Source organism: Neovison vison, chromosome 11 (assembly GCF_020171115.1).
Source record: "Neovison vison isolate M4711 chromosome 11, ASM_NN_V1, whole genome shotgun sequence".
Lineage (NCBI taxonomy): Eukaryota > Metazoa > Chordata > Mammalia > Carnivora > Mustelidae > Neogale > Neogale vison.
The window spans coordinates 35,519,863-35,664,041 of record NC_058101.1 but is presented as its reverse complement, the minus strand read 5'-3'; the positions used below and the strand labels follow the sequence as shown (position 1 = coordinate 35,664,041).

Below are 144,179 nucleotides of genomic sequence, written 5' to 3'. Positions count from 1 at the left end.
AAAATACCATTTTAATCCATTTTACGTTGGGCTTCTAGGAAAGTTTCCTCTGACAATGATTCCCTTGCTAAAATTTGGACCACTGCATTTTCACTTTCTTTTTTTTTTTTCTTTTAAGACTTTGTTTATTTTAGAGACAGCGAAAGCAATCACAGAGGGAGAGGGTTCACAGAGGCAGAGGGAGAAGTAGTCTTGCTGCTGAGCAGAGACCCCGATGCGGGGCTCAATCCCAGGACGCTGAGATCACAACAGGATCCAGAGGCTTAAACAACTGAGCCACCCCCATTTTCACTTTCAAGAGTTTGATGATCCCTTTTTCCTTCTTTTTTAAAATACCATCCTGTTCTTGTTTCCTAGCTGCAAGTTCTATTTTTCTCTCTGAGGATAATTAGTCTTTTGAAGTTGTGCTTCTCCACATTGAGCACTGTCTGTTTCCTTTGTTTTATCTCTGCCTTTTGTGTTGAAGGCTCTCCTCAGCATCCCGTGATCCTGGGCAAGTGAGAGTGGCCCTAAAGCTGACAGGAAGCTGGAGGGCAAGGGGAGCCTCCCTGTAGTGTTTGGGGGAGCGGTGAGCTGGATTCCTCCGTGAGGGACTCCCAAATGTTTGGATTATTTCTCCACAGCCATTCAAGTCTAAAAAGACAATAATATTTCTTTAAATAGCCTTGAGCATTACAAACTTGGCTGCTGACTTTCTCAGAAGCCGGTGAGGAAAAGCAAGCAGGATGATAGGGGAGTGTGGGTCTCCGTTCAGCATGCAGGCTTTTAATTAGTTCTCTTGTTTCCAAGCCAGCATCTCACTAACACCCTCCCTAAGTCTGAAATTTTCTGACTCTAGTCCTCCTGAAAATAAACTTCTAATATCCTGTGAGAGTGAGGGGTGGGAAAGGTAGTTTCTTCTTATAAGGGAGGAGAGAAACCATGCGTAACTGACTTCAGAACATGTACGATCTTTCACAGAAGTCTTTTGATTTCAGCCCTTTGGCTCCTTCCTCTGTGGTAAATGGTGTTTCCAATCCTTGAGATCTCCCAAGGAGCCAATGACCTACACCAAGAAACTGTCCTTTACATGGGCACCGAAGTTTCTATTCACTCTTCCCAAGTTCCTTAGGCTCCCAATGCTTTCCATGTAAGATTGGTTGACATCTCTCATCCATGCCTCCTTTCTCACTTTCTTTGCCTGTTTCCAGCTTTCTCATTCCTCTCCTGCCATTTTATTTTATTTTTCCTTTACCGCCATGTTGGTGAGTAAGCTCAAGTAAGGGCTCATCCTCTCATTCAGGGGAGAATGAAAATAGCGCATGTGTGTTAAACTCAACGCATGTAACTAGAAATCCAGACCGTCTTTTGAATTAATGGCTTTGCATTAGGGCGAAGTGGTGTTGGACTCAGAGCGCAGAAAAGGCTTAGTTCTCGTGCAGGACAAGTGTCATCGCTCTAGTTCTCCCCAAACAGTTGAATCAATTTCTTTAGAGAGGAACCCTGTCCTCAACCCCAACTGGTTTGTTGGTTTTGGCTTTGGTTTTTGTTGGGCCCCGGGGACTGGGAGAAGTAGTCACATAGGGGTAAACGCACCAGGCTATCTGCCATTCAGCTTCTAGAGAACGACTGGGTGAGAAGGTCAGCAGCTGAAGTGAAAGACCCTCAGTTAAGTGTACCCCCCACCCCGACCCCATGTGTGTCCCTCTCTCCCACATCCTTTTGGGTAGAAGGCCTGCTGTTCCAAAGGGCAGGGCCTCCCCCTCTGCCAATATTCCAGGAAGTAGCTCTTCTCAGTCAATATACATCCATCTGCTCAATGCTTTCCAGAAATTTCTTTTAATCTCTTGACCACAGATGGCGCCTTCCTATTCTCTTTGTTTTATTGGATTATGCATTTTCCCCATCTTGCTATTTTTTAAAAAATATTTTATTTATTTATTTGACAGAGAGAGAGAGATCACAAGTAGGCAGAGAGGCAAGCAGAGAGAGAGGGAGAAGCAGGCTCCCCGCTGAGCAGAGAGCCCAATGCGGGGCTTGATTCCAGGACCCTGAGACCATGTCCTGAGCCCAAGGCAGAGGCTTAACCTGAGCTACCCAGGTGCCCTTCTGCTCTAATTTTAATGGAGTTCTAAGAAGGGAGAGGATATAAGTGTGTGTTCAGTATACCAGGCTGAGAGGCAGCTCTGCTTGCTGTCTTTTTAATAATAGCTTTGCAGGTAGTTTTACATATATACTGTAATTATCTATGTTGTATATATGCATTTATATTTAAATCAGTTATCTGCAGTGTCCTTGAAACACCTCTGTAGAAATGCTTGGGTCCCAGTTTGAAAATCATTGCTAGAGAACTATGAACACCTAATTTTCACCTTATATCTGTATGTTTGCCATTACATAGGCATGGTCTTTAAGTGTTAGAAAAACTATCATCCTTGGTAGTTTCTTAAGTTTAGTGTTAATAATTAAAACTCCCAGTGTGTTTCCTAAGCTCTACTCTTTCATACACAACCTCCATAATTTTCACCCCATGGTATTAAATATTTTTTACAGTTGACTGAATTTCTAAACTTAAATTCCTTTAAAATGAAACTTTATATCCCCCACCATCAGCAGTAATAGCAAAGAAAATGTTAATTTTATGTGTAAGAGTCTGCTAATTGTTCCCAATTTCTATAACCCTCCTATAGTTTTAGAATTTTTAGCTGGCATATAGTCGGTGATCCTACTAAACATTAAATTTCCTTTGCAATGCCTGGGTGGCTCAGTGGGTTAAGCATTAACCTCAGTTAAAATTGATTCAACTGATTAACCTATCAGCTCAGGTCATGATCCCAGGGTCCCGGGATACAGCCCCACATTGGGCTCCCTGCTGCGAGCCTGCTTCTCCATCTGCCTCTGCCCCTCCCCCTGCTCGTGCTCTCTCTTTCTCTCAAATTATAAATAAAATCTTTAAAATAAAATAAGTAAATAAGATAAAAATTAAATTTCCCAGACTCCGTTGCAGCTGGTTTTGAGTATGAGGCTATGTTTTGAGCAGCAGTGCGTGAACAGAGATGATTTGTGTTACTGTTCTCATGTGTCTAAGTGTGTTCTCAAAGGGTGGGTCATGCCTTTCCCTTCTTTCCCCTCTTCCCTGTTGGCCAGAAAGAGAACAGGACTGTGGACCTGGAGCAGCCATCTTGGACCCTGAGACAGACTTGCGTCAAGGAAGGCAGAGTGACCAGGTGAAGAAACCTAGACCTGTATGACCATGAAAGCGCTCTACCAGTGCTGGACCACCTGCCTGGACTCCTCTAGGAGAGAGAAAAGTATTTCATCTCTGCCTAAGACACCATAATTTGGGGTCTCTGTTAGAACAGTCAAGTATATATACTAACTAATTTATTTATTTTTATTTTTTTTAAATATTTTATTTATTTATTTGAGAGAGAGACAGTGAGAGAGAGCATGAGCGAGGAGAAGGTCAGAGAGAGAAGCAGACTCCCCATGGAGCTGGGAACCCGATGCGGGACTTGAGCCCAGGAATCCAGTATCATGACCTGAGCCAAAGGCAGTCGTCCAACCAACTGAGCCACCCAGGCGTCCCTATACTAACTAATTTAATTTGTAAATGATGTTTATTCTAAACCTTTAAAATAAATTCTTAACTATTAAAATTAAGAAAAAATGTATATTCTCCTCAAAGTAATCTCCCATGTTAGTAGCAGTATATTGTAAAATGCAGATCTATAATAATACATACTTTTTTTTTCTCTGTCTGCATTTAGGTAAAAGGAAGGGAAGAAGGAAGCAAGAGGTCATTGTATCCAACTTATCCTCTGAACTTTAAAGGTTATTTATGGGAGCTCCTGGGTGGCTCAGTCTGTTGAGCAACCGACTTGAAGAAGTTCAGGTCTTGATCTCAGGGTTGCGAGATCGAGCCCTGTGGTGGGCTCCCTGCGCAGTGGGGAGTCTGCTCCTCTCCCTCTGTCCCTCCCCTGGCTTGCTTGTGTTCTCTGTCAAATTAATTAATTAATTAATTAAATCAAAGTCATTTATAATTATTACTTTGCCAGGCTGGCACTAATATATTTCTTCTAGTGTTTTGTTCTAAAATTGACTTAAGTGCCAGAATATGAATAAATAAGATGGTAACATCTAGTTTGGGGCTGCACACTCTAGTTTTTGTTTGTCTGTTTGCTTTTAAGAAAGTGACTACATTTTGAAAAGAGAAACTTCAGTGTTTCCTTTTATCACTTTAACCATTCGAAAGTGTAAGTGAAGGAACTAAGTACATTCACAGTGTTGTGTAGTGCTTGGTGTCTCCATTTTAATGACTACATGAAGCCCCACTCAGCTACAGTCTGCTCTCAGCGTGAGCTTCCAGATCAGCTCTTCCTCCTCAGTTTCCTTTCAACTCCAGAGAAAAGACAACTTGCTTTGCCCAAAACCAGTCTGAATGTTCCCGTGACCGTCTTTCGACTTCCATTGGTTCTGCCCCTGACGTGCTCATTCGACCCACCCCTTCCTTCCAAATCACATCTGCTAAGACCCGCCTCAAATGCCATCCTGCCTCCAGGAAGCCTTCGTCTCTTCCTCAGCTGGAATGAACATTACCTTGTGTCCAAATAGCATTTCCTTTTCATCATTTATGGCCATTCTCATAGTTCATCAGTTATTTCTGTAGGTGTCTTAGCTTCCCCACAAGATTGCTCTCATTCCCCTAGTACCTCCACTTTTTTTTTTTTTAAGATTTTATTTATTTATTTGGCAGAGAAAGACACAGCAAGAGAGGGGACACAAGCAGGGAGAGTGGGAGAAGGAGAAGCAGGGCTCTGACAGAGGATGTGGGGCTTAATCCCAGGACCCTGGGATCATGACCTGAGCTGAAGGCAGACACTTAACGACTGAGTCACCCAGGCGCCCCTGCCCCCCATTTTTTAGCACCTCATGACATCTGCCTTAGAGTGGGTACAGACAGTTAATTTGAAATAGTTTAAATATTGCTCCCTGAATGCAAATACAGTGGATTTATGGGCAGCTAGACCTTAATTTCACTGTGTTGACAGTCTCTCCTTTCTTTTCTCAGCCACCTATCAAACCTCAGACCCCCTTCTAGTGATTGGGAATCTCCAAGAGGATGACGGGCATGGATTCCCCTCCTCAGTTTTGCCCTATCTACCTTCTGATTCTTTCCTTGGGGTGGTATTCCTTTAGTCTGCCTAAGGCCACAGATGCTCACTCTTTTCATTGTTCTCTAAAATGAGGCTTTCAACGTCAAAAGCTCCTATTCAAATGGCTGTGACCTTGAGCAAATTACTTAATCTCTCTAGCTTTCTGCCTTCATCTGAAAATGGGGATAGAACTCATCTCAAAGGACTTATGTGAGGAATAGATGAGAAGATGCACCTAAAGGGCTTGGCATCGAGCCTGCATCGTAAACTGTGTTAATTACCATACTCTTAGTGATTCCAGCGCCTACGCATGGCTCTGGTTCAGTGGGATCAGCTTGTTACCGTGTCTAATGGCCATGTCCGTCACCTGCCCGCCACTGTGCAGTAAGAACTTTGCGTGAACATTGATCTCACATAATCTTTGTAACAACTCTTCGTGTTAGAGGTTAATTATCTCTAGTTTACAGGTGAAGAAAATAAGGCTTTCAGGTAACTTAGCCAAAATATCACATGCTAATCTGTAGTGCAGTTAGGGTTCAAAGCTTAAGTGGAATGACACATTCTGAAGAACACGTCCTGAGACAGGTTTCACTTTTCTTTTTTTTCTTTTTTTTTTTTTAAATTTTTTAATTTATTTATTTGACAGAGAGATCACAAGTAGGCAGAGAGGCAGGCAGAGAGAGAGAGAGGAGGAAGCAGGCTCCCTGCTGAGCAGAGAGCCTGATGTGGGACTCGATCCCAGGACCCTGAGATCATGACCTGAGCCGAAGGCAGCGGCTTAACCCACTGAGCCACCCAGGCGCCCCAGGTTTCACTTTTCTATATATACTTCTCTATTTGAATGTTTTCTTTTGTGCCACATCCCTATATTGTTTTCTTCCTTCTTCCTTCCCTTTTTTCTTCCTTCCTCCCTCCCTCCCTTCCTTCCTTCATTCCTTTTTATTGTAGAGTAGGACAGGGGCAGAGGGAATCCCAAGCAGGCCCCACGCCCAGCACGGAGCCCAACGAAGGGTTCCACCTCACAACCCCAAGATCATGACGTGAGCCAAAGCCGAGTTCAACCCTTAACTGATTGAGCCACGCAGGTGCTGTCCCTGTATTATTTTCAGTTGTAAATCCTAGTTAATAAACTCACCACTATTCATTGCCCCAATCAAAAACATATCAGCTAATAAAAATAGAAACCTTATGTCATTTAAAACACACACACACACATGAATACACAGTCTTTAATTTTCTTAGTACCGAGAAAAAGCCTAACCACCTTCTTGCAACTTTTCACATGATGGATTCAAATTGCTGTGTTAAGTTACTTGTCCAGGTACTGGGTTTTTTTGGTTTGTTTTTTTTTTCCCCCTCCCATTACAAATAGCAGGTATACATGGCTCTATATCTTTTCCCCATTTTCCCTTTTTAGTTAATAACTATACTTTAGGGGTGCCTGGGTGGCTCAATGGGTTGAGCCTCTGCCTTTGGCTCAGGTCGTGATCCCAGGGTCCTGGGATCGAGCCCAGCGTCGGGCTCTCTGCGAGGCAGGGAGCCTGCTTCCCTCTCTCTCTCTCTACCTACTTGTGATCTCTGTTAAATAAATAAATAAAATCTTAAAAAAAAGAAAAACTATACTTTACACATAATTATTTACTTATCAGTCCTAGGCACTGAAGCATCCTGCAGCTAAAATCAGTGCCTGATTCTATCTGCTTTCGTAAGAAATCTTTGGATTATAATTCCCTTTAATGGGATATAAGATTATTAAGCAGAATACAAGAATATTTTCAAGCAGGAATGTAAAGCAAATTATAATTAATAAGTTCATTCTCACCTCAGGGTCTTTTGAGTAAGGATTCATTTTACGTTCAATCACTCTGATGCTTTTCTCTTTCTGATGTTTTTTTTTCACTCCGATCTGCAAACGTTTTCTTAAAGAGCCAGATAGCAAATATTTTAGGCTTTTCAGACCAAGGGGCAAAATTGGGGACTTACATAACCATTTAAAATGTAATCATGTGAAAACCATTCTTAGCTTACAGGTGGATGACCAGATTTGGCCCATGAGCTTTGGTTTGCCAATACGTGATCTATTTGCTAAATTCCCACCCTTTCTTACATCATTTGAATGATGTAATACCCTTTTCTCAAAAAAGTAAGGAGTAATATTTTTCTGTCTAATGTCAGACTGTCACAACTCATTTGTTACTTGCACTATGACAAAAAATACACCCACGCAGTTGTTGATAGAGAATATTTTATTTATGTATTTGATATCGGTACAGATATCTGTCCTCATCTGTATATTTGTCTCTGCATTCTTACTGAGCTGCAAAGTTCCTAAAGGATGACACTGTATCATTCACTTGATTTGTACATTCTCAGCAAAGCACAAGCATCAGATGGACATCTGACATATTTCAATAATGATAAAGGACACGAGAAAATAAAAGTCAATAAGAGACATAAGAAAAAAGCACATGGAAACATATAAAAATTCTCATTTTAGAGTTATGCTATACAGAATTTGTAAAATCTACTGCTTTAAGTTCATACATGAGATTATATTGGTTTTCTTATTTAAAGAAAAAGGGGAAACTTCAACAAGCTATAGAAATAAAAATGCAAAATAGAGGTAACAAATATTTTTGGCTCTTAAACTAAAATAATAGTGATTGGTGAGAAAAAATGAGGTGTGAAGAATAAACTAGACCAATACTGATATTCTCTTCATGTTAAAAAGAAAATTGCCTTTTAGTCTTATTTGAATTGATTGGAATTGAGCAGTGATGATCTTCTGGGGGTAAAAAAAAAAAAAAAAACACAGCTCCATAAAACGAAAGGAGCAAAGGAACATTACCCAAGCCAAACTTGTAGTGTCACTAGTAACATGGAAGCAGAGGGAAAATATTTTGAGCACATCCAAAGGAAAAAAAAAAAAAAAAAAAAGCACACAAGGCCTCATTCTGTCCGCTGCATCCTCCTTCCAGGTTCAGAGAGACAGGAAACGGCTTGGCAAATGCCTTACCCAGTTAAGCTGGAAATCTCTAAGTCTCCAGGACACTTTTTGAAAGAGTAGCAGGTTTAGCCCAGTATTTAGGACAGCAATCTCATGATTTAAAATACATATTTAATGACAAGTAAATAAACCAATGATCAGAAAAACCGAAGAGTGCCTTTTCCCTTATAATGTGATATTAAAAGTGCTGCCTATGGACATTTTGTAAAGTAAAAAGTGTTTCAGGTTTAATTTTTATTTTACAAAAATCGACACCATTAAAACCGACATGATTATTTACCACTCATCCAATCACTTAAGTAACAACATTATAAAAATATGTAAAAAATATTCTAGATTCATAATACCAGATACGCTAATTCTCATACAGCTAATACAAATTCGATTATTAAAAAAATAGCTTATTTCCTTAAAAACACTTTGTTCGTTTACCATTTAATATCAGGTAGATATCTGCTATCCTAAAGTACCAAAAAAATTATAAATAAAAATGGCAATGTTTATACTCTGGGTTTCTTGTTCGGTGGATCCTGAAGACTGAACTTTGGAATTTCCCCAGAAGGAGCATATGGAATTCTCTTTGAAGACACTTTTTTTCCAATTGTTTCAATCTAGAGGAGAAAAAAAGACTTTAGAAAGAAAATCTCGAGTATTCTCTTTTCCTTATAAAAGCAAAAGAGGGAGGAGCCTGGGTGGCTCAGGTGTTGGGTGTCTGCCTTCAGCTCGGGTCATGGTCCCAGGGTCCTGGGATTGAGCCCCGAGTAGGGCTCCCTGCTCAGCAAGAAGCCTGCTTCTCCCTCTCCCACTCCTCCAGCTTGTGTTCCCTCTCTCATTGTCTCTCTCTCTATATATCAAATAAATAAATAAATCTTTAAAAATAAATAAAAGCAAAAGAGGGTCTCAAGTTGTTTGGGTTGCTACGAAAGATCTTTGGTTTCTTCCATGTTTTTTATGTTTCTCGAGTCAGTCTACACACTCTCCTCTTCCTAGCCATGTCTGGAGACTCTTATTCCTGCTACTCCTGACACCAGACGCCCTCACACAGAGGACAGACTCACGTGCCACCAGTGTCTCAGCACGTGAATGAAAGCAACTCACAGACCAGGTTCCAGGGGAATCACATTCTTTCTCAAACTCTCTTCTCATGTCTGCTTCCCTTATTCTAAGGAATTAGCATAAGCTGTCACAGCATAGATTTCTGGAATTCAGGCTTCCGAGTCTGAAAGGCCTCAGCTGGATTCCTGACTGATAATTGTGTCCACTCAGGTTCTCTAGGTCTTCCTTCCTCATTTATAAACGGTGTTACGACCACTCATTTCAAAAGGTTGTGGTATGGATTAAAACAGATAAAGTGCTCAGCACTGTGTCTGACAGACAAGTCAGCCTTCAATAAATAAATGGTAGTCTATTTTTATTTTGCATATTACATTTTAAACTGTTCCTCACATATCCAAAATCATTCATCTTATTTTTAAAGGCACTGCTTCTTCAATGACCATAATTTTAGCTCCTCTCTCCAGCAAAAATATACTATACAATTTTCATAAGTGCCTTTGAGTTAAAAATTAATTTTTAATTCTGACTCAAAGGGCTTCTGCATTGTATTCATCAATTGTCTCAATGACTTATATATGACTTATATATGACTTTATTTAGTGATTCCATTCCTAATTTTTTTCCTATTTTTTAAAATCCCTAACTACAGGGGTGCCTGGGTGGCTCAGTTGTTAAGCATCTGCCTTCGGCTCAGGTCATGATCCCAGGGTCCTGGGAATGAACCCTGTTTGGGGCTCCCTGCTCAGCTGGGAGCCTGCTTCTCCCTCTCCCACTTTATGTTCCATCTCTTGCTGTGTCTTTCTCTGTCAAATAAATAAATAAAATCTTTAAAAATAAATAAATAAATAAATCCCTACTACAAGAAGTTAACTTTTATATGAACTCAAACTCACATTAAATCTATTTATCTATCTTTATATCTCTTCTCCTTTAGACGAGTCATAAAAGTAGGAGAGAAAATGTGTCTGTGCCTTGGAAGTCATCTTCAAAAAATAACATTGCTTCAGTTTAAGTCATGACTGGAAAAAGCAGTCATGTTGTTACTCACTAAGGAGGGGCAGGACAGAAAAATCCCCAGGGTCTCTGGTGGAGTGTTAACAGACAAGGATGTCATCTGTTTCTGGTTACAAGTGAATCCCTCATGAATGAGAAATGAGCAATGAATTCTAAGTAGGAAGGATCTTCAACAAGTCAGTGACAGGTCATGAGAACCAGATCAGATCTTCTAAGCAGCAGATAAGGCCCAATCGGTATGTCTTCGAGGCAGCCGGCACTGAGCAGATAGATGCGCACAGCCAGCTCCGCGCCCTGCCCGGCCCTGCTCTGCTCGAGGATTCTGCTGACTGCCCTCTCCTGGCATATTTCTTCATCCTTCGCAACCTCCCCTCAAGCCTCCCGCCCCCACATACACGCTGCTCTGAGGAGATGGAAAGTACCTCCTTCTTATTAATACTCTTGGGGCTCCCAGGGAAAATTGAAATTGATGCAACATAGAATGTACTGTTCGGGTTACTGTCGGCTCTCTAAACATTCCATAATTAATTGACAAACATGGAATTAATTAAAAAGCGCCAGTCCCATGGAAGCTCCCATACTTTTCACTCAGACCTCTGAGGTGCTGGGACAGTGTTGAGCACTCAGACAGTTCAGGATCCCATACAACATGTGACAATTGGTACAATTGATGTGACAATTGTGACAACATGGGACAACATGGTAAAATTTGTTTTGCTTTTTTTTTTTTTTTAAGATTTTATTAATTTATTTGTCAGATAGAGAGCACAATCAGGGGGAGCGGCAGGCAGAGGGAGAGGGAGAGGCAGGCTCCCTGCTAAGCAAGAAGCCTGATGTTGGTCTTGATCCCAGGACCCCAGGATCATGACCTGAGCTGAAGGCAGACGCTTAACCAACTGAGCCACCCAGGTGTCCCCATTTTGCAGTTTTCAAAATATTCATATAGGAATAAGAGACCTGGTCTCTGAGGGGGTCAGTGTGTTGCAGACAGTTTGACAGAGCAGCCTGAGTGACTCTGGGAAGAAAAAAATTAACTTTTTTTCTAAAATATTTAAATTTTTTTTAAGGTTTTCTTTTTTTAAAAAAGATTTTATTTATTTGACAGAGAGAGACACAGCAAGAGAGGAAACACAGGCAGAGGGAGTGGGAGGGGGAAAAGCAGGCTCTCCACTAAGCAAGAAGCCCAATGCAGGGCTCGATCCCAGGACCCCAGGATCATTACCAAAGCTGAAGGCAGACAGTTAACAACTGAGCCACCCAGGCACCCCAAAGATTTTAATTTTTTATCTGACAGAGAGAGAACACAAGCAGGGGGAGCGGCAGGCAGAGGGAGAGGGAGAACCAGGCTCCCCACTCAGCAGGGAGGCCAGTGCAGGACTAGATCCCAGGACCCCAGGAACATGACCTGAGCCAAAGGCAGTTTGCAACCCAGGTTCCTGAAAAAACTTTTAGTTTGTGTATTTTCTTACTTGATCTTTTTTTTTTTTTAAAAGATTTTATTTATTCATTTGACAGAGAAATCACAAGTAGGCAGAGAGGCAGAGAGAGAGAAGGGGGGAAGCAGCCTCCCCACTGAGCAGAGAGCCCGATATGGGACTCGATCCCAGGACCCTGAGATCATGACCAAAGGCAGAGGCTTAACCCACTGAGACACCCAGGTGCCCCCCTTACTTGATCTTAATATGAGGTAAGGCAAAGTAGACAAATACTAAATGATCTTTAGATCACAAATCAAGGAGGGAATAACGTAATTACAGAAATCACATAGAGATTTCCCAGAGAACTAACATGTTGCCCCAAGTTATGTTATTGCTAAAGTAGGAAATATTAAAATTCTAAAACTCAAACACATTAAAAAGCAAATGACCAAGCAAACAAAACCAGACCCATCTGGGATCATAATGACCTGGAAGCCAATTGTTTGTAGCTCATTGTGGAGCCCGTCCAAGACACGCCGCCCATCAAAGATAAAGGCTGGCTTCAGCATTTTCTTATGAATACGCTCATAATCCAGTTCCTATAAAGACAGAAGCAAAAAAAAAAAAAAATTAGAACATATTCATGAACACATACAACCCCAAATGATACCAGAATCCTTCTAAAATTTTCGTTAATATGACTTTTGTCACCTCACCTTAAACATGTCCCACTCTGTGCAAATAACCACAGCATGGGCGCCATCACATGCTTCGTATGGGTCCTTGGAAATGGTCACAAGCCGGGACACTATAACAACAAGAGCCACAAGAAACTGACAATAAGAAAGGGGTTATTTATAATTATGCACTTTAATATTAGGATTGCAGGCAGATTGAGGGTCTGACAGAAGTGAATGACCCTCTTTGGTCACTCATTTCTGGTTGAAATGAGAATGAGAGCAATGGTGTGCCTGGAGCAGCTGATTCTTGCCCTAGCAGTATCTCCTCGGAACCTCGGGGGCTTTTCAGAATATGTTGGAAAACCCGTTAGACTAACCCACTGATAATCACGTCAAATCAAAGTTGATGGAACAATGTCTAAGAGTTTAATTTATCATACCAACGATAAAGATGGAATAACCACGGAAGCAACACAAATGTTTAACAATAGATGAATGGATAAAGAAGAGGTCTCACACACACACACACACGCACACATGCACATACACATGATAGAATATTATTCAGCCGTAAAAAAAGAATGAAATCTTGCCATTTGCAATGACATGGATGGAGCTAGAGCGTATTATGCCAAGTGAAACAAGTCAGAGAAAGACAAGTACCATGTGACTTCACTCATGTGGAATTTAAGAAACAACACAAACAAACAAAGGAAAAAAAGAGAGAAAGGGAGACAAACCAAAAAACAGACCCTATTTTTTAAAAGATTTTATTTATTTACTTGGCAGAGACAGGCAGAGATCACAAGTAGGCAGAGAGGCAGGCAGAGAGAGAGGGGGAAGCAGGCTCCCTGCCGAGCAGAGAGCGAGATGCGGGGGTTTGATTCCAGGAGGCTGAGGTCATGAGCTGTGCGGAAGGCAGAAGCTTAACCCACTGAGCCACCCAGGCGCCCCAAGAAACAGACTCTTAACTATAGAGAACAAACTAAGGTTATGAGAGGGGAGACGGGTGGGGGATGGGGGAGTAGGTGATGGGGTTTAAAGAGAATACTTACCATGATGAGCACTGAGTAATGTACAGAATTGTTGAATCAGTAAATTGTAAACCAGAAACAAATACTGTAATAATACTGAAAATAATGTAATACTGTAGGTTAACTATACTGGAATGAAAACATTTTTTAAACGCAGTATTTCATTAAAACATACACGCACACAACGACAGAACAACCAAAGGTTTCTAGAAAACAAACAGGTTTTGGGGCCCATACTCAAAGTGACTCATGAGACTCAAAGCCTTACCTTGGTCATCCTGGGAAACTCCTGGGTGAGAAAGATCCACAACTATTTGTTCCCTTGGTACTTTGGGATCATATATATGGAGGTGTGCACCTTCATCCATCAAATATTTGCTGATATATATACTAGAAGATTCTCTGAATGAAAAAAAAATCAGTGTTTCTAAGCTTAGAAATGGCATATATTCTAATAATCTAGAAGCTTATAGAGGAAAGATTCTATCTTTTGTGAGGATACAGATGTTCACTTTATTTTTATTCTTCATACTCAATATATATGCATATATTTCACATACACACATCCACCACTAAAAATCAAAATCTCAAAGGGGTTGAAATATTTTAAAGAACTGGTACCTCGTATCACCGGTGTCCTTTTTGAATGCAAATCCCAAAATAGCTATCTTCTTATCAGTTACGGTATTAAACAAACTGTCTATAATCCGGGAAGCAAACCTCCTTCTCTGGTAGTCATTCATATCTATAACCTGAAATTACACATACAGTTACGCAATGTTGCCTGTATAATGAGTGTGGTTAAAAGAGGAATGGCCTATGCCATACACTGCTCACAGTTTACAGTACTATTGTATGAATACTAACAGGGGGCAAAGATTAATCAACCTCTTCAGTATCTATTGATAAAAAAAAAAAAAAAAAGAATTAGCACCCCACCACTTAAAACCATCATAAAAATTTTCATTTGGCTTAACTTCCCATGCACCCATCTGGGATAGAATAGATATAAAGATGGGGCACACAGTTAAGTTTCAACCCCATTAGGGATCTAGCTGCAAGAACAGCTTAAAAAAGGCTCATAGAAAACAAGTGTTCTCCTTAGCCAACTTCTCCAAACCCTGTAGAAGCAAAGCTGTAACCAATCAAACCCCAAAACATCCCCTTCTATGCTTACCCGTCACCCCTCACCAGTGAGTAGAAAGTGGACAGAGAACAGTTACTCTGCACAGAGTTACACCTGCCCTCTAGATGAATCAAAATACCACTAACCCTTGGCAAACTTGCTGTTTTTTTGAGAGAGAGGGTGTGTGCAGGGAGGGGGAGGCGGAGAAGGGGAGAGAGAGAATCTTAAGCAGACCCAGTGGGATCTCATAACCTTGAGATCATGACCTGAGCTGAAATCAAGAGTCAGAACTTAACCAACTGAGCCACCCAGGTGCCCCTCTCCCTTGGCAAAGTTTTTTTTTTTTTTTTAAAGATTTTATTTATTCATTTATTTGACAGGCAGAGATTACAAGTAGGCTGAGAGGCAGGCAGAGAGAGAGAAGGAGGAAGCAGGCTCCCTGCCGAGCAGAGAGCCCGATGTGGGGCTCGATCCCAGGACCCTGGGATCATGACCCGAGCTGAAGGCAGAGGCTTTAACCCACTGAGCCACCCAGGCGCCACCCCCCTTGGCAAAGTTTTTAAAGAGATATTATTATAAGTGTAAAAGTCTCTGGGCACCTAATCCTTTACTCGCCTAAGAGTTTATAAACAATCTTCATATTCATGACCAGAGGAATATAAGCAAAGGGGTTGGTTTTTACTTTTTTAAGGCTCTGATTTTTAGGGGCTGTCTCAAAATTTGAGAGCTTGGGAAATGAGACCCCCCAAATCAAGCATTTATCTACCTTTTTGCCATGATGGACAGGAAGATAAAGTCATCTCTCTGGATTGAGTGAAACTGTTACATTATATATTTTTCTTTAAAAGTAGATTTTCTTATATTCTCACCCACTGCTAAAATCTAAAAAACATAAACTTGCAGAAAAACTTTTGGAGAAGATATATATATTGGTTGGTGTCTTGGACAAATTATTTAAAATCTCTAAGACTCAGTTTCCTCACCTATAAATTGGGGATAATATTAGTGACAAGGACTAAATGAAATACTACGTGCAAAGTACCTAAAAAAAAAAAAATGCCTGGTTCAGAGATAGCACTCAATTAATATTAACTCTATTTTCAATTTGGGAAGGATCTCTAATTTCAGCTCTGTGAATCTCAAAAGGACAAAACAGGTATCAACACACACAAACCAGTAGAAAGCATTACGATACAGGTTCTTCCTTTATTTTGATTTTCTGTCTTTAAGATCGAAAATAGTTATAATTTTTTACTTTTAAAAAAATATTCTTTTATTTATTTCTAAAGATTTTATTTATTTATTTGAGAGAAAGAGTGAGTGAGAGAGAGCACACAGGCAGGGGAGAAGCAGAGGCAGAGGGAGAAGCAGACACCCTCCTAGCAGGGAGCCCGTGTGAGGTTTGATCCCAGGACCCTGGGATCATGACCTGAGCCAAAGGTAGCTGCCCAACTGACTGAGCCACCCAGGTGCCCCAGAAGAGTTATAATTTCTTACAAGATTTACTTTCTATTTTAGAGAGAGAGTGAGCTAGAGTGTGGGGCAGGGGGAAACGGAGGAGAGAGAATCTCAAGCGGACTCCATGTTGAACGTGGAGCCCGAGGTGGGACTCGATCCCAAACCAAGAGGTGTATGCTTAACTGACAGTGCCACCGAGGTGCCCAAAAGGAATTATAATTAAGAATAATAGTTTTCCTGTTGCTCCCCATCACCCACCAGCGACAAATTTTAAAAAAGAAAAAAGAGAGAGAGAGAGAGATGTAAAGGGGCACCTCGGTGGCTCGATAGTTCGATAGTTAAGTGTCTGCCTTCAGCTCAGGCATGATCCCAAGGTCCTGGGATCAGGCCTCACATCCGGCTCTCTGCTGAGCATGAAGCCTGCTTCTCTCTCTCCCACTCCCCCTGCTTGTGTTTCCTTTCTCGCTGTGTCTGTGTCTAAATAAATAAATAAATAAATAAAATCAATCTTAAAAAAAAAAAAAAAGCATCTGACTCTTGATACTGAGTTAGGTCATGATCTCAGGGTCAAGAGGTCAAGCCCCACGTCGGGCTCCAGGCTGAGGCCTCTTCTCCCTCTGCCCCTTTCCCCACAAAAAGAATAATAGTTCTTGCTTTCCTCTGGGAGCAAACTTGTCATAAAACTAATAGAAACATGGTTTACCAGAAATTTCCATCAGAGTTCATTAGCAAAAAAGACAAATCAAAAACACAGAAGACTAATAAATAAAACTAACATAAATGAAAAGAATGAGACATGAGTTCCTGGAGTAAATAAATCCTATCAAAAACATTTTACAGACAAAGGGTGACATGTTTTAATTAGAAGATAATCAAAAGTTGTTGGCTATAAAGATTAATACCTGCTGCCAATAACGTGCTACTTCAGGCAAATTCAGAGCCTCGCAGAGATAAACCAAATTCAGAACATCTTTCTGAAAGCAGCTTCCACCAAAACCTGAAGAAAAAAGCGGCAATATTTTCATTTATGAACCATGACTGAATTATGTGACAAATCTGTCATAAATTTGAGGGCCTATGCTAGAATTTTTTTTTCTAAGTAAACTCCATACCCCACATGGGTCTTGAACTTAAACTCCAAGGTCAAGAGTCACATGCTCTACTGACTCTGGCAGCCAGATGGCCCTATGACAGGATTTTTTTCTTTTTCTTTTTTTTTTTTTTTTTAATTAATTTGACAGAGACACAGTGAGAGAGGGAACACAAGCAGGGGAAATGGGAGAGAGAGGAGCAGGCTTCCCGCTGAGCATGGAGCCTGATGCAGAACTTGATTCCAGGACCCTGGGATCATGACCTGAGCTGAAGGCAGACGCTTAATAACTGAGCCACCCAGGAGCCCCTCTTTTCCTTTTTTAGAGAGAGGGGAAGGATGGGAGAGTCAGAGGGGGAGGGAGAGAGAGAATCTTAAGCAGGTTCCATGCCTAGTGCGGATCTCATAAACCCGAGATCACGACCTGAGTGGAAATCAAGGCTAAGACACTTAACCAATAGAGTCACACAGGCGCCCCTAGAATTTTTAATAATAAAATTCAGATGTCAGAAATTTAGTGGATTTGGAGATTGTGTGAAATCTTCAAGCAACTAATAAACTCTATAAACAATTTCCAGATAATCTTCTAGTTAATGTTTTATTATGGCTACATTTTCTATTTTATTTCTCATTCATCTAGTATCACTGCCCCACATCTCTTACTTTAGCACAGGGCTGGTAAACTTTTATGGGACAAACTGTAAATATTTTAGCCTTCATGAGCACAACTATATAATTCTGCCTTTGCAGCTCAAAAGCAGTCGGACAATATGTAATAAAATAGCTATGGCTAAGTCTTTAATCCCCATCACCTGTTTCCCCCATCCCCCCTTCCCCTCTGGCTACAACAGTATTTTCTCTATCGTTATGTTTGTTGGTTTGTCTCTTTTCTCCTTTGCTTGTTTTGTTTCTTAAATTCCATATATGAGTGAAATCACATGGTATTTGTTTTTCTGACTTATTTCTCTAGCATTATTCTCTCTAGATCCCTTCTTGTTGGTGCAAATAGCATCGTTTCATTCTTTTTAATGGCTGAGTAATAGCCCATTGTGTATATACACCCCATCTTCCTTACCCAGTCACCTGCCATTGGACACTTGGGTTGCCTCCCTATCTTGCCTATTGTAAATAATGTCCATAAAAATAAACATAGGGGTGCACGTATCTTTTCCAGTCAGAGTTTTTGTATTCTCTGGGTAAATACCCAGTAGCGGAGTTACTGGACCATATTGTGTTTCTATTTTTAATTTTTGAGGAGCCTCCATACTTTTTCCCAGAGTGGCTGCACCAGTTTGTATTCCCACCAACAGAGCATGAGAATTCCTTTTTCTCCACATCCTCACCAACCTTGTGGTTTCCTGTGTTGTTGGTTTTAACCATTCTGACAGTTGTGAGGTGATATCTCATTGTGGTTTTGATTTGTATTTCCCTGATGTTGAGTAATGTTTTCATGTGTCTGTTGGCCATCTGTATGTCTTCTCCGGAGAAATGTTTGTTCATGTCTTCTACCCGCACCCTTTTTTAAAGTTCTATGCCCAGAATGCAACTTGAACTCATGACCCTGAGATCAAGAGTCGCATGTTGTATGAACTGAGCCAGGCAGGTGCCCTCTAACCATTTTTTATTGGATTATTTAGTTTTTTGGGTGTTGAGTTATATAAGTACTTTATATTTTTTATTTATTTACTTTTAAAAAAGATTTTATTTATTTATTTGACAGAGAAAGAGAGATCACAAGTAGGCAGAGAGGCAGGCACAGAAAGAGAAGGGGAAGTAGGCTCCCCACTGAGCAGAGAGCCCTATGAGGGTCTTGATCCCAGGACTCTGAAATCATGACTGAGCTAAAGGCAGAGGCTTAACCCACTGAGCCGCTCAGGTGCCCCTCTTTATATATTTTAGATACTATTTATCGAATATGTCATTAGCAAAATCTTCTCCCATTCAGTAGGTTGTATTTTATTTAGTTTTGTTGATACATAATCGTTTTGTGTTGCTTTTTTATTTTTTAAAATAATCTCTACCCCCAATGTGAGGCTCAAAGTCATGACCCAGAGGATAAGAACTCTATGTTCTACCAATTGAGCCAGCCAGGCACCCCTTTATTTTTGTGTGTATAAAGATACCTCATTTAATATATCTTGTTGATGCACTTGAACTCATGCCTGAATAAAGCATGAGTGAAATCACATGGTATTTGTTTTTCTGACCTCAGGTATTTTGCCTGAGGGGCACACATCACAGGCTCCTGGCATTTCAGAACACTAGCTAGCATTAGTGCGTGGCATGCAATATGCCTGGGAGCCATTTAAAAAAATGAAATCACCACCAAAAAGCACAAAAAATGTAAAAAATGTGGCACGAAGTAGATCACAAAAAGAGCACTTGTTTACAGAATGGGAGCTGAAACCAGAAAATAAGTGCACTGCGTGACACAATTTCAGCTGGGAAGGTCTGTGTTGGTGACTCAATTTTTTTGCTGCTCTCCATGTCTACAAATAACCACGAAAGCACTACAAGCATTGATTTAGGGATTACAAATAAGTTTCAGCAAGTAGGATAATTCATACGTACAGACCTGGCAAATAATGAGGACCAACTGGATTTCACCAAGGCCACATTTCCAAAAGTATATATTAGTAGGCAAAGCATATGATAGGGAATTTTCTTCCTGTTTGCTTTAGTAAGGTATTGAGTTATTTCCTAACTCATAGGTCTCCCCAATTTACTCTTCCTAAATGTTCTACCTAAATATTAATTAATCCCCCTAAAACGGCAAACTATGCTTGTCTTACTATCAATCAGTGATTATTAAAATAATGTAAGTTTAATTATCGCTTCACTTGGGAAGTTCTTGACAGGTTGAAGGCTACACATGTCATGGAATCATTACTCTAAGTGCATTAAATAATGCAAAGACGTCCTTAAAGTTAGAGACCTAGCCACAGGAACCTCCTTTATGTACAGAGACATTTCAATTTACCAACACTGGCTTTCAGAAACTTATTTCCAATTCTCTGGTCCATTCCAATGGCTGTTGCCACTTCTTCTACATCAGCCCCTGTGGCTTCACAGAGGGCGCTAATGGAGTTAATGCTGCTGATCCTCTGGGCAAGAAAAGCATTTGCTGCCTTTGGGGGAAAAAAAGAAAGGAAAAGTACAATGAGTTAAAATAGCAATTTTCTATGTCAGGATTATATTTCATCGAGTTGATATAATTACTGAGGGAGATAGAGAAGTTACTAATGGGCTCAATTTGAGGAGGCTATGGATGTGTTGGCAAAGGAAAATTTGTTTTTGTTTTTGTTTTTTAAGATTATTTATTTATTTGTCAGAGAGAGAAAGAGCGAGCACAAGCAGGGAGATGCAGGCTCTCCACTGAGCAGGGAGCTGGACGACGGACTTCATCCCAGGACCCTGAGATCGTGACCTGAGCTGAAGGCAGACGCTTAACTGACCAAACCATCCAGGCATCCCAAGGGAAATATTTTAAATTAGAGAAGAAAGGGGATTAAGATTGGGATTAAAAATAGAAAGAGGGGGGCGCCTGGGTGGCTCAGTGGGTTAAAGCCTCTGCCTTTGGCTCAGGTCATGATCCCAGGGTCCTGGGATCCAGCCCCGCATCGGGCTCTCTGCTCAGAGGAGAGCCTGCTTCCTCCTCTCTCTCTGCCTGCCTCTCTGCCTACTTGTAATCTCTGCCTGTCAAATAAATAAATAAATAATCTTAAAAAAAAAAATAGAGTGATTTTAAAAACTATTTTCTTTTTAAAGATTTATTTGAGAGAGAGAGAAAGAGAGAGGGAGCAAGCCAGCGCAGGGGTGGGGGAGGCAGAGAGAACAGGAGAGAGAGAATCTCAAGCAGACTCCCCACTGAGCACAGAACCTGACTCAGGGCTGGATCCCATGACCTGAGATCATGACCTGAGCCAAAATCAAGAATCAGACACTCAACCGACTGAGGTACCCAGGAGCCCCTTAAAAACTACTATTCTTAGTGTACTCTCCATCTTATGTTACATTTTATTAAAAAGTTAGAATTTGGGGCGCCTGGGTGGCTCAATGGGTTAAGCCTCTGTCTTCCGCTCGGGTCATGGTCTCAGGTTCCTCGGATCGAGCCCCACATCGGGCTCCCTGCTCAGCATGGAGCCTGCTTCCCCCTCTCTTTCTGCCTGCCTCTCTGCCTACTTGTGATCTCTCTCTGTGTCAAATAAATAAATAACACCTTAAAAGAAATTTAGAATTTTCTAGAATATTTTATACTGTGATATTTTATTTCCCTTGTGAAAATTATTTCACAATGGACAAGAAAGTACCTGTGTGGCTTATTAGGCTTAAGAGAAATTAGTCCTTAGCTTTGTATTTCATGGAGGGTTGAATGCTGTGTACCAACCAGTTTGGAAAGTTCTGAAGACCAAGTATTAGTGGTGAGGATCTTTTCTCTGGGAACCCAGTGCTCGTACACAGCACACAGTGCCTGCACGGCCTTCTGGCCCTCAGGGGTTTCATCCCCTCCAATCAGCACTCTGTCCGGGTTCTTCAGGTCCTTGATGGCTGTTCCTTCCGCCAAGAACTCAGGGTTGGACAGCACCTAGAATCCCAACGCAAAGCCAAGTTTCAAACTTAGAATTAACCGGGAGCGACTATAAGGCATCAATATTTATGTAAGAATCAGGTTCCAGGGCTGCCTTTGTTTATACCTGTAAATTCAAGTTGGGTTTTGTGTTTGCATCAAATATTCGACGAATACTTTCTGCTGCTCGCACTGGAACTGTGCTTTTCTCCGTCACAATTTTGTACCCGTGTGAGTTTTGCACAATGCGTCTGGCACAAGCCTCGATATACTTCAGGTCTGCCGCGCGACCTTTCCCCATTCCGTAGGTTTTTGTTGGAGTGTTCACCTGATGAAAGCACATGGGATTATGAATGAAAATATCCATGAGAGATTCAGTGATTTCAAGATGAACCTGGAGCCATCAGTTAACTAGTTAAGCGGGAAGCTATTATCATTAGCTTTCATTTAACCCCCTATTAGTTTTATGGAAATGATACATTTTAAAAATATAATCATCAGACAGATGCCTGAAGCATCTGGGGAACTCGCTGAACAAATTTTTGTTGAGAAGCTCCTGTATAATGACAGATACCCAAGCAGGCAGCTTCCAAGCTAAGCCCTGGAGATACAAAGATGAATGAGACTGTTCCTGTCCGAAGAGTTCACAGGCTGAAATGAGATGTAAGTTTCCTTTCCTCTTTATTGTATGCAATATACCCAGGTCTTTAAAACCTTTTCTATCCTCCTTTCTAATAGACCTATATCAATAGCTTTTCAAAAGTATTTGCGGTATCATTCACAAATGCTTTCTTAGCTCATTAAAGTGAGACATTATCTAGCATCTTTAGGACTCACAATACTATGTAGACAACTATCACACAGAAAGAAAAAGAAATCATGAGTCCAGACTCTAGGCATTTCCTTTTGGCTTAGCTGTACCATGTAACCTTGGAGAAGTGTAGCTGCCTTTGTTTCAACTACCTCATTAGAAAAATGAGGATAGCATGCTCCCTAAAATCTAACATGTGGGTTTTATAATGCTTTGGTAAAAATCAAAGCACTCCAAAAAGCCCAAAATTCTATAGTGGAAGAGAGAGACAGAGAGAGTGGTGTGTGTGTGTGTGTCTGTGTGTGTGTGTATTTAAGCAGGCTCCATGCCCAATGTGGGGCTTGAACTCAGGATCCTAAGACTGAGTCTTATGCTCTACCACTCAATCAGCCAGGCGTCCCTTACACAAAAAGAGTTTTTGAACCAGTAATTAGTGGTACCAGTTCTCGTCTCTTAACAAGCTTATAACCTAACGGGGGACTAAAAAAAGGAAGCAAGCCGAAATAAATCAAAACTCAAAGACTGCGTTGAGGTGTGAAAATCCGGAGAACAAAAGCTGTTTATTTGCATGGAACGACATAGGAAAAGCCTTAGACATGGAAGTCAGTGTTCACCAGAGCACAGAAGGGCCAAGACCGCTAACAGGATAAGGCGGAACATGCTAAAAATGATAGAGGATCAGACAGCTTCCCCTCATACAGGTGCTCTGAAGAGAACAATTGCACACTGATTCATATACAACTATTCCTACCTAGAATATGCCTAAAATTAGCCTGGGGTAGGAGGAAAGGGAGAGAAGTAGTAAATGAAGCAAGATCAGCCATGGTAACTGCTGACAGTGGAGAATGGGTAAATAGATTTCATTATATTATTGTCTCCATCTCTTGTATGAATTTGATATTTTCCATAATGAAAAGCAGACCACAAATAAATCCTAAAAAGCTGATCCAGAGAATAAAGAGAAGTAGGTGTGAGTTATACAGTAATAAATTACCATAAGAGGTATGCAAAGTAATAGCTTAGAAAGATCCAGGGCAGCTCAGGCTAGATCTGCAGAGAGGCAAGTGTAAAATTAGCTGTCTGGCCAGACCACCCTAAAGTAGACTCTACTGCCTTAGAATAGATCCATATATATATATATATATATATATATATATATTTTTTTTTTTTTTAAACAGAAAATTCCCCTACTCCCATTCCAGACTCTGGTTATCTAGAAGTTGGACTAAGATAACTTCATGATTTTCCCCAAGTACCCAGCTACCCCAAAATCTTTTCTCATTTTCTATGCCTTGCTTCTTAACCTTCTCCAAGCTTAAGTAGAGGATGGGTAGGCAAGTCACAGAAGCTGTACCAATTTCTCTGAAGTAATTAAGAATGCCAAAAGAGAGACTGAATTTATAATGGCTTCACCACTGGCTTCATTACCACTTTCTTCTGGATTTAACTTATCTTTATAGTACTGCTTTTGTCTCATCAGTCAGAAACAACCCCTAATTCAACAACATATAATCATTAACAACATGCATAATCAATTCAACAACATTTACCCTCTAGGGACCCTATGATATTTCTTTCCATTAGTTCATGGGACTCAATCAAAGCCCACGCCACTGACTTTCCCTTTATTCTTTAAGGCCCTAAAGGTCTTGAGTCATAGAACACCCTAGCTCAACCATACATTAGTGATCACTATACTATTACATAGAAGATTTGAGCAAATGGTTACGAGGACAGCAAGAACTCACCTTGGTTTGAATATTAGATTATCAGAGTTCACTCCCAAGCACTGGCTCTATTTTTTCATTAAAAAGGTCCAACAAGGTTAGCCATATTACCAAAGATGCCTGTGGACTAGCCTAAAACCCAACACAAGCCAAACTGCAAAGAGTTCAGTTAAACTGACTTCTCCTGGCACAGCTGGCTGGCTCAGCAGAGCAGGAGACTCCTGATCACAGGGCCACAAATTTGAGCCCCATGTTAGGGATAGAGATCACTTAAAAATGAAATCTTTAAAAAAATTTTTTAAAAACAAGAAATCACATGATTTCTAGAACATAATTCATCTAGATAGGAGATGCCTATAAATTTGCACACATGCTTTAGCTAATTCTCTTTACCTCACCTCCACCAAGCAGTGGCTGAAACAAGAAATGATGAAATATATATACCGTTACCACATGAACCCAAACCAGCGTTTCTTAATTCTAGATCCCAGACTAGACCTATTTCCGAATTTATTTGTTCAATGATCAGTGATATATTTGACCAGGTGATTATGGGATACAGTGAAGTGTTGGACAAAGTGACAACCAAAATTCAATGGCACAACTCTATGCTAAGTAATGATGTGGCTTGATACCGACAGATGACTACCCAAATACAATGAAACATCCATATAGAAAAGAATGCGTTAAAACTCACACAGTCAAAGAAAATACTTACAGAAATAAATACAAGATCAGCTTCTTTAATGGCATCATCAATATTGGTAGAAAAAAACAGATTTTTTCCTCGACAGGATTCTACCACTTCTTTTAGTCCTGGCTAAAAAGAAAAAAGAAAAAAGAGTTGTGTATACAGTTTACCAGTCTTATGAGATAACCTGATAGTACAGAATTACCTTTGTTAAAGGAGAAAGTTATACTGAAATTTAAAGGTCTAGACTTGCTCTCAAATAACACCTTTGTAGAAAAATCCGAGATCATACACCAAAGGCCAAAAGTGTACATCATGTAACAATACTAAATAGAGCAAAATTGACTCAGCCACAATAAAAGCACCAGTTGTTTTACTGTGTCATTGTTTACCATGTGCCTGATTGTTTCATAAGAGTTAACAATTAACTGAGTATCAAGGCAATTATCAGAATAATTCAAGGTCTTCTGTGATTTCAAACAAACATTTGATTTTGCATCATCATCATGAATGCAGGGTTTTACTCCCAAGAATTCAAGTCAGACAACCTGTGGTCAAACAGTCAACATCTACTCTATGCATATCTAAATATATATTTTTTCTAAGTCCTAATGTAAGAAACACTTTAAATGAAAATTTTATTACTTTTCCCATACAGTGTAACAGGAAATATAGTTAAGAATACTGAGCTGTGGGGCGCCTGGGTGGCTCAGTGGATTAAGCCTCTACCTTCAGCTCAGGTCATGATCTCAGGGTCCTGGGATCAAGCCCTGCATGGGGCTCTCTGCTCAGCAGGAAACCTGCTTCTCTCTCCCTCTGCCTGCTGCTCCCCCTACTTGTGCCCTCTCTCTATATATATCAAATAAATAAATGAAATCTTAAAAAAAAAAAAGGATACTGTGCTGTACAAAACAAGTATTCTTGAAAAAAAAAAAAAGGAAGGAAAGAAGGAAGGGAAGGGAGAGAGGGAGGGAGAAGGAAAAAAAAAATCAGATCTAAATCTGCTTAGATCAGTCCAATCAGCAAAACCCAGACTGAGAATTTCTATAGAATAAACAACCTGGTTTCTTCAACAAGTAAACTGAAGAGAAAAACAAAGAAAGAGAGATTAAAATACTATGGTCTTAAAAGACACAAGTGATACAAATCTATTGCAGTGTATGGATCTTACCTGGATTCTGATTCAAGTAAACTAAAGGAAGAAGGACACGAATAAGAATTCCTGATACTAAGAAACTGTTCTTAAAATCTGTAGTAGTAACAATGGTAACATGCTTACTTCTTTTTTTTCTTTTTTTAAGATTTTATTTATTTATTGAGACAGAGAGAGGGGGCGCTCACACAAAAAAGAGCAAGCAAGCAGGGGAAGGGCACAGGGAAAAGGAGAGAAAGAATATCCAGCAGACTCCACGCAGAGTGCAGAGCCCCATATGGGGCTCAATCTTACAACCCTGAGATCATGACCTGAGAGGAAATCAAGAGTTAGACACTTAACCAACTGAGCCACCCAGGCACCCCATGTGACATGCTTACGTTTTTAAAATAATTATTATCTTTTTTTAAAGATAGTATTTATTTGTGAGAGAGAGAGAGAGAGAGAGAAAGGGGGGGAGAGAGAGAGAAAGAGAGAATATGGGGGGAGGGGCAGAGGGAGAGGGAGAAACAGGCTCCCTGCTGAGCAGGGAGTGCAGCCATCATAAAAACGATTTCCTTGGTTCTAGAAAATGAGGGTAAAAGGTTATAGAGTAGTAATTTTGCAAAGAAGACTGAATTTAGTCTTATATGTAATCCCCTAATATTTAAATTAAAGTAACCTAAAATCAGAGCAATGCAGGATTTATACTAAGCCTTAATGACACCTCAAAACAAACAGCTATATTATTCTGTTAAAATCAATGGGATATTTGTAGATCTCCAAAACTGATGCAAAAGTAGTTAATAATATAGGTCCTACATCTTATTAAATTCATTATATAATTATCACAATTAGTATTGAGAATTTATAGGGTAATTTTATGGAAGAACTCAAACCCTTTCGCAGGGTAATATTATCTTTCATTTTATTCAGAAAGAGTAAAGCAAATTCTCCATTTTGCTTTTTAACAAGTAGCTATTAAATTGTTACAAAGTTAACAAGAAAACCAGGAACTATTCAGAAAATATGGTAATACAAATTATAGTGTTTTAATTGTTAAATATTAACACTTTCTGGGATGCCTGGGTGGCTCAGCCGGTTAAGCATCTCCCTTCAGCTCAGGTCATGACCCCAGGGTCCTGGGATAGAGTCCCACATCAGGTTCCCTGCTGCAAGCCTGCTTCTCCCTCTGCCTGCTGCTCCCCTTGCTTATTCTCTTTCTCTGACAAATAAATAAAGTATTTAAAGGTAAATAAATATTAACACTTTCTACTATAGTATTTTCTGAATAAACACTTGAGTATCTTGTTACTATATTTTATGTGATATTCATTACTATTTCCTTTTCTGGCAGTAAAAAGGACTATTTTTTTATTCATATAGTTTTGGCCTATGAAATATAAACATATTGGATTAGAAAGACCACAATAAACACAAGCTCATGGACCCCACCAACAAAACTGTCTATATCGGGGCACCTGGGTGGCTCAGAGGGTTAAGCCTCTGCCTTTGGCTCAGGTCATGATCTCAGGATCTTGGGATCGAGCCCCGCATAGGGCTCTCTGCTCAGCAGGGAGCTTGTTTCCCCCCTCCCACCACCACCCTGCCTGCCTGTCTACTTGTGATCTCTGTCGGGCAAATAAATAATTTTTTTTTTTAAACTGTTTATATCTTTTTCCTTTCTTGTTTACTTTCCTCCAGTCCCCAAAGAAGAGGCTGTCAAGGCCAATCCTTCTACTTGTGCTTTCAGTTCTATCCCTTTGCTATCTCTCCCGACTTCATCCCATTAATTAGCTGCTTCTTACACTTTGACCTTTCCTTCTCCGTGTCATTGGTGATCTTAGTTTTGAGCATGCTCAATCCTTTATCAATCAAAGAAAAAAACCCACGTAAATAAATAAAAATCACTGCCTTTACCCTGTAACCCTCTCTGGTACCACACCTTTTTCTACAGTCTCTCACTTCCTTGGTCTCCGATCATCTGTAATCGTTCTTACAACAATTACACTGACCCCCATAATACCAGATTTAATGAATATGTCTCAGTCCTTATGTCTTCCATATCTGGTATAATGGACAGCTCACTCATTCATTCATTCAGCTAATATTTACTGAGTACTTACGTGCTGGTCATGGAGTTACTCATAACCAAGACATGCAGAACTGACCTTTGAACAACACAGATTTGAACTGCACAGGTCTGCTTATACGAGAATTTTTTTTAATAAATACAGTCCAGTACTGTAAGTACATTTTCTCTTATGATTTTCTTAATAACAATTTCTTTTCTCTAGCTTACTTTATTGTAAGAATATAGCATATAACATAAGGTGAGCTCCTCTAACCCCTACATTGTTCAAGGATCAACTGTACATCCTTCTGGGGTTTGTACTGTTAAAAGTCTTTCTGGTTCTTGGTTGACCTTCAATGAACTACTCTCCATTGCTTCTCTATGGCATTTTCTCCTCCACTTATCACCAAACATTAGAGATTTTCTGGGTTCTGTCCTTGACTCATGCTCTGCAGACCCTTCTTGGGAGAGCTCAATTATTCTGATTTTAACTACTGCCTATATAATTCTAACTTTACATCGCCAGCCCTGAATCATTTGCTTACACTTTTGGTATATATATCCAACTGCCTCCTGAACATCTCTATTTGAATGTCCCAGAGCCTTTATAACTAAATAGGACCAAACAGAATTTGAGATTTCATCTCCTACTACCCTCCACAACATCCTGTGTTCTTAATTTCAATTTATGGCACAATTATGTACCCACCATCCAAATGGGAAACCTGGATATCATTCTAAATTCCCTACTCTCCTTTATCCTTCTAATAAAATCAATAACCATGTCCTATCATTTTTCCTTCTAAATATTTTTTCCAGGGGCGCCTCGGTGGCTCAACTGGTTAAGTGTCTGCTTTCAGCTCATGTCATGTTCCCAGGGTCCTGGGATCCAGCCCCATATTGGGCTCCTTGCTAAGTGGGGAGCCTGCTTCTCTCTCTGCCTGCCACTCCCCCTGCTTGTGCACTCTCTCTCTGTCAAAGAAATAAATTTAAAAATTTAAATTTTTTACTGTATTTTTTTTAAAAGATTTTATTTGTTTATTTGACAGAAAGAGACACAGCGAGAGAGGGAACACAAGCAGGGGGGGTAGGAGAGGGAGAGGCAGACTTCCTGCTGAGCAGGGAGCCTGATCCCAGGACCCTGGGATCATGACCAGAGCTGAAGGCAGACACTTAACAACTGAGCCACCCAGGTGCCCCAATAAAATCTTTTAAAAAGTAAAATAAACACAACCTTATAGAAATCGTCTTTATTTTCTGATTTATAAATTCCTCAAGCAGGCATCTCTTAACAACTGATGTCTAAGAAAGACATGGGAAAATTACAACGCTAAAGTAATTTACATGCTAAGAGGAAAATCATTCTACTTGCTAAGATGATTCTTTCTATAATTTTATTTTATTATTTTTTAAAATTTTTTTTAATTAATTAATTAATTTATTTATTTATTTTAAAGATTTTATTTATTTATTTGACAGAGCGAGATCACAAGCAGGCAGAGAGGCAGGCAGAGAGAAAGGAGGAAGCAGGCTCCCTGCTGAGCAGAGAGCCCGATGTGGGCCTCGATCCCAGGACCCTGAGATCATGACCTGAGCTGAAGGCAGCGGCTTAACCACTGAGCCACCCAGGCGCCCAAATTTATTTATTTGACAGAGAGAGAGATCACAAGTAGGCAGAGAGGCAAGCAGAGAGAGAGAGGAGGAAGCAGGCTCCCCGCTGAGCAGAGAGCCCGACGTGGGACTCGACCCCAGGACCCCGAGATCATGACCGGAGCTGAAGGCAGTGGCCCAACCCACTGAGCCACCCAGGCGCCCATGATTCTTTCTATAATTTTAAAGTGCCATGTTTTTAACCTCTAAAGCTAGTGGGTTTTGGAAAAAGATTTCATTTCTTTTGTAGGCTACACTAAATACTGCAAAACTAAAATAGCTGTTTATGGTATATCTAACTTCCTAGAATAGACATGTGAAAAATGAGATAGGAGAGCCTGGCTGGCTCAGTTGGAAGAACGTGCCACTGTTAATTTGGGGGTTGTGAGTTCAAGCCCCACGTGGGGTACAGAGATTACTTATTAAAAAAAGAGAGAGAGAGAGAGAGAGAGAAGACTTTAAAAGCTAGGGCACCTGGGTGGCTCAGTGGGTTAAGCCGCTGCCTTCGGCTCAGGTCATGATCTCAGGGTCCTGGGATCGAGTCCTGCATCGGGCTCTCTGCTCGGCAGGGAGCCTGCTTCCCTCTCTCTCTCTTTCTCTCTCTCTGACTGCCTCTCTCTCCGTCTACTTGTGATCTCTCTCTGTCAAATAAATAAATAAAATCTTAAAAAAAAAAAGACTTTAAAAGCTAAATAGTGATAACCATTAAATAAAACCAATACAATTATGAGATTTCATTCAGGGTTTTGAGAACTCAGACATTGATTCTAATGAGCAGAGTGCTAGCTAGACTTTCAAATCTTTTATATTCTTTACAAAGAGATTTAAAGAAGAAAAAAATTATGAAATAAAAGTATGAAAAATTATACTTCTATTTCTTTGTTTATAAAAGATAGATTATTGAGAATAAACAATTATGATATGGACAAGAAATTGTTTTAGATCTTACCTCTCTCAATCTAACTATATATCCCAACTGGATTCAATGTCAATGTAGAACATACTATTTTTTTTTTTAAAGATTTTATTTATTTATTTGACAGAGAGAAATTACAAGTAGATGGAGAGGCAGGCAGAGAGAGAGAGAGAGGGAAGCAGGCTCCCTGCTTAGCAGAGAGCCCGATGCGGGACTCGATCCCAGGACCCTGAGATCATGACCTGAGCCGAAGGCAGCGGCTTAACCCACTGAGCCACCCAGGCGCCCCTAGAACATACTATTTTAAATTTAAAAACACTGAAGTCTTAGGAAGAAGAGTTTCAGAGTTCAATTAATTAAGTAGTAATATCAACAATAAGAATCTGGCCAGGGAACACGTCAGCCAACTGATTTTTTTGTTTTCTCCAAGAAAAATGTCTAATTCCAATGCATTATAGTTTGTACTTTTTAAAGATTTATTTATTTTACTTTATTTTATTTCATTTTAAGATTTATTTATTTTAGGAAGAGAGAGAGGGAGCGAGTGCGAGAGCTCATGTGAGTCGGGGGAAGGGGTAGAGGGAGAGACTCTTCAAGCAGACTTCCCCCACTCTGGGCTCGGTGTCACAACGGACTTCAGGCTCACGACCTGAGCCAAAACCAAGAGTCCGACCTCAACCCACTGAGCCATTCAGGTGCCCTTACTTTGCATTTTTTCCAATTCAGGATATCTTTGTTTTTAAGTTAATTTTTATTGAAATAAAACAAAAATACATAAAATGGCACATATATTGATATAGAAAAGTGTGTAATTCAACTTTCAAAAGTGAACACGCTTGTATAACCACTATCTATAATGAGAAATTAATGATCATTAACCATAAATCAGAACCTGCAGTTAAAAAAAAAAAAAAGAACCTGCAGTTTGCCCTCTTCGAGTCACTACCACAGCTCAAATTAACACCAGGCTGAATTCTATCACCAGAGATCCATGTGCTTACATCTGAACTTTATACAAACAGAATTATATAATATGTACTACTTTATTTCTGACAGCACATTATTTTGGGGAGAATTTCACCATATTCTTGCAGGTAGAAATGTTCCATTGATTTTCAGTGTGGTATAGTATTTTACTGCAGGATTATGCTATAATTTATATATCCATTCCAATGCCGATTAACATTTAGGTTGTTTCCCATTTAGATCTACTATGAATAGTACTGTTACAGCTGTCTTCTGCTGTATGGATTTCTGTTGGATATACATCTACAAGTGGAACTGCTGGATCAGACTGCACAGATTTTCAGCCTTAGTAAAAACTGCTGAGCAGTTTTGAAAGTGGCTACACCAGACTACATTCTGGCAACGCTGTAAAATTCCAATTGCTCTAAGTCCTCATCAACACTTAGTATTGCCAGTAGTAATAATTTTATCCATTCCGATGAATGCCCTTGTTTCTGAAGACTAGAGTACACTGCTGGCAGAATCAATTACTGAATGATTGTATATAAATACGGCTTACAGCATTTTAGATGACTTGCAGGCCTTGTATAAAACTCTTTTATTAAGTTATCTTTCCAAAATGTTTTAAAATTCTCCAAAACCAAATCTAGTGGTAATGTTTTAACAGGAAAGGAAATGCTATAGCACTAGAGTAATTTAAAGAACTATTATGGGGTTGGGGATGGGGTGGTGTGCCTGGGCAGCTCACTCAGTGAAGTAATGGACTCTAGGTTTGGGCTAGGTCACAGGATCAAGCCCGTGTTGGACTCCACACTCAGTGCAGAGTCTGCCTGTCCCTCTCCCTCCCTCACTGCCCCTTCCACTAACTCTGTCTCTCTTCTATTCTCTCTCTCTTGAATAAATAAATAAATAGATAGATAAAAATCTTTAAAGAACTTTTATGGGTGGTTCAACTGGTAGAAAAAGAAAGGGTAAAGCATAAACAGAAGCCATCACATACACAGAATTTTTTTTTTATTCCAAATTTGATTCAGCTAGGAGTATCTCCATGATGTTGGGTAGCTACTAGTCTGTGGGTACTTTTTCATGGATTTCTATATTTCATATGCCTATAAAATGGTTGAGACTTCCCTTCCAAAGGACTAACACATTTAAAGACTATGATTAAGCAACAAACTCTTGATTTTGGCTCAGGTCATGATCTGACCTGGTGAGATGGAGCCCAGAGTAAGGCTCCCTGCTCAGTGGGAAGTCAGCTTGAGTTTCTCTCCCTCTTCCTCCGTCCCTCCCCTTCCTCACATTCTCTCTCTAAAATAAATAAATAAATCATGGAAAGAAGGAAAGGAAGGAAGGAAGACAGAAAGACAGACAGACTATGGTTGGTAACAGTCTTACAAATAACAAAACTTTCCTAAAGGTAAAAAAAAGAATATATTAATGTTGGAAAAAAAAATGCCACCATCAAATTCTCAAATGCTTCTCTGCAGGGTTTCAAAGGCATAATATCATGAACTCATTTTACAGTGAAAATTTTTTAAAATAGGATCCACACAGCTTTTTTTTTTTTTTTTAGATTTTATTTATTTATTTATTTGATAGACAGAGAGAGATCACAAGTAGGCAGAGAGGCAGGCAGAGAGAGAGGGGGAAGCAGGCTCCCCGCTAAGCAGAGAGCCCGATGCGGGACTCGATCCCAGGACCCTGAGATCATGACCTGAGCCGAAGGCAGAGGCTTAAACCACTGAGCCACCCAGGCGCCCCAGGATCCACAAAGCTTAATAAAATAGTTGGAAGCATATTTTCCTAACTATACAATATCTAAATTCACAGTAATCTTGAAATTCTAATTAAATAAATTTGTGATACTAAGTATTAGATATAAAAGACATAATTTATCCATTCACAGTTTACCTGAATTAAGTACAATACATTTACCCCCAAAATAATGGACTTACATGAATTAATATTACAAACATCCACAGTTTTATTTTCTTTGTGCAGAACACCTTTTTAAAATTTTACTATTACAATATGGTAACCATATTAACAAAATTAGAAAACAGAGAAGAGATGGGGCGCCTGGGTGGCTCAGTGGGTTAAGCCGCTGCCTTCGGCTCAGGTCATGATCTCAGGGTCCTGGGATCGAGTCCCGCATCGGGCTCTCTGCTCAGCAGGGAGCCTGCTTCCTCCTCTCTCTCTCTCTCTGCCTGCCTCTCTGCCTACTTGTGATATCTCTCTCTGTCAAATAAATAAATAAAATCTTAAAAAAAAAAAAAAAAAAGAAAATAGAGAAGAGAAAAAAATGACCCATATTCTCACTGCACTAAAATAACCATTGTTAATATCCTAATACATTTTTTTCCCAGTCATTTTCCCTGGGCATACTTGACACAATTACAATCATAATGTCTATAACACTGTGTATCTAGATTTGTCATTTAATTCCTTTTCACTTGCAGTCATAGATTTTTACCTTATAGAAATTTATTTAACAAAACCAGTAAGAAAACAAAGAACGTAAGAACAAAGAGTTGTTTAAAATGGGTTACCTCATAAATAGGGAGTGTAGAAGAGTTCCATGCATTGATTCTTGATTCATTGACGTCAACAACTGTTACCCTGATTTCAGGGCACATATGAGCAATGACACTACATGTAGGTCCTCCAACATAGCCCGCACCAATGCAACAGATCTTCTTAATTTCAAACATGATTAAACTAGAAGGGAAGCAGTAAGACTGTTCCACTGTTGAAAACAGAAAATTTAAAGAAATCACATTGAACATTTATCAAACTCTATAAAAACTGTCAAGGTGACAGATAATCTGGAAAGATTTCCTGCACTCATACTCATTAAGAATTATTAAAAGAGTGATAATATACAATATTCCAGTTGGAATGTCCATTCTCGGCTGCACTAGTATAAAACATGGGGGAAAAAAGTAACAGATATTGCTGAAAAAATGCCACGAAGATTATAATGATCTAATATTTAAAAGTTCAAGAGCAAAATAAAACTTTACTTAGGTCTCTCAGGCCACCAGGGTAACTTCGACTGCTGAGGAAAAATTCAAGGTTGAACACACCAGTGCAATTCTTGTTGAAATAAATGCCGGTGTACAAAGGTCAGCCTTACGGCAGATTTAGATTAACGTGACAGATACTGAGAAACATGACAGATAATAAGATTAGTTTGAAAGTTCAGAAGTGGCTCTGTGATTATATTCCATATACAACTTGGCTTCAGCAGTTTATTTTTAGGTACTTGACAGTGTTCTTAAACTCCATTTCACTTTTAATTAGAATCTATGAGTTGGTTAAAGGAAAGTAATTTCTATAGTTAGCAAAGCAGTTACACAGATTTTGATGGGTTTTCAAAAGCCATTTAGGTGAACTGATTCACACTAATCCAAATGACAAGGTACTGATTTATATATAAGAATGTCAGTTTAACCAGTCAGAATGGCTAAAATTAACAAGTCAGGAAACGACAGATGTTGGCAAGGATGCAGAGAAAGGGGAACCCTCCTACACTGTTGGTGGGAATGCAAGCTGGTGCAGCCACTCTGGAAAACAGTATGCAGGTTCCTCAAAAGATTGAAAATAGAGCTACCCTATAACCCAGCAATTGCACTACTGGGTATTTACCCCAAAGATACAAATGTAGTGATCCAAAGGGGCACATGCACCCAGATGTTTATAGTCCACAATAGCCAAACTATGGAAAAAGCCTAGATGTCCATCAGCAGATGATGGATAAAGAAGATGTGAGAAATATATCATATATATGATGCAGCCATCAAAAAAAAAAAAAAAGAAATCTTGCCATTTGCAACGATGCAGATGGAACTAGAGAGTATTATGCTAAGCAAAATAAGTCAAACAGAGAAAGACAATTATCATATGATCTCGCTGATATGAGGAATTTGAGAAAAAGGTAGAGGATCATCGGGGAAGAGAGGGAAAAAAAATGAAATAGAATGAAACAGAGAGGGAGACAAACCATAAGAGACTTTCAATCTCAGGAAACATTCTGAGGGTTGCTGGAGCGAAAGGGGGTAGGAGCAATGGGGTGGTGGGGTAATGGACATTGGGTGAGTGCTGTGAATTGTGTAAGACTGATAAACCACAGACCTGTATCCCTGAAACAAATAATACATTATCTATTTATATATTTTTAAAGATTCTATGCGTTTATTTGACAGACAGAGAGACAGCAAGAAAGGGAACATAACCAGGGGAAGTGAGAGAGGGAGAAGCAGGCTTCCCACCAAGCAGGGAGCCCGAAATGGGGCTCAATCCCAGGACCCTGGAATGATGACCTGAGCCAAAGGCAGATGCTTAATGACTGGGCTACCCAGGTGCCCCAATACACTATATGTTAAAAAAAAAAAATAGAAAGAAAGAAAGAGAGAAAGAAAGACAGTCAATTCATTACAGTAAGAATGAGAACTGCCGAACTGATCAGATTCTTAGAATTTTAGTCCTTACCAACACTGACCTGGGACATCACCTCATCTAACCCATTCATGGATTCCAGAGAGAAGGAGAATGGTAATCAGAGAGTTTTAAGAACTGGTTAGTATACTCCCACATGGGTCAGAGAAGGTACTAGGGAAGGCTAATCTTATTGTAATGCCTGGGAAGTACAACCCTATTGAGAGAAAAGATACACAAGCCACATAATTTAGATGATCCAGTTCCCTTAAGTCTGAATCTATATTAATCAATGTTCTAATCACTGGTGTTCTGGGTAGACTTCCCAACCATAAGAGAATGAACCAAACAACCCACACAAGTATCCTGGTCTGGGTTAGGAAACAAGTAAGTCAGCTTACAAATCAACCTTCACTGGTCATGCTTAGCAGATATCAATTCAAAGTCTAATCTCCAATGACCTTTAAAAAACTTAAAAGAAAAATTTAGTGAAAATTTGGTGAAACAGTAAATATGAGCAAAATTGGAATCTATTGATTCTACAAAACAAAGCCATATTCTCAGTGATATACATACAAAGAAATTTTAAAATGTATTTTTTATGTGGCGCCTGGGTGGCTCAGTCAGTTAAGCATCTGCTCAGTGTGGAGCCTGCTTCTCCCTCTCCCTCTGCTGCTCCCCTTGCTTGTGCTCGCTCTCTCTCTCTCTCTCAAATAAATAAAATATTTAAAAATAATAATAATGGGGCACCTGGGTGGCTCAGTGAGTTAAGCCTCTGCCTTTGCTTGGGTCATGGTCTCAAGGTCCTGGGATCGAGCCCCGCATCCAGCTCTCTGCTCGGCAGAGAGCCTGCTTCCCTGCTCTCTCACTCTGCCTGCCTCTCTGCTACTTGTGATCTCTCTATGAAATAAATAAGCAAAATCTTTAAAAATAATAATAAAACAAAATAAAATGTATTTTGTGTTTTGAATATATAGTAAATTCATATGGTCCAAAATTAAATCTGTATAACAAAGTATACAGTAAGAAGCCTCAAGTGTACCACATCCTTATCTATTGGTTACCCACTACTTTGCTTCGACAAGCAACCCTTTCATTAGTTACTTGTGTATCCTTCCAGTGTTTTGTATACAGTATAAGTAAATACATGAATATATCTTAATAATCCCTTCTTTCTAAATTCAAGAGGTAGGGACGCCTGGGTGGCTCGGTTGGTTGGACGACTGCCTTCGGCTCAGGTCATGATCCTGGAGTCCCGGGATCAAGTCCCGCATCAGGCTCCCAGCTCCATGGGGAGTCTGCTTCTCCCTCTGACCTTCTCCTCGCTCATGCTCTTTCTCACTGTCTCTCTCTCAAATAAATAAATAAAATCTTTTAAATAAATAAATAAATAAATTCAAGAGGTAGAACACTATAAAATACTATCAACACTTGTTTTTTTTCTCCTTAATGTATTCTTAAGACCTATTTTCCCCTCTCTCTCCCTGTCTTTTTTATTTTTTATTTTTATTTTTTCTGTTTCCAGTAAAACTCTCTCCTTTTTAGAAACAGGTACACTGCATTCCACTGTGTGGATGTACATACCAGGAAATGTTAAAACCATGCTAAATCTGGTAGATCCATTTTAATTATTTGGTTTTTTTTTAAGTAGGCCCCATGCCCAGTGTGGGGCTTGAACTCATGACCCCGAGAGACCAAGAGACACATGCTCTGCCAGCTGAGCCAGCCAGGGGCCCCTGGTAGATTCCCTCTTTAGTAACCTAAATAAATGGATTAGAGTTCCCTATTATCACCTGTGAAGCCCCACACACATGATATTCCTATTACGGTTTTAGGGTTCCAAAATTCACCCCAGCGAAAATATTGAGCCTAACAAAATTTATTTTGGCAATTATTCATCTTTGATTTCTCCGCCCTTCTACTCTTCAGTTCTGATGTAGTACTCTCCAAGCTTCAAGTGCCCTATACACAAGGAGAAAGAGAAACCTCTAGGAGGAAAGGACTTCATTGGGACTGCCAAGTGACTAAAGCTCAGGGGAATGTTCTGAAACACTCCCACCTGTGGAACAGTCAAGCCTGGAGCAGGCTTCCCATAGACCTGTCTCTAGCATTCTCTGCCACTGTCCCCACCTCTCCAGTACAAAGGGCTTGGCATCGGGTTTCAGAAAAATTGCTTCAACTGCTTCAGGCCTAGTTCCTTGTTCTCTTTCATGAAAAATTAATATTCCCAATTGAAGGGTCTACCAATGGACATAGCAGAGAATCTAGCCATAGATATAGGTCCTGACACTCAAGAATGTAACAACTGACTTAGAGGAAAATTCAACTGAGAAACAACTATTAACCCCCCTACTATGTTACAGCTACTAATGTTCTATGTACTGTGGATACAATAGTGAACATGACAGGTACAGTTCCTACTCTTAGGTTATAGTCTAGTGGGAGAACCCAAAACAAAATAATGGCAGCTCTGATACATTTCACAGAAAAGAAATAAACACATAGGTAGAGAGGGAGAGACTGTCTATGGGGTAAGAATTCCTACAGATAGGGTACTTAAGAAGGACTCTCTGAGAAGGTGACTCTTAAGCGTACTTAAAAGATGAAAAAGAGGGGCACCTGGATGGCTCAGTCGGTTAAACATCTGATTCTTGACTTTGGATTTTGGCTCAGTTTATGAACTCAGGGTCATGATCTCAAGGTTGTGAGATGGAGCCCGTTGTCAGGATCACTCAGTGCAGAGTCTGCTTGTGTTTCTCTCTCTCCCCCATCTCTCAAATAAATAAACAAATAAAATCTTGTTTTGTTTTGTTTTTAAAGATTTTATTTACTTATTTGACAGAGAGAGAGAGATCACAAGTAGGCAGAGAGAGAGAGGAGGAAGCAGGCTCCCCGCTGAGCAGAGACCCTGATTCGGGGCTGGATCCCAGGACCCTGAGATCGTGACCTGAGCGGAAGGCAGAGGTTTAACATACTGAGCCACCCAGGCACCCCAATAAATAAATAAAATCTTTAAAAAAAAAAGATGAAAAGGAATTAGTCACACCCAAGTAACATATAAGGCAGTATAATCCATCAAATGATGAGTATTAAAGTCCAGAGGGGGAAAAAAAAAAAAAGAAGATATCTACATCAAGGGAAATGCAGAATATAAGCCTGGCCTAAAGAATATGTAGGATGTATGGGGCACCTGGGTGGCTCACTGGGTTAAGCCTTTGCCTTCGTCTTGGGTCATGATCTCAGGGTCCTGGGATCCAGCCCCAAATCAGGGTCTCTGCTCAGTGGGGAGCCTGCTTCCCCCCTCCTACCCCTCGCCTACTTGTGATCTTTCTGTCAAATAAATGAATAAAATCTTAAAAAAAAACAAAAAAGAAACAAGTAGGATATAGAAAGGAAAGGTAGGTGGAGGAGAGCATTCCATATTGGGTGGGGGGAGGAATAAGTAAAGGACTCAAACAGAAACAAGTTCAACGAAGTAAGGAGATTGGCTTGGTTGGGTTAGGATATGGGTCACATTTAGAAGCGGTAAAGGTAATAACTGTCTTATAGAGCGAATCTAAAGGGTCTCAGATGCCCCATTCAGGGGAAAATGTGCATGACGGATCAGGAGGCCTATTATTTAATAACTTCAGGTAACATGGGCACCTGGGTGGCTCAGTAGGTTAAGCATCTGCCTTCTGCTCCGGTCATGTTCCCGGAGTCCTGGGATCAAGTCCCACATCGGGCTCAATGGGGAGTTTGCTTCTCCTCTGCCTGCCCTGCCCCCCTGCTAGTGCTCGCTCACTCTCACAAAAATAAATAAAATCTTAAAAAAATAAAATAACTTAGGTAACATATTTGAAAGTAACCACAACAATCAATAGCATTTGTGTAGCTAAAATCTAATAAACTCCATTAAAGGAGGAAAAAAAAAAATCCCAGGAGGATCAGTCTATAGCCTGGAAAGAAGTAGTTAAGAACAAATATGATGTGTTTATTTTAGCACTGTCTAGAGAAGAGTGACACCGAATCTGGGAGTCAGAAGTATTCTAGTTGGGGCAACTGGGTAGCTCAGGTGGTTAAGCATCTGCCTTTAGCTAGGTCATGATCTCTAGGTCCTGGGATCTAGCCCTTCGTCCAGCTCTCAGCTCAGCAGGGAGCCTGCTTCTCCCTCTCACTCTGCCTCTCCCCCTTCTTGTGTTCTCTCTGCCTCTATCTCAAATGAATAAATAAAATCTTAAAAAATAAAAAAAAGGAGTATTCTGGTTTCAGAGATGTGGGGTAAGAATATGCTTTCCAATTCTTAGATGGCATGTTCTCCTAAGATTCTTCACTGTGATTCCACTCTCCCTTAGGAATTCAGATTCCCAGGAATCATAATACTGGAAATGGATGACCTGGATTTGAGATATAAGTACTCCAGGGACTGCAATAAAATTTCCCTAATTGTAACATCAAAGTTTCATTCCAGTGTAACCATTTGGTCTCTTACGAGTTCAATCATTTTAAGTTAACATCTAATGTCTCATGAACTCTGGGCCCACAGAGGGGGGAAAAAAAAATCTACCTTCCAGATCTGCAAGGATGAAGGTGAAGTTCTGAATATAATGAACACAGAGAACTATCCCATGGTAACACTCTTATGAAACAGCTAGTCAACCTCTGATTACAACCAGTATATCTGGAACACCTAGAAAGTAGAATTTCAAAGTATTTTTGGACCAGAGGATCTTTCAGGGTTACCATTTAATCCCCGAGCCAAGAGGTTATAACATTCTTATATAAACACAGATTGAATGCCTACGTGATGCCAAAAAAACCCTAAATCTCGTGGGTTCAAGGAGTTCATAGTGTAATAAGGTGTTCCCAGGCTAATAGCTCTCATCTGCTGCTGTTACTTCAATACTTAGAACAGTAGGTTCTCAATAAATACTAATTGAATGACTGACCCTCCATAAGGGCCTGTTTGAGATGAAGACTGTTATTTGAATAGCTTTAGCTCAGATGGCTGATCATTGCATTTTTTTTTGCTGAAATTGCCCAGAATACTATCAGCCTCTTTTTTTTTATGTAGAACTCTCTCATGTCTTTCCAGAGATACTTCTTAACCACCTTGATTGCCAGGCTATACGCAGCTTGCCTTACATGCAGCAGCTGGCGTAAATGACTGATGGACCTATACTAGAGAAGAACTCCATGTGTTTTGGGGGTGTCCCTGTGGTGCTATTTCACACGAAGCATGGCTTGTAGGTGACAATGGGAAAATTACTGAGCAACTGTGCAAGTCCCAATAAATGGTCACTTGGAAGTTCCAATAAAATCTTCAACCCTTATTATGGAGTTTGATACAGTGTTAGTTACATATTTTGCCTGACACAGATGTCTTCTGATTCCGTATTCCATTTCTACCTTTATGTACCTTTTGATCCTCTATTGTGCTGTCAGGGAAATGGGAATGTTTGCTTACCAAGGGTGTCAGTTTGCAGTGAGTTTTTACCTCTGTATTTTGGGGAAATGTCAACAACCCAGGCTGTTCCAAAACTATCCTTCATCTAAAATTTTAAAAATTCAGATCAATATTTCAAATTAGAAGATGTGGGTAACAAATATCGACGGTCCTATTACAATCTAAGCTGAATATAATCCCTCCATCCCCACCCCTCTTCAGTATACTCTGCGTAATTACCCAGTAGCTAAGGGAATGGACGTTGTAGTTGGATACATCAACTTCACACATCACCTCAGTCATTTCCAGAAATTAAAAACTAACAGATGCAACAGATGCCTGACCGCGGGAAAAATATTTACTCAGTGAGAAAGGCAGTGTTAATGTTGCATCTGAAGGGCATCATATAAAGCTGTGGAAATAAGAGGGATGATGAAGTATGCTTATTAGATACAGACTTAATATCTGAGAAAGGAGTACAGCAATGGGAGAAGAAATGTGATCCTTTCAGAGTTGTCTACCACTTACCTTACCTAAATGCTGGGTACTAATAAGCACATCTCAGAGCAGACAGTAAGCTCTTTCATTTCCAGAACCCCCCTGAAGAAACAGACCAGACTACTGTTCTCCATTTCATAGGGGATTTGAAGAAACTCAAAGACTCACTGTGTCTTTGAGGGCAGTCAATGGACAGCTACTCCTCTGTATATCCGTGAAAAGCTCCCTACCAGTGAATCCCTCTTTTTAATAAAGCAGAATTTTCAAGCCTACTCAGTTATCTTCCTATATATAAGAAGCATGACTTTTCCTGTTTCTTTTCTTTTTTAAAGATTATTTATTTATTCATTCGAGAGAGCATATGCCCCACGAGAGCAGGGGCATAGGTAGAGGGAGAAACAGATTCCCCCCTGAGCAGGGAGCCCCGATGCGGGGCTCGATCCCCAGACCCTGAGATCATGACCTGAGCCAAGGCAGGGGCTTAACCAGGCGCCTCAAGAAGTATGATTTTTCAAGGTCTCACACAGGCTTTCCCTGACATGAAATAAAGCAATTACATGGTGTGGCAGCCAACAATGGATTCCAGGACAGCCCGTACAGATGTCAAGATAGAATGTCTTCGGATTTCGCCCTCAGGGGGCTTCTTGGCTTCATTTTTAAGGGCGGCAGGTGACAGGAGGAAAGCAACAGCTCCCCAGGTGAGCCGAGTAAACACAAACAAAAGACCAGGACTCTGAGACCAAAATGGGGTCCCTAGCCAGAGGACCACTTCCTTCGGTGGACTTCAGCTTCCTGGGAAATCTCATTTGTTTCAAGTCGGAAAGTGAGAAAAAGCAGAAAGAGAAGCAGTTGGAAGACTGGCGAGTGTAGAATAAAAAGCCCAAGGTATCCCATTCTCAGAACAGAGGACCAAAAGGCGATTCCCGCCCAGAGCCCAAAGGGGAGGACCAGGGTCGTGAGGCTGGGAGCCCTGACCAAGCGCAGAGCGCGACCGGGAGCAGCGCGGACTCCCCCAGCCCCGCTCCCTGAGCATCCCGCGGGGACCCGGGACCTTCCCGACCGGGCTGCAGGGCCAGCCCGCCAAAGGCGCTTACCCACTTGCAGGCACCAAGCGCAGCGGCCGCTCCTACCCGACTGCTCGGACAGCTCCTCGCAACGGGCCGTGCTGCAGCAGCTCCTGCACTCTCGCCCTGCTCCGCCAGACCTCCCCTCACCGCGCACACCCCTCTCTCAGGCAGCCAAGCAGTGCACCCAGAGTTCCGGGCCCGAGCCCGTATTTAAAGGATTCTGCCCCAGAAGGCGGAGGCTTCATTCCCCCGCAGCCAGGCCCTCCAGGACTCTGGCCTCCAAGGCATCCCTGCTCCTCCTCCCGCCACGCTAGGCCCCGGCCCGCCCCTATTTCCTGCGGGCCCCTGGGGCGGGGAGTCAGGGCGGGGCTAATCGTAGCTAGCTGGGAGGCCCCGCCCCCATCCGAGTCTGGGCGAATCCGCTCGAGCCAGCTCAGCGGTCCCGCCCCTACCGCGAGCGGCAGTGGGCGGGGCTGCGTGCGCGGCGAGGCGGCTGAGGCCTTCGGGGTGGGGTTTCGGGGTCCGCAAGGCCGGCTGCTAGTTTCCCCTGCCAACTGCAGCCTGTGTCTTGTCTGGCGCCGCTTTCCTCCCTGTGTCCCGGTCCCCGCTGACGGTCGGCGCCACGGAGGTGGTGCCGCGTGCGCGCCGGGTCGGCCATAATCTAGGACCGCGGGGTCCTTGGCCCGCTGCGGCCGGAAGACCTCGACCCCCTTTCCGGTCTCCCCAGCAGCCCCGAGGGCCGACCTGGTCTTTCCGGCCCCCTAGACCCAGCTGGTCATACTGCCCCGCGGCTTACTCCCCTCACCACTCCCTCCGGGCCGGCGGCCCAAGGTTTACTCAGATCCCTTCCCTCGCCACTTCTGGGAAGGAGGCGCCTCGCGTCTCGTAGGATGCTGAGTCCTGTCATGACTGGACCAGTTCGGGCCTCCGCCCTGATCCCTGGGAGGAGAAGCTCGACACCCACGCCCTCCAGACATATTTTCCAGAGCTGCTCCTGCCGAATTCGGGAACTGGGCTGTCTGTGCTGAGAGTTTGCAACATACACGTTCGTGTATGAGGAAGAGTAAAATTACTGTATGGACGCTGCCCGTTTTTAATGAGGAAGGCCTCTCTGTTCCCTTTTTCCTCTCCCAAGTGATCTTAAGTCTCAGATCTGAGAAGAGAAAAGCAGTCTGGACTCTTTTGTGTGTTCCTCATGGAGAATTACATCAGGTTACATAATCTGGAGTTGAAGTCAAAGACCATTTTTAAATACGTCATGAGGAACGTGATTAGGAGTTTATAAAGACGCATTAAAATACCTCCTAGATGATGGGGTGTGGGTTTTTTTTTTTTTTTAAGTTTTATTTAAGTAATCCCTACACTCAACATGGGGCTCCAACTCACCACCAGATCAAGAGTCCCACGCTCCTCCGAATGAGACAGCCACACACCCCGAGATGATGGTTTTCTTTTCAAAAAATACTTTATTTGAGAGAGAGAGAAAGCAAGAGTGGGAAGGAGGGGGAGAAGCAGACTCCGCGCCCAGCAGGTACCCCCAGGCCAGCTGATCCCACGACCCGGGATCATGACCCGATGGGAAGGCAGACGCCCAACCTACTGAGCCACCCAAGCGCCCCGAGATGATGGTTTTCTTCACAGGATCATGACAACTTCAAGAAAGCTGCTGAATATTGATAAAACAGTTTGCTGTTGAGTTGTAAAAAGTATGATATGATATGTAGGTGTTGTACATTCTAAGCAGGTAAATTCATTAGTCCAACAAATATTTAGTGCCTGTTGTGTGTTAGACTTTATCCTAGAGACCGAAGACATAAAATGTATTAAGGCCCAATTCCTTCTTCCAAATCTCACAGTTTAGGAAGAGAAATACGTGAATAAGTAATCGCAATACATGTGACAAATACTGTGCTATAGTAGGGTTATCTTTTTTTTTTTAAGATTTTATTTATTTATTGGACAGAGAGAGATCACAAGCAGGCAAAGACAGAGAGAGAGAGAAGCAGGCTCCCCGATGAGCAGAGAGCCCGATGCGGGGCTTGATCCCAGGTCCCTGAGATCATGACCTGAGCTGAAGGCAGCGGCTTAACCCACTGAGCCACCTAGGAGCCCCGGGTTATCTTTTTGAACTTGGCATATACATAGATTTAAATTACCTATTATGGTTAGCTTTGTAATAAAAACCACTTTTCTATTATTCTTCTCCTTGTTTTGAATTAAACGTTTTTCATTCATTTCACGCTCTTAGTATTTTGAACACCAAATCTTTTATTAAACAGTACAATCGCAGAAATTAAATCAAGACTAGCTAGAATGGAGCTTTGGATCTAAGACAGCAGTTCTCAGTGGGTTGAGCCACTGCATTCGGCACGGGTCATGATCTCAGGGTCCTGGGATCGAGTCCCGCATTGGACTCTCTGCTCGGCGGGGAGCCTGCTTCCTCCTCTCTCTCTGCCTGCCTCTCTGCCTACTTGTGATCTCTCTCTGTCAAATAAATAAATAAAATCTTTAAAAAAAAAAATGTACTGACAATCCCTGAGACCATTTCAAGGGACCCAGGAAGTCAAAATATTTTCATAATAATACCTATTATTTATTTACTCTCATCTTCTCAGAAGTATACAGTGAAATTTTCCAGAGGCTGTATGACATGTGATATCATAACAGATCAATGCAGATATTATAGATTTATAAAAATGCAGAACAATACAGTCTTCTAATTTTTAATTTGGAAATACAGTAATTTTTCATTAAAATATATGGCTAATGTTAACGTCATAGAGTTATTATTATCAATGTTAAGGAATTTATGTATGACTTGCCAATTTTCATTTCTAATAATGTAAATGCCAATATCTATAATCAACATGAAAAAGCTTTTTGGGGCCTTCAAATTTTAAATGTGTTAAGGAGTTCTGAGAACAAAAAGCTTGAGAACTGCTTGATATAGACCGATTATTTTCAAATTATGTTTCTTGGAGCTCTAAGTTTCTCTGGTGGTGTCACTCTGTGAGAAAGAGAATGAGTGGGATGAGTGGAAGGTTAAAACAGACAGGGTTCTGAGACTCCAAATCAGAGCAGTTCTACTTTTATCTGTTTAATCTGCTTTATATATAAATTTTTTTTTAAGATTTTATTTATTTATTTGACAGAGAGAAATCACAAGTAGGCAGAGAGAGAGAGAGGAGGAAGCAGGCTCCCTGCTGAACAGAGAGCCCGATGCGGGGCTCGATCCCAGGACCCTGAGATCATGACCTGAGCCGAAGGCAGAGGCTTAACCCACTGAGCCACCCAGGCGCCCCTATATATAAATTTTTTATTAATTATTGTTATGAACATATAATGTATTATTTGCCCCAGGGATACAGGTCTGTGAATCATCAGGCTTACACATTGCACAGCACTCATCACAGCACATACCCTCCCCAATGTCCATAACCCAACCACCGTCTCCATACTATATATCAATTTTTTTATGTATGGTTTCAATTTATACATGGGCTCCTCTTCAAACTTAAAAAACATTGTTTCATTGGATAAGTATTTCTCTCCAAGTATTTCCAACATGCTAGTCACTAGGAATATAATTGAGTAAAGAATGATACATTCCCTTCCTTCATAAATTTAATTCTATGGGGAAACATCAATCAATCACAAGATAAATGTAAATGTAAAATTACAACTTTATTAAATGTAAAATTACAACTTTATTAAGGTGGGACATATATAGTCTTATGAGAGTATACAATAGGAGTATTAAACATAGTATTAGGGATGCTTCCTCAAGTTGTGATAATTGAACACTTAAAGGAAATATGGGAATTAACTGGGGGGAATGAAGAGGGTAGTTACAGGAATAAATAGAGTGAATGTGAAGAGAGCAATTCAGAACTAATTACAGTGATTTAGAATTAGAAATAGCATATCCAGGGTAGTAGCCATGGAGATTCAGAGCAATGAACAATTCAAGAGATGATTGGGAAACAAAAGCAGTAAGACTTTGGTAATGTTCTCTAACACTCCCCCCACCCCAACACTCACCAAGGGTGACACTATCCTGATTTCTGACAGTTTATTTTAGTTTTGCCCTGCACAGATATATTTAAGGAAATCAATTTCCAGCTCAACTTCCACAGGTGCCCTTTCCCCAAATTGATATGCCTAATAACAGTCCATTTTATAAAAGAAAGGCTTAACTTTCACCCAAGTAAAACCTTACTAACATCCATTACAGAGGGGTAAACTTCTCCTGAGTACCAAAGAAGTAAACTGGATTACTGTTTGAGGGAATTCCCCTACGGTGATCAGTAAAGACACCTCAAATCCATCTTTCTTTATTTTATACTCGTTTTTGCTAAGGCTGAAGTCCAGAGTTAGAAACAGGACATGTTGGTCTATGTTGCGATATTCTGAATTCCAAACATAAGATGCCATATAAATTAGTGGCCTTGATTCTTTACAAAGCAACTTGAGTATTGGAGTGTCTGGGTGAGTCAGTCAGTTAAGTGTCCGACTCTTGATTTGGGCTCAGGTCTTGATCTCAGGGTCGAGACAGAGCTTTTGCATTGTGCTGAGCATGGAGTTTGCTTGAGATTCTTTCCCCCTCCCTCTTCCTCTGCTCCTCCCCGGCTCCTCATCACACCCCCAACACCCCCAACTTTCAAGCATGTGTTCTCTCTCTCACTCTCTCAAATGCATAAATAAAATCTTTAAAAAAGCAACTTGAGGGGCCCCTGGGTGGCTCAGTGGGTTAAGCTTCTGCCTTCAGCTCAGGTCATGATCTCAGGGTCCTGGGATCGAGTCCCGCATCTGACTTTCTGCTCAGCAGGGAGCCTGCTTCCCCCTCTCTCGGCCTGCCTCTCTGCCTACTTGTGACCTCTCTCTCTCTCTCTCTCTCTCTCTGTCAAATAAATAAAATCTTAAAAAAAAAGCAACTTGAGTATTTTGCAGAACTACTAAAATTTTCTAAAGATATTGAATAAAACTGAAATGGAGAAAATTTTTAAAATTTTACAAGAAAAAATTTACAAAATTTAAAAATTTACAAAATTTACTCAGAAAATTTAATTTATCAAATCTTGAGATGTTTTTCACTTAAGTCTTCATTTTATACAATGTTTAATACTTTTTACTAACAAAATTAAACTTATACCTAGGACCATATTAAATGTCAACTTAAAAGGTGTGAGGCATTGACTGAAGTCAGAGCCACTCTCCAAAATTTCCACGCTGTTTAATCACATGGATTCTGGCATTCTGGACAGCAGCTGGGATTGTGGTTGTTTTCATGCTTTGGAGCTATCCAGTTTTGTGTACAAGTCTTGCAAATTCTCTTGTAGTTTTTGCATTGTGATCTGGCTGTCATTAGGTGTCTTTTCCCCAAAATTACATTAAAACAGAGGTAATTTTGAATGTGGAGTAGAGATTCCACTTGGTTTGTTCACTGATGGTCAAGTGAGTTTAGGTGAAAAGGTACAAACCAAGGCTTGGTTAGATCCCATTCTGCCTCCTTGTATATTTTGGCCAAATAGAGTGAAAAGAATAAATGACACCAATGGTATGGTTAGTTGGGCAAGAGACTGAAGTAGAAGAAATATATATGAAACTTTATTAAGGGAAAGCTTCAAGATTGCTTTGCATTGCATTTTTTTTTACATTGTACATCTAAAAGGGGAAAAATGTGCAAGACTATACATTGCTATTCAAAATTCTTTTAGGAATATACAAGTAGCAAAGTTGGAAATTATAGGTCTAGCACATACCAGTGGGAGTGGGTGGTTGCAGTCGTGTGGAAAACAAGATGGCTGGAGGAGAGGTTAGGGGACTGAGTAGTGGAAGAATTGTCTACCTGGATATTGATATCCCCAAGGGTCACACTAGGAAAAGTGCTGAAAAGGCAGGCACAAAGTTCAGTACTAAACTGAGGAGTTGTCCAGGGGTCTATGACTTTGGAAGATAAGAGTATCATATGGAATGCTTTGCCAGTAGGAACTTACAAAGAGTTAGAAAGTTTTGAGGAGGAGAGAGGGATAGCCTGGCAGCCAAAATGAGAAACTGGGAAGAAGTTCACTCTTCAACATTCTTTGGCTTTATGGGTCTGGAAAAGACAACAGCTCCCATTTGAGAGGGCAGTGGGAGAGTCGGTGTGCATAAAGAGATGACAAGTTTGGAGAAGGGGATGTTCAGAGAAAAAGAGTGAAGGTATGGGGCTTTTGCTGCTTATAGCCTTTGAGTTTAGGAGGTTTGAGGCATAAGGAAGGGTATAAAATTGAATCAGCTAAGGGGGTTGGCTTAGTGATGACCTGGGAGTCTTGGACTTCTAGTGAACACCGTGTAGGATGTGACTGGATTAATCATGATAGGCTCTGAGACCAATTATCATAGTGAGGCCATGAGCGTAGGGAGAGTACAGGAAGGCAGAGTTGAGGCAGCTTTTGCAAAAACATGTGGATCTCAATAGGTCTTCCTTTCAGACATGAGGATAGTATTGAGGTCAACAAAGAGGTGACCCCAGTGTGGAAAAGAGAGGGGGCTCTGGGTATTAACAATTCTGTAGATAGTCTTTTCTCCCATATCAATAAAACAATATGAACATCTCCCTGTCACCCAAGACTCACCTCCCACTCAAGTAACTGCCCCATCGCTCTGCCCCCATTCATTGTAAAACTCCTCCAAAGAATTGCTTGCACTTCTCTCCTTCTGTACCCCCAGTTCTTTCTTTAGCTACTCCAGATGGGCTTTCATCCCTCTCGCTCCACCAAAACATCTTTTAGCAAGTTCACCAATGAATCCTTTCTGCTAAAATGTTCAGTTCGCCGTCCCCATGATTTGACTTATCAGACATGGTTTCCTTCTTTCACTGGATGTTCCTTCCCGGTGCGTTGGTTCCTCTTTCTCAATCAGAGCTCTAAACATTGCAGTACCCTGAGTCCCAGTCCTAGGGTTTCTTCTTTTCTCTGTCTTACTATCTCTTTAAGTAACTTTATCCAGTCCCCAAAATCCGAGTATTACCTGTATTCTGTTGGCTTTTAATTTTTCTCTTAGTGATGGAACCTTACTTAGCTCTACACATCTCTTACTTAACCTATCCAGAGCTCCATTTGGATATGTCGCATGCACCTTAAAATCATCAAAGCCAACACATGAGTATTGTTTTTCCTCTGTGGCAGCAACTGCCAGCTGACTCCAACAGCCACACTTCACTTATTTGGTAATAGAATTCCCAAATTTTAACTGGGCGGATATTTTCCAGGATGAACATCAATGACATCTAGCCTCCTTTTTTTTTTTTTTTTAAGATTTTATTTATTTGATACAGAGAGAGAGATCACAAGTAGACAGAGAGGCAGGCAGAGAGAGAGGGGGAAGCAGGCTCCCCACCAAGCAGACAGCCCAATGCAGGGCTCGATCCCAGGACCCTGAGATCATGACCTGAACCAAAGGCAGAGGCTTTAACCCACTGAGCCACCCAGGCACCCCGACACCTAGCCTCCTTTGGGTATGGTCATTTTACCAAGTTCTGGCTAACGGAATGTGAATGGAAGGGAGATGAACAACTTCTAGGGCAAACCCTTAAATGAACATGTAGGCCCTCCATGTTTCCTTCACCACCTCCCCTCAGGCTGGAGCACTGACCCAGTGAGTATTGTGGTAACCTTTGACAATGCAGAGGACAACACTGGGTGGACAACAGCCGTTTGAGAAACACTGCTCTACGGGTCAGTGGGGCAAGTCAGTTTGAGTTCTGAATACCTAAAGCAAGCTTTCAGCCCTACATTGCTTATATTTTTGAACTGTTACCTGAAAGAGAACTTAAGTCGATCTGGGTTAAGCCACTGGTGTCTGTCTCCTTATTCCAGCAAGTTAACCTGTATCCTAACTGATTGCTCCCAATCTGCTCCTTCTCATTGGCCATTTTCCTTACCATCAACTTTTCCCATCTCAATTTCAATCATCAACCATCTGGTGGCTAAGACCCCAAAACTAGACTTAAGTCTTGTTTTCTCTCTTCCCTTCCATTCACTGCCAGGCCATCCATGTGGCCAGTTGGCTTTACCTCCAACATATATCGCAAATCTGATATCTTCTTCTAATTCATGTTGCCACAACCCTTTGCCAAAGAGATTAGCATCTCTTCTCTGGACCTCAGTGGCTTCCTAGCTTCCTACCTTCTTTCCTGATGCACACAGTTCATCTTCCATATAGCAGCCAGAGTGAGATTTTTAAAACCATAAATCAAATCATATATCTCTCATCCTCTGTCCCAAGGGCTTTTATACTCTTAATAAAACTCAAATTCCTTATTTTGGAGTTCAAGATCCTTAAGATGTAGACATACCTCATTTCTTTTGAGAGAGAGAGAGCTCTTGCATAAGTGCATGAGTTGGGGGGTGGTGCAGAGAGGGAGGGAGAGGTAAAGGCAGACTGCATGCTGAGACTGAGCCCAAGGCTCGGCTCAATCTCATGACCCTGAGATCATGACCTGAGCCAAACTCAAGAGTTGGTCGCTTAAGCGACTGAGCCACCCAAGCACCCCTTCTAGACCATACTTCTGATCTCAACTTGTACAGGTCATTTGGTCTTATTCTGGTCCCTTGAAAATGCCGATTATGCTTCAGTCTCATGTCCTTTGTAGTTTTTTCTCTTGGAAAACCGCCCAGATCTTTGCACAGCTGCATCATCAAATCTCACCCCAAATATCATCTCTCTCTCTCTCTTTTTAAAAGACTTCATTTATTTATTTGAGAGAGGGAGAGTATGAGCAGGGTGGGGAGGAACAGAAGTAGAGGGAGAGGCAGACTCCCTGCTGAGAAGGGAGCCTGATGCGGGGCTCAATCCCAGGACCCTGGGATCATGACCGGAGCCGAAGGCAGACACTTAACCTACTGAGCCACCCAGACGCCCTTTCAAATATCATCTCTTCAGAAAGCTCTTTCACTATTATTTTTTAACTTCACTTTAGCAGTTAGTTCCTGAAATATTAGCTTATTTGTTAGCTTTTGTATTTATCTTTCCCTGGTAAATACTATATAAACTTCTGGAGGACAGGGACTAAAAACAAATGGCCTTATCACCAAAAGAATTCATGTTTTCTGAGACCCTTAAGTCTATTATGTGAAGAATATTTATCCTATTAACAATTGTGATCAAGTCCTTGCAAAGTAATAATCCCACCTTTATTCCTTATTATAACAGTGGTGTTTTTGTTTCCTTGGCATGCTTTATTATTTCTTTTCCTTCCTCCTCTCCTTCCTTTTTCTTTCTTTCTTTTTTCTTTCTTTCTCATTCCTTCTTTCATCTTCTTCTTCTTCTTCTTCTTTTTTTAACATAGAGCCTTCTCATGAACTGAACAGACTTCTTTTATGGCCATCCATGAAGAAGGATGACATCTCCCTTCCTCATCCCCGTAAGAAAAAATTGAGAAAATAAAAAAGCATTATTTTTAAGCATTAGGAAAAACTGTGAAATATCACTATTAAAAATAACTCTACTGCAGAAGAATATAAGATTTCACTTAATTCCCTGCCCATATATAGAAGTCAGCTAGTATAAAAGAAATTATTTTATGCTTTTGTTTAGTTTTTCATCTCCGGAACTAAAAACAAGCTTTAGCATTCTTTTTCAAAAGATTTGTTGATTTTAGAGAGAGACTGTGGGGAGGTGGGCAGAGAGAGAGAGAGAGAGAGAATCTTGAGCAGACTCCCCACTGATCTCAGAGCCTGAGGTGGGGCTAGACAGGGCTTGCTGGGGGGCTGGACCTAAGCTTGATCTTACCACCCAGAGATCATGACCTGAACAGAAATCAAGAGTCAGACATTTGACCAACTGAGGCACCCGGGTGCCCCAAGGCATAGCATTCTTAATGCCAAGATTTCTTACCCTTAGTTGCTACTGGAATTACCTACAGATGCTTAGGTCAAACCCCATACCACAATCTCTGAGGTATGAAGCCAAAGCACCAGGTTTTTAAAGCTCTCAAAATGCTGCCAACATTGAGAACTATTAGTCTAATTAGTTTGCTCTTTAGCTTTTACTGCAATGGATTTATTCACCTATTAGTCAAAATGTATTTGCTTTCCAGTTTACCTTTCAAGGGTTTTAAAATATTGATTGGACACTGACATTCTATTTAATGTTTTAATCTTTTTTTTTTTTTTTTAGATTTTATTTATTTATTTGACAGAGAGACAGTGAGAGAGGGAACACAAACAGGGGGAGTGGGAGGGGGAGAAACAGGCTTCTCGCTAAGGGAGCCCGATGCGGGACTCGATCCCAGGACCCTAGGATCATGACCTGAGCCAAAAGCAGACGCTTAACTGACTGAAACACCCAGGGGTCCCTAATGTTTTTCTTGTGCCAGACTCTGGCCTAAATGTGCCACTGTCCATTCTTAGTAGAGTGAATTCTTTCCAACAGAAATTCAATGGAAGTGCCCCCCTAAATACCTAGTATCTGTACAACTTGAGGTTTTGAAAAGGGAGAGGGTGTATCTGTATGTGTGTGTGTGTATGTGTGTGTGCTGGGATGGTGAGGGCCTTTATATACAGTATTTATTTAGGACTTAACATTTTTGCAAACATTTCATTTGATATTTACTTCAGCATTCTGTAAAGTGGTACCATATTTGATAAGTAAATGAGGAAACTAATGCTTCGAAGTAAGTAGGCAGTCCAACAGTTACATAATTTGTTTTCCTTAATACAGGCTGCTCAAAATACCATCAGTCATTTAGTTGTCAAAAACTAATATTCACACAGTCTCACAAGAAGGGAACTAACATATTGAATGTAGAAGTAGAAATATAACCTGGGGCACCTGGGTGGCTCAGTCGGTTAAGCATCTGGCTCTTGGTAATGATATTGGAGTCATGAGATCAAGCCCACCATGAGGCTCCCTGCTCGCTCCACAGTTCTGCTGGAAATTTTCTCCCTCTCCCTCTGCCCCTCCCTACTCTCTCTCAAATAAATAAATCTTTTTTTTTTAAGATCTTATTTATTTATTTGACAGAGACCACAAGTAGGCAGAGAGGCAGGCAGAGAGAGGAAGGAGTGCAGGCTCCCTGCTAGCAGAGAGCCCGACGTGGGGCTCGCTCCCAGGATCCCATGACCTGAGCCAAAGGCAGAGGCTTTAACCCACTGAGCCATCCACGTGCCCCTCAAATAAATAAATCTTAAAAGAAAATAATAATAACCCAGACTTCTTTTAAGCCAACTATTGAAGAGATTTGCAAAAATGTAAAACATGCCAGTCTTCTAAGTTTTCATTTTGGAAAATGGTTTTTTCACAAAAACCTTCATGTTACCATGTATTGGGTATATTGTTATTTTAAAATACTTAATGCTTTTAAATGTTGTTTTAATTTTGGATACAGTATATATTGATACATAAAACAATGCATATAAACAAAAATTCTTTGGGGTCTCCAAACCAGAAAGTTTGAGAATCACTATAAGCTATATGCTATGAACTATATGCTATCTTTTAGATGTAAGAAAAGCTAAAGATCTGAATGAATTATTTACGTTAAGCCCACCTCACACAAAGCTACTTGAATACTTTTCCTCCAAGGCTCAACACTATTAGCAATGCTAAATATTTTTACTGCACATGAGACAATTATTACAATTACATGACTACAGGTCATGGATCCCAGGGTCCTGGGATCAAGCCCTGCATCAGCTCTCCGCTCAGCAGGGAATCTGCTTCTCCCTCTGTGCTCCGCCCCCTTCAAATAAACAAATAAAATATTAAAAAACAACAAAAACAGCAAAATAGTAGACTTTTTCCATAATGCTGAATCTGCTATGTAGTACTTGTCCTCTTTGAGAAACTGTGCTCAGTTCTTCAAAATGAATAAAGGCAATGCAATTCTAATCCATTTATCATCAAAACATAGCCTGAGTGTCTGAGGTTATGAGCAGTATGGGAACCAAATATTTAAGGAGTAGTAAGGCCTCTAGTATTGCAGGGATTATATATTTTTCTCATTCCTAAACTTCCTGGAAATAAGCAGAGTGTTATAAAAGGGAATATGGTTTTTTAAAAGATTTATTTATTATTTCAGAGGGGGCAAGGCAGAGGGAGAGGGAGAGAGGATCCCAAGCAGACTCCCCACCAGCACAGAGCCCAAAGCACAACTCAGTCCCACATCCCTGAGATCATGACTTGAATGGAAATCAGGAGCTGGATACTCAACCGACTAAACACCCCCACCCCAGGAATATTCTTTCTTGACATGAAAGTTGCTTTATTCTTAAAACTACACATAGGTGCACCTGGATGGCTCAGTGGGTTAAGCCTCTGCCTTTGATTCAGGTCAAGATCTCAGGGTCCCTGGATTGAGCCCCGCATCAGGCTCTCTGCTCAGCAGGGAGCCTGCTTCCCCTTCTCTCTTTGCCTGCCTTTTCGCCTACTTGTGATCTCTCTCTCTGTCAAATAAATTTTAAAAATCTTTAAAAAAAAAGTTACTCATATTATTCTTCATCCCTATCTATTCCCTGCTTCCCAAACATCTTCTACCTCCCTTTCACAAAACGTCTTAATCTGGCATCTGATGGTTTAAAATGTTTTTTGTAACATAATTCTGAATAACACCCATTTTATTAGGGGGGGTTGGTTTATTTTGGTGTTTTTTTTTGGTTTGTTTTTACAGATTTTAAAAATTTATTTGACAGAGAGAGAGATCACAAGCAGGCAGAGAGAGAAGGGGAAGCAGGCTCCCTCCTGAGCAGAGAGCCCGATGTGGGACTTGATCCCAGGACCCTGAGATCATGACCTGAGCCGAAGGCAGCAGCTTAACCCACTGAGCCACCCAAGCACCCCTGAATAACACCCGTTTTAAAGCAGAAATAAATACACTGTCGAAATGTTTATTAAACTGACATAGTCTATTTGTATGAGAAAAGATATGCAAAGTTAAGTTGCCCAGGGGAAAAGATCACTTTGATAACTCCAGTTTTTAAAAATGTGCAAGCATCATAATCTCGGTTGGTGTTTATGGAACTTCTTGGTGGCAAGAAAAATCAACTCTTAAAAACAGATTTGGAACTGAGACAACTATCAGATGAAATGGCAGGAAGCAAAAAAACTTATGAGAATTCTTTCTGAGAGGAAAACTAGTACTGCAGAACCATTTAATGAAAACTTAAGTTTTACAGGGGTTCAGGTATATATTGACATTCATGACAAATTTTAGATTGAAATCATTAATTATCTCCAGAAAATTATATGTCTCACACATTTCGCTATTTTAAAGAACACTTAAGTATCACACAGACACTGACCCATGCCAGGGCAATTTTACCATTTTTACGTGTATGTGGGGATTAATGATCTTTGGTATCTGGGTGCATTCCAGGTCACAAGACAAAAAGCAGATCTTTACTTGTGTGTGTGTTTGTACAGTTACACACCTTGCTCCCTTGAAGTAACATAGGCCTGCTCAAAAACATAATTACTAAATATTATTCCTTCAAAGCATAGGTATATTAACACTATTCTAGGAGGAAATTAAAAAATAAAAGAGTAAGTAAATGTAATTGTGATCTAATCTAGAGATTCTCAGACTCCCTACTTCTGAATATTGGCCCCACTGCTATTACATACATATTTTTCTTGTAACTTAAAGTTCTCTTTGTGGAAGGTCTTCAGTTAGGGGTAAAAAGTCTTACAAGGACACCGTTTAATGAAGGATGTAAACGTTCTACTAAGCAAAAGATTCATTTCCCCAAAAAAGCCAAACTGAAAACAATACGTTACTAATGTTTTCTATTTATTCATTAATAAAAAGTGCATAGTACAAGCCCTTTATCCCAGTCCAAGTACTCAGTAAAAGATTACAATAAACCCTGGATGGCACAGACATGATTTGTTTGGCATGACTTAAACATTGAAAAACAGCAATTCATACTTAGTACATCACATGACCACTTTCGCTTTTAACAAAGTAATCATTAGACATGGTAACAAATACATATGCTCTTCATTTAGAAATATCATGTTAAGACTAAATCTACTATTGCAACAACAAAAATTTAACCCCTTATGTGTAAACTCTTCATTTCTCCTCAAGTTGCTGTTTTGTGTCTGAAGCTGACGAGCTGGTCAAATTTTAGCATGTTTATTTAGAGTGACAGGCTTTAATTCAGAGTGATACATTTCCAAGGTTCCTTTGAAAATAAAAGAATTCAGTCATTCTATAAACACTATCACATCACATACCATGATGACACTAAAAGTGACCATGGACTAGCTGAACCTTATAGTCACTTTAGAAAATTTCTGCAAGTTTATTTAAAATATGACTTGCTGGCCATGGGATAGTGCTTGGATAGATACATGATAAACTCTTTTACTATACACAGTTCCAATGTTAACTTTTTCCATATGGAAAGCTAGAAAACATTATTTTGCAAAAGGGACATTACATGACTCTCAAACAAAATAAACTTAATGTTATTTGTGGAACATTTAAGAGCCCAAAGTGACTAAAATATGAAGCTTTATCTTTCCTTTCTCCAAATTATTTAAAAATGAATGTAGCCACAGTTCCGGTGAATATAAGCCAAGTAATGAGTAAGTGTGTGCTCAATAAAAAGGCCACATGTAGAAGCTTTAAGAATTAAATAGAGTAATATAAATTACTAGTTAGGTTAACAGGAATACTTTAAAGCAGTAGTATGCGGTCTTTCTCAGGAATGCAGAGAAATTTTACAAGCAAAAAACCCCAAAACTAAGTATTTCTCTAGGAACTTTTGTTCCTAATTAGACGGTCCATATAGAAAACGTTAATATACTAGATGTACTGTCAATTAAGTGTATGTGACAGAAATGAAGAACCAGGAATAAGAATCTAGATTTGTAGGTCTCTAGTCAACTAACACTAGACACTCTTGTTTTCTCGTCAAGGCCAACTGGCTTCAACCAAAGCCAATTCTCAATTACTTGTGAGCCACAGATTCAGTGGATGCATCAGCATCTCTGCCAGAGGCTGGCTTTCTAGCAGCTTAGAGAACAGACTGCTAGGATGTATGTGCAAGCCTTCAAAGTCCAGGGGCCAAGGGCAGAAAAAGGAATGCTTATAGAGATTTAACTCCAACCTACGCCACCCCTGCCCTTTCTGCATTGAATACTCTTAACAGCTGTAAAGCTGAGAACGCTTCCAGTAGGCCACAGCAAGAGGAAGATTTAAATCTATGGTGCTCCCTTATCTAAGATTTGACTTACCTGTGTTATGATACCCCTCAATTAGCACAAGTAACTAAGAATAGATGACACTATGTCAAGAAATTGAGCTCAAAGCTAAGATCCACAGAAGGAATGCAAGCAGTCAATATTGGATTATATAATGAAATGAAGCCCTTAAAAAGTTTATAGCCTAAAATGTAATCATAATAAAGGGGGAAAAAATACCCTAGGAGCATCACACAATTGTATCAGAGACTCTATTAAACAGTACAATGATATAGAGAAGTTTATTAATTCATACATGTAATTTCTCAGATCGATAACAGTGAAAAGCTAGACTGATCTGGGGGGAAAATCCTTACATCGATAGCAAAATATCTTCTAGCCCCCATAAACCATCTGCAATCACTTGCTAAGAAAAACATTCCATAACCACATAGGTCATGCCAGACTTGTATTTATGCCATTTGTATTCATTTTCTTTCAAACTGAGCAAAACAATACAACCTTTTACTTTTTATACATTTCAAAATTTTACTTATAATAATGTTCCTCCCCACCCCAATCCATCTTATTACTAGAAAAGAATGAGATAAGGGGTGAGAAAAAAGATCCTTGATTGCTTTTTCATTTTCCTCTTTTTCCCTTGGAGTAAACCATCAAATATTTTCTGAAGTTAGAAGGGTAACAAAAGACTCCATTTTTTCTTCACAGAAAAAAATAGGCTAAATAAGTAAACAGCATTCAAATGTCAGCAACCAAATAGGCCCCAAGACAGCTTTCAGAGTTCCATTTAACAGGGAAGAGTTAGAACAGAAAAGGTTCCTGAGAGGCACCCATTTAACAAATAAATTATAGCTTAAATTATTACTGTATAGAATATACCTGGCAAAGGCAGAAAGCATTAACTTTTTTCCCCCTTTCATGAACCTTATAAGGCTATAATGGACTGTAAATCACCCACCATATTTAAATCATGCTTATTTAAAGTTCTCCTAATATTAGCCATTTTTGTGGGAATAGAAAACTTAGTAAACAACTATTTCATTTCTTCTCCCCTCTTTTTTCTAGCTACATAAGCCAGTTGTAGTGGATGACACAGATCTGGAAAATATTCCAAAGGCTGCCACAGTCCCAAGAACTAGAAAAAACTGCCACCCACAAATAAACTATTAAGGTAAATGTAAATACAGTGTGGTTCTAATTTTTTTTCATACAATCTCAGAGAACACCAAGTAACTTTATAAATACCTTATGAAAAAAAAGCAATTTTAAAAACCTATCAAAACTATTTAAAATATTTAAAGGCAGGATCCCAAATTTCCTTCAATCAGGCCAGAAATCATCACAAAAAAATTATGATCACAGTTACAAATAGAATGAGTGGAATGTTTAAGTTGAGGATAACCAAAAAAGCCCATGTAAATTTTTTAATATAATCATTTACTCAAATATACTGTAAAAAGGAATGGTGATAACACAGGAAGCAAAAATAAGCTTGCGAGTGAAATTTCTAGAAGCTCATGAAAACAATACCATCCCATATTGCAGATGCAAAAGGAAAAACAGTCTAATGGGGTTAAGAGTACTCTGGTCATCTTCGTTCATTTGGTCGTGCAAGGTGTTAACTATTTTCACTTCCCATATCACAAAGTTAGTCCACAGGAGGGGCTGGTGGATCTTGTCCCTGGCATTAGAAAGACAGAAATTATGGAACCGACTTCTTGAATCCTAGTGCAACCGATCTAGCACATAATAAGAACTGAAGGCATGACCCCCACCCTCCAATCCCTCATCATATACTTATTTGTACTTCTCATGGGCTGTTACACCAGGGAACACTAGATTAACACTATAATTCACCAACGTTTGTCTCACTCCTCCCTGTGGTATGGAAGAAAGGGAAACTATCAAACAGTAAAATGATTTGGATGACACTGCTCTCCCTGACAGCTCCAGAGGTGACATTTACACCAATAAAGATGGCACCATCCCTCTGGCTCAAGGTGACCGAGCACATTACAAAGTGAGGCAGAGACTCTTGCTTCTCCCTACCGAAGGTCAATAAGGAAGCATGTGGCCCCTGTTGCTACTGGCAGGCATTCTGTGACCACAAAGGGAGCCCACTTTGGAGCGAAGCTGATGGCTGAAGAAAGAAAGTAGGTCTTTGATGATATTGTTTTTGGTTTGTGTTTTTTTTTAAGATTTTATTTATTTATTTGACAGAGAGATCACAAGTAGGCAGAGAGGCAGGCAGAGAGGGAAGGGGAAGCAGGCCCCCTGCTGAGCAGAGAGCCTGATGTGAGGCTTGATGCTGGGACCCTGAGATCATGATCTCAGCGGAAGGCAGAGGCTTAACCCACTGAGCAACCCAGGCGCCCCCTCTGGTGATGTTGTTAAACAATCCAAACACTAATCCTACTTCTCTGGATATCCTAATGTGTGAACCAATAGAGCCACTTGTTTAAACCAAGCAGAGCCGATCACTGTTACTTGCAAGAGAAAGTATGTGAACTGGAAGGGAAAGTTCAGAGCTTTTTAGGAATCTTCAGGGAGATGCCATTTATTTATTCTGACACATTACAGGAGGTGCTGGTGGAGGCTGGTCAATTTTCTACTCGAAATTAGTATGTTTTCTTGCTTACTCCTAGGGCAGTGGGCCTACTAGCCAAGAACTGCTGAGCTATGATGAAATAAGGTTTTGGGGCTGTAATCTTAAATTTCTGTCCCTTTCGATGGCTTCTAGGCCAGCTTATTAAGTTGGATTTCTTTAGCTGCAAATGTTGAGGAAGTTGCTCTCTGATATGAAAGTAATAAAACTATACCTAGAAAGTAAGAAAAAATACCAAGAAGAAAGCATCTTACCAGGATAACATATACGCTATTTTATGGATACCTTCTTCTCCAAAAGAAACAAAGAAAAAAAAATTTAAGGCTTTTTATATAGAGCTAATGATGCCTTCTTTCTTAATGTCAGCATGGCTATGTATCTAAATGTTCCTTTCCTAAACAAACCAAAGCACTGACCAATTATCATTCCATATTTGCTTTCTCCCACGTAAAGAGTTAGTTTAACTCAACTTCTAATATTAGCAATACAAGACTGTGGAAAAAAAGAAGTTATTTTAGGAATTCCACATGGTGAAGATTGGAGAAGGGAATCAGTGGGATAATTTGTTCAACTAGTGAATTCACCATGTAAATATCTTTAAAGAAGTAATATCCAAGACAAATAGAAAAGAAAAAATATAAATCCCATTCTCCAAACGATTAAAAGGAATCCTTCCATGAAGTTTCTGTTAAAGACAGCACCAAAAACTCCCTGTTGGGTCACTTTATTTATCATGTTTTTTTATCTAGAAGGTTCTAAAAATGGTAGTTATCAGGACTATCAAGATTTGCTAACATGAAAGATCCTACCTCTCCTTCATCAGTTCAGTTGACCTATTATGCAGAAATGGAAGAGTTTAAGAGAAATTGGATGGGAAAACAAGAGGAAAAAGGGATTTCACCAGACAGGCTCAGGTCCTCTATTGTATTTAATAGCTAAGAAAAAAGGGGAGAAACTGAAGTGGAGGGAAAAACATTTGAACTAGTGAGCTAGTGAGAGAATTTAGGAAGCTGAAGGGACTAACTATGAGGAACTGGGGAGTGGAGGACTGAGATTTGAGAAATACTACTGTGGTTTATTACAAACTGGATTTTTTTTTAATATTAAGAAAGACTGAAATGTGAGTGAAGATTGGAATGTGTTTTAAAATTCTCTTTGGGCTACAGGTCTGTGCTTTTCCACGTAACTCCTTGAAGACTAAGCTATTTGGCGTTGCAAGATTTATAAGGACTCCACGGCAAGAACTTACTCCGTGAGTTAAATCTTCCTTTTGCTAATTCTGGTATTTCAGTCAAAACAAACTCCTCCCATTTCCAGGCCATACCCCTCCCCTATCCAAATGAATTTCTAATCTACAACACTTACATTATGAGGACTGGTTGGCTTGCCCGTTAGGTTGGATCCTCTTAGATTAGGAGGTCTCAGTAGAAACAAGATCACTGCAATAACCATCCAGGCCATCAAGATCATGGTAATACTGATGCCATTATCACCAGAGGGCCCTGGTACTAAAGACAAACAAAAAATACATTTGCAAAAAAAACACTGTAGCATGGTTATAACATTGTTAGATAATACAAAAAGAAATTCTAATATTAAAAAAAAAAGAAATTCTAATATTTAAATGCCAATTTCAAAAATTGTATCCATATTAAAAGTTGTATAAATAACTTTCAGAAGTGCAATTATGAAATACATCTTCAACTTCCCTTTCCTCTTGTGAGAAAATCTAAATGGTTAATGGTATAAAACAGTCATAGGACAAAACCTATATTACATAAGGATTTTAATAGTCTAGTGGTTCTTAATATTTTGGTGTGATAGAATTCTTTGGGCATTTAGAAAAATTACGGATTCTTTCTACTCTAAGAACTCATGTATACACACTCAATTTTGCATATAATTTGGAAGGTTCATGAACGCACAAAACCACCAATCCCTAGACATATTGAGATCTATAAAACCCAGATTAAGACCACCTGATGTACAGTAAAAACACTCTACTTCAGGATGGGAAAATTCCGCATTTTAATTACAGAAGCAGCATGAAAAAATAACACAGTATAAGGAAAAGGGATTATCTGGGTTGTATAATATATACATGAATTTCATGATATTCTCAAACAAACAGTAATAATTTGGCCTTCTTTTTTGCAAAAAGAAGTTGGATTCAGATCTAGATATTCTAAAATCTATGCATTTATCAAAAGAAAATTGTCAGGGCTGTGTGTGTTGGTCTCTCCCAGCTGCCTGAGGTAGCCATATCTTATTTATTCCATTATAACAAGTACCTAGCCTAGTGCTTGGCCAACAGTATGAGCTTAACAAGTTTCTGATAAATAAAACAAACTTATCGTTGAGGTACATTAGAGAACTCAGTTGTCAAAAATGAAAATTAAAGATTAGATTTCTAAAGAAAAACAGTGTATCTACATGGTTACTAAAATAGTTAATCAGGACTGTAACTGTTTAGTTTAGTTTCCCTGCCTGGAGAAAAATAAGAAATCCAGACAAGACGTTGAAACTAAGCTGATGCACGAAATTGGGGTACATGGGCCCAGGTCTCACTCCCAAGCAAGGGAAGGGATGGGTGGCCTTACTGAGGGGGAGGGTTAGTGACCAAAAGGAACAACAGCCAAGCAATTGCTCAGCTGGCCCAAGAGCAGGCTGGAGAGGAATGTGGCCTCTTGTCCAAGCCCCCATCACTTCCCAGAAACAGAAAACACAGGACTCCAGGTCACCAAAACTGTGTTATCACACAATGCATTAGTATTTTTTTCCTCTGTATCATACCCATTCCTTTCTTTGTTCTCTCCAACTATATTAAACGTGCCTCCCTCGTAACTAAGACAATTTCTCCACTTGGCTTTAGATCACATTTCTATTGCAGAGATCTTATCCATTACCCACTCCCTTATGTATTCAACACCGCTCCCCGTTGCAGCCGTCCTGTAAATCACTTAAACACATCAACTTTCCCCACTTGGGGGGAAAAAAACCCCTCCCTCAAACCCTTTCCTTGCCCAGCTATCAAAGCTAACAGCTTAAGAAATGACTACATTTCACTACCTCCCATTCACCCTTCAGGTGGGTACCCACCTCCATCCTGGAAACAGCTCTTCAAAAGGTCACCTATACCTCTCCATGCTTCTAAGTCTTATGGATAATTATAGAGCTCATTTTCCAGGACCATTCTCTCCTTTTTAAAACACTTTCTTCCTTTGTCTTGCCTGACTACTGCCTAGTTTTCTTTCTTACACTTACGACTCCATATATGCTTATTCTCCTCTTCCTGGCTTTTATCTATTTATTTTTATTATTATTTTTTAAGATTTTATTTATTTGACACAGAGAGAAAGAAAATAAGTAGGGGAGCAGCAGGCAGAGGGAGAGGGAGAAGCAGAGTCCCCGCTGACCAGGGAGCCGGATGCGGGGCTTGATCCCAGAACCCTGAGATCATGACCTTTCATGACTAGAGATACTAGGTATCTGAACTGACTTGGACTTGCTGAAATATTCAGAAACAGAGATGAATGGAGTCAGTGAAGGCTTTCTGTGATTATCTGCAGTCCCTTATGACAAGACACTTCATCAAGTCTCAAAATGGGTATGCTACTCAAATTCCTTCAGACTACATACATGCAGTGAAAACAAACAACTATAAGGAACAGCTTTTAAAAAAACCTTTTTTTTTTTTTTTTTAAGTTTTAGTTTTATTTAAGTAACGTCTACATCCACCATGGGGCTTGAAAGTCACTATCCGGAGATGAAGAGTTACACGCTCTTCTGACTGATCCAGCCAGGAGCCCGAAGGAGCAGCTATTTTAAAGTCAGTAAAGAGAGGTGGATAGACTCTGGCCACTGTGTGTGTGTGTTTTTGTTTGTTTGTTTTTTCTTTTAAAGATTTTATTTATTTGACAGAGAGAGATCCCAAGTAGGCAGAGCGAGATGAAGGGAAGCAGGCCCCCTGCTGAGCAGAGAGCCCGATGCGGAATTTGATCCCAGGACCCCGAGATCATGACCTGAGCGGAAGGCAGCGGCTTAACCCACTGAGCCACCCAGGTGCTCTGTTTTTTTTTTTTTTCTAAGTGAGTTTTCTTTTTTTGAGATTGTTTATTGATTTATTTGACAGAGAGAGAGAGAGAGATCACAAGTAGGCAGAGAGGCTGGCAGAGAGAGAGGAAGGAGGCCCCCCACTGAGCAGAGAGCCCGATGCGGGGCTCAATTCCAGGACCCTGATGATCTCATGACCTGAGCCGAACGCAGAGGCTTAACCCACTGAGCCACCCAGGCGCCCCACCACTGTAGTTTTTAGTGTGATAACTTTTTGGCACTTACAAATATCAGGGGCACAATCACATGGGAGTTACAAAATCTGTTTCCTTACTGTCTAGAAACTTTGTCTTAAGAGAGTAAATGCTTTTTATTCTAGGTCTGGAAAGACATGAGATAAAAAAATGTAAAAGGACTCTACATGAAAGTACAGCACTCTATTTTGCTTAAAGTTTAAGTCTTTAGTTACAAGCAAATGTATTACAAATAGCTTACAAATGGAATATTCACAATAAAGCTATTAACTTAGCTGGATACCAGGAAGATGAAAGAGTAGAGAGGAGGCTCTCAGACCTGGTAGATCCCAAAGGATTATTTCTATAAATTGATAGAGGTTTCCAGTGGAAAAGTAGAAAAAGAACAACAGTGAATGTGGCACAGTAGCACCAGGAGGTTTTCACTCCATAATTTTGGGGTTGTAGAGAATAATTACATTATCTCCAGCACAGCTACCTGTTTTCAAGTTGATTTACTCCAGAATCAAGTTAGTGGTAGAGCCGGTTTCCATATAACGCTTTATCTGAAAGGCAGCCTTTTGGAAGAGCGAGCAGACTTGCTCTGTACTGCTCTAGACAGCAAAACTATAGGTGAACACCACAATGAAGCGGAGGTTAGCTCAGTATAGAGAATCATGTGGCAACTGAATCTGCTAACACATTGCAGCTAAATTCTGCTACCACACAAAGTCATGAGCTCCATATTCAATTAAATCATCTCAAATACATGCAATATGATACCATGGCAGGCACAATGGGTACTGTGATCTAGTAAGAAATACAGATTTGGTTTTCATTCCAGTTCCTGGCAAAGAAATCCTAAAACCCTTGGAATTTCCTGAGAGACAGGAGAGAAATGTCATTTGTTGTTACTAATAATAAACTTGAGTCTATGCTAATGAGGTGACCTTAATGGGCCTCTCGAGAGCTTCAGGATGGGGTCTGCTTACCAGAGTTGGACCATCTAGTTAGAAAGCTGGAACTTTCAGCTCTACTCCCTAACCTCCAGAGAGGAGAGGGGCCGGGGATGGAGTTAATCCCCAATGACCAATGATTTAGGCATTCACATCTACAGAATGGAATCTCCATAAAAACTCTAAACAATGGGGTTCAGAGAGCTTCCTAATTGGTGAATACTTAGGAGTACTGGGAAAGTGGCACACCCAGAGAAAATAGGGAAACTCTGCACCGCTTCGCCACATACCTTGCCCTGTGCAACCCTTCTGTCTGACTGTTCTTTAGTTGTATCCTTTATGATACACTCGTAACGTAAGTAAACTGTTTTCCTGAGTTCTGTGAGCCATTCTAGCAAATTACTGAAATTGAGAAGGGACTGTGGGGACTCTTAATTAATATATATTTTATGAAAACAGCAAAAACTCACTGGAGAAAATTTAGAATACAAAGAAAAGTAATTCTATCGCCCACAGGAAACAACTGCATAAACTGTTTAAAAATACAACTTTCAGACAGGATTTCCACCAAATGCTGAAGGAAGCAGTGAAGAAAAACTGGCCAATATAACTAAATTGATACTTAAGCTCTAAAGTTTTGTCTTTATACGTAGATTAAGAAATAAAATCTCACTCAAAGAAATAAAGAGTTTATTTGGTTTAAGGGGCGGCTGGCTCAAGCATGGTAAATACCACAAATGTAATACATACTTGTTTTTCCATAAGGAGTTCAATAAGATTATTTTCAACTAGAAGAACAGGTTTTAACAACCTGCTAGGGGAAAATTTTGAGCTGCTTGTTGGAGGGCATAGTGTAGATTAATGAATGCTACTGAAAAAATACCACCAAGAGATCAAGACTGGAGGAACCACCACCCAGTATCCCAACAATCTAACACAAAGTCTGCACATGACCATTACCTTCTTGTTCAGAGGCTGCACCAGTGGACAATGATCTGACAAAATTTCTACTTTGGGTGAAGCACTGTACTAGCTCCTATTTCTCTAAGTTGTTGTATTTACAGAATTTAATGGGCCATCCGGTTTACAGAGCAGTAACAATAATTAATAATGCAATTAAAGTCCTTCTATAATAGCACTTGCTGTATTTAGTGTCAGATACAAAATAAAGTGGAGCTCAGCTTCAAGGATAGTAAGTATAAGCAACTAGCCTATTAATAAATGCGATTTGGTATTATGCCAAAAGCCTTAAAATGTACATAAAATGTAGGAGGGGGAGTTAAAATGTTGGGATTTAGAATGGGATCACACTTTAGTTGTTATCAACTTAAAATAGACTCTTCTAAGCTGTTTTTATGTAAGTATCATGGTAACCACAAAACAAAAACCTATAGTAAATACACAGAAGATAAAGAGAAAGAAATATAAGCATAACACTAAAGAAAGTCCTCAAACCACAAAGGAAGAAAGCAAGAGAAGAAAGGAACAGAAAGGAACTATAAAAACAGCCAAAAAATAATGAACACAATGGCAAGTATATATAACCATCACTAATTATTTTAACTGTAAGCAAACTAAATTCTCCAATCAAAAGACAGAGTGGTGGGGTGCCTGGCTGGCTCTGTCAGCATGTGACTTTTGATCTCAGGGTCATGAATTCGAGCCCCATGTTGGGTGCAGAGCTTACTTGGAGGGAAAAAAAAAAAAAAGCACAGAGTGGCTGATGGATTAAAAAAACAAGACCTATCTATATGCTGCCTATAAGAGACTCACTTCAAATGTAATGACATACACAGACTGAAAGTGAAGGCACAGAAAAAGATATTCCATGCAAACAGAAACCAAAAGAAAGCTGGAGTAGCTATACTCATATCAGATAAAATCAATTTTAATACAAAGACTGTAAGAGACAAATAAGGGCATTACATAATGAAGGGGTAAATCCACTAGGAGGATATGACATTTGCAAATATTTATAGGAACACCTAATATATAAAGCAAATATTAACAGACCTAAATGGAGAAACAGACAGCAATACAGTAATAGTAGAAGACTTTAATACCTCACTTACATCAGTGGACAGATCACCTAGACAGGAAATCAACATGGAAACATCAGCCTTAAATGACACACCACACTAGATGGACTTAACTGTATACACAGAACATTCCAGCCAAAACCAACACAATACACATTCTTCCCAAATGTACACAGAACATTCTCTAGAACAAATCAGATGTTGACCACACTGAAATCATACTAAGCATCTTTTCTGACCATAGCAACATAAAACTAGAAGTCAACTATACAAAGAAAGTTGGAAAATTCACCAATATGTAGAGATTAAACACACTACTGAACAGCCAGTAGATTAAAGAAAAACAAAAATTTTTAAAGACAGTATTCACCCACTTTTATTTTATTTATTTATTATTTTTAAAAGTAGGCTCTAAACCCAACATGGGACTTGAACTCAGGACACTAAGATCAAAAGTTACATGCTCTACTGACTGAACCAGCTAGGTGCCCCAGAAAAAATTTTTCATAGAATCCAAAAATATCCCAAATCAAACAAACATGGAAATATAACACCCAAATTTAGGGGATGCAGCAAAAGCAGTTCTAAGTGGGAAGGTCAGAGTGATAAAGTTCTAAGTTCTAAGTGGGAAGGTCAGAATGATAAATGTCTACCTCAAGAAATAAGGAAAGTCTAATTTTATACCCCAAAAGCTAGAGGAAAAAAAAACAAAGAACAAATGAAGCCCAGAGTCAGTAGATATAAGGAAATACCAAAGACTAGAGTAGAAATAAATGATACATAAATTAAAAAGGGAACAGAAAAGATCAATACTGAGTCTCTGAAAAGATAAACAAAACTGACAAACCTTTGGTCAGACTAACCAGAAAAAAGAGGGACAGGACTCAGCTAAAATCAGAAATGAAAGAGGAGATGTTACAACTGACAGTACAGAAATATAAAGGATGAAAACAGACTAGTATGAATCATCATATACCATATTCTTGATATATAATCATATACCAAAAAATGAATAAATTCCTAGAAACATGCAGCCACCAACAGAAAATCTGAACAGACTGATAACTAGTAAGGAGAAGAATCAGTAATGAAAAACCTCCCAACAAACCAAAGTCCAGGACCAGATGGCTTCACTGATGAGTTCTACCAAACATTTTTTTTTTAAAGATATTATTTATTTATTTGGCAGAGAGCGCTAGAGAGCACAAGCAGGCAGAGCAGCAGAGGGAAAGGGAGAAGGCTCCTCACCAAGGAGGGAGCCCGATGCAGGGCTTGATCACAGGACCCTGGGATCATGACCTGAGCCAAATGCAGATGCTTCACCAACTGAGTCACCCAGGCGCCCCAAACTAAAAGAGTTCTGCACAGCAAAGAAAGCAATCAACAAAATAAAAAGGTAACCTACTGAATACAAGAAAATCTTTGCTCTTTAAAAAAAGATGGGTGGTACAGTCAGTTAAGCATTCAGCTCAGGTTGTGATCTCAGGGTCCTGAGATCGAGCCCTGCATCGGGTTCCACGCTCAGCACAGCGTCTGCTTTGGACTCTCTCCCTTTCTCTCTGCTCCTTCCCACTGAGTACATGCTCAATGTCTAAAATAAATCTTTTTTTAAAAAAAATATTTTATTTATTTATTTGACAGAGAGAGATCACAAGCAGGCAGAGAGGCAGGCAGAGAGAGAGAGGACGCAGGCTCCCTGCCGAGCAGAAAGCCCAATGCAGGGCTTGATTCCAGACCCTGGATCATGACCTGAGCCGAAGGCAGAGAGGCTTAACCTACTGAACCACCCAGGTGCCCCTAAAATAAATCTTAAAAAAAAAAAGAGAAAATATTTGCAAATCATATAAATATTCAAATATTTGAATATTTTTGTGTTAATATTCAAAATATATAAAGAACCTATATAGCTCAGTAGCAAAAAACAACCTGATTAAAAAATCATCAGAAGACTTGAATAGGCATTTTCCCAAAGACGACGCAGATGGCCAACAGATTAAAATCACTAATCATCAGGAAATGCAAACAAAAGCATAATGAGATATCATCTTATGCCTGTTAGAAAGTCTATCACCCAAAAGACAGGAAATAAGTGTTGGTGAGGCTATAGAGAAAAAGAGCCCTTGTGCACTGTGGGTAGGAAGGTAAACTGGTGCAGCCGCTTAGAAAGACAGTATGTAGTTTTCTCAAAAAATTTAAATAAGAATTACCATTATATGATCCAGCAATCCTACTTCTTGGTTTTTTACAAGGAAAATGAAAACATTAATTCAAAAAGATATATGCACACCCATGTTCAATGTAGCACTATTTACAAGAGCTAAGAGCTGGAAACAATCAAGTGTCCATCAAGGAATGAATGGATAAAGAATGTGCAGTGTACATATACAAGAGAATATTTTTCAGCCACAAAAATAATGAAATTTTGACATTGTGACAACATGAATGGATGTGAAATAAGCAAGACAGAGAAAGACAAATGCCATATTATCTCACTTATACGTGGAATCTAACAAAACAAAACAAGCTCATAGACACAAAGAAACTACTGGTGATTGCCAGAGGGAGGTGAAGGGTAGGAGAAAGTGAAGTGGAAGAAGAAGGTAAAAAAACAACTTAAAAATGTGCATACAAAGGATGCTTGTTCAACTATTATTTGTAACAGCAAAAAATATACCAGCAGCCTAAAATTCCAATGAAAGGAAATAATTTAAACACTGGTATATCCCAGGGCGCTTGGGTGGCTAAGTCAGTTAAGCATCCAACTCCTGATTTCGGCTCAGGTCATGAGGTCACAGTTAGCTCATGACCATGACCTCATGACCTAAAGACCCAAGTCTGGCTCCACACTCAGCAGGGAGTCTGCTTGAGATTTTCTAGCCCTCTCCCTCTGACTCCTCCCCTGCTTGCATGCACAAGCTTGTGTTCTAAAATAAATAATTTTTTTTTTAAACAAACAAAGAGGGGTGCCTGGGTGGCTCAGTGGGTTAAAGCCTCTGCCTTCGGCTCAAGTCATGATCCCGGGGTCCTGGGTTCGAGCCCCACATCAGGCTCTCTGCTCAGCAAGGAGCCTGCTTCCACCTCGCTGTCTCTCTGCCTGCTTCTCTGCCTAACCGTGATCTCTGCCTGTCAGATAAATAAATAAAATCTTGAAACAAACAAACATACAAACACTGGTGTATCCCCCATAAAGTATTATTATTTAGTCAGTTACTATTTTTTAAGATAAATATATACTGATATGTTTATAATACAGTAGTGAAAAACAACACACACAAAGTGATTCCATTTTCCTAGGTGTTTTAAAATTAATTGTACCAGGTTTCAGACTCCCATTAATGTCACATTTCCGTTCTTATTCAAATTATTATGCCCTATGACAGAACTGGCTTAAATGTTAGTTATTAGTTCCCCTCAAGTCATCTGTGTCCTGAAAAAAAAAGATATCTCACCTAATAGCCAGTCTAGGGGCACCTGGGTGGCCCAGTCGGTTGAGCCTTCAACTCTGGGTTTTAGCTCCCATGGGTTGTGAGATAGAGCCTCAAGTTGGCTCCGTGCTCAGTGGGGAATTTTCCTTTCCTTTCTGTTCCTTTCCTTTCTCTCTCCCTCTGCCCCTCCCCCTATTTGTGTGCACCCTCTCTCTCTAAAATAAATCTTAAAAAAAAAAAAAAAAAGTAGTCACCAAGTCTCTCAGCTATATTCACAATGCAGTATCCATCTTCCTGCTCACATTCTCACTTTGTATATCAACACTGCCATAAAGCTACACTGAGAAACCTCCCAACTGCCTAAGCTCTCTTGAAAATGCCAATGTCAGAACCAAAAGGCCCCAAGTTTCCAAACCATAGGTAAGAATGGCTTCCTCCCTTCATTCAGAGGTTCCCAAAGCTGCCAATAGATGTAAAAAGATTATAGAGAAAGGGTGAGGGGTTTGTGCCAGTAGCCTTGATGGTCCAGTAGGACCAGCCAAAAGTGCGCTGTTACACATATGTTTGCCAAGAAAAAGGTCTGAAAGGTTTTGAACCAAGTTGTCAATAATGGTTATCTTTTAGTATTCTGGAAGTCTTTTCTTATCTATGATTTTAAAATTTTCTTCAATGACCAGAGTTTGTTTTCGAGGCAAAAAAAAAATTTTAATTAAAAAATGAAATATTTAAGTAGGAAATACATTACTGAGAACCACTTCCTTAAACAGTAAACTGTAAGAAAAATTTCTGACAAATATTCACAGTTCTCTGTCCTCTAATTCTGCCCCCAGTGCTAAGGTTCCTCCTGTCCCATCATTACTTACATTCCTGAAGACATTCCGTGTCTGTGCAGTAGGACTGGGACTGCCTCAACTACAATGAATAAGAAGAAAGGAAAGTTAGCCATTGGACTTAACCAAAAAGGGATAATCTTTATTAGAAAAGTCGTGTTTTATTTTTTAATGAATGTTACCATACTAGATATACCAGCAGAATACCAGCAGAATCAAACACTAACATAGACCACACTGAAGAGTAGTCCAGCTTTGGGGGCCTTTTTTCTACTAAAAATAATTTTCAAATATACTGTGATCTAATGCAGTTCACTTATCTAAATTAAGGAATTTTTTAAAAAACACCTCTGACAGGGGCATCTGGGTGGCTCAGTGGGTTAGGCCTCTGCCTTCGGCTCGAGTCGTGATCTCGGGGTCCTGGGTTTGAGCCCCGCGTCGGGCTCTCTGCTCGGTGGGGGGCCTGCTTAACTCTCTATCTGCCTGCCTCTCTGCCTACTTGTAATCTCTTTCTGTTAAATAAATAAATAAAATCTTTAAAAAAAAAAAAAAAAAAAAAAGCACCTGTGACAGAGACTCCTATTGCACGTTAATAGACTTCCCAAAGGAAAAGCTGTCAACTGTAGAGGACGACGAGTAGAAAGAGAGTACACTCTGTTAATGAGATTTTTTTCTCACTGAAAATTAGAAGCAGAACAAGAAAAAAACAGATTCTATTTGTAGAAAATGTATCTTTGAAAGGGAGCAATCTATTTTTCTCCCTTTTTGCTTGTATTTGCCTAAGCAGTGGCTGGATAAATAAGAAACTAATAAAAATGGAACCACAGGGGTTGAGAGGGGATGAAGTAGACTCTGACAGAGACGAAAGCTGAAGTTTCCAATGTCTCTTTTTCCACAATTTAATTTGGGAACTATGTGCTTATCAATTTTCAAAAGAAAATTAAAAAGAAAAAAACAATCGGAGACATATATCATCCTTTTATGTTCACCTATGCTGAGACATTTTAGGATGTTTAGAAACGATAATATGATAAACCTTAAAATAGAGATGACTATATAGTAAAGAGAAGGAGGAGCATGGAACTTTTCAAATCAGCCTTGTTATTTTGTAATAATACCCTTTCTGCATTACAGCAAAAACTCAACACTTGCAGTTGCTTGGGGAAAAGCAACAACAGAGTTGTTGTGCTTAGCTGGTTAAGTATGAGCTCTGTAGAAAGACCTGGTCTTTAAGTCTGGATCTGCAACTTTCTCAAGTTTCAGGGGAAAGGTCTTTAATACTTCTAAGCTTGAGTTCCCTCACCTGGTCAATCAGGTATACTGTTACCTATATTTGAGTACTAGTGAGAATTAAAACAGATAATGCATGTGAAATGTAGTAACAACCCAAGGAATGTTAGTGATTATTACTACTGTGCCACACAAATTACAACCTCATCTAAGCAATTACTGCAGTTAACTACACAAATCATTTTGTAATTTGTTCTCTAAGAGGACTGGACTTGCTTTGGTGTGTACCTCTAAAAGTCGTCCTACTTGAACTAAAATGGGAAAACAGATCATAATGTAAAAATATACTGTATATCCTAACCCTAAATATGAAAGGAATTAATCAAAAAACTTCAAAAATTATACATTCTATGGCCATTATCAAAAAGACAAAAAACAACAAGTGTTGATGAGGACATGGAGAGAAGGGAGCCCTTGTGCAATGCTGGTGGGAATGTAATTTGGTGCAAGCCACTATGGAAAACAGTATGGAAGTTCCTCAAAAAATTAAAAATAGAATCACTGTATGATTCAGCAATTCCACTTCTGGGTATTTATCTAAAGAAAAGGAAAGTTCTAGTTTGAAAATATATGCACCCCCCATTTCACTGCAGCATTACTTACAATAGCCAAGACACAGAAGCAAGCTAAATGTCCACCAGTGTACAAATGGGTAAGGAAAACATGGCAAACATACACAATGGGCTATTACTCGGCCATTTGCAACAACAAGATGGACTGCGAAGACATCAGGCTAAGTGAAGGAAGTCACAAAGAAAACATAAATACTATATGATCTCATTTATTGTGGAATATAAAAACAAAAAGCAAATGGAATTTATGGATACAGAGACCAGATTATTATTTTGCCCAGATCCATCACAGAAATCACTGTGTGTGGCAGCCCTGGCCTGATGAAATGTATTTCTTAAGTAACAAGACCTGAATGTTAAAACGATTCCCTGATCCATGGACTGCAGACACTCCACGGTGTGTTAGCAGGTATGAAAACAACATTCACTTTGTTGGAGATCATCATCACAGCTCTTGAGTAACCAGGTATGTTGTCCAGGAGCAGTAATAATTTGTAAGGAATTTCTTTTTTTCTGAACAATAAGTCTCAGCGGGTTTAAAATATTCAGTAAACCATGTTGTAAACAGATGCGCTGTCATATAGGCTTTGTTGTTCCATTTACAGAGCACAGCAGAACAGAATCAGAATAATTCTTAAGAACCCTAGAATTTGGGGAACAGTAAGCACTTAACTTCAACTTGAAGTTACCACCTACATTAGCCTCTAATAAGACAGTCAACTTGTCCTCTGAAGCCAAGTACTGACATCTCCTCTCTAAGAAAGTACTAAATGGTGTCTTCTTCCAATAGAAGCTGTTTCATCTTCGTTGAGAATCTAGTGTTAGAGACGTGCGGGTGGCTCAGTCATTAAGCGTCCGCCTTCAGCTCAGGTCATGATCCCAGGTTCCTGGGATGGAGTCCTGCATTGGGCTCCCTGCTCAGTGGGAAGCCTGCTTCTCTCTCTCTCTCATTTTCCCTGCTTGTGTTCCTTCTGTTGCTGTGTCTTCTATCAAATAAATAAATAAATAAATAAAGTATTTTTAAAAAGGAAAAAAGAAAATCTAGTGTTTCGTATGGTTACCTTCATGACTATCTCAGCAAGATCTTCTGGGTAACTCCCTGCAGCTTCAACAGCAACACTAGGGGCTTTACCTTGCACTTTTTGTTATGGAGATGACCTCTTTCCTTAAAACTCATGAATAACCTCTGTTAGCTTCAAACTTTTTCTTCTGCAGCTTCTTCACCTCTCTCAGACTTCAGACTTCATGGAATTGAAGAGATTTAGGCTCTTGCTCTGGAATGGGTTTTGGCTTAAGAGAAGATGGTGGCTGGTTGTTCTTCTATCCAGACCACTCAAACTTTACCATTATCAGCAATAAGGCTGTTTTGCTTTCTAATCATTCATGTGTTTGCTGGAATAGAACTTTTAGTTTTCCTTCAAGAACTTTTCTTCTGGGGCACCTGGGTGGCTCAGTGGGTTAAAGCCTCTGCCTTCGGCTTGGGTCATGATCCCAGGATCCTGGGTTCGAGCCCCACATCGGGCTCTCTGCTCAGCAGGGAGCCTGTTTCCCCCTCTTTCTCTCTGCCTGTCTCTCTGCCTACTTGTGATCTCTGTCAAATAAATAAATAAAATCTTTAAAAAAAAAAAAAAAAGAACTTTTCTTTTGCATTCACAGCTTGGCTAACTGGCACAAGAGGCCTAGCTTTCAGTCCATCTCAGGTTTTGACATGCCTTTCTCACTAAGCTTAATCATTTCTAGTTTTTAAATTAAAGTATGAGATGTGGGACTCTTCCTTTCACTTCAATACTTAGAGGTCATAGGGTTATTCACTGACCCAATTTCAACACTGCAGTGTCTCAGGGAATAACAAGGACAGAGGAGAGGGAGAAAGATGGGGGCTGGGGGATACCCAGTTGGTGAAGCGGTCACAACACACAACATTTATGGATTAAGTCTGCCATCTTATATGGGTGCAGTTCATGGTGCCCCCAAATCAATTATAATAGTAACATCAAAGACTACTGATCACAGGTCACCAACATAAATAGTAATAATGATAAGGTTTGAAATATTACAAGAATTACCCAAATGTGACAGAGAGACACAAAGTGAGCAAATGTAGATAGAAAAATGGTAATGATAAGACTTGGCTCAATGCAGGGTTGCTACAAACCTTCAGTCTATAAAAAAATGCAGTATGTGAAAAGTGCGATGAAGTACAATTAAAATTAGGTACACCTGTAGTTTAACTGAAACATAGCCACACTCATTCGTCTACAGATGCTTTCACTACAATAGCTGAGATGAGTATAAAGTCATCAAGCCTGAAATATTTACTGCCTTGCCCTTAAATCACTGAACCTAGAAAATAACACATGGGATAAGAGGAAAAAAACAAATATTTCTGTGCAGCTATATAAAAATGTTCATTTAGAAATGTGAGATGCTCATGAATTACATCTACCTAATAATAATAACATAACAGGGGCGCCTGAGTGGCTCAGTGGGTTAAGCCTCTGCCTTCAGCTCAGGTCATGATCTCAGGGTCCTGGCATCGAGTAGGGAGCCTGCCTCTTCCTCTCTCTCTCTGCCTGCCTCTCTGCCTACTTGTGATCTCTGTCAAATAAATAAATAAAATCTTGAAAAAAAAAATAATACAACAATTATTTTTTCACTTACTCATTCAAAATATTTAACAAATGCTTACTATGTGCCATGTTGAGTTCTAGGTACTGAGGATATGGTATGAAGAAGACAAAGTTTCTACTGTTATGGATCATAACAGTCTTGGGGGGAAATCAGACAACTGACAAATAAATATATCATACAAATGTCAGAGAGCCTTGCAGAGAACAAAAACAGGATGGCATTATATCTAAATCCGGCAGCAAGACAGAGGCAGTGACTCTTAAGGGGGTATCTACATGATAGTGAAGGTCAAGGGGATGACCGTTCTGGACATTCCAGGCAAAGTAAACAACAAGAATGGTGATGAGGAACCAACAACAAAGCTAGTGTGGCTAGAGCATAAGAGCTATGCTACTTATTAGCTTTTGTATTTAACCCCAGAACCAAATGCTCTCTACACTCAAATCATTACAGTATGCTATTGATGTCCTTTGTCTGACTACCCCCAAGTCGGAGACATATACCAATATACAACAGATACCTACATCGTTCAACAGTGTGGAATTGCAGTACTTTCTCATTATTTTATATCTGAGATATATGTAAATAAAATTTTTTAATATGTTAAAATTTATAAATTATTACTCTTAAAGTGACTTATTATAATTTAAATAACATGATTTATATATTATAATAAGACATTATGGATCCTTAGAAATTAATGTGGATTAACTCACTGCCCCATGTATGCTTTTCTAGTTTTAAAATATGCACACTTTCACATAATCACAATTATGATAACAAATATTAGAAACTTGTATGTACTAAGAACTTTAACTTGTCTTCTTTAATCCTCAACCAAGGACTGGAGGCAGGTTCTATTTTTGCTATTTTATGAATGGATGAAACCTGAGTTTGTGGAAGGTTAGCTACTTAGTGTGAATTCCAAATTATAATTTTTTTTTCCGAAGTCTAAATTCTTTTTTTTAAGATTTTATCTACCTATTTGAGAAAGAGAGAGAGCACTAGAGAGAGAGAGCAAGAACCAGTGGGGGGCAAAGGGAGAAGGACAAGCAGGCTCCCCATCAGCAAGGAGCCTGATGTGGAATTAGATTCCAGGACCCAGGGATCATGGCCTAAGCTGAAGGCAGATTTAGTTTAACCAACTGAGTCACCCAGGCACCCTAAAGTCTAAATTCTTAACACAATTTCATTCTACTTCACAATATACAAAATTCTGTGTCATAATTTTTGTTAACATATCATTACATTCTCTCAAGCACAATTCTGAATGGTTACAAAATACTTCCATGAACTGATGTACTATATAACTGATCTGAAGCAAATTCAGATTAAAATGAAAATAACCATAGGTATAGTTAATTAGTCTCTAAGACCAACAGAGCCAACATTTCCCTTCTGCACTAAAAGAGATCGTTCTGGAGGCGCTGGCTGGTTCAGTCCATACAGCAAGTGACTCTTGATCATGAGGTGGTGAGTTTGAGTCCAGTGGAGATTTCTCAGAAAAAAAAAAAGCCACAGGAAGAAAGAGTAGGCCTCCCTTTGAGACTATAATTAAAAATAGTAATGTAGTAATGTATAGGGCGCCTGGGTGGCTCAGTGGGTTAAAGCCTCTGCCTTCGGCTCAGGTCATGATCTCAGGGTCCTGGCATCAGGCTCTCTGCTCAGCGGGGAGCCTGCTTCCCTCTCTGTCTCTGCCTGCCTCTCTGCCTACTTGTGATCACTCTCTGTCAAAAAAATATTAAAATCTTTAAAAAAAAAAAGTAATGTACAATTTGTCCTGCTATATAAAAGTTTCTAGAAAATTAATTAATTCACATATAATTGGTAAAAAGAGAAATTATGCCAGTTTAATGTGGAAGCTATGTTGGTTCATAAGAAGTGATTTTTCTGGGGCGCCTGGGTGGCTCAGTGGGTTAAGCCGCTGCCTTCGGCTCAGGTCATGATCTCAGGGTCCTGGGATTGAGCCCTGCATCGGGCTCTCTGCTCAGCAGGGAGCCTGCTTCCCTTCCTCTCTCTCTGCCTGCCTCTCTGCCTACTTGTGATCTCTCTCTGTCAAATAAATAAATAAAAAATCTTAAAAAAAAAATATTTAAAAAAAAATAAAAAAAAAAAAAAAGAAGTGATTTTTCTTAGGTAAAGGTAGCCAGAAGAGTGGGAGTCAAATGCTCTTCAGCAAGAAAGGATAAACCCCGTGGCTCATGCTGTGCAGACAGGAGCTCCCTGAGCTTTAAGAAAATTAAAAATGAGGGCCTGTGGGCATGTGCACAAGCTCACACACACGTACCCAAGAATGAGAAGAATTTATTCACTGGGAGCCTGGCTTAGTCCAGCGAATCTTTGGAACATTCCACCAAGAGCTGTGGTGGAATCCTGGTCTTCTGATCGGTGTTCTTTGAGTTTGCGGTGACACTCTCCATGTTCACAAAGAGGCAATGCTGCAGGCTCTGAATAATGAATGAGGTGCCAAAGTATCATGACCACATTCCTAATCCAGCACTTAGCGTGCTTCCAAAACAGGGTTTTGGAATATATTTATATCTATACCTATGTCTATAACCAGTGTTCAGATTCAAATACCTATGATGAATACATTACAGTCTTTAAAAAATTCAAAAACCATGAATTTAGTACAACAAGGGAATCTCACTGTTTTGATGGAACTCTGTTTAAACAAAGGCCTAATTTACAATACATCTCAGTTTTCTTTTGACTTATTTGAAGAACACAGTGGTACTATTGATGCTAATTTTGGCTACTCCAAAAGGAAACTATTTGTGAAAGCAAATAGAAGGAAACCAAGGATAATATGTGAAGGAAATAAAAAGGCCAGTATCTATAGGATGGTCATGGACTTCAATTATTTTCTGTACTACAATGGAGGGGATGAAGAGGGAACCACACATGGATTATCTATAGCCAATAGTTGCAGTCCTGGTATAGTTTCATGTTAACATTGATCCCAGGATCCCAGAAAAGAATTAAAAGCAGATTTAGATCTCTCCACCTAACTAGGATGGTCATGGAAAGTTCTTGAAGTGAGTTACCTTCAAAATCACTGACATCACAGTTATGAGTATAATAAATCTATTTCTTCACTGGGGAAAAAGGCCGAAAACAGGGATTAAGAGAGACTGAAAGAGGAGCATCTGGGTGGTTCAGTTGGGAAGTGTCTGTCTTTGGCTCAGATCATGATCTCTGGGTCCTTGATTCCAGCCCTGCATTGGCTCCCTGCTCAGCGGGAAACCTACTTCCCTCTCTCCCACTCCCCCTGTTTGTGTTCCCTCTCCGGCTCTCTGTGTCAAATAAATAAATAAAATCTTTAAAAAAAAAAAAAAAAAGAAAGAAACTGAAAGAATAAAAGATACCTGGCACACAGATTTCATGTTAGGGAACATTAAAGAACCTAGAATAGTTGTTAGGATATCCCAGAAGCCTAATAGAATACCTTCGCTATTGGAGGTCTATGGGAAAAACGCAGATCAAAGAGAAGATTCTAATGACTTTTAAAAAGCAGGTAAGTGGGGGGACACCTGGGTGGCTCAGTGGGTTAAAGCCTCTGCCTTTGGCTCAGGTCATGATCCCAGGGTCCTGGGATCGAGCCCCACATCCGGCTCTCTGCTCCGTGGGGAGCCTGCTTCCTCCTCTCTCCTCTCTCTGCCTACTTGTGATTTCTCTCTGTCAAATAAATAAAAATCTTAAAAAAAAAAAAAAGATATAAAAAGCAGGTAAGTGGATCTTCTATGAACAATCTTACTTTGGAAAAAAATTATTGAAAAGAATTACAAAGAACAGTCTCTTTTTGGAGTTATCAAAATGTACCTGTTATGGAGACCTGGATGTACCCCCAACTTCATAGGCTGAAGCCCTAAATCCCCAATGTGATGGTATTTGGAAGCGGGGCCATTGGGAGGTAATTAGGTTTAAAGGAGGTCCTAAGGGTGAAGCCTCCATGATGGGATTAGTGCCCTAGAAGAAGAGACTAGAGCCCTTGTTCTCTCCATGCTATGTGAGGATACAGCACGAAGGCAACAGTCTGCCAACCAAGTAGAGTTATCACCAGACACCAAATCTGTGCGCACTTGGATCTTGGACTTTCCAGACCCCAGAACTGTAAGAAAGAAATGTTTGCTGTTCAAGTCACCTGTTTGTGGTATTTTGCTATAGTGGTCCGAACTAAGTACCTAAACAAGAAGTTATTTACTATTTTCCTATGTCTGCTCAGGGACCGCACATATACTGGAAGTCCCCTCCCATCCCATGAACAGGAGCCGCCTATGCACTGGTAAATAGAAGAGTGGTTAAAAGTGAAGCTTTACTTGAAGTCAGATATATTCAGGTTCAAATTCTGTGTCTGTTACTTTCTATAAAGTTTCAAACTATAAAAGACGTAAATATGACCTACCAATGTCACTGGGTTGCTTCTTTACTGTGCCAGATATACCAAAGAATTAGAGACCTCAGACCAGAATGGGGAGATAGAGTTTACTGAGGAGATACTAAGTATAGCACATTTTCAAGAGAGAAAGCGAGCAAGAGCGGCAATGGCTCCAAGAAGCTCTAGTTGCATTAAGCCTGCTTTCTGTATATGTACATTTGGCTTTGACTGACATTTTTGACAGCTGGTGGTTATATAACATTTTGGCTTCTGCGCATCCGCCTACCCCCGACGCACTCTGTTATAACTCTATTTACTTATGTCTTCCATATTCTTTTTTTTTTTTTTTAACATTTTATTTATTTGACAGACAGAAAGGCAGGCAGAGAGAGAGGGGGAAGCAGGCTCCCCACCAGAGCAGAGAGCCCAATGCAGGAGAGCCCAATCCCAGGACTCTGAGATCATGACCTAGCCGAAGGCAGAGGCCCAACCCACTGAGCCACCCAGGTGCCCCTGTCTTCCATATTCTTGAGTTTCTAATGAGTATTTGCCTGGACCTTAGGGCAAGCTACACCTTCTGTGTGCCTGCTCAGCTCCTGGAGGTCCTCTTGTCCCTTCTGGGCCAGCTCCGAGGTTAGGCCTCTCCTGCTGTTAGCCCTTGGAGGTGGCTGTGAAGGTGTGGCTGTTAACACTTAGGGATGGCTGCAAGGGTGTGGCCACCATGGGCTTTCTCCCTCCTTGCTCAGACCTAACTACCCTAACTACCTTCCTAACATTATGAACCTTAAGGCATCGTGAGGATTAAATGATATAATTAAACATATATAAAGTAAAATATGTATATAAAAAACTCAGTTCATGGCCCATAGGATAATGTTTTTAGATCACATCATCACAGCAATAATATACAGGCAAGAGAGAAAATGTCCTTTTACTATACAACAGGGGTGTTTGTTTGTGAAATAAGCATGCTCAAATTTATCACTACTATTTTTTTTAAAAATGAAACTCTAAAACCAACAACAAAGTACTTTCAAAGCAATGACTAAACAGTTGGGTCAATGTCTTCTCTAGCCAGACCTCACACAGCTCACAGTTGTAAGGTTGGCTTGAAAATATCCAAGCAGGGAGATTCCTGTGGCTTTCCTCAAAATATCAGTACAGAACTTCCTACATCCTAATGGGGCTCAGTAATGTTCTAGTAGTTCTTAGGGAAAGAGAAGTGGCCAAAATGGACAAAAGCCTACCATACAATAACTCTTTTTTAACATTCTGGGTAATATATTCTAGACACATGCATTTGTAATACAGTTTATCCTTGAACATAGAATAGGGATGTTGGCCCCCTGTCAAAAATCCGTGTATAAATTTTAACTCCCCCCAAACTTAACTATTAATACACTACTGCTGACTGAAAGCCTTACCCATAACAGTTGATTAACACATATTTTGTATGCTATCTGTTTCATATACTGTATTCTTACAATAAAGCAAGCTAGAGAAAAAGAAAATGTAAAATAATGACAAGGGAAAACACAGTATGGTACTGCATCTATCAAAAAAACCGTGGGTATATGTGGACCCGCACAGTACAAACCCATGTTGTTCAAGGATCAACTGCATATATGTATGTATACATAATCTTACAAAACAACTCTCTCCATGTTATCTTGCTATCTTTTTTGCCATATTCAACAATCAGTCACAAATCTTTTTTTAAAAGATTCACTTATTTATTTTAGAGCACACATGCGTCGGGGGAGGGACGTGAGAGGGAGAGAGAAAGAGAAACAGATTCCCTGCTGAGTGTGGGGCTCAATCCCATGACCCTGAGATCATGACCTGAGATGAAACCAAGAGTTAGACACTTAACCAACTGAGCCACCCAGATGTTCCTAGTCACAAATCTTTTAATGTCCAAAACCAGCTCTACATTACTTTAATGTTGCACAGTATTCCTTTTAATTATACATGAATGTATATTTCCCAATTTATACATGAATGTTCCTATAAATACATTCTTACTCACTTAATTAATCTCTTTAGGATAAGGAGAGAAATTTTTAGAATAAAGATATACACATTTTAAGTTTTCTTTTTTTTTAAACTTTTTTTTTTTTTTAAGATTTTATTTATTTATTTGACAGAGATCACAAGCAGGCAGAGAGAGAGAGAGAGAGGAGGAAACAGGCTCCCTGCAGAGCAGAGAGCCCAATGTGGGGCTTGATCCCAGGATCCTGGAATCATGACCTGAGCCAAAGGCAGAGGCTTAACCCACTGAGCCACTCAGGCGCCCACATTTTAAGTTTTCATACATATTATTCAATTACAGGAGGGATACTTTAAAGAAATAACAAAATACAAAAAAAGAATCTTCAATTCAAATATTTCTATATAATCACACAACTGCAGAAGTCCAATGTTTCAACTGGGAGATCATCTAGAACCTAGTATTTTGATCATACTTAGTTCTTTTTTTTTTTTTTCCCCCAGGATTTTATTTATTTATTTGAGAGAGCATGAGCAGAGGGAGGGGCAGAGGGAGAAGCAAACTCCCCACTGAGCAGAGAACACGTTGCGGGGCTCCATCCCAGGACTCTGGAATCATGACCTGAGCCAACGGCAGACACTTAACTGACTGAGACACCCAGGTGCCCCTGATCACACTAAGTTCTTAATGACGGAGTATCATCTCTACATATTTTCCTATAACATTAACAAAAATAAGTTGTGGCAACCACAATAATCTACGCATCTTTCAAGCTTGAAGACTTCAAATAGCTGGGTTAAAGGGAAGTCTGAATATTTTGAAAATATTTTTTTTTAAAGATTTTATTTATTTATTTGACAGAGAGAGATCACAGGTAGAGAGAGGGGAAGGGAAGCAGGCCCCCTGCTGAGCAGAGAGCCCGATGCGGGACTCGATCCCAGGACCCTGAGATCATGACCTGAGCCGAAGGCAGCGGCTTAACCCACTGAGCCACCCAGGCGCCCTGAAAATATTTTTTTAAATGTCTATACACTAACAGGTTGGGATTCTTTGCCCAAATGATATACATATACTTTCTCCAAGCCTAAAAAATACCTTCTGATTTTGAGTTTAATTAATTTATTGAACCAAAATCAAAACACAACCTAAAGCCACTGACAAGGGAACAGGGAAATTCATATGCTATACCCTGATGGTACAAGTGATTTTGATTTTATACCTATATAAGGATAGTTAGATAGATATGTTTATCTGTAAGGAACTATAAATGCACAAGATATGTGACTGGGAAGTCCACAAACTAAATGCAACTTCTAGCCAAGCAAGCAATAGTGACCACGGGGTCAGGGCTGAGGGGTAGGCCACAGGAAGTTGCCAAAGTCAAAAGATTTAGACTTTTTGTTCTATTTTTCTATATTGTTTCAAGTATTCACAATTTTTTTAAAAAGATTTTCTTTATTTATTTGACAGAGATCACAGGTAGGCAGAGAGGCAAGCAGAGAGAGAGGGGGGAAGCAGGCTCCCTGCTGAGCAGAGAGCCCGATACGGGGCTCAATCCCTGGACCCTGAGATCATGACCTGAGCCGAAGGCAGAGGCTTAACCCACTGAGCCACCCAGGCGCCCCAAGTATTCACAATTTTAATATTTACCTCTTACTTGTGTTTCTGAAAGAGAAAATTCCAATTATCATTACACTGTTAAAAATGTTGATATCTTAAACCTTAATGTGCTGGTATTTGGAGGTGGGGCCTTTCAGAGGTGATTAGATCATAAGGATGGAGCCCTTATGAACAGGACTGATGTCCTTTTTTTTTCTTCACTTTTTTTTTTTATTTGAGAGAGTGCACATGAGCACTGGAGAGGGGAGGGTCAGAGAGAGAAGCAGACTCCCCACTGAGCAGAGAGCCTGACGCAGGCTTGATCCTAGGACATTGGGATCATGACATGAGCCGAAAACAGACACTTAACCAACTGAGCCATCCAGGCGCCCACAACGGATGTCCTTTTAAAAGAGACCCCAGAATACTCTTGCACTCTCTCTACCATGGGAAGATCCAACCAGAAAACAGGACTGCAACCATGAAAAGGGCTCTCACCAGAACCCAGAACCCAACTATGCTGGCATCTAATCTTGGAACTTCCAAGTCTCCAAAACTGTTAAGGATAAACTGCTGTTGTTTATAAGCCACCCAGTCTATAGTATTGCTGTGGAAAACTAAACTAAGACATTTGCTAACATGAAAAGATATACAAAGTAAGAAAAAAACAGTTGCAGAAATGTATGTGTACTATGGCTCCCTTCTATGTAAAACAAATTTCTAGAATGGTATATGTAGCAAACTGTATTTTCCAAAACCATCCATAGCCTTATTTCCAGTCACATATGATCTTCCAGATCTTTCTACTCCCTATTAAGAGGTGGAGAGTCTCAACTAAGAAATTGAGAGGCGCTTGGGTGGCTCAGTGGGTTAAAGCCTCTGCCTTCAGCTCAGGTCATGATCCCAGGATCCTGGGATTGAGCCCCGCATTGGGCTCTCTGCTCAGTGGGGAGCCTGCTTCCTCCTCTCTCTCTGCCTGCCTCTCTCCCTACTTGTGATCTGTCAAATAAATAAACAAAAATCTTTAAAAAAATTAAAAAAAAAGAAATTGATTAACATTAATTAAAATTAATCAAAATTAACTCAAAATGGGTTAAAGACTTGAATATAAGATCTGAAACCATAAAAACCCTAGAAGAAAGCACAGGCAGTAAGCTCCTTGATACAAGTATTAGTGGCATATTTTTTATCTGACTCCAAAAGCAAAGGCAACAAAGGCAAAAATAAATAAGTGGAACTATGTCAAACTAAAAATCTTCTGTACAACTAAGGAAACCATCAACAAAATGAAAAGGTAACCTACTAAGTGGAAGAAAATATTTGCAAATCATCTGTCTGATAAGGGATTAATATCCAAAATATTTTTTAAAAAACTCCTACACCTCAATAGCAAAAAAAAAAAAAGTCTGATTTAAACATTCTAGATAGACATTTACCCTAAGACAACATACAGATGAAACAAGTACATGAAAAGATGTTCATCATCACTAATTATCAGGGAACTGCAAATCAAAACTACAGTGAGACATCGCCTCACACCTATTAGAATAACCATTACCAAAAAAATAAGAAATAACAGGCATTAGTGGGACTTGTGCACTACTGGTGGGAATATAAATTGGTGCAGCCACTATAGAAAATGATGTAAGGTTTCAAAAAAAAAAAAAAGTAAGACTGGAACCATTGCTACATGATACAGCAATTCCACTTTCAGGTATTTATCTGAAGAAAATGAAAACACTTATTTGAAAAGATATACGTATACCCATGTGCATTCTGCCACATTATTTTCAAGAGCCAAAATATGGAAAAAACCTAAGAGTCTACTGATGGATAAAAATGGTGTGTACACACACACACACACACAGGAATAATATTCAGCCATAGAAAGAATGAAATCTTGCCATTTGTGACAACCCAGATGGACTCTGAGGACACATGCTAAGTGACATAAGTCAGAGGAGACAAATACTATATAATCTGTCTTATATGCAGAATTTAAAACGACTAACCCAATAAATACAGAGAACAGACTGGTGGATGCCAGAGGTGGGTGGTAGAGGTCAGGCAAAATGGCTACAGGGGTCAAAACTTCTTTGTATCTACATAGGACGATAGACATTAACTAGACTTACTGTGGTGATCATTTAGTAATATCTAAGTATCAAATCATTTTGTTGTATACCTGAAATTAAATGTTATTCGTCAATTAGAGTTGAAAAAAAAAAAAGGAGGTGGAGTCTATTTCCTCTCCTCTTGAACCTGAACAGGCTTGTTGACCACTGTAATCAAAAGTATAACAGGGGCGCCTGGGTAGCTTAGTCAACTGAACGACCAACTCTTGATTTTGACTTAGGTCATAATCTCCGGATTGTGGGATCAAGCCCCACATTAGGCTCTGTGCTCGGGGGGAGGGAGTGTGCTTGAGGTTCTCTATCTCCCTCTGCCCCTCCCTGCAGCGCTTGCATGCTCTCTCTCTCTCTCTCAAATAAATAAATAAATCTTTAAAAAAAAAAAAAAGATGCCGTGCCTGGGTGGCTTCGTCAGTTAAGGATCTGACTTCCACTTGGGTCATGAGCTCAGGTTCCTGGGATGGAGACCCACTATGGGCTCCCTGCTCCACAGAGAGTCTTCTTGTCCCTCTCCCTGTGCCTCTCCCCCACTCATACTTTCTTTCTCTTAAATAAGCTTTTTTTAAAAAGAAAAGTATAACAACAAAAACATTTAATAAAGAGGGCTTCTGGCTGGCTTAGTCGGTAGAGCATGTGACTCTTGATCTCAGGGTGGAGAATTTGAGCCCCACATTGGGCACGGAGCCTACTTAAAATGAAAATTTTTAAAAAGGGGTAGCTGGGTGGCTTAGTCAGTTTGGCATCTGCCTTTGGCTCAGGTCATAACCCCAGGGTCCTAGGCCTGAGCCCCACATCAAGCTAGCTGCTTAGTGGGGGGCCTGATTCTCTCTCTGCTACCACTCTGCCTGCTTGGGCACTCTCTCTCTCTGTGAAACAAAAAAAATAAAATCTTGAAAAAAAATTTTTTAAAAAGTATAACAGAAGTGCTGTATGCAACTTTTTAGGCCAAGTCATAAAAAGCATCCAGATGCTGGGGTGCCCGACTGCCTCAGACAGTAGAGCATGTGACTCTTAATCTTGGGGTTGTAAATTTGAGCCCCATGTTGAGTGTAGAGATTACTTAAGGAAATTAAAAAAAAAAGTATCCACCTGTTGTCTGGTTCGCTCCCTCCCATATCCTCCCTTGGGATGGATACTCAACCTTGGAACCAAGCCACCGTGCTGCGAGGAAGCCAAGCAACCACACGAAAAAGCCATCCAAGTAGGTGTTCCAGCTGACAGCACTAGGTAGGGTTTCCGTCATCTACCAGTATCAACTGCCAGACAGTGAGTAAGTGAGCTTCCACATACTTCCTGCTCCCAGCCTCTGAGTCTTACAGCTAAGAACCCAGACATGATGCAGCCCATGAGCCATCCCCACGATGCTGCATGTGAACTTCAGACAGACGGTCTGTCAGCTTAATAAAAGGTTCTTTTATGCCACTAAGTTTTGGAGTAATGTGCTCTGCAGACATACAACCGGAATAATATAAAAGAATCAGTTCATATTCAGTAAAGAAGCAATGAGGGGTGGGAGAATATAGGGAGATTTTTACTTTCTCTTTCAACACTTAGTATACTGCTTGAATTATTGAATTAAATATACTGATATGCAATCACCATTTTATCTTTTAAATAAAACATAACCTCACTTCCTAATTGGTAAAGTGAATTATACCTCTAATCACAGGAGGACTAACTAGTCTTCCAGTGCCTGGATGATACTGATAGAAAGTATTAAGATTTGAAAGAAAAAAGTAAAAAAAAATTTCCTTTATTGACTAAAATAAAACTCAAAAGTTAATTAGATGATTAAAAAGGCTTTGTAGCCACATGAAAATGGTAGATATCAGTATTAAATTGGGGAAATATATACATAAAAATACACACACACACACCACAGAATCTAAATATATATTTGTTAAAAAGATCTGGGAAAGTGCACACCAAATTCATTTAGGGAAGTCAAGAATAAGCCACATACAGAGACGTGAGTGATGAGTTTAGTCTTACTTTTTTTTTTTTTTTTTAAAGATTTTATTTATTTATTTGACAGAGATCACAAGTAGGCTAAAAGGCAGGCAGAGAGAGGGGGAAGCAGGCTCCCCACTGAGCAGAGAGCCCGATGCGGGGCTCGATCCCTGGTCCCCAAGATCATGACCTGAGCCAAAGGCAGAGGCTTAACCCACTGAGCCACCCAGGTGCACCTAGTCTTACTTTTAATGTACTGATTTTTTTTTAGAAGGGCATATTCATATATTATTTCAATAACTAAACATTTTAGGGGCGCCTGGGTGGCTCAGTGGGTTAAGCCGCTGCCTTCGGCTCAGGTCATGATCTCAGGGTCCTGGGATTGAGTTCCGCATCGGGCTCTCTGCTCGGCTGGGAGCCTGCTTCCTCCTCTCTCTCTCTCTGCCTGCCTCTCTGCCTACTTGTGATCTCTCTCTGTCAAATAAATAAATAAAATCTTAAGAAAAAAAAAAACTAAACATTTTACAATTTAAGTTTACAATTAAATAAAAAAAAGATACTACCAGGAGCCATATTTGCTAGGTGGAGAAGTTTTTCAAGAAATTTTTCAGGCATACATATTTTTCTTCTGGGAAAGAGGCCAATCAATCTTGATGCAACTAATTTAAGTACAGTGAACATTAGCCACAATTTACAGGGCCTTTGGGCCTATTAAGAGAAATCTGACCGAGGATCTCCCAGATCACATGCTTATAGTATTTTAATATGAAAATAAAGTTTAGTAAATTAAAAATGTAGAAGTTTCAGTTACACTGTTTAGACCTGAAATACAGAGCTCGACAAACCAAAAAAAAGGGATTATCTGTGTTCCAAATCTTAGGTTACAACACAGAACAGGAAAAACACAGAGCATAATCCAAGTTCACATTACTAAATCTGTTCTCTCTTTCTGGAACTTTTATCATTAATAGAAGAAACTTTATGCCAAGAGGCAGCTAGTTACGGAGAAGAGAAGGAGGGGTGGAAAGGGAGCAGAAGAGGGTGCAGCCAGAATAATTCTGCAAAAGGCTTCAATGAGAAGAATGGAAAAAGTCCCTCTGCAGGCCATTTTTATTGTTTTAAGGAAGTAGCAGTCATGAAAAACAAACAAACAAAAACAAAAAAACACTATACTATACCCCAAAACAACTAAATATAGTTGTTACAAGGATTTTTTTTTTTTAATACTAACCTCACAAGAGACAAAAAAAAATACCAGACAACTTGGGCGTGATCCTGGAGTCCCGGGATCGAGTCCCACATCAGGCTCCCAGCTCCATGGGGAGTCTGCTTCGCTCTCTGACCTTCTCCTCGCTCATTCTCTCTCTCACTGTCTCTCTCTCTCAAATAAATAAAATAAAATCTTTAAAAAAAAAAAAAATACCAGACAACTTAAAAAAATGATTTATGGGGCACCTGGGTGGCTGAGCTGATTAAGCGTCCGACTTGATTTCGGCTCAGGTCACCATCTCAGAGTCATAAGACCGAGCCCTGTACTGGGCTCCGTGCTCAACATGGAGACTCCTTGTTCTTCTCCCTCTGCTCCTCCTCCTCCTAGTTTTTTCCCTCTCAAATCAATCAATCAACAGAATCCTTTAAAAAATGATTTATAATTAGATTATAATTTTGTGTGGGCATCTTTCTACACATGTAGTAGTATTCTACTACCATATCAACAAAAACCCATATTCATCACTGGGCATATTCCCATATTAAATTAAGTAATGAAACAGAAAAACTTGATATAGATGTCTGATTTTAATTGCAAGAAACTCACTGTATATTCTTATCCACTTCTTTGAGTCTTATCTGCCAGTATTTGATGAGTAAAGCACTAACTACAATAGGCTAGAAATAAACTATAATCTCTGATAATGTCTCAATTTTTTTTTTAAGATTTTATTTATTTATTTGACAACAGAGATCACAAGTAGGCAGAGAGGCAGGCAGATAGAGAGAGAGGAGGAAGCAAGCTCCCTGCAGAGCAGAGAGCCTAAGGTGGGACTCGATCCCGGGACCCCGAGATCATGACCTGAGCCGGAGGCAGCAGCTTAACCCACTGAGCCACCCAGGCGCCCCGATAATGTCTCTATTTGTTAATGTTTCTGAACATTCCTAAGACTAATAGAAACATACATGCACCCAGCAAAATACAACTGTTATGAACATGTGTGTAACTCAATGATGTAATTAAATCACTGGAAGGAGACATGCCAAGTGAGTAAGCAAAGCTTTGTCATTAGCACCCCAAAATGGGCGTTCTTTGTACTGCAGTCTTACCGACCTTACTCTTAAATTCTGTCTAGAATGTATCATCTAAAATACTCCTATAACACAGTCAGAAATACAGTCACTTGTGTTAAGGTCAATAGTGCAGACAAGACAATAAAATGAATGAAAATCATACTTATATTCTTTGTACTAATACGGCTTAGCAGTTAAAGAATCAAAACGCACATAAGCACTGATGAGGCAACAGTTAAGAATTTGAATTGCTGCTTGTGTCCGTTTTGCCTTAAGAAACATGTAAGTGACTTCTATTTTTTTCCTAAGGTTTTATTTATTTATTTGAGAGAGAAACGGAGAGTATGAATCAGGACGGCAGAGGGAGAGGGAAAAGCCGAGGGAGAGGGACAAGCAGAGGGACAAGCTGAGTGGGGAGCCCAGTACAGTGCTCAATTCCAGGACCTGGAGATCACGACCTGAGTGGAAGTCAGATGTTTAGCTGACTGAGCCACCCAGGTGCCACTAGCTTTTTCTATTTTTATATATATATTTTAAAATACTGATGAGAAAAAAAAATCTACCAATTTAGAAATCAAAGAATGTAAAAAGAGAAAAAAGTCTTCTTAGAATTATTGGAAAGTGGGGCACCTGGGTGGGTCAGTGGGTTAAAGCTTCTGCCTTCGGCTCAGGTCATGATCTCAGGGTCCTGGGACTGAGCCCCACATCTGGCTCTCTGCTCAGGAGGGAGCCTGATTCCCCTTCTCTCTCTGCCTGCCTCTCTGCCTACTTGTGATCTCTGTCAAATAAATAAAATCTTAAAAAAATAATAAAATAAAATAGAAAATGAGAGATAAATTTAAAAAAAGAATTACTGGAAAGCTAAACATCATAGAATATATTTTCTTTTCAAATAATGTAACAGTGCATTCAAAAATTTTATTCCTGGGATGCCTGCGTGGCTCAGTGGGTTAAAGACTCTGCCTTCGGCTCAGGTCATAGTCCCGGGGTCCTGGGATCAAGCCCCGCATCATCGCATCATCCGGCTCTCTGCTCAGCAGGGAGCCTGCTTCCTCCCCTCTCTCTGCCTACTTGTGATCTCTGTCTGTCAAATGAATAAATAAAATCTTTAAAACAAAAATTTTATTCCTTAGTGAAAAAAAGTCTGTCTTAATTATTGTATATTATTTTACTGCTTATAATGTCTCTGAAGTAGCTTACAAAATTTTATTTTTAGGGGCGCCTGGGTGGCTCAGTCAGTTAAGCTGCTGATTCTTAATCCTGGCTCAAGTCATGATCTTAGGGTCATGGGCTCAAGCCCCATATCAGGCTCTGAGCTCAGCAGAAAGTCTACTGAAGACTCTGTCTCCCTCTCCCCCAGCTTCTCCCACAGCAGCAGCTCTCTTTCAAATAAATAAATAAATAAAAGTTTTATTTTTAAGATTAATTATTTGACTAGGTAATGCATTCACATAGTTTTAAAATGTCAAATACAGTGAAGACTCTCCCTTACTGCTTTCTCCTACCACACCCCCACCCCAACACAGGGTCCTTGATCACAAATACAGTGTTTTTAAAGGTGCTTCTAGGAGACCACCAAGCAACAGAACTGTGCACGGCATTACAGAAACCATCCAGGGCCTAGAGCTGAACTGCCAGGGTTGAATATGCCTCCGCCACTCTGTGGTCAACTCTAACACCTGGGAAAAGTGACTTAAACTCTCTGTGCCTCAGTTTCCTCATTTGCAAAAGGCAAATTCACATCAGAGACTTTCTGTGGGTACTAATAGCTAGACTAGCTTCAAATTCTCCTTAACATAACCATTATTATAAACCCAAGGTAAATCCCTTGGAAACCATTTCTACATATTTACAAACATATTATACTGACATACACACACACCTCCCATACACACACTCATATTCCAACGGCAAAGACATCTCTATGGCTTTCACTATCACTTCTCAGATACTTCTAAAATATGTTTCTTCTTGTATTTCTAGTTTGTGTGCTCTCTCCCCAAAAAAAGCAGTTCCCATCCCCCCACCCACCCACTTCCCCTCCCACAGAGGCAACCACTTTCAACTTTTAGGTGATTATTTTAGTATTTACCTCCATATCTTTATAAATATGCATTATTGCTTCTCCTTGATATTCCAGGGGTTTTTAAAAAAGATTTTATTTATTTATTTGACAAAGAGAGAGAGATCACAACTAGGCAGAGAGGCAGGCAGAGAGCGAGGGGGAAGCAGGTTCCTGGCTGAGCAGAGAGCCTGATGTGGGGCTCAATCCCAGGACCCTGAGATCATGACCTGAGCTAAAGGCAGAGTCTCAACCCACTGAGTCACCCAGGCGCCCCTTGATTTTTCAGTTTTAAACAATATCCATTGATTCGACAGTATAAAATATGAACATAGACCAGAATGTTGCACTGGAAGTGTGCGAAATGTCTGGATTCTGGATATATTTTCAAGGTTGAGCCAAAAGGATTGTTTCTGCATTAGCTATGAGGTTGAAAGAGTAAACATTGACACAAAAGGTATGGCTTAAGCAACCAGAACAATGGAGTGAATAGAGAAGTCAAGAAAGTTTAAGCTTGGGGGCAAGAAAAAAAGTTTGGTAATGTGCATATTAACTGTAAGACACCTACTACTTATCTAGATGGAGATGCTGCATCAACACTTGGACATACAAAATTCTGGAATGTGGGAGCAAGCAGTGTCTTGGCTGCTCTTGTTCTAAGGTACAACTTTGGCTCTTTCTTGTTTTGGCACTTACCCTCCCTTTGAACCTATTCATTTTCTGTGCCAGGCTCTCCTGTGTGAGCCACATGATTTCCTTTTAATACGTCTTTTTCTGCTTAACTCAGCCAGAACTTCTATAACCTATAATAAAGAACCTTTACTGATATTGTGACTAAATTAGGGAAAGCAGTTAGCTTAAATTGTGAATGAATAGAACTTTATTGAAATAGAAAGGAAATAATGATAAAATCTTAACTGCTTCTAAGCTGAATACCTTCCTTGGCAAAGCCCATCTATTCCCCCAGAACAGGCAAAACTAAACTGCAGCCCAGCATCCAACTAATGAGCTAAGCATAAATGCTCATTAGAATCCTCAAGTTTTGGGGTGCCTGGGTGGCTCAGTGGGTTAAGGCTCTCTGCTCAGCGGGGAGCCTGCTTCCCCATCTCTGCCTGCCTCTCTGCCTACTTGTGATCTCTCTCTGTCAGATAAATAAATGAAAGCTTTAAAAAAAGAATCCTCAAGTTTCCCCAGGTTTTTACTTGCTATCAGCACTTTAATCCTTAGGAATTGGTAATACTCTAACCTACAAGAAAATCAAATTTCATTATATGTGGTAAAAAATAACAAAAATTCCAAATTAGTACCTAAAATTAGTAAGATACTACTCTATTGCAAGGATGAATTAAATGTCCATTTTTAGAAGGATAAAAATAAATTTCTGCTCTATCATCATACTACAATACCTTATTATTATATCCATGAGTTTCCTGAACATGTAGACATCTAAATCATGGTGGTTATAACTAATACAGGAAAAATTATACCCTCGGATAAACTGCTTTTAAAATAAAGGCTAGGGGGGCGCCTGGGTGGTTCAGTGGGTTAAAGCCTCTGCCTTCGGCTCAGGTCATGACCCCAGAGTCCTGGGATCGAGCCCCGCATGGGGCTCTCTGCTCTGCAGGGAGCCTGCTTCCTCCTCTCTCTCTCTCTGCCTGCCTCCCTGCCTACTTGTGGTCTCTGTCAAATAAGTAAATAAAATCTTTTTAAAATTTTAAAAAAAAATAAAGGCTAGGGAGTTAGACTTCCACAGAGTAATAAGATAAAGGTACTAAAAAGTATGAGAGCAGAAGACAAAGAATGAATGAGAGGTAAAAAAGCCTAGTATATTATAAGCTGACAATATTTGAATGAAAAAAAGATAGGTTTTGTTAAATAACCTTTTTCTGATTATAAGATATATTATCACAGAAAATACAGAAAACTATTTTTTTAAAAAGCCTCACTTTATATTCTACAATCCAGAAATAAAAAATGTTAACATACTGACATATTTTCTTTAAGTCTTTTTTTCCTGTGCACACATATATATGGCATATGTGGGTCAGAAAAGCAAGACCGTACTAAATGTCATTTCCATATCTTGCTTTTATTCACTTCATATATGAATTTCCCTTATGTTATTATATATTCTTTAAAGAAGTAATTATTTTGGTCTGCCTGGGTGGCTCAATAGGTTAAGCTTCTGCCTTTGGCTCAGGTCATGATCTCAGGGTCCTGGGATCCAAGCCCCGAATCAGGCTCTCTGCTCAGCAGGGAGCCTGCTTCCCCCCTCTCTCTGTCTGCCTCTCTGCCTACTTGTGATTTCTCTCTCTGTCAATAAATAAATAAAATCCTTAAAAATAAATAAAAAAATAAAGATGTAATTATTTCAAACATCTGTGTAAGATTCCATCATATGAACATACAAGATATAACCACTGCCCTCCTGGTAGGCAGTTAGGTGTGTTTGTAACTATTCACTACCAGAAATAATGCTACACTAAAGAGTATTACACATTACTGAATTTAGAGAAGTTAGACCTTATTTCTGAATTTCTGAAATTAGAGATCTTATTTCAAAAGATACTCTTTCAGAAAAAAACATTTTGAGGAAGCACTTAATAGCTACTAGGTAGTAGATGGAACTAGAGGGTATTATGCTGAGTGAAATAAGTCAATCAGAGAAAGACAATTATCATATGATCTCTCTGATATGAGGAATTTGGAGGATCATGGGGGAAGGGAGGGGAAAATGAAACAAGATGGGACTGGAGAGGGAAACAACCATAAGAGACTCTTAATCTCAGGAAACAAACTGTTCGGGGGTGGGGGAGGGGGGAGGGTGGCTGGGTGGTGGACATTGGGGAGGGTATGTGCTATGGTGACTGCTGTGAATTGTGATTCACAGACCTGAACCCCTGAACGAAATAATATAAGTTAATAAAATAAAAAATAAAATAGCTACAAGGTAGATATGGCCCCAAAATGCTGCCTGATTAGGAGTTTAAATAAAAGAAATAAAAATTATAAAGCACAATTCAAATCAAACAAATGTCTATCAAGCCTAATCTGCAAATTTCCTTATTGAATCAAATTAGTTTCTCCTCCCTTCTGGCATCTTCAATTCTGCTTATCAGCATGTTATCCACCAATGGATCACCCTTCACTGATTTATAGCATGTGAAAATATGCAGCACAGACTAAAAACTGTGAACTTTTAAAGGTTTGTAAAATCTAAAATCTATATTCACATAAAGTACTTTCCACTAGGATTGCTATAAACAACATTCCATCAGGCATGAATGTATGCATTAAAGACAAAACAAAACAAAAGCTAAGAATGGTTTCCTTGGCAGTCTACTAAAGAGGACAGAAATATACAAGGGATCATAAAAAGTAGGGCTTAGTTTTAGCTATCTCTAAAAAAAAAAACAGCAGAGCTAAGAGGAAAAAGCATGATACTACATTAACAATAAAAATACAATACCAAGAAAAAAGAGGTAGTAATTCTTATTAAAAACTGATCTCCTGGAAAAACTTACCAGTTAAATTCAAGTCTATTTTTTTGTTCCTAGTATCACAGTAACTTGAAAAAAAAAAAAAGCTTTATGTTTAAATTTAGCCATAAAAACTATCAGCTATGTGACATCATGAATAGGAGAATATATTTTAAATATTCTCTCCTCAGACACATCTATTTTCACATCAAGTTATCAGAGATATGATTCTGCCGTTTTATCTCTATAGCCACAAGTCTAATTTATAAGTTCTTATTTTATTGATTTCCCTCTAAGACATTCTTTAGGATCATAAGTCCCAGCACATGCTGACTCTAAGAGGAGTACCACTCACAAAAATCACACTTCTGATCACTATATATAGACACTGAGTCAGCAGAAAACCTGCTTACTAACCACCAAAAACTCAAATATTTGAACAAATGTTTATTCCTGGCTTTATTAACTGGTCTATGATAATATACCTCTGTACAAGAGTATTCTAGAACAATAAAATGTTGTCTAACATAATAATAATATATCTTATTGCTAATAATAGTTAATTTCTTCTTTTGCACATAAAAAGTATAAAGTATAATACATTAGAAGTCCTGTATTTAAGATTCTAGACACTTAGGAAAGTCTTAAAAACCCTATAAATTCAAACCTCACAATAATCAATTCTATGAGACTATTTAAAGCTTGTTGTTCAGAATCTGATTTGGATTTGGAAATGTTTAATAGAGATTTTTACTGTTATGTCATTTGTTAGAGTAGGATCTGAACCATGTCACAACAGGAACTGTGATCTCATATAGCAATTTATCAAGTAAACAAGCTCCATTTAAGACCATATTCCTTAAGACAGAACAGAAAAGGTTATACACACGTTTTACTTACCTATGACGGTGATATCACCAACATAAATCTACATAAACAGATAACAAACTGTTTTTATCTCTAATAAAAGAATTGCTGGCAGGCACTTTGACCATTATGACTTAAACTGCCGTGGAATTTTAATTATTAAATAATTTCAGTGACCACCAAATGAAAATTCTCCAATAACCCATGCTCACAAAAATAGGACAGAAGGGGTACACAGTTCAATTCTGAATAGGACTCTCCCATTCATCTCACCAGATTGATCAGCCTTCTCATTGCATGTTCATGAGAGCAAACACATTCACAGGGATCGAATCCACCTTCTGCCATGATTGCCCAGCTTGATTTAACTCGACTGTTTAAATCTAGGAGCAAGAAAAAAAAGTGTAAGACAACTGCGGAGCATTACTTTTTCTGTTGAGCTATGAAAAATTCATATTATTGTACAGATTCATAGTAATTCTCTTAAACTAAGGCTAGTTTACTTATTAATGACCTATATTTATGAATTTATACTAGCATATAAATTATGAATTAATTATATAAATTATGAATTTATAGAAACAACTGCCTACCCCTTCTACCATCAGACTGATTTCCTACAAATGTGACTGTCTTCAGATGCTCTATCCTGGCTCTCTTGTGTGGCGGATGATGCTACAGTCCTACTCTGCTTACTTCTTTAACTTTGTTAGCTACAGTACTGCCATAGACCAAACGCTTATGCCACCCCTTAAAATTCTTATTGTTAAAAATGAGACAGCAGGCCCAAAAATGGGAGTCACTCATGCTAAAGCCCATGTCAGCAAACCAAGACCTAATCACCCAATCTAATTGCAGTTTCAGCTCTAAGAACCATAACCTTCAGCCAACCAACATGAAATTACCCAATCAGCATCAGTGAGCTAACCCATCCATACATCCCTACCATTCCCCTTGGGAAGGTGATCTTGCCTAAAACAGTACATTCTTTGCTAATAATTTCCTTTTTCCACCCCCTTTCTGCCTTTAAAAACCTTTCCTTTTCTACAGCTTGGTGGAGCTCCTTTCTATTTGTTAGATGGGATGCTGCCCAGCTCATGAATTGTTGAATAAGGCCAATTTGATCTTTAAATTTACTGCTTAAGTTTTGTTATTTAACAAATTTGATGAAAGCAGCAGGATCAAGTGAGACTTCTGATAGCTTTGGGGACAACAAGAAACACAGGTGTGGTAACCCATGAACGGTTCGAGTTCTCTTTCTTTCTAGCCATTTCTGGGGGTCACTGGGAATTGGGAAGTTCCTGTCAGTTTTGAGTTCTGCTATCTTTGTGTTGAACTTCTAACCAACCAGCTTTTCAGTCCCGGGCTTAGTGGGTCAGTTTGAGCTGACATACAGTTCCATCTGGAACCTGAGTCCCTACCTCTTGGTTCAGTCCCACAATTCCCCAGTTGTTTGGAATACCTTTCCTCAGTTTTAGTCACAGTACCCACTTACTGGCATATGGTGGTTTAGTCCTTTCTTCAGTTCCAACCCACAGTCCCCACTTACTGGAGTCTGCTGGTTGAATGCATGCTGAGAACTGATGATGGTATGCAAAGCCTTTTCTTGGCCAGTCCACAGTAACACCTTTTGGTTGCTCCTAGTATGTTAGGGTGCATGTTCGTTTGTCTTATTCTGTCTAGATAAAGGGTTATAGCTAAAAGAATCTCAGAAGAAAAAAAAAAAAAAGCCACAAAAGCTGGTGGGCACTAGAAGAACACTTATGAGCTGTTAAGAGTATCCATCACGCAACTCAAAAACTCCCGCATTAAGTGGCTCACTGAATAGGTTAGGTTGACACTAGGCCACCTCCAACCTCGAGAAAATTCCTGTGCAATGAGTTAACCGTAACACTGCACAATTCCCAACCCAGAGGCACATCCCCCTCAACTCCCAAGAAACCCAGATGCTTCCTTCTGGCACCCCTGCTTATTTTATGCCTAAGATATATTGACAAAGTGGCAAAATCTTACCAAGCTTTATTATGTCCTCACAACCTGGCTTGATAACCATCAGATTGGCAGCCCCAAAATGAGGCTAGAAAGAAATGTGGACTACACCCCATTTACAGCTAGATGTGCTGCACAGAAAGGCACGTTAAATTCTAATTGTGGCTAGGGTCCTACCAAACTTCCTCAGAGGAATTACAATGGCCATTACAAGAAACATTCCAATTAGATAAGATCATTTAAGAAGGGCACTTAAAAGGAAGGCTTCAAATCAAACAGAATGGGATGCCTATTTTAAACAGTATGCAAGAGACTTCAAAATTCCAAAGTATCTTCATTAGAAGATTTGTTGTAAAAGGCTAGTGAAAAACTAAAGTTGTAAAAGGTACCTAGCAAAAAGCTTTCATTCTTACCGCTTCCTTGTATCTTCCTTTATTTGAGGACTCATTCTAGTACTTCTCTATCTAAGGGGGATTATTTGATACGGCCAGAAATGTTTGCTATTTGTCCTAGGCGAAAACCGACAAACATAAAAGAATTTTTGAGTAGCTCTGGGACTAGCCATTGGCCAGAACTGAAAGCTGATACACACATCCTGATAAGAATATTTTTTTAGGCCTCCTCCCATAAGCTAAAATGAAACTAGGTACGGAGAAGGAAAGAAAAAAAATCTTCTGAAGCCTTTGTTAAAGTATTTACTTTAAAAAAAAAAAAAAAAGGCAATCAGATGGGTGGACCCACCTATGACCCGAATCTTTGAGGAATTGAGAGCAACTGTCTGCATTTTACAAATCTAGGCAAAATTAGAAATGCAGCCCTAGAGGCAATTCAAAGTTCACCTATTCCTTTTATTACCAATTCCAAAACGTCTATTTATCTCAAAAGGCTTATTGACCTTACAAAACCAAAGTCTCAGAGCAACTTGCATTCTTCCCTGTGCCTTTGAGATGTAAATATTAACTCCTATCTAGACCACCCCAATTCCCAAGACTGAAACTAAAAGCGGTGTGTATGTGGGGGGTTGAGGGGAGTTAAAATTCAAATTGCAAATGAGCCTCTCTCGTCCAAACTCTAGGCCAAGCCTCCTTAAGCTTTCCTGTCTCCCATCCAAGTACTAACCAGGCCCGACACTGCTTAGCTTCCAAGATCAGACAAAATCTGGCACATTCAGGGAGGTATGCCTGTCTCTACAAATACAAATCTTTTTTTTTTTTTTTTTTTTTTGTCTTTCTTTAGTAATCTCTACACCCAGCGTGGGGTTGGAACTCTGACCTTAAGGATCAAGAGTTGCATGCTCTTCCTACTGAGCCAGCCAGGTGCCCCAAAAAATACAAGTCCTGAAAGTCTTCATGGGGCACCTGGGTGGTTCAGGTGGTGACCCAGGCATCCCTTGATCTCCAGTTGTGAGTTCGACCTCTATGCTAGAGCTTACTTTAAAAAAGAACTGTTTAATTGGCTTAAAAACAAGTGCTTATGAAGGATTTCTAAACTTCAGAAATATAAAAGAAATTAACCCAAATGTTTTTCAAATTCACATGATGTAGGATAACTTTCAGTATAAAAGCTAGTTTAAGTATGTTGGTTAAACTAAAACAAGACATGTCTTTTGGGTTATCAGATCAAATACAAAACTTTTGTAAGTTGATTTTCTCTCTCATAAAATCTGTCAGCCAAAAAAAGAGTTTGCGGCAATGGCCTAATGTCTAAGGCTTTTGTGTGTAACCTAAACAAAATTGTTAAAAACAATTAAAAAGACTAAATAAAAAGGTTTTAGGTAAACTTTAGTTTCCTCCTAATCTTTTTGATAACCTGAAACTTTAAAGTTCTGTTCATTTAGATAATGATTTAAATTCATTAAATAGCCATATCATTTCTGAATAAGATAAAATATTGAAACACTAATTACTAAACACAGGTTTATCAATTTTGCCTTCCTTTTACAGAGGAACTAAAGATATTTGGGGAAAGCACGTTTCTAGAAATTATAGAAAGTATTTAAAGTCTGCCAAGCCACAGGATGCTAAAGCAATGTCCGTTCACAATTGTTTTACTTCTCTACTTCCATTAGAAACTAAGGTTTCTAAAGGTTAAAAACTTCAGTATATAATAAGGGAAACATATCCTATGCAAGGAAAGTAGGATGTGTGTTTTTGGTAAAGAAGGCCTATAAATTGGGACTGGATCCTGAATTCTAAGTTTCCTCAAGTATCTGGCTGGGACATACCATACTGTTTCCAGTTTTCTCCCATTCTTCTGATTTGGAGTCAGTAAGAACAAAGACTGCCCTGGAATTTCCTTGGAAGGGATTATATACCAGATCCTCTTCAGGACCCAGAGAGGGACTCGAATCCTGGACACACATCCCACCACTGACAAAAACTGCACCAGACATCCGGTCCTATGCGAACACCAGAGACCTCCACATCAGGTTGACTAGGAAGATGAGCTGACATCAAGGCGCTCCTCTGAAGACACTGGATCAAGACTTCGTATTTTAACTAAACGTGAAACCCTTTCTTTTTCCCTTTTTTTACAGTGGTACTGGCCTGGAAAGATGATGCTACCATCCATATCTCCCAGGCCACTGCTACAGGGTGGTGGGGTGGGGTAAGTTACGGAATTTAGAATATTTTATTTCAAGCTAAAGAGAAAACCTAACTGACCTGTGTCTTGAACAAGCAAACACAATATTCTCTCTGAATCTACCTATTAATAGTACTACCTTAACGGGAATGGTTTGTGCCCCAACAGGGTTTATCTTTGTTGATGGTGGTTATCCATCAATGCCCAGACAGCTGGCAATGCCTCATTGGTTATCAAAGAGCCTGTAACTGTTTCGCCTCACTGGTTAACTCCCCTGAATTCACACTGCCAAGTTAGAAAAGACCTAAAAGGAGGTTTTCATGGTTCAAGATTCACTTTCTTTGGCAGGGCCCTAGTTTAGATTAATAAATCTAAATGAGGCTACGATCAGAAACCTCTCCTTGACTCTTGAAAGTATTACAAAATCCACAACAGCTGTACAACAAAAATCTTAGACTATCTGGCCACAGTTGTTTTTTTCTGTTTGTTTCTTGTTTTGTTTTGCAGTTGTTTTCGGTAATAGGATACCCTTTATTTATTGTTTAACTGGGCAAGGAGGTATCTGTGCTGTGACCACCATTGCCTGCTGTTCGTGGATTAACATTTCTGGGAAAGTTGAAACTCAATTATGTAAGATCATTGAGCAAGTCACTTGGCTTTAAAAAATGACCTCCTTCAGCAGGATCTTTCCTCTACTTACTTGATTTTGATTGGTTTTGGTCCTGGGAACCACAGCTCTGAAGTGCAATGGGAAATCATTCTGAATAATCATAATAATCATAATAAGCACACTGTATTCTCTCAAAAGCTTTACATGCATGTTCCCAGCTCTTAAACACCATGCAAATGATCTCCCTAAGATGGGAACATCAGAAGAGGACCATAGAGGGGTGCCTGGTTGCCTCAGTTGATAGGGCATGTGACTCTGGATCTTGGGTGTAGAGAGCACTTAAAAATAAAATCTTTTTTTATTTTTCTATTTTTTAAAAATATTTTATTTATTTGACAGAGAGATCACAAGTAGGCAGAGAGGGAGGGAAGCAGGCTCCCTGCTCAGGGCTCGAGACCCCAGGGCCCTGGGATCATGACCTGAGCTGAAGGCAGAGGCTTTAACCCACTGAGCCACCAGGCGTCACCCCACCCTTTTTTTTAAATGGTTTTTTTTTTTTTTCCTTTTTTAAGATTTTATTTATTTATTGGGGGGGGCGGAAGCATAAGCAGAGGGAGGGGCAAAGGCAGAGGGAGAAGGAGACTTCCTGCTGAGCAGGGAGCCCAAGGTGGGGCTTGATCTGAGAACCACAGGATCATGACCTGAGCCAAAGATAGATGTTTAACTGACTGAGCCACCCAGATGCCCCGAAAGTAAAATCCTGAAAAAAAAATTGTGAACCTTAAGTTGTGGCCTATCACAGAGATTAACCAAAAAAGAAAAAAGTGTCACAACCTGTGAATATCCCGAACAAAAAATGGACAGAAACCGGGATACCTGGGTGGCTCAGTTGGTTAAGCAGCTACCTTGGCTCAGGTCATGATCCCAGGGTCCTGGGATCATGTCCCACGTTGGGTTTCTTGCCCAGTAGGGAGCCTGCTTCTCCCTCTGCCTGCTCTGCCTGCCTACTCTCTCTCTCCCTGAGAAATGAATAAAATCTTCAAAGGACAGAAGGACAGAAATGGTGAGAACTTCAGAGCTGAAAGTGGTACTAATGCCTTAAACTTTGATCACACATCTCAGTGAAGCTGCAAGTCTTATCAAAAGGGGTGAACTGTTAATAAGGAGACAGAAAGCCAAAAGAGCAAAAATTTGTTTTATATATATATAATTATATATTATATATAATAACAAATATATTTGTTATAACAAATTTTTTTACCAAATATAACAAATACTTTACCAAATTTTTTTTTTAAATTAAAAAAAAATTCTGGTTGTCTAGGACTAGAGGGTTTGGGAAGAAATGGGGACTGACTGCTAACTGATACCTGCTTTCTTTTGGGGTTAAGAAAATGTTTCAAAATTGATTAAGATGATGGTCACACAACTCCATGAATATACTAAAAACCACTGCATTTTACACAAAATGCAAAATACGGCATGTGAATTATATCTAAAAAAGGCTGTTATTTTAAAAAAGAGCGGGTGGGAGGGCACCTGGCTGGCTCAGTCAGAAGGGTGTGTGACTCTTGAATTCAGAGTCATGAGTTCAAGCCCCACACTGGGTACAGAGTTTACTTAAAAAAAAAAATTTTTTTTTTTTGGGACGCCTGGGTGGCTCAGTTGCTTAAGCGGCTGCCTTCGGCTCAGGTCATGATCCCAGCGTCCTGGGATCGAGTCCCACATCGGGCTCCTTGCTTGGCAGGGAGCCTGCTTCTCCCTCTGCCTCTGCCTCTGCCTGCCGCTCTGTCTGCCTATGCTTGCTCTCGCTTCTCTCTCTATGACAAATAAATAAATAAAATCTTGAAAAAAAAAATTTTTTTTTTTTTTTTAAGATAAATGGTGCTTAGAGAGCACATACAGGTTCTAAACTTACCTAGGGAGCCAGGGAAGATTTTATCAAGAAGTTAACTTTGTGGGGCGCCTGGGTGGCCCAGTGGGTTAAGCCTCTGCCTTCAGCTCAGGTCATGATCTCAGGGTCCTGGGATGGAATCCCGCATGGAGCTCCCTGATCAGCCGGGAGCCTGCTTTCCCCCACACCCTCCCACCTGCCACTCTGCCTACTTGTGATCTGTCTGTTAAATAAATAAGCAAAATCTTTAAAAAGAAAAAGAAAAAAGAAGTTAACTTTGAGTTGAAAGTGGAAGGATGCACTACAGGGCAAGACAGAAGTAGAAGGTGTGAGGACTGGGTTCTGGAGGGCATTGCAGACGCAAGTAAGAGTACTGACATGGGGGAGGAACTCAAAGAAAGCCGTAGGTCTTCAACCAAATAGCAATGTGAAGCCCATAAAGGGTGGTTCAAAAAGATCACCTTGGCTGTATTACGGAAAACTGGTAAGAGGAAAGCTGGTCAACATAGGAAACCTAACCAAAATGCTCTTTCAATAGGTCAGAGATAACAGATGTGCGTCCTTTCTAGAATTACTCAGGTTTGATGACAGCATATTAAATCACTGGGGCGGGGGCAAATTATTCCATAAATGATATAGGGCACAGTTGACTCCCCACCCTCATTCCTTACACCGAAACAAATTCCAAATGTGTTAGTGGTTTATGTTTTTTTGTGTGTGTGTGTGTATTTTTTAAAGATTTTATTTACTTATTTATTTATTTATTTATTTAACAGAGAAACACAGCGAGAGAGGGAATGCAACCAGGGGCAGTGGGAGAGGAAAAAGCAGGCTTCCTGCTCAGCAGGGAGCCTGATGGTGGGGCTCAATCTCAGGACCCAAGCCCAAGGCAGACACTTAAGGACTGAGCCACCCAGGCGTCCCCAACTTTTTTTTTTTTTAATATTTATTTATTTGTCAGAGAGAACACACAAGTAGGGGGAGCAGCAGGCAGAGGGAGAAGCAAACTCCCCGCTGAGCAAGAAGCCTGATGCAGGAACTCAATCCCAGGACCCTGGGATCATGCAATGAGCAGAAGGCAGCTGCTTAACTGACTGAGCCACCCAGGTGTCCCAGTGATTTAACTTTTTAAAGTAAGGTCACACAATAAATAAATTGGAAAAAAAATAAAATAAAATAAGGTCACACAGGTGGCTCAATTGTTAAGCATCTGCCTTCAGCTCAGGTCATGATCCCAGGGTCCTGGGATGGAGCCCCACATTGGGTTCCCTGCTCAGCAGGGAGCCTGCTTCTCCTGCTCCTGCTCCCACTTCCCGTCTTATGTTCCCTCTCTCACTGTGTCTCTCTCTAATAAATAACTAAAATCTTAAAAAGTAAATAAATAAAATAAAATAAGGCCACACAAAAAAAGTCAACTAAACCAACTAGAAAAATGGATTAGAACACCCACAAACTAACACAAGCTTTTTAAGGGGCATTTAGAATATGATAAAGGTGCCACTTTCGACCGTCAACCATCTAATAAACGGTAAGATAACCCTTTTCTTTTTAATTGAAGTATGATGCACACATAAAAGATTGGAAAAATATATACCCAACTTAATAACTGGTTAGCTCTAGGGAAAATAATATAATTTACAGACTTTCACTTTGTCAATTTTTGAACACTTCTTATAATGAATGTATACTCATATATTAAGACTTTCAAAGTACAGAACTTTGGGTGCCTGGGTGGCTCCGTGGTTTAAAGCTTTTGCCTTCGGCTCAGGTCATGATTCCCGGGGTCCTGGGATCGAGCCCCGCATTGGGCTCTCTGCTCCAAGGGGAGCCTGCTTCCTCCTCTCTCTCTGCCTGCCTCTCCACCTACTTGTGATCTCTGTCTGTCAAATAGATAAATAAAACCTTAAAAAAAAAAAAAGTACAGAACTTTAATTTTTAAAAGCCACAAATGTATAACAACGAGAAGACTACTGGAATACTTGCAAAGCAACATAAATCCAAGAAACCATATAGGACCAATAAATCTGGCAGCCAAAAATTATAAAAGTTTCTATAAACCAAAAATATACTGTAAAATAAAAAGACAAAGAGCTTGGAAAGAAGCTTGCAACACACATCTGGTTCATTTCCTTAATTTACAGTGAACTCTGAAAAATCATTATAGAAATGGCAACCTTACAAAAAATAAGCAAAGATCATTTTTACAGGGAAATACATATTAAGAGATGCAAATCCAATTATCACTTTCATCTACCCAAAGATCGGTAAAAATTAATTTACCCAGTTAACTTGGATATCCATATTCAAATAATCACATAATGTTGTTGTATAAAACATTATGAAACAAATTATGAAAAGTTATGAAAGTTATGAAAGAAAAAAATTATAAAGCAAAGTGTATATCCTTCTTCCCTGTGGTTCTGATTAAATAAATGATAGTATAAGTACATGAAATCCTACACAGCTGTTGAAAACAGTGAGGCATGGGGCACCTGGGAGGCTTAGTCAGTTAAGCGGCTGACTTCGGCTCAGGTCATGGTCTTAGTGTACTAGGATGGAGTCCCACAGCTGGCTCAGAGCTCATCGAGGAATCATCTTGTCCTTCTCCCTCTACCCCTCCCCCTGCTCATGCTCACTCTGTCTCTATGTCAAATAAATAAATAAAATCTTAAAAAAAAAAAAGAAAAAGAAAACAAAAAAGAAAAAAAAGAATGAGGCAAATTTCTTTGTAATGATTTGGGGAAATATCCAAGATAGACTGAGATGAAATCAAGTTTCAGAACAGTCAAGGCAAACCTACTTCCCATCTAGTATCTTTGGAGATTGTATGCCTGAGCTAAGAGGATGTGGGAATTAGAAGGGAAAGAGAAGTCTCAGGCCATCTAAGCTGGAGAGCCTAACTCTTTCAGAAAGTAGGAAATACCTAATACGAACTACTTCACAGTATAGTCTGAGCCCAATTTAAAAAAAAATGACTAGCCTTCATGTTAGAGAGCTTACTGTACATACCCAATACAGAAAACCCTGAAAGTAAATGTATCCCATTCTTACAGGCAGATAAAAATTCACCCCTGAAAGCCTCTTTCTCACCTGTCTTTTCAAATCCATAAGCAAATCTCTACTTACAATTGTGGTCCCTCTTTCCCTCTTATCTGTGCCTCCCCAGGCCAATAAAATGTCAGCTGAAATTAAAAGATACCATAAGAAAAATGAAATTCAAATACTGAAATGCCTAATACCTACCCAGTTCTGTACCCTCTGAACGCAGAAATGCTAACAAATCGCCTTTTATGAAAAAAGGGAGACTTGTTTTTATCACCCACAAAAATTGCAAAACACAGATATTTTTAAGTCTTTTAAAAAATCCATTTGATTAATAAGGCCAGATTCCACCAATACCACCATCACCCTCCACCTCCAAAAAGCCTCCACCTCCGAAGAGCCCACAGCTTCTTGAGGGCAGGAACCTATCTTACTCACTCTGTCTCTAAACACCTCCTTTACTGCGTAAGCCACAGCGGTGAATAAATATTTGCTGAATCTCTGATGTTTATTTTCTCTCTATCTACATATGCCACAAGCACGTAAATCAACTCGAATTTTTTTTTTTTTTTAAGATTTTACTAATTTGTCAGAGAGAGAGAGCGCAAGCAGCAAAAGCCTCAGGCAAAGGGTGAAGCAGGCTCCCCACTGAACAAGGAGCCTAATGTGGGACTTGATCCCAGGACCTTGGGATCATTACCTGAGCTGAAGGCAGATGCCTAACTGACTGAGGCATCCAGATATTCCAAATCTACTAGGATTTTAAAGTAGACAGTACTACTTAGCCTCCCGTAAAATGAGAAAATGTATTTATACCCAGGACATTCTTCAATAGTACTATCCTCTTGTGGAACTTTTCTTCACATAAACTTGAGCTATTTTAAGTACTATGCAGTTTTCAGTTAGTAGTTTCCACTTAAAAATTACCTGGTTGGGGGCACCTGGGTGGCTCAGTGGGTTAAGCCGCTGCCTTCGGCTCAGGTCATGATCTCAGGGTCCTGGGATCGAGTCCCGCACGCATCAGGCTCTCTGCTCAGCAGGGAGCCTGCTTCCCTCTCTCTCTCTCTCTGCCTGCCTCTCTGTCTACTGTGATCTCTCTCTGCCAAATAAATAAATAAAATCTTTAAAAAAAAAAAAATTACCTGGTTGTTTGTTTGTTTGTTTAAACAGAATGGAACAGCTCTTTTTTGGCAAGAACCTCAGAACAAGTGTCAATGCATATCAGCAGCTAAGCACTAGAGCAAAAAACTTAACCAATCCTACCTCACATTTAAACCTCATGCATCCACAGACATTAAATAGCTGCTCTATCATGGGCAAGACAGAACTCTATCGTTACTGAATCAGAATTATGGTATATCAAAATTTATTTGGGGTGTTTTACAAATATCTAGAATTTATTTCAGGGTACAGCAGGGTATTTTACAAATACCTAAGGATATTAAAACAATGGTTTTGATGTCTTTGTTGCAGAGTTGTTGTTCACCTCAATATATGCCCCTAATACGAGAACAATGCTAAATAATACCAAAGCCATGGACTTGACTCTTTTTTTTTTAAAGTATTTTTTTTAGTGCTCGCTTCGGCAACACATATACTAAGTATTTTTTTAAAGACTCTATTTATTTATTTGACAGAGAGAAATCAGAAGTAGGCACAGAGGCAGGCGGAGAGAAAGGAGGAAGCAGGCTTCCGTTGAGTGGAGAGCCCAGTGTGGGGCCCGATCCCAAGACCCCAAGATCATGACCTGAGCCGAAGACAGAGGCTTAAACCACTGAGCCACCCAGGCGCCCCTATGGACCTGACTCTTGAAGACAACCAGCTTTATCGCACCAATACCACCATCACCGTCCACCTCCAAAAAGCCTCCACCTCTGAAGAGCCCACAGCTTCTTGAGGGCAGGAACCTATCTTACTCACTCTGTCTCTAAACACCTCCTTCACTGCGTAAGCCACAGCGGTGAATAAATATTTGCTGAATCTCTGACGTTTATTATTTTATGACGTAATTGGTCATAAAACGCCTAAGTCATGAAAACATGAACGATACACTGAAAAAGAATCAAAATCCAAAATAATCTAGGGGAGGAAGGAAGGAATTAAATGTGGGCATAGATAAAATAGATGAAATAAAATAGGCCATTCGCTGATAATTACTGAAGCTGGGTGACAGCTACTAGAGTCCCTATACAATTCTTTTCCATACTCTGAAATTTTTGATAATAAGCATTTAATTTATACATCAGTATTTTCCTATTACAATTAATATTTGTGACAGAAATCTGTGGGCATAAATTAACCAACAGTTTATGGGTTGCTTTTTATGTCACATAAAGGACAGAACTGTACACACATCTAAAGCTCTCAAACCATCCACTCTTGAACAACTCCTATCACAGAAGTCAAAGAGTTCACTCTGAATGTTGGGAGGGCAAATGCAATTCCCCATGTCCCTCAGATTTAGGTCATTTCCTCCTTCCACTGCAACTAGCAGACCTGGTAGAGTTCAGTGGTAATAAGTCAGTTGAGTCATCCTGTTTCTATATGCTGACGGAACTTTCCAGCGCTGTTAACCAGGTTATTATCTGCTGTTAGAACCTTAAACACTCCAGCTCAAGCTGGGTGGGTTTACTTTACCTTATTTCACCTTTGGGAAGTCAAATTTAATCTCCTACTTATATCTTTGGAAAAGGTGAAAAAGTAGATTGTAGATTGTAGTTTCACTACCCTATTTTGTAGAATTATGCCATAGAATTACATGCTTATATATAAGATTTATTACTTGGGAAATTAACTTTTTAAAAGCGTTTTTTTTTTTTTAAAGACTGTATTTATTTATTTGAGAGAGAGAGAGCATGAGTAGGGTGAGGGCAGAGGGAGAAGCAGACTCCCTACTGAGTGGGGAGCTCAATGTAGGGCTCAATCCCTGGACATCAGATCATGACCTGAGCCAAAGGTAGACACTTAATTGACTGAGCCATCCAGGCACCCCTTAAAAGTTGTTTTTAATGAGGCTAAAACATTCTTAATAGCAAATAACTGTGAAGTTATTAGTGTTACAAAATTTTATCAAATCACTTGGTATCAGTGGTAACCCCAGAAGTACACAGAGGAAAACGGAAAATGTCAACTTTTCCATTCCTCTCTGCTCAAGTCTCCTCCCTTTCCCCAGAGGTACCACTGCTGATAGTCTGCTGTGAATACCTGCAGGTTTCTCCATATGCATCTATGTACACCCTTCTAAATACATACATATGCATGTATGTACACCCTTATAAGTACATATATACAAATATCATTTTGGTTGATCTTACAGATCATATTATACATATTCTGCAACTTGCAGTTTTGTAGCATAAAAGACCTTCAGACCACGGCTTCTAGGTGCCTCAGTTGGTTAAGTCTCTGCATTCGACTCAGGTTATGATCCCAGGGTCCTGGCATCAAGCCCTGCATCAGACTCGCTGCTGAGTAGGTAGTCTGCTTCTGTCTCTGCCCCTTACCCTCCCCATGCTCTCTTTCACATAAATAAATAAAATCTTGAAAAAACAACAATAACAACAAACTTTTAGACCTTTCAATACATAAAGCTCTACATCATTCTTTGTAATGGCTACATAATTCTCTAAAAACATGAACCTATTTAGCATTCCTTCAGTAGAGATTACTTAGGGACCTGCCAATGTTTTTTTAAAGTAAACTCTACCCCCAACAGGGTGCTCAAACTCATGACCCTGAAATCAAGGGCTGCATGCTCTACTGAGCCAGCCAGGCCCCCATGGACTTTCCAACTTTTTATTAGTATAATACTGCAACAACCATCTTTGTGCCCACATTTTTGTGGGGTGGAGTACAAAAAAATTAGTATCTAGGCCTAATAAGGTCATTCACAAAAAGCCTTTGCCAATTCTATCAACAGCACATAGTACATGTTACTGTGTAACACAGTAATTACATACAGTATTATTATCACTGATAGTACAATAACATATGGATATATATACTCAAGATATATCTATACCAGAATGTCTGATCCCCAAAATTTAACTCATTGTTTCTATTTCCTAGTTCCAATAATGCTGCATATCTTTTCAAGTTTATTGGCATTTATATTTCTTCTTTTTCAAACTTTTGTCTTACTGATTTTAACAGCTCTTTATAGCTGCTTTTTATTTATTATAGTTTTTTATGTAGTATTAATTGTTATATCATAGTAAGATTAAGAATTTTTTATAGGTTATTTGTGTCCCTTCCTTCTAGGTGGTTCCAAAGCCAGATTCATAAGGGTCTATTTTTACATATATATTTTTTAAAGATTTTATTTGACAGAGAGAGATCACAAGTAGACGGAGAGGCAGGCAGAGAGAGAGAGAGAGAGAGGGAAGCAGGCTCCCTGCTGAGCAGAGAGCCTGATGCGTGCGGGACTCGATCCCAGGACCCTGAGATCATGACCTGAGCCGAAGGCAGTGGCTTAACCCACTGAGCCACCCAGGTGCCCCTATTTTTACATATTTTTTATTTAAATATTTATCTATCTTAGACTATTAGCTAAAGAGTTAATAAAATTACAAACCATAAAAAATAGATCTAGGGGCACCTGGTAGCTAAGTCAGTTAAGTGTGTGCCTTCAGCTCAGGTCATAATTCCAGAGTCCTGGGATGGAGCCCTCCCCATCAGGGTTCCCGCTCAGCAGGGAGTCTGATTCTCCCTCTTCCTGCCACCTGTTCTCTCTCTCTCAAACAGGTAAAACCTTTTAAAAAAAAAAAAACTAAAATCCTAAAGCAGTAATTGAAAATAACATCCAATGACAATATGAAATAATATTTAGAAGGTATTTTAATTTTCTTTAATGTTTTAACTAGCACACTAACAATAAACCCTAGATTAGATAATTTTACTTAAGCTCTCTCATTTTGGAACTATTTTTTGTTGCCATAGAGGTTAAGGACTCACATGAAGGCAAAAAATGTCTTACAAGACATTAAAGATTTAGGGAGGGGCACCTGGATGGCTCAGTGGGTTAGGCCTCTGTCTTTGGCTCCGGTCATGATCTTGGGGTCCTGGGATTGAGCCCTGCATCAGGCGCTCTGCTCAGCAGGGAGCTTTTCCCTCTCTGTCTGCTTGCTTTTCTGCCTCCTTGTGATATCTCTCTCTCAAATGAATAAATAAGATCTTCAAAAAAAAAAAAAAAAAAAAGATTTAAGGAGGAAAGCATTTCTATGTTAGTATGTGTATGTGAGTGTTCATTTTTGTTCCTCTTACAGAAGAAAATACTTGGTTTTGGGGCGCCTGATTGGCTCAGTCGTTAAGCATATGCCTTGAGCTCAACTCATGATCCAGGGTCCTGGGATGGAGACCCGCATCAGGCTCCCTGCTCGGCGGAAAGCCTGCTTCTCCCTCTGCCACTCCCCCTACTTGTGTTCCCTCTCTCCACTATCTCTCTCTCTCTCTCTGTCAAATAAATAAATAATTAAATCTTTAAAAAAATAAAAGAGGCAATTTTACAAAAACCTAGAAGTAACAAAAATTTCCAAAATGTAATAAAATGTTAACATAGGTTTCAAGGTTATAAAAGTCATTTTCAAATGAGTTAGCAATTTCTATAGCACACTGCAAAACAGTAAATATTTCAAAAGTGCTTTTAACACAAAATGGTTGGGAGACTCGGTCATGAATTTTTAAAGGAAATAATCTGGTCATATGCTAAATTAACCTGCAACAGTTCTCACTAAGTTGGAATGGAACTACTGGTACATGACCTTTACCTATAAATGGCCTTAAACTATTTACTTCTTGCTTTACCAGGGGATAGCAAATTTCCTATGAGTAGGTAGGTAAATGTAACAGAAACAGGGAAAAATTTTTAAAAATACAACAGGACAGAGAAGGATGTGGTCATGAAATGCGAATAAAAGACAATACCCTGAAGATCATTAAAAATTAGGAGCCAGTACGCAAAATGTAGATAGATCTCTTAAGTCTCTAAGAGACAGAAGAGCTAATAAAATAGCCATCAGCGTCTCTAAAAAATTTCTGGAATAGGTAAAGCCCAAGAGAAAAGACAATTCCCAAAAAAGTCACTATTGCTCATTAACAAACATAAAAAGTCACCCTGGGACACCTGGCTGGCTCAGTCTGCAGAACATGCGACTCTTGATCTTTAGTTCAAGCCCCAAACTGGAAGGTAGAGTTTACTTTAAAAAAAAAAAAGTCCCTTAACTAAGTCATCAAATACACGCAAACTAAGGTGAACTTTCACTTAAAAAGCAAAACACAGAAAGTACAAAAGTACAGTGGAAGTTTACTCATACACTGCTAGTCCTGCAGCTAACTGCTGCAAAAATTCTGAAAAGTAATATGACAATACGTATCAAGATCAATAGGGGTGCCAGGCTGGCTCCTTTGTAAAACAGGCAACTCCTGAACTCTAGATCTAGGAGCTGTGAGTTTGGGTCCCATACTGGGTGCAGAATTACTAAAAAACAAATTTAAAAAAAAAAAAAAAAAGGACCATAAAAATGTTCATATCAACGATGTGTGTGTTATTTGTGGTTTATTTTTAAATACTCTCAACAGAGGAGGGAAAGGAGAAGGATGGAAAGGAATAAATCTTCCACAAAGAATTCCAAATAATTTATGTAGATTTAACCCCTTTAAGAGGTAAAGCTTAACTCTCCTCTGACCTTGAATGTGTCCTGGACTTAGTGACTTAACTTCTAAAGGGTAGAATACAAAAAGAGAAGGTGACTTTATAGTAGAGAAACCTAGCAAATACTACCTTTAACCTAAAGATCAAAGTATACATCATTAGTGATAAATCATGTTGCTATCATGTACCCTTTAATAAGATGTGATGAGAAAGGTATTTCACCTCTGTGGTATTCTTCCCCCAAAACATCACACTAAGTCTAATCATGAGAAAAATCATCAAACCCAAATTGAGAGGAATTCTACAAAATACCTAACCAATACTTCTCAAAACTGTCAAGGACAACAAAATACAAGGAAAGCACACAAAACTGTAACAGACCAGAGAAGACAAAGCAGACTAACACTACTTCCAGGTGATCCTAGAAGTCCCTGTAAATGATAAAAAGAAACAGATTATTACTGACACTCGATCTTAAATGAGCGAAACTGGACAATGTACTATTAATTCCACAATTATCCACTGTTCTCCAGAAACTTCATTTGGAGTACCCTCCCTGTAATTCTAGCAAGAGGCTAATAAATTAATTTTTACTTAAGGTAGAATACTATGTATTAGGTATTTCTGACCTTCCAAGCAAGCACTCAACCACTTTATATTTTATGACCTGAAGTCTTTGGCTTCTGCTGCCCCTGCTCCATTGAGGTTCCATCATGAACCGAATTCATGACTTGGAAAGGTCTTTTCTTTTCCTTTTTAAAATAAATCCTCCTGGTACCTACATCAAAACATAACAAAATGGCAACTTATCCTCTACACATCTCATATTCATTCCTTAAAAAAAAGGTGGGGGGTGGCGGCTGGGGAAGCGGCGAGAGGGGAGTGGGCACCTGGCTGGCTCAGTCAGTAAAGCATGCGACTCAATCTTGGGATCATGAGTTCAAGCCCCACAGTGGGGGGGGGGGAAGGAAAGGGGAAGGAAGGGTGGAGTAGTAGTAAAGAAAAGAGAAAAAGAAAGAAGAGAAAACAAAGGAAAAAAAAAAAAAGGGAAAGCAAAGAAAATCAAGTCTAAGAACCCGGAATTATGGGGCACCGAGGTGGCTCAGTCATTAAGCAACTGCCTTCAGCTCAGGTCATGATCCCAGGGTCCTGGGTTCAAGCCCTGCATCGGGCTCCCTGCTCAGTGGGAAGCCTGTTCTCCCTCTCCCACTCCCCCTGCTTGTGTTCCCTCTCTACCTGTATCTGTCTCTGCTAAATAAATAAAATCTTTCTATAAAAGTAAAAAACCAAGAATTAGTATAACTTGATTTTTCCTTTATTTTTCCCAAGGCTGCATTATACAAATATGTACCCTTATTTAACTTCCCTACTTTGTTGCCAATCTCTAGTTTTCTCTCTTCTTCAATAAAGATTAGTTCCCTGCCCTGCTTCCAAGAGCAGTATTACTGAAAATTCATTTCCCTCATAAGAAATGAGTACGGAATCCAGAATGCTCAATGTGGAATTCTTGTGGTTGGGGGGAAAAGACTGTAGAATTACTATATGCCCAGAATTTAAACAAAGGGAAGAATTACACCACATTAAAATGACTGTATGGGTTCTGTTAAGGTGATCAGATGACATCTTCTCATTTTCAGAAGTTGTCATACTACATTTTACTGCTCAAATCAATTATGTATTTACATAAGGATATGAAACTTGTATATACGTAAACATTCGTACATTAAATAAATGATTCTACCCAAAATACTAAAGACTGATGCCAAAACTCCCACACAATAAAAACTTAAATATAATTCTTATCTATAGAGATAAAAATTTATCTATGTTCACAAATTATCTAAAACCTCAAGAATTTAGTATGTAGGGCGCCTGGGTGGCTCAGTGGGTTAAGCTGCTGCCTTCGGCTCAGGTCATGATCTCAGGGTCCTGGGATCAAGTTCCGCATCGGGCTCTCTGCTCGGCAGAGAGCCTGCTTCCTCCTCTCTCTCTCTCTGCCTGCCTCTCTGCCTACTTGTGATCTCTTTCTGTCAAATAAATAAATAAAATCTTTAAAAAAAAAAAAAAAAGAATTTAGTATGTAAAAATAATTACGTAATTGGTTGCCTCTGGAAAGGGGCCTAAGTGGCTAGGAGGCAGCAGTAGTAAGGACACTTCACTGTATACCATTTTGTGGCTTCTGAACTATTCAAAAAGTATTAGCTTTTATTATTATTTTTTAAAGATTTTATTTTTTTGACAGAGAGACACACAGTGACAGAGGAAACACAAGCAGGGAGTGGGAGAGGGAGAAGCAGGATTCTAGCCAAGTAGGGAGGCTGATGCAGGGAGCCCAATGCGGGGCTCGATCCCAGGATTTTGATATCATGACCTGAGCGGAGGGCAGAGGCTTAATGACTGAGCCACCCAGGCAACCCCCCAAAATATTAACTTTTTAAAAGAATAACCATACAGTAAGGTTTTTATTCTCCCCCCTACCAGAACTATTAGTTCTAGGAACAAATAATTCCATCTCAATTTTCACTTGGAGGGAATATACTAAAATCTTCTTAATCCTCCTCTGACCCTTTGTCATCGCTAATTTGTTGGCTAGAGTTTATATAATAAAAGGTGGGACACCTGGGTGGCTCAGCTGGTTAAGCATGTGACTCTCGATTTCCGTTCAGGTCATGATCTCAGGGTTGTTAAGACTGAGCCCCCTGCTGGTTTCCATGCTGGGCAAGAAGACTGCTTAAGATTCTCTCCCTCTCCCTCTGCCCCTTCCCCACCTCCCTCTCTCCCTCTCCCCAAAAAAAAAGAAGTGTGTGAGTGCATATGTATGTGCGTGTATATACATATGTATGTATATATGTATGTATGTGTATATATATCATATATATATATATATATATAAAGGTTTCTAAACTTTTTAAGTAAATGTATTACAAAATGAACCAAATTCCATCATCAACAAGAAATGACTAAGTATATAATGGACCACACAATGGGTACTTCTAAAATCAGCCTCTGCCCTAAATCTGGTGTAATCATTCTTTGCAAACTCAGTTTGGAAAAGTTTACCTTTCCCTAAAGAGTACATTTATCATGATGAGCACTTATACCACACTGCTGAATCACTATATTGTACACCTGAAACTAACATAATGCTGTATACTTCCTATTCTGTATTAAATTAAAAACTTAAATTAAAAAAAAAAAAAAAGTTTACGGGCGCCTGCCCTGTGATGATGAACTCCAGGATGCTGAAATGGGCAAATTCTCTTAGGATTTGCCTAAATCCTAAATTCAATCCCAGGATCCTGGGATCGAGCCCCGCATCGGGCTTCTTGCTCAGCTGGGAGCCCCCTTCTCTCTCCCTCTGCCTGCTGCTCCCCCTGCTTGTGTGTGCTCTCTCTTTCTCTGTGTCAAATAAATAAAATCTTAAAAAAATTTAAAAGAGCATACTGATGTTCAAAAAGCAAATAAGAGGGGTGCCTGGGTGACTCAGTGGGTTAAATAAAGCCTCTGCCTTCAGCTCAGGTCATGGTCTCAGGGTCCTCGGATTGAGCCCCACTTTGGGCTCTCTGCTCTGTAGGGAGCCTGCTTCTCTTCCTCTCTCTCTGCCTGCCTCTCCGCCTACTTGTGATCTCTGTCTGTCAAATAAATAAATAAAATCTTAAAAAAAAGTTTACCATTCCTTTCTCCTACTCACCCTCCAGTAGAAGCTTTAACAAGAAAATCAAAATACTGAAACTGTAAATACCACAAACTACTAATGTTGATATGTTGTTTTGTCAAATTGAGTTTAAAATAAAGGCAAATGGGAATTCACTTTTAAATTCATTTCTAAAATATACATTAAAAAAGAACAAGAGGAAAAATACAAGGACTAGACTAGTTTTGTTACAGGCATTTTCCGAAGGCACATCCAGAATCAAAGACATCTGGATATACACAATAGCTGGGATGGTAAGGAGGAAAAAAGAAGGTGGAGGAAGCAAAAGGATAAGAGATAAAATGACCTAGTAAATAATAAATAAATTCTTTCTTCCAGAATTTTCCGAACATACCAACCACGAAATGTATTTATACATCAAAGTCTGAATTACAAATAATAAGATCAATATTTTAATAAATGGTCCTAGGAAAACCTCCTAGCAAGTAAAAAGGAAAAAAAACCTATCAGTAATTCTAGAAGACAATTTAGTTGAATATTTGACCACTGTGGAAGAACTACCACATACAATGGAAAATACCAACAAATTTACAACATAATACCGTGTGCATTAAAAAAGAAGAAGAAGAAGAAGAAGAAAATCCCAAATAAAATAAAAAGAGCAAAAGAACTGGGAAAAAAACACATTTGACTAATGTGGCTGGCAAAGGCATTTTAATAACATACAGCATATGCAAACAGATTCTTAAGTAAGCTACAGACTGTATTTGAGATTAAAAATTATAGTAACTATTATGGCAAAATGAATCCAGAAGTTAAAAAATATTCATGCCCTCTGAATTCTTCTGCTTCTATCAAAAAAAATGAAACAAGATGGGATTGGGAAGGAGACAAACCATAAGTGACTCTTAATCTCACAAAACAAACTGAGGGTTGCTGGGGGGAGGGGGGGTGGGAGAAGTGGAGGGTTATGAACATTGGGGAGGGTATGTGTTGGGGTGAGTGATGTGAAGTGTGTAAACCTGGCGATTCACAGACCTGTACCCCTGGGGGTAAAAATATATGTTTATAAAAAATGAAAAAATTTTTTTAAAAATCTAAAATACAAAGATTTATGTACAAAGATGGTTCTCATAATTTTGTAAGAGTCAAAAATTGGAACAATCTAAATGTCTGGGTAAAGGGGAATGTTTAAATTATGATACATACTGTGAAGTATGCAGCCAAATGTTTCATTTTTTCATAATGACATGGGGAAATGATCACAACACAGTATTAAAGTATATCAAATAGGATATAAAAATAATCATAGCACATGCACATGGTTAAAAAGCACAGGAAAACACATGCTCAAAAAGGTTGAAAGAATGTATACCAAAAGTTCAACATTGGGGGTCTCTGGGTGAAGGATTTTACTTTCCACTTTATTCATTTCAAGTATGATCATGTATCAACTCTTTGAATAAGAAAAAAACTTTGGATGCAGCACCTAAATTCAGGAAAACTAAGATTTATCAGTAAATAAATAGCAAGAAGTAAATAAACAAAAATATGGCAGGGATATAGTGAAGAGATTTAGGAGACAGTAATCAAATGCAATGTACAGACCTTGTTTGAATCCCTCGGCCTTTTGGCTAAGATCAAGTGTAGTATCTGATTCAAACAAACATTATAAAAGAACATTTATGCAAGAACCAGAAACTCTGAACAGTGACTGGATTAAATGACATTTAGGAATTACTAAAAAATATTTTTAGCATAATTACAATGTCGATTATCACATCTAAAGAGTCCTTATCTCTGAGAGATCCCTCTAGGTATTTTCAGTCAAAGAGAGATAATGCCTGGGATCTAGCTGAAAATGCAAAGGGAGAAGTATAGACAAAATAAAACAACCATGAGTTAAATAATTGCTGAAGCCAACTGATAAGTACACAAGGACTCATTGTACTATTTTATCTTTTAGCACCAAAAATTTCAAACATACTTAAGATCTTTTTAAAGTAGTTTTATACAGGGCACCTGGGTGGCTTAGTGAGTTAAGCATATGCCTTCAGCTATGGTCATGATCCAGAGTCCTGGGCTTGAGTCTGGTATTGGGCTCCCTGCACAGTGGGGAGTCTGCTTCTCCCTCTGCCCCTCCCCCACCCTATTCATGTTTGCATGCACACTTTCTCAAAAATAGATGGATAAAATCTTTTGAAAAAATTAAAATGTAAATATAGTGTTACAGAAAAACAAAGCACTCTTCTGTTTCCCCCCAGGCAAACATAGGGGGCTCTTCTTAAAAAAGCATGGGTAACCAAGGTTGATTCAAGGTCACAGGATGGAAATTATCTTCTACTGTGATTTTAAGAAAGTGATTTATGATGAAATCATCTTTTCAAATAGCCAACCAAATCTTTACAGTGATCAACAATGGTATCAAAATTCTTTCCACTTAAAAAATAAAAACCCACAGCAAGAGCAAAAAGCAAAGTAACAATTTAGAATGCATATAATTTTTTTTTTAAACAGAAAATAGAGATGATGGTCAGAAATGGGGAACTCAGAATAAGCATTCTATTTTTTTTCTAAAAAGCATCAATTCTGCTGATGAGAGCTCCAAAGTTACAAAACTGAGAAAGTGAAATACGCCAGAAACTGCTAGAACTGCCTCCAGGGCACTTAGGAAGCCTACACCTCAGTTTGCTTTCTACTCTATTTTTAACCTTATTCCCAATTATATCACAGAGGTAACTGCTCACCTCTAAAAATAATTTTCTTCTAGAAACACCTTTCTGACCCCAAGTTTTTATGCAGAAGTTTTTATCCAGTAGTAAATCAGACAATGGACTAAATGAAAGGGTAGAGATATCCCAAAACTTTGGCTACCTTTCATATTAAACATGGAGAACAAAATATTTGTCTATCACTTAGTAATATTAACATTATGATGCTACAGACTAATATACTACCATTTGGGATTACTTTCATCGGATGACCCAACATCTCAATGTAATAAGATGTTCAAGTTCACTCAAATACAACACTTCTTAGTAATACATTCACTTGCTCTATTCTTTTATTGGAAATGGCTCTCAATCAAACATAGCCATACCTATAGTTTGTATCTGCCTGTATAATGGCTAAGTACTTTTACATACTAACAACAGTCCTTCTGACAAAGCAGAATTATCCCTGTTTTTAAATGAGGAGAATAGGTTCAGGAAAGCTAGCAATTTGACCATGGTCACACATCTGAGATAAGCTCCGCACAGGAAGTCACAATGTAAATTCCTGATCAGGACGCATTCCACATCTGTCCGATATGACCAATCCCGCTACCAACATTTGTTTCACTCTTACAAAGATCCCTTCGGAGCAATACAGAAATTACATAACTATCAACTGACTTCCTATTACTTCTTACTAATGACATACTTTTAAACACATTTGCATCTCTGATGGGAAACGGACAAGGAAAGGAAGCAGACACAAGTTCAAATTAGTCAATCATTTACTAAAAATTGTGCTAAAGCTATACCTGGGAGAAGTTAAAGACATTTGAAAAATTTTAATGTTGAAATAAACCCCGTTATATAGCCTAAATAGTCACAATTCTTTGTTCTTAGGAGTTAAGACTCCGTAGATTCTATCATGACAAGTTCTAAAATTCAAATTAATAGCCAAGCAATTATAGTCACAAATTCCTTGTGTTTCCTGTACCAACCCCAACAGGATGACCCTATACTGTTCCACCTAGAGCCATTTACAAGAGAAAATACAATTAAAACCAAACTGAAATTCTTTAAATATTTTTTTTTAAAGATTTTATTTATTTATTTGAGAGAGAGAGAGTGTGAGAGAGAGCATGAGCGAGGAGAAGGTCAGAGAGTGAAGAAGACTCCCCATGGAGCTGGGAGCCCGATGTGGGACTCGATCCCGGGACTCCAGGATCACGCCCTGAGCCGAAGGCAGTCGTCCAACCAACTGCGCCACCCAGGCGTCCCAAAACCAAACTGAAATTCTTACAAAATATTTTTACGATAACAAAAACCTTTAAAACACCCTTTCAAAGAGAGCATACTATTCAAAAGGAGAAAACTAAAGCAGGCTAGAAAGGATAACAACAAAATACTTTCCACAGAGTGGAATGCTAATGTATACAAGAAACAAGGTGAATGTGACTAACAGGCTTGTTGTGTAAGACATCACTGTATGGGTAAGATACACATGAGAGAAGTCTGACAAGTCTTTGCTTACTCATAATTCAACAAATCACAACTTGACAAGTGTACTATTAAAACTTTGGGGATGCAGCAGTTCTCACCTTCTCATTTAAAGACAAAAGAACTGAGGCCCAGACAGCTTCAGCGACTTACCCAACATCACCAAGCAGACATGGGATTCAAACCCATGTCTTCTCTTAGTTCTCCTTTCCTCGGAAGGATATATCTAACAAGTTTCAGGGGACTAAGTAACTGGAAGAGGAATTCAGAGGATATTAAAGAAATAAAAGGCATCCCCTACCTCTAAGAGTCTGCAATCAAGTTAATTATTAATTATAATTAACTCACAGAATAATAATTACATACCAGCATATAATTAACAGCCAAAATAAATGTCACAGACAAATGACTTCTCAGGAGAAAGCTAAAATCAAAGAAAAGAACTACTCTCCTCAACTAACCTTCTATCCCACTGCTTCTGAAAGCTTAACACTTGGAGGTCATCAAGAATTTCCTCAGCTCTTCAATTCCTCCACATCTCTGCGGCACGTGACCCAGGGCGGCCACCACTCTTCTGGAAACTCAGTTAATGTGACCCTATTTTCCTATGTCTGAGACACTACCTTCTCTTTCCTCAGTGACCTTTTTTCTCCCTTACCTATTTGACTGTATTCTAGGAATCACCTTAGGCTAAAACATCATGGGATAGCAGAAAGAGTTCATCTTAGATATATGATTCAAGTTACGGCACTACCGAGAAAAGGATAAATTAGCTTCTCTGTGACTTCAGTTTCACTATCTATAAAACAGGCGTGATAACAGAAACTATTTTTAAAGGGTTGTTTTGAGGATCAAATGAGAATGTGTAAGAGTGCTTTTTAAGCTATAAAATGCTCTAGGCCAATTCAACTCTAAGCCCTTAGATTTTAAATTTATCCTCAAATCTCAGCCCAAGATCTCTGTATACTGCTTTGGTATGTTTGTATTCCCATAAGGCTCAGCTATCACTCTTCTGCATAAAAGAAAAAGAGCAGAAAGAAGTCCTCTGTTCTGAATCTTGGTCCCTCACCTATGAATTTCCTTTTCTGGCTGTTTTTTACTTTTGTACAATCCCGAAGATTCTCTCAAGGTCTGGAGTAAGATTTATCATGAATGGTCAAACAAAGAAAACTTTTCAAACAAATGATCTTTGTTTATATTCATATCATAACCAAATACCATAACCAATATCATAACCAAAATTTTCATACTCTGAAATGTTTTTTAAAATTTCTACTCAAAAGTACATATAAGTCAGGCACCTGGGTGGCTCAGTGGGTTAAAGCCTCTGCCTTTGGCTCAGGCATGATCCCAGGGTCCTGGGATCGAGCCCCACATCGGGCTCTCTGCTCTGCAGGGGGCCCGCTTCCCTTCCTCTCTCTCTGCCTGCCTCTCTGCCTACTTGTGATCTCTCTCTGTCAAATAAATAAATAAAATATTTAAAAAATAAAAAAAAGTACATATAAGTCATATTCTGAATAAGAAAATTTTAAACGAAGGAAAAAAGGCTGTTTTTCCTAAGTTAAAAACAAATATTCAACAGAAGATGACATAAAAATTCCATACGATATCATCCCAAATCATAGTGGATAGAAGTTACGTAGTTAAGAAAACAGTTTTCAGTAGCTGTATTACAAAATATTACTATGTTCTGAAATTGTGAAGTATATCACAAGTCGTAAGTTTGTGAATGATTTACATAATTCAAATAAATTAAGAGTGGAATCAAGATTTTTTATCTCATTCACTTGCTTGCCTATATGATTTCTTGAACAGAAAGGAGTTATGGTTTCTGCTCTCCAACCTCATGTAACTCCTCTCAATAATGTTATGGCTAGATAACATTTCTATACATAGATGCACATAAATGCCATTCACGATGACAGGAAAAATGCTCAGAACCACTGAGATAAAGAAACCAATACTATCAAAAAATGAAATTTGAATAAACATCACAGTTTTTTTCAAGTCTTCAAAATTTTAAGCAGGTCACTTTCTTATACATTACCTTTGCTAAGTGCTCGCTTCGGCAGCACATATACATTACCTTTGCTAAGAGTAAGAAACAAAATACATACTATGCAAAAAAAGAAATAAATAAATAACTTGTATTTTAAAAAATATGTTGTAAGATAAGACAACAGAACAACAGAACACTGATCTCTAAGTCTGGTGCACATACCATGAGGGTGTTTACTGCACTCCTATCCTGACTTGAAACATCTATTTTAGCTATTAAATTCTGGAAACACTATACATGCAATACTTGTCAATGAGTGCAGTCAAGCAAAAACCAGCTTCATTTTGTATTTTTACAAAGCTGAGACATCTGTGCTTTGATCTAAATTTAAAAAAGGAAATGAAAAGTCAATATGAAAATAAGCAATGAGAAGGTAACTTTCTCCAAAACAAAAGCACTGAAGTTTAAAATGTTACAAACAAAATTTAAACCCTATAATATATTTTTTAATTGGGTATTAGTTTAGAACCAAGATTTTAATTTTTCAAAGAAATAATTTTTTTAAAAGTAATACACATTTACAGTTTTAAAATTCAAATACAAAAAGGTAAAAAAAAAAAAAAGGCAAAGTAAAAGGTACTCAACTCTCCTCTAAGGCAATGTCTATTAAAAACTCTCATGTAAATTTTCTAGGAAGTACAAGTACATGCATGTGGTATACACTTGTCAAGTTATGATTAAAGTCACTACATTTCAAATCACTAAAATGTCTTATATATAATTTTTTAAAAATTATTAGACCGGTTACTCTAATTATTCAGAACTGAGGGTAACTTTTAAGAGCCAATGTTCATCACAATATCATTTATAATGGCAAAAACTGGAAACTACATTCATGTTCAACATTAACTGAAAACCTCCAGTAATCAGTTTATTCAAAATATCTTCTAAAATGTAGCCAGTAAAGGGATGCCTGGCTGGCTCAGTCTGAAAAACATGTGACTCTTGATCTGGGAATTGTGAGTTCAAGCCCCACACTGGGTGTAGAGGTTACTAAAAAAATAAAGAAAACTTTCAAAAAAAATAATAAAATGTAGCCAGTATTTAGAAAGTTTCTAAGGCCATGGTAAAAAGCTCATTAAGTTAAAAAAACAAACAAACAGGGAGGGCGCCTGGGTGGCTCAGTGGGTTAAGCCGCTGTCTTCAGCTCAGGTCATGATCTCGGGGTCCTGGGATTGAGTCCCGCATCGGGCTCTCTGTTCAGCAGGGAGCCTGCTTCCCTCCCTCTCTGCCTGCCTCTCTGTCTACTGTGATCTCTCTCTGTCAAATAAATAAATAAAATCTTAAAAAAAAAAAAACAAAACTAAAACAAAACAAAATGAAGACACAAGCTTATGTGGGTATTGTATCTCATTTACACCAAAGGTACATTTTAAATAAATAAATAAATAAAACATTGGAAGAAAATACACATACACTTCTGAACGAGATTATAGATTTTGTTGTTTCGGGCTTCATATACTACTATCTCTTGCAGCTTTTCAGTAACAAGGATGTCTTGTGTTAAGAGGGATGGATTAGAAATGCATATCCAAGGTGCCTGGGTGGCTCAGTGGGTTAAGTCTCTGCCTTTGGCTCAGGTCATGATCTCAGGGTCCTGGGATCGAGCCCCGCATCAGGCTCTCTTCTCAGCAAAGAGCCTGCTTCCGTCTCTCTCTCTGCCTGCCTCTCTGCCTACTTGTGATCTCTCTCTCTCTCTCTCTCTCTCTCTGTGTCGAATAAATTGAAAAAAAAAAAATTAAAAAAAGAAAAGAAAAGAAATCCATATCCAGTTCAGGTTTAAATAGAACAAATCAATTCATGAAAGTAGTTCTACTAGTGTATTCTGACAGCTGTAACAAGTAGGTTTACTTATTATAACTTCTAGGATTCTGTAAGACAAAAGACTAGTCAATACCGTTACAACAAAGTCCAAGGTCAAGGGAAAATTGGGTTTGAATCCCAATAGTACCAGGTCCTTTACCCTGGGCAACTTACCTAACTCGACAGAACCTGTTTCCTCTTTTCTGTGTAAATTAGGGATAACAATCTGATTTAGAGGACTGATGTGACAGGTAAACATAAAGTATGCAAAGGAACTCAAGGCACTGGTAAATATCACCATAAATAGTAAATGCCATTATTACTGATATTCAACCAGGTAACTGTATTTTAATTTCAGACTCAAAATAATTTTCAGCCACTTTTCAAAATGGCTTTGAAAGTGCCCACAATGCCTTTTACACAGATGCAAGATCTTCTCCTATGTGCCCAACTACAGAAACAATTATTCACATGGTTAGTATTTATTATGTGGACCAAAGCATGAATATACACATAAATACAAACCAAAAGAATACCGTTAACTTATAAGCCTATAGTAGTTAACAGTCTCAGAAGTTTTATGATTTTTTTTTTAATATTTATTTATCTGAATGAGCAAGTGAAAGCGAGCAGCCAAGAGGGACAGGGAGAGGGAAAAGCAGACTCCCCCCTGGTCTATCCCAGGACCCCAGGATCATGACCTGAGCCTAAAGCAGATGCTTACCTGACTGAGCCCCACCCAGGTGCCCCAGAAGTTTTATAATCTTAAAAAAATCCTAATATAAGCCAAAATATAACAAAGAACAGTTGGGAGTGCTAAACTTTTTGCAGAACCTTTACACTCCATATACTAATAGAGCACTATTTGTCAGTACCAACTTAAACAATTTAGTATCTTACGTTGAGGTTTTGTTCTAAGTCCTATTAAATTATATGGGAAAAGATCACAATTCCTTTCAGCAATGTACCATATTTTACAAGCATAGATTAAAGTTGTGATCTTTCTTCATTTATTCCATCAATAAGCCTACTGATTATCTAATTGGTCCTCCCTGACCTCATGGGCCTCCCAATGAAATAGGCCAGACAGCCACCAACAATTAAATACAAAAGGTGAAGTGATGGGAGCAGACAATGGCTATTTACAAAAACCTGAGGTGGGCAAGGACAGAGCTTGGGTAAAGGTCATGTGCGACCTGAGCCTCCACAGATAACAGCCAGGCTTAAAAACTGGGAAGAGACTAAAGACAGACAGTATTTCTCTAGATTAAGTTCCCCACCTTAAAAAAAAACCAACACACCAAACAAATTTAAATTTTTTTTTTAACTCATTTGGAAAGGGGTCTTCCAGTGAGAAATCTATTCAGTTTACGATGATCAAGTAATAGTCCCAAGTAGTAAATCACCCAACTTAATGGAGAAAATGCAGGAAAAATTCAAATGACTATACAAGCAGACAGAAAGTGACAGGTTTCTGGTGTGTGGAACACAAGGTAATGCACAGGAAGGAGGAAACACTTCAAATACTTAAAATTTAAGCCTGATAGGCACTCAATACAACAAAGTAGGAAGACCTAGGAGTGTTTGCAGAGGTCGTCTTCTGCAACTTTGCCTGTGAAACTTCAGTTAAAAAGCCCAACAAAACAATGGACTTCATTAAGGACTGGATTGGAAATGGGACAGAATACACTATCTCACCCTTAACAAAAACATGGCCTTTCAAACCAAAGTACTGTGTACAGTTCTAAACTCTAGTTCAGAGGCAGTCAAGTACAATGATTAACAGACGTATTCAAACCCAACTTTCTGCCACTTACTATGACACAGTTCCTTCACTTGTAAAATGGGAGTAGAACTACCGGAGTTGTTCTGCAATTAAATGAAAAAACATGTAATTTTTTAGCATAATACCTAACATATAAGAGTGTTCCCCAAAACGGTAGCTATCATTACTACTATAAAGCATGAAGTAATCTCCCAGAGAAAAGCCATTACAATATCAAGAGACATTCTTAAACATTGATATGCATTAAAATCACCTCAAGGGCTTGTTGAAAATACAGATTCCTAGGACCCATTCCTCCCAGGGATTAATTCTACAAGTCTAAAGCAGAATGTGGAGGGAATAAAAAATTAAACATAAAAATAAAACATAAGGTGGCTCCTGGGTGGCTCAGTGGGTTAAGCCTCTGCCTTTGGCTCAGGTCATGATCCCAGGCTTTCTGCTCAGCAGGGAGCCTGCTTCCCTTCCTCTCTCTCTGCCTGCCTCTCGGCCTACTTGTGATCTCTGTCTGTCAAATAAATAAATAAAATCTTAAAAAAAAAAAAAAAAAGTGGCTGCCTTCAGCGCAGTTCATGATCCCAGAGTCCTGGGATTGAGCCCCACATGGGGCTCCCTACTCAGCAGGAAGCCTGCTTCTCCCTCTCCCACTCCCCCTGCTGTGTTCCCTTTCTCTCTGTATCTCTCTGTCAAATAAATAAAAAAAATTCTTTAAAAAAAAGAAAAAAAAACATCTGAACTGAGACTTGAATGACATGATACAATCAGCCACAGCAAGATCTGGAGAATACTGAAGCCACAGGGCACAGCAAGTGTAAATGCCCTAAGGCAGGAACAAGCCTGGCAAGTTCCAGCAATAGTGCCAGTAGGGCTGGAAAACAGGAAGAAACTGACGTGGCCAGGCTCCGGGATACTAATCTAAGCAGAGGGATATATGGTGAGTTAAGGGAAGGAGGCAGGGCCAGAACATGTAATGTGGATTTTATTCTGAACATGATGGAAGGGTTTCCAAAAAAAGGGTAACATAATCTGATTTGCACTTTAAATTGCTCTTAGGCTGTGGTAAGGGGAATGCACCACAAAAAGACAAAGTGGAGGTTACGAGACCAGGAGGTTAATACAGTAGGCCAGGTAAGAGATAATGAGAGCTGGCAAAAGTGGAAGCAGTAGCTAAGGGAAGTAGTAGCCAAATTTAGAATACATATATTAAACACTATAATTAAATGCAAATCAGAGAAAAAGAACTGAGTTGCAAAATAAGTAGTAAGCATCTGGGACTCATTATCCAAGAGATATGGAATAAATATTGAGATTTAAGGTACGTTTATGACTAAGGAACGTGAATGGGTTAATAGCATATTTAGGATACTTCCTAATAAATATTTATCCTCTGAAGTTGAGGTGAAGGGGACATTTCCTTTTCTTTTGGCACCACCAAGAAGGAACTGGGCTAAACAGGCATACACCCAACACCCTTAAGTGTGATTCATAAAGTAAAATCTTTCAGGACCTCACTGACAGAGGCCTGGCCAGGTGGTCAGCATCTGGAGCATAGTGTAGCTATGGAACAGAACTAATGCTTAACCTGAATCAAATCACTAAATCAGTAAAACCCTTTTAAACTTTCTATTGTCAGCTTAGGCTATTCTGTCCCTGCTCTCCCACGAGTTAAACAAGAAAACATTACAGTGACACACAATGCACGTTAACTTCTTAATGTTATCAAAGAAGTCTGGGAGGAAATCTTTTAAAACCACGATTTTAGAGACGCCTGGGTGGCTCAGTCGGTTAAGAGTCTGGCTAGGGTCATGATCCCTCCTGGGATTAGTCGCCTATCAGGCTCGTTGGTCCATGGGGAGCCTGCTTCTTCCTCTGCCTCTCCCCAATGCTCATTCTTTCTCTCTCTCTAATAAATAAATAAATAAAATCTTTTAAAAAAATAATAAAACAATTATTTTAATCATTATGATTTGGCAAATACATAGTGAATATACCCTAAAATTTAAGGCCCAAAAGTGCCTCTCCACCAAAACATAAATTCTCACTCCAAAGTACTACCACGTAGGAAGAACAGGTTACAAAAAAGCATATGCAGTATAATATCACTTTTGTGTAAAATGTATAACTGCAAAAAAGAAGTCTGGAAGGCTATAAATCACTGCCAACATTTTGATCATCTCTGGATGGCAGGATTATCAATGACTTATTTTCTTCCTTTTTCCTTATTAACTATAATAATTCTCCAATTATAAACTATTTCATGTAAGCCAGACTATTCAGTTCACATTACATAAAAGGTTAAAAAAAAAAAAAACCCACTTCAAGGAAACCTAATTTCATTTATCCAAATCAGCAGGATTCCAGCTATGTTATTAAGAAAAAAGATTTCAACTGCACACACAGCACACAGGAGAAAGAAATTTGTTAAGAGGCCCATGATCTACCACACAAGGATACACCCTTCAAGGAAGTGGTCTAAATGCCTAAGTACTCTTCCTGAATTTCATAAGGTGCAATCAATTAGCACATACTTCTGCTGTTCTTTCTTGCCATTTACCAAAGAAACACCTCAACCAGTTAGTTCTCTGGGGACAAAAAAAAGGGGGGTGTCCCAAGTTAGGGCGAAAAGGAGGTTTGGCCCTCTGGTCTCCTTTGTACTGTCCAGGGGTGCGGAGGGCGGCAGCGCTTGAAGCAGGCTACACCAGAGGAATCTGCGTGGCAGATCACCTGAAGTGGAAGGGAACACAAGCTTTCTACAATCTCCACTGAACTGGGCCGTGAAACCACCTCCTAAATCTCAAGGCTAAAACACCTGAAAGGGCTTACACCATTCAAGTTATTGTGTATGTAGAGCTGCCAACGGTTTCTGACAATAACACAAAAACTGGAAGGGCTCTTCAACAAACGCAGGTATTACAGGCGTGAGGCTCACTCGACTCGCGATGCAAAAACCAAGACACCTTCTCTTATTAAGGCCGTACCTTCGATTCTGCAAACTAGGACAACTCAAAACACCCCACTGACTTTCTACAGCCAACAAACATCATCTTGGCTAAAATCCAAACACACGTAGAAGCAGCCACTTTGGAAAACTTTGGCTTTAAACGGCAACACTGGACTTCAAGTGCTCCGGTAACCAGTTTACCGCACATTATGGCTTATAAAGGGTGCTACCTCTTTACTGTCAGCTCTGGTTCCACTTACTGAACAAACAGAAATAAGGAATACTTTCAATTCGCACAAGAAGGACTAAAAAAGCTCCCGCTTTCTGGAAGGCAGCTTTCCTGTCTCATCAATCACAACAAAGGACGCATCCTAATGAATTCATCAAACCTAGAGAAAGAGAGGTAAATGATACAGTGTGGATTTCAGGGTTTGTGGGTTCTTCCTTCTACCTACGACTCTCTTCTTTTTACTCCATTATACGCCTCCACCCGAGCTGACGGTCTTGCCCTAAAAATAAAACCACCCGTGGCTACCGTCCACTTTCCTGCTAAGCCCCGACTCTGGTTTCCTGCAGAGAAAGCCAAATTGCAGGCTCTCTGCCTCGCTCTTCGCCGGGGGGGGCGCGGGCTCGGCAGCAGCGGGCTTCTCCCGGTGCAGAGTCACCAGACGGGCCGGAGAACCACGGAGCCCGAGAAGCCAGCCCCGCTCTGCCGCAGCCGCCGCAGTCCCCCAGAGCCTGAGGAGCCCCCAACAAAATCAGGGTGAGGGGAGGGTGGGCCGGCAAACGGCGGTGGTCGAGGGGGAGACACTCACCCGCCCAGACAACAACCGACGGGGCGGGGAGGATGGGGGCCGGGACCAAGGCTCGGCAGAAAGACCGCCTGAAGCTTCCGGAACGCTGCGGCTGCTCGGGACGCCGCGGCCGCTGCTGCTCCTGGCCGCTGGCTTCCTCCCCTCCTCTGTTTTGATTCGATTGACCACGTCACTCTAAGCCACGAGACCCGGATCTGCCGGCTCCCGCGGGCGGCGGCGCAACAGATTGCAGCGACTCGAGACCCCAGCGGCCGGCCTGCGGAGCATGCGCGCGCCCTGCGCCTGCCCAGTGCGTCGGGGTAGGCGGGGCGGGCGCGCTCGCTACGGGGCGCGAGCCACACGCTATTCGTGGGGGCGCAGAGCGCGGGGGTTGCAGTTCCGGTTGGGAGGGGTAGGGCCGAGCTCAGCGAAGTGAAGAGGGCGAGGCCCCGCGTCGGTTGAACTGGCCCGCCTAACCTCTGTTTCGTCTTTGGTGAACAATGTCCTTTGCTGTGCGTCTCCCTTTGCCTGGTTTGCTGGCTCTCTCTGACCCGAGCCCTTAGAATAGCGAGGGGAGAAGCAGAGGTGGGCGCAAGTTCGTGTCTGCTAAGAAAGGGTACCTCTGTAGAGTTGTGGGGGTTTTGTGATGGTGTGTGTGGTGTAGGGTTTGGTTTGGTTTAGTTATTTGGGGGGAAGGGGCTGGGGATTTTTTTTTTTGACTCACTTAGGCCCGGGTGAAAATTGGAGATGAGAATTTAGTTCGATGCAAAAAAGTATGTCAAATGTAGCAGTTATTGAACCCCTTTACCCGACCTAACGTTTTTGCACCCGGGAAGCTATCTAAAATCAAGCTCAAGAGATATATTAAAGGGAATATGTCACCAACCATGGCTTGCTGGTCGGGAGATGGGGAATGGGCAGGCGGGAAGCTCTGTTGGACAGCAGCCCTTAGCCTTTGTTGCTAGGGTAAGGATACTATTTGGGGAGTAAAAACCTCGCTTCTTTGGGAACTAGTTTGGTCCTTCCTCCACCCCCATTCTGGCCTTCCTAGTATCCCAACTAAACCTTTGGTGCCCTGGAAATTTCCTAGAATGGCAAGACCTAGGGCTACTCTGTTTTAGGTCCATAAATGAACAAACTTTAATTAGAACAGGACCAGTGGCAAAATAAAAGCGAAAGTTCCAAACAGGTTTCACAGAGGCATATCCTCCACCTGTCTTGCAGAAGAGGTGAAAGTTAGCTGTAAAAAACTGTCTTTCACTGTGACTTGACCTTTTTACCTCTCTGAATTTCTACCCAGCCACTCTAAATCCTCTCGCCTGAGTCACCTTCAGCAAGTTAGTAGTATAGTCTGCAAGATCTTTTTAATGCAGGCGGGTATTGCACACAGATAAAGATTTCTAGAAAATTTAAAGTTTTTGGTAAAACTCAAAGTGTTTCTTCGTTAATTTACAGATTACCAGTAAGTAAAGTCAAACTTCTTGGCCTTAATCTGCCATCTTTAACTCTGTTTCCTCAAAGTTACAGAGCTTGAGGTGGGATTTAATGCCCTAATGAAGTTCATGTGCTGATACTATATAGCAGAAGGTTTTTAATGTGTGGAACTTTAATTGTGGAACAGAAAGTCTTAAATGCTTAGGTGCACTCATGTGCACAGATGTGTTTGAGAACACTGTTTAAAACAATGGCACAAAACTAGAACTGGACAGGTTGTTGCAAAATTATCAATACCTGCTTTATGAACTATATTACAGGAAAGTTAAGATGTTAGGATCCTTGGTAGGCAACTTCCAAGGTAACTTCCAGTGATTCTCACCTCTGGAAATGTAGTCCCCCTCCAGCCCTTTGAATCAGTACTGGTCCCATCCATAGAATACAGCTGAAGGTGTGTGACTTCTGAGGCTAGGTCATAAAGGCACTGACTGCAGCTTTCCACTTCATTCTTTTGGATTGCTTGCATTGGGGGAAGCTAGTGTACACACAACTCCACTCAAACAGCTCTGTAAAGGGACCACATGGAGAGGAACAAGAGCCTCTACCAACAGCCTCACCAACTTGCCAGCCATGTGAGGGAACTGCTTTGACTGGGCTGATCTTGTAACCTTAGCCAAGCATTGGAGGACTGCATCCCTGCCCACCATCGTCTTGCAATCCATGAGAGAGAGAAAGGGCCAGCTTTATTCCCAGACAGTGATATGGGGTCTTACATGGTTTATGCCCAATCATAAAGTTCAACCTTTCTAAACTTTAAACAATAGAAAGATAAAATGTGTGTGATTCTATACATAAAGTAATTTGAAGAATAACGTAGAATTCCTACCACAGTACCCAGAACATAGTAGATACTGAATAAATACTTCTTAAATTATCTTTTATTTATTTTGGGGGGGTAACAAAACAAGATTTGAGTGATAGTAAATCAAAGTTTATTGACAGTACAAAGCCCCCAAAGAGGTAGAGGACCCAAAAGAGTTACCCAATAAATAATTTTCTTAAAGATGTATCCATTTTAATCCAAGCTGATTTCCTCTCCAGGGGGCCTGCTCATGCCCCTCTTCAGGAAAGCAGCAACTTGGAAGAAAATCTGGCATGCCTGAGGTTGCTGGGGGAGAGGGAACGTCTGTTTCCTTTGACTTCCTTTGGCTGCCTACACTCAACTCCAGTCCCTCTGGCTCAATTGTGTCCCCTCCTTGCGCTCATGCTGTCATGTCCTCTCCCCTGACCTAGGCCAGAGGCATTGATGTGCAGCAGGTATTTTTAGTCATCAACTATGACCTTCCCATGAGCAGGGAAAACTATATCCACAGAATTGGTCAGTGGACGGTTTGGCTGTAAGGGTGTGGCTATTAACATGGTGACAGAAAAAAAACAAGAGGACTCTTTGAGACATCAAGACCTTCTACAACACTTCCATTGAGGAGATGCCCCTCAATGTCACTGACCTTATCCGAGGAGCTGTCCTGCTAACTAGCCCCACCCAGGGTTCAGTCTGGGGGACTGAAGAGGAGCAGAAGGGGGAAGGGAAGGGAACAAAGGGATGGACATCTTGTCATTTTTTTCTTTAAATAAATGTCACTTTTTGAGGCAAAAGAAGGAACCGTGAAAAAAAAGATCCATTTTAGAGAGACCATATGTACAAATGCATGAGTCAGGGGAGGGGCAGAGGGAGAGACTCTTAATGAGGATTCCCTGCTGAACCCAGTGCTCAAGGCAGGGCTCAATCTCAGGACCCATGAGATCATGACCTGAGCAGAAACCAGGAGTCAGATACTCAACTGACTGAGCCACCCAGATGATGCCCATGGACACACAAAATTAAAAGACACAACATTTGGAAAATATTGGGAATAAATACTGATAAAAGAGTAATACCATAATATATGAAGAACTCATACATATCCATACGGAAGAAAGTAATGCCACTAATCTTGTATAGGTATAGAGTATGAACACAAAAAGTTGTCATACAAAAAAATACAAATAACTAATACTTGAAAATCTTTGATCTCGTCAAAATGCAAATTAAGGTGTGCTTGGGTGGCTCAGTCAGTTAAACATCCAACTCTTGATCTCAGCTCCGGGTCTTGATCTCAGGGTCATGAGTTCAAGCCTCACATTGGACTCCATGCTGCGTGTGGACCCTACCTAAATAAATACATACATAAATAAATGCAAATTAAAGTAAATTTCCTTTGTAAACTACTACTTTATAGAAATTTTTAAGATTTTTTATTTTTAAGCAATCTCTACACCCAACATGGGGCTCAAAATTCACAACTCTGGGGTGCCTGGGTGGCTCAGTGGGTTAGGTCTCTGCCTTCGGCTTGGGTCAGGACTCAGAGTCCTGGGATCAAGCCCAGCATCGGGCTCTCTGCTCAGCAGGGAGCCTGCTTCCCCTCCTCTCTCTGCCTGCTGCTCTGCCTACTTGTGATCTCTCTCTCTCTGTCAAATAAATAAAATCTTAAAAAAAAAAATCACAACCCTAAGATCAGGCGTCTCATGCTCCACTGACCAAACCAGCCAGGCAGCCCTGGAGATATTTTTAAATAGGAGTATCTAATATTGGTATTAATATTAGTATCTTTCTGCCTGCCTCTCTGTCTACTTGTGATCTCTGTCTGTCAAATAAATAAATAAAATCTTTTAAAAAAAAAAAGGTAAAGATGGTGGTATTAAGAAGTGAGATAATTCTGATTTTACCATGTTTGAAAAAAAAATTTTTTTAAAGAAGATGGTTTCTTTCTTTTTTTTTTTTAGATTTTATTTATTTATTTGACAGACAGAAATCACAAGTAGGCAGAGAGGCGGGTGGGGAGGGGGGAAGCAGGCTCCCTACTGAGCAGAGAGCCCGATGCGGGGCTCGATCCCAGGATCCTGGGATCATGACCTGAGCTAAAGGCAGAGGCTTTAACCCACCAAATCACCCAGGCGCCCTTGAAAAACATTTTTTTAAATATTTTATTTAAAATATTTTATTTATTTAGAGAGAAAGTGTGTGTGCACAAGCGAGGGGAGGAGCAGAGGGAGAGGGAGAGAGAATCTCAAGCAAACTCCACACTGAACGCAGAGCCCAACATGGGCTCAATCCCAGGTCACTGAGATCATGACCTAAGCTAAAATCAGGAGTCATATGTTCAACCAACTGAACCACCTAGGTACCCTTCATGTTTGAAATTTTTAAAATATTGCAGCACCTGGACTGTAGTCTGAATTGAGCATATTGAGAATTGCTTTGTTTTTTAATATTAATACTCTAAGGATATTGGGCTTTGTTCTTAAAATTAATCCGTTCATTCCAAACAGTAGTTGAGATTGATGTTTTATATCAGACCTGAAGATTTTGCACCTATTAAAACAGTTTACCAACTGTTAAAATGCCTGAGATAACTTGAAATTCAGAGACATCTATGTTTTTATGTTTTATCTTTTTTTTTTTTAATGTTTTATCTTTTTAATAAAGATCTCTACTCTTGGGTACCTGGGTGGCTCAGTTGGTTAAGCATCTGCTTTTGGCTCAGGTCACCATCCTGGTATCCAGGATCCAGCCCTGCATCCGACTTCCTGCTCAGCAGGGAGTCTGCTTCTCTTTCTCCCTCTGCACTTCCCCCTGCTTGTGCTCACTCTCTCTCTCTCAAATAAATAAAATATATTTTTTAAAACCTATCATATTTACTTCTTTTTTTTTTCCACTTTTTTTTTTCATTTTTTTTTTCATATTTACTTCCAATGCTTTTACAGTTTGCAGTCTCCTTTGCATTAATTTTCAATGTGCTGAAATTTAAAATTTAAAATTTAATTAAATATTTCCTATTTTCCTTTGAGCTTTTTTTTTCCTTCTCAGCCTAGGTTATCTTCAGTTCAGCAGGTGTTTGTTGAATACCTATTGTGTGCTGGGACACTATGGGCACATTTTTGAGTGAAAATCATGTGGCCTACAAAGAAAATACAGATCCAAACATTTAATGAATATTTATTCTAATTGATTCTAAATTCTCAAGTTTTTATGTGTAAATTCTTAATTTTCTCGGGATTAATTTTGGTCAATAATGCTTCTATAGTAACTAACATTTTTTTTTGAAGATTTCATTTATTTCTTTGACAGAGAAAGACACAGTGAGAGAGGGAACATAAGCAGGGGGAGTGAGAGAGGCAGAAGCAGGCCTCCACAGAGGGAGCCCGATGCGAGGCTCGATCCCAGGACTCTGGGATTAGGACCTGAGCCGAAGGCAGACACTCAATGACTGAGCCACCCAGGCACCCCAACTAACTTTTTTTTGAAAGTTAGTGAGGCACTTCAGATTCATATTTGAGCTGTTTTATTATTCAGTGTAAAACCTTCACTGTTAGCCAGTTGAAGTTAGTTATATAACTTAAATTCTGGAAAATTAGATCTTGAGAAAGTATATTCATTTTTATAGTCATCAAAATAAATTAAATTACTTATATTTTGAAGAATTTGTTGTCTCATTACTATTGTGCACTTTCCTCAGATAGAGAAAATGAGTTGTATCTTCATAATTTAAAACAGCAAAGGGAAAAAAAGAACTGCTAAAGAAACCAAATGAGATTTTGGATGTTCATCTTATTCTATATAATAATAAATAGATAATATTATATTTACTAATTTTTAGAAAGTAATAACATTAAGATAGAATTTATAGAATGATCTTTCAAAATTTTGTGTAACAGATATCGAGGAAGGGGATGTGGTGAAGGAATATATTTGTTTCATGAGTAGAAATTTGAGTAAGAAAGACATTTCTTTGGGTTAGGAAAAAAAAGGCAAATTATTTGTCTCCCGACATTGGGGATAATGTTTAATAAGCAAGTATGGATAATATTTAATAAGTGTGGAGAAGCAGTATGATAGCTTCAGTACGATTGCAATTTGCCTTTCCACATTTCTTCTTTTTAGAAGACATTACTTGTGAGTGCATGCTTGGCTCAGTGAGTAGAGTATGCAACTTCTTTCTTTCTTTCTTTCTTTTAATTAACATATAATGTATTATTTGCTTCACGGGTACAGGTCTATGAATCATCAGGCTTACACAATTCACAGCACTCACCATAGCACATACCCTCCCCAATATCCACAACCCAGCCACCCTATCCCTCCCCTCTCAGCCCCCAGGAACCGTCAGATTATTTCCTGAGATTAAAAGTCTCTTATGCTTTCTCTCCCTCCTTGGTCCCATCTTGTTTCATTTTTTTCCCCTCCCTCCCCTCCCCATGACCTCCTGCCCTGTCTCTCAAATTCCTCACATTAGAAGGATTATATGATAACTGTCTTTCTCTGATTGACTTATTTCATTTAGCATAATGCCCTCTAGCTCCATCCATGTAGTTGCAAATGGCAGGATTTCAGGTTTTTTGATGGCTGCATAGTATTCCTTGCATATATACACCACATCTTCTTTATCCATTCATCTGTTGATGGACCTCTAGATTCTTTCCATAGTTTGGCTATTATGGACATTGCTGATATAAACATTTAGGTGCACGTGCTCCTTTGGAGCACTTCATTTGTATCTTTAGTGTAAATACCTAGTAGTGCGATTGCTGGGTTGTAGGGTAGCTCTATTTTTAATTTTTTGAGGAATCTCCACACTGTTTTCCAAAATGGATGCACTATCTTGCATTCCCATCAACAGTGTAAGAGGGTTCCCCTTTCTCCACATCCTCGCCAACATCTGTCGTTTCCTGACTTGTTAATTTTAGCCATTCTGACTGGTATGAGGTGGTATCTCACTGTGGTTTTGATTTGTATTTTCCTGATATCGAGAGATGTGGAGCACTTTTTCATGTGCCTGATGGCCATTTGGATGTCTTCTTTGCAGAAGTGACTATTCATGTCCTCTGCCCATTTCTTGATTGGATTATTTGTTCTTTGGGTGTTGAATTTGATAAATTCTTCATAGATTTTGGATACTAGCCCTTTATCTGATATGTCATTTGCCAATATCCTCTCCCATTCTTCAGTTGTCTTTTGGTTTTGTTGACTGTTTCCTTTGCTGGGCAAAAGCTTTTTATCTTGATTAAATCCCAATAGATCATTTTTGCCCTTGCTTCTGTTGCCTTTGGCGATGTTTCTAGGAAGAAGTTGCTACAGCTGAGGTCAAAGAGGTTCCTGCCTCTGTTCTCCTCCAGGATTTTGATGGGTTCCTGTCTCACATTGAGATCTTTCATCCACTTTGAGTCTATTTTTGTGTGTGGTGTAAAGAAATGGCTCAGGCTCATTCTTCTGCATGTGGCTGTCCAATTTTCCCAAACCTTTTGTTGAAGAGACTGTCTTTTTTCCATTGGACATCCTTACCAAGCTCGCAACTTCTTGAACTCGGGGTTTGTGGGTTCCAGTCACATGCTGGGTATAGAGACCACTTAAAAATAAAGTCTTTTAAAAAATATATTACTTATTTCATTCTCTGGAACACATTAAACACACACACACACAAATAAAACTAGGGGTTATTAAGTTCTAACATTTATTAAGCTATGTCTGTTTTGATTCTGCAATCTCTATCTAATTCCTCATCAAAGTATTTCAGTCTCTTTAAAGCTTAAAGATACCATCTTTGAGGCACCTAGGTGGCTCAGTTGGTTAAGCGACTGCCTTCAGCTCAGGTCATGATCCCTGGGTCCTGCTTCTCCCACCCCATGCTTGTGTATATGCATCCTCTCTCACTCGCGTGTGCACAAATATATAAATAAAATCTTTAAAAAAATTAAAAGATATCATCATCTACTATAGGAATATTCTTTCTCCTAATGTGATATGTAGAATTGTACATCTTAAAGGGACCCCAAATCATTACAGGAGGGTTTTAAGTACTCATTTCCCATTCCTGGCTATTATTATTACCTCTTTGTCTGACTAAATCCACAGACTTTTAGCTTCAGCCACATTCCAAAATGCCACCTATTTAACTTTCCCTTGCTAGTGGAAATCAACTTTAAGTTGTTAAAAGGAATCTAAATGCCAATTAATGGGAAACTAAAATAGATGAAAAGATGTTCCTTTTCTGAACAGGATTTAATCTAGGATCAGCTATGACTAGAAAACCTTTGGCTCTGAGAAGGAGGCTGTGGACCTTGAGGAAGAAAGATAATTAGAAACTAAATGGGATATTAGGGTGCTCTGGAATGTTCATAGATTCAATCCCATAGGACTGTGGATCAGCAACAACCCACACATTTAATTAAATGATATAATATATGTTAAAATGCTCTGTAAACAATAATGAACTAGACTATTAAAAAACCAGGCAATTCTGAGTGATTTGTAATATTAGTCTTATATACATATTAGCACGTCTCTACTTCAAATGATGATGCACTTATGCTTCTAATTATATAAAACAGAGTTTGAAAAGAGTCCAGCTCAAATCACTCTCTGTATCAGGGATTGTTTCATTTCAAGTGAAAAGAGGTTCTGTTTTTGGCCCACAGCTAAAAATACACGATACTAAAGACTACCTTCCCCTGGGATACCTAGCTGGCTCAGGCAGTGGATCATGGAACTCTTGATCTCAAGGTCATGAGTTCAAACCCCACATTGGGTGTAGAGATTACTTAAAAAAAAAAAAAAAAAAAAAAAAAGTCTATCTTCCCCTAACCCATTTGGTGTTTGAAGAAGCATCAGCTTTTACTTATTTATTTATTTAAAAGATTTTATTTATTTATTTGACAGACAGAGATTGCAAGTAGGCAGAGAGGCAGGTGTGGGTGGGGGGAGCAGACTCCCTGCTGAGCAGAAAGCCTGAATGCAGGACTCCATCCCAGCACCCTGAGATTATGACCTGAGCCAAAGGCAGAGGCTTAACCCACTAAGCCACCCAGGCGCCCCTGGCTTTTATTTATTTATTTATTTATTTATAAGCATCAGCTTTTAGAGTCTATCCCTTCCCTATTGGGTCTAGTGACAGGCATCAGTTAAGAAAAGGAGCACAACCCCCACCATTATCCCCTTCCTCATGTAAGGGAAGACAGGAGTAATGAAAGCTGCCTTTTAAAGGGAATACAGTGTTCTAAAGAGAGGGCCTTCTCTCTCCTTACATTGTGAGGGAGAGTAAAGAATTTCCCCCTTCCCTAAGACCAGGAAGGGAGTTACCAAAAGAATCATTCATGAAGTAGAGGTGCTTGAACCCTCTGAACCATTACCTGCCTCAATAAGTTGAGAACCAGTGATTGCCTCTGATCTAAAGATTGCTAAGCCCTTCACCTGATCCTGCTAGGGAATAGAAAAAGGGGACATGAGAGGGGTGCCTGCCTGGCTCAGTCAGTAGACCCTTGATCTTAGGGTCATGAGTTCAAGCATCACACAGGGCACAGAGCTTATTTAAATAAATACATAAATAAAATTTTAAATATTTAAAAAAGACATGAGAAAGTGGGTAAAGCTGAGAGGGAGGTGTCGGCTGAGTAGCAGGGCATTCTGCGCACCTACTATTTGGAATGGCAAGTTTCCAAGTTGTACTGCATGGTGTAGCAGGGCCCTAGACAAATGCCCCAGCACCACACATGCCCAAATGTACATGCAGTCTGTACCCATACCAGCTATGTATTCTCTCCCCCGTCAAGCGGGCAAAGAAACTCCAGCTCCAAATTCTGAGGAGAGAAAAACCAATTAGCCCAGGTTAGTCCACTCCTGGTCCAGCTGGCTAGGGACTGAAGAGCAATATTATGTGTGAGCCAACTCTTGGAGAAGTAGGCATGGGCAATCTCATTTAAAGAAGTGGATGGAAGGGACGCCTGGGTGGCTCAGTTGGTTGGACGACTGCCTTCGGCTCAGGGCGTGATCCTGGAGTCCTGGGATCGAGTCCCGCATCAGGCTCCCAGCTCCATGGGGAGTCTGCTTCGCTCTCTGACCTTCTCCTCGCTCGTGCTCTCTCTCACTGTCTCTCTCTCAAATAAATAAATAAAATCTTTAAAAAAAAAAAAAAAAAGAAGTGGATGGAAGGTGAATGACAGACATCACAGCAGAATTATCTGCAACCGATATTTTGATGATAACGAAATTGGAAAACTGGCCCATTGTAAGAGAAGATATGTTCCATTCCCTGACTAAATCTTGCATTTTTTTAAAAAGATTTTATTTATTTATTTGACAGAGAGAAATCACAAGTAGTCGGAGAGGCAGGCAGAGAGAGAGAGAGGGAAGCAGGCTCCATGCTGAGCAGAGAGCCCGATGCGGGACTCGATCCCAGGACCCTGAGACCATGACCCGAGCCGAAGGCAGCGGCTTAACCCACTGAGCCACCCAGGCGCCCTAAATCTTGCATTTTGAGGTAAAAATCTCAACAAGAACAATGTCATTGACCTATAATATTGCATTCCCTGACTAAATCTTGCATTTTGAGGTAAAAATCTCAACAAGAACAATGTCATTGACCTATAATATTGAATAATGTTTAATGGAAAATTTAATTGCCATTATTACATGACTGTAGTTAGCAAAAGTGGTCACATATTTTATCGCTCTAAATTATTTATGGAAAACACCCAATCCCCCCACCCCCAAAAAACAAACCTCAAGAGCAAAAAGAGAAAATACTCATTTGGAATAACTGTAATTTTAGTTAATCATTATGTTCCTGACTTCCAGGCAAAATGTTTTTTGGACCATAAGAAGGTTCACAGTATACAAGCAGTCATCATTATCAGCAATAATAACAAGTACCTATAAAGCACTTACAGAAGGTCAAGTTTTTCTGCTACTCCAGTCACGGTTAAGTTCAAATAAACTGAGTGCCTTATAAAAGGAAATCATTGTGTGGAGTACTGGTGCTGGAACAATTGTGAAACCATATTAAAAATCTTAAGTACTGACTGGGTAGTTCAGCGTACAACTCTTGATTTCAGCTCAGGTCATGATCTCAGGGTCATGAGTCAAGCCCTAGATCAGGATCCATGCTGGGTGTGGAGCCTACTTGGAATGATTTCTTTCCCTCTCCCTCTGCCCCTCCTCCACGCATGCTCGTGCATGCACTCTCTCTCTCTCAAATAAATAAAATCTTTTTAAAAAAGTAAAAATATAAAAACAAATATAACAGATCAATGGTTGCCAAGATTAAGAGTGGAAAAGGATTATAGAGGCAGCAGGAGGGAATTATTTCAGGTGTTTAGTTGAATTGTAGCCTGTCTGTGGCTACAAAATATGCAAAAAAATATATACATGCATAAAATATCATAGATATGCACATTACACTGAAAACATGACTTTTATGTATTTTTTATTTGACAGAAAAGATCTGTATGAAGAGCTTCCTTGATGCTTTAAAAAATATTACCTTGAATTAACCTATGTCTAAACATAAGTATTAACATATGTATACATCTGTGAAGCTAGCACCACAACCACAACCAAGAAAACTAATTTATTTATCACACTCACGTGTTGCTTTTGTAATTCCTCCTTCCTCTTTGTTCTACCCCCTCTTCCCTAAGCCATCACTACCTAGAGTATTTTGCATCTTACAGACTTTTAGACAAATGTATTCATACAGCATTTACTCCTTTCTTGTCTAACATCTCTCACTCAGCATACTTATTTTGAGATTTATCCCTGTGGTTTCATGTATGAATGGTTCATTCTTTTTTATTGCCGTGTAACATTCCATCTGTAGAACATACCCTAATTTGTTTATCCATGAACTTGTCTGGGTTTTCGGTTTGGGCTATTTAAAATAAAGCTACTAGGAACATCCGTGGATATGTCTTTGTAGGATAATATCTTTCATGTTTGTTGTATAAATACCTAGGAGTGGAAAGGTTGAGTCATATGGAAGGCACATATTATTATTTTAAAAAACTGCCAAACTGCCAAAGTACCTTTTTTTTTAAAAAGATTTTATTTATTTATTTGTCAGACAGGGATCACAAGTAGGCAGAGACACAGCCAGAGAGGAGGAAGCAGGCCCCCTGCTGAGCAGAGAGCCCAATGTGGGTCTCGATCCCAGGACCCTGAGATCATGACCTGAGCAGAAGGCAGAGGATTAACCCACTGAGCCACCCAGGCGCCCCCTCCAAAGTACCCTTTTATATTCCCATCAGCAACATGCAAGTGTTAATTTTTCTAATCCTCACCAATAATTGGTATGGTCAGTCTTTTCAGTTTTAGGGATA

At 39.6% G+C, this 144,179-nt stretch overlaps 2 protein-coding genes and 1 non-coding gene across 5 annotated transcripts; 1 reads left to right on the top strand and 2 right to left on the bottom strand.

Annotated features, from left to right (window-relative positions):
* Positions 1 to 7,366: 7,366 nt before the first annotated feature.
* Positions 7,367 to 43,301, bottom strand: UGDH (UDP-glucose 6-dehydrogenase). 3 transcript variants are annotated; one of them, XM_044224481.1, is made up of 12 exons: positions 43,007 to 43,301; positions 34,102 to 34,298; positions 24,842 to 24,943; positions 21,713 to 21,913; positions 21,406 to 21,603; positions 19,999 to 20,146; positions 16,831 to 16,925; positions 13,966 to 14,096; positions 13,613 to 13,746; positions 12,347 to 12,438; positions 12,119 to 12,229; positions 7,367 to 8,753 (listed from the first exon to the last, which is right to left on the bottom strand). In XM_044224481.1, the coding sequence occupies exons 2-12, from the start codon at positions 34,261 to 34,263 to the stop codon at positions 8,643 to 8,645; spliced, it is 1,485 nt and encodes a 494-aa protein (XP_044080416.1). In that variant the 5' UTR covers positions 34,264 to 34,298; positions 43,007 to 43,301; the 3' UTR covers positions 7,367 to 8,642. The 3 variants fall into 3 exon arrangements, with proteins under 3 accessions (XP_044080416.1, XP_044080418.1, XP_044080417.1); XM_044224483.1 differs by having other exon boundaries at positions 34,102 to 34,290; XM_044224482.1 differs by having other exon boundaries at positions 34,102 to 34,270.
* A 13,428-nt stretch (positions 43,302 to 56,729) lies between these two features.
* On the bottom strand, positions 56,730 to 131,823 carry SMIM14 (small integral membrane protein 14). Its single transcript, XM_044224463.1, has 5 exons — positions 131,580 to 131,823; positions 97,819 to 97,928; positions 72,346 to 72,394; positions 62,142 to 62,284; positions 56,730 to 59,852 (listed from the first exon to the last, which is right to left on the bottom strand). The coding sequence occupies exons 2-5, from the start codon at positions 97,891 to 97,893 to the stop codon at positions 59,820 to 59,822; spliced, it is 300 nt and encodes a 99-aa protein (XP_044080398.1). The 5' UTR covers positions 97,894 to 97,928; positions 131,580 to 131,823; the 3' UTR covers positions 56,730 to 59,819.
* Positions 131,824 to 134,070: 2,247 nt separating this feature from the next.
* Positions 134,071 to 134,213, top strand: LOC122890811. Its single transcript, XR_006381232.1, has one exon. It is a non-coding gene; the product is annotated as a small nucleolar RNA SNORA67 (small nucleolar RNA).
* Positions 134,214 to 144,179: the final 9,966 nt, after the last annotated feature.

What these genes read in the sequence shown, in the direction of transcription:
- UGDH (XM_044224481.1), bottom strand. Translation starts at nt 34,263, where the DNA reads ATGTTTGAAATTAAGAAGATCTGTTGCATTGGTGCGGGCTATGTTGGA. An exon ending in CTTCAGAACTTTCCAAACTG is followed by an intron (nt 20,147 to 21,405) that starts GTTGGTACACAG and finishes TTTCCCCCAAAG; the next exon opens with GCAGCAAATGCTTTTCTTGC. An exon ending in CAGAGTGGGACATGTTTAAG is followed by an intron (nt 12,230 to 12,346) that starts GTGAGGTGACAA and finishes CTGTCTTTATAG; the next exon opens with GAACTGGATTATGAGCGTAT.
- SMIM14 (XM_044224463.1), bottom strand. Translation starts at nt 97,893, where the DNA reads ATGGCAGAAGGTGGATTCGATCCCTGTGAATGTGTTTGCTCTCATGAA. An exon ending in TGAGAAGGCTGATCAATCTG is followed by an intron (nt 72,395 to 97,818) that starts GTGAGATGAATG and finishes TATTCATTGTAG; the next exon opens with TTGAGGCAGTCCCAGTCCTA. An exon ending in CACGGAATGTCTTCAGGAAT is followed by an intron (nt 62,285 to 72,345) that starts GTAAGTAATGAT and finishes GTTTGTCTTTAG; the next exon opens with TACCAGGGCCCTCTGGTGAT.